The sequence below is a fragment of the Dryobates pubescens genome, chromosome 2, assembly GCF_014839835.1.
Source record: "Dryobates pubescens isolate bDryPub1 chromosome 2, bDryPub1.pri, whole genome shotgun sequence".
In the NCBI taxonomy this organism is placed as follows: domain Eukaryota; kingdom Metazoa; phylum Chordata; class Aves; order Piciformes; family Picidae; genus Dryobates; species Dryobates pubescens.
The window spans coordinates 22,404,371-22,533,838 of NC_071613.1; the positions used below are offsets into that span (position 1 = coordinate 22,404,371).

Sequence of the window (129,468 nt, forward strand, 5' to 3'; positions counted from 1 at the left end):
GATAAGCTAGTGTCAGAGGTGAAACCAGCAGCCCAGCTGCAGTGCATGTACACTAACGCACGAAGCATGGGTAACAAACAAGAGGAGCTGGAAGCCTTGTTGCAGCAGGAAAGTTATGATGTAGTTGCCATCACAGAGACATGGTGGGATGACTCGCATGACTGGAGCACTGCAATTGATGGCTACAGGCTCTTCGGGAGAGACAGGCAAGGATAAAGGGGTGGAGGGGTGGCCCTGTACATCAGGGAGGCACTAGATGCCATTGAGACGGAGATTAGGGACGATCAGGTTGAGTGCTTGTGGGTAAGAATTAGAAGGAAGACTGGCAGGGCAGACATCCTGGTTGGAGTCTGTTATAGACGAGTCCAGAGAAAGGCAACAAAGTTGGTGAGGGGTTTGGAACACAAGCCCTATGAGGAAAGACTGAGGGAGCTGGGGTTGCTTAGCCCGGAGAGAAGGAGACTCAGGGGTGACCTTATTACTGTCTACAACTACCTGAAGGGAGGTTGTAGACAGATGGATGATGGTCTCTTCTCCCAGGCAGCCAGTACCAGAACAAGAGGACACAGTCTCAGGCTGCACCAGGGGAGGTTTAGGTTGGATGTGAGGAAGAAGTTCTATACAGAGAGAGTGATTGCCCATTGGAATGGGCTGCCTGGGGAGGTGGTGGAATCGCCGTCATTGGTGGTTTTCAGGAAGAGACTTGATGGGGTGCTTGGTGCCATGGGTTAGTTGTTTAGGTGATGGTGGATTGGTTGAGGGATTGGATGCGATGATCTTGAAGGTCTCTTCCAACCTGGTCTATTCTATTCTATTCTATTCTATTCTATTCTATTCTATTCTAATTACATGCATTGCCTTAAAGAGTTGAACCTGGGTCCTCAGGTGGTGTAAATCACCATAGCAACATTGAATTTAGTGAATCTCACTTTGCACAAATGAGAGATCTATTCTTCATTTTTTTCTTTCATTCCTCAAAGATTTTAAGAGTTGCTCACAGCTTCCCTGTCTTTTAACTCCTCCCTTAACATTTTTGCACTCTTTATTATTTCCTTGATTATTTTCCTAGCAAACCCTTTCTCCCAGGGCACTCCTGTCATTACAGAGCATCTTGCAGCTCCAGGTAACATGCTTCCCTTTCAAAACCAGCTGCCTCTTCTGACACGTGACTCCAGACCCCTTCCGGAAACATCACCACCTTCTGTTGCTCATTCCCTTCCCTTTCAACTCCCTTACAGCATTCGCTTTTGTCCTGCATTCCCTTGTTCCCACAGTCCTTCAGCCACCTACCCACACACTTTCTCTTTACTCTCAGCACGATTTGTGTTCCTCATGGCTTGTCCTCTTTTCAGCCTGGATGCCTAAGGAAATAAGGCTTATGTAATTGGTCCATCTGTCAGGCCCTCTGTGTTTGTCAGTCCTCTTTTAATAACCTGGAATCTGCTTGCTAATTGCACCTTAATCAGAAGGAGGAGCAGCGTGGTACGAGATGGCAAACTCCTTAAGATTTCATGAAAATGTGTGACTGGGGGAGAGGACAGAGAGTGTGAGTGGTAGATAGAGGATGAATGTGAAAATTCAGCCCTTATACATTCTATCTGGCAGAAAATAGCTGTCTAGTAATATCCTCTATGTAGCTAGGTGCTATTTCTTGTCTGCACTGACCAAATGGAATAGGTATGGTTAATTGGGCAGTTGTGTCAACAAGGGTAGGAGCAAGGCAACAGATGATGCAAATCTACCCAAAATTTAAAAACAAAACAAACCAAAACCACATTAATAACATGGAACACAGAGTAATATTTTTCCTCCTTTCCTTCTTCCTTGCTTTCCTCCAGATTCTGCCCCCTCCCCCCTTCTCCCCCTTCATCCATTCCTCTCTCTGAGGTTTTACTGTTTCCCTTTTCCATCTTCCAACTCCATGTCCTCTTCCTCTCTTTGTAAATTCCTTTACTTCTAAGGAGTGCCTCAATAGTAAATTCAGTCTTGCCTTTCATCCTGCACTCCCCCACATACTCTCTTGTTACTGCTAATTGTGCTTTTTTCCTGGTCTGACACTGCTCCCCAAGAGGAAGGAGAACTGCCTTAATGATTGGTGGCAGCAATGTCTTAACCATCTTCTTAGAGCACAAACACTGTCACAGTGTTTGAAAACCTACATTAATTGAACATAGATTTGTTCAAGCTGCACACTGAATGGATTTCCCTCGTGCCTCACTTGTGTTACAGCTTATTTTAGCTGTAGACTGAATCCGAAGAATAGTTAGCATTCCTGGCAATGGCTTCCTCCACTGGATGCCATACCCCACTTGATCTGAGGGCAGAGGACCTGGCATCCACCAGCACAGAGATTCAAGCAATCGTGAGCACCAACAATGGGATGCTAACTGCAATCCTGGGTTATCAAACCATGTACATGGAAGAGAAAGAATAAAGATTGTCACAGTATAGAGTTTACTTATCAGCTTTTGCAAGGAATTTCATCTGCTGACTGCATAGCAGTTTGGGGATTTGAGTTATGCCTATCCTGGGGCCAGGACTGCTAAAGGGTTGGCAGGGAAAGCATGGGGGAATTCCTAACTGCCAAGGCTCTGTGACAGCTATATTGGTCAGTTCCATGTGTGTGTTGAGATTTGTTGATCCTGGGCATGATTGCTGCATCCTGTGCTTTATAGAGGTTCAAGTATGCTCCTTCCCACCTCTATTTCCTTTGGCTTGTTAAGACACCACCCTTATGTTTCAGCCTGCTGTCAGGGCCCATGTAGAAGTGGTATTGCCATGCTGAGCCTTTCCAGGGGAGGTATCTCACCTAACCCCTGATTCCTTTTTCACAGCCTGGACTACTCCACCATAATTTGTTTCAAGGTGAATACTTTGGTAGAGAAGTTATTGAGTAACATGGAGGCTTGCTAACCCATAGGCAGTGGGGACATTTTGATCCATGCCCATTCACAAGTGACCCCACTCAGGTGTGTAATCTCCAGGAACTGAAAAAACGTTTATAATGATAACTCAGCTATAGACAGGCACTTCTTACAGTGGTAGTGATTTCTTACAGTAACAACCATCACCCTTCAATGTGACAGAGAAGCAGGACATGGACATGTGAAGGCAGGGAGACATTCCCTGAGAGAAGGGCTTCAGCATCTTTTTGCCATTACGAGTTTCAAAATGTCTCAAATCTGCAACTGGAAGCAGTGTTGGTGGCAATCAGTGCTTGCCTGCATGTTTTTGTTCTATGAACACAGGGCGCTGCTGAGCTGTTGTCTTCAGAGATGCCAAATGCAGAGAGTTATGCCTAACATCAGTGGACACATCGTATCTCTAGGATTTCACTGCTGCACTGTGATCTGCATCCTTGGGGCCTACGTGCTCAACTGGGCTTGCTGATTTAGTGCCTTAGCTAGGGCACAGGTGCAGCAGCCCTGTACATGTAAGCACGATGTATTTGCATTTCATCTCTCTGAATCAGCGCAATTCCCCTAACTACCCTCTTCAGTAAATTCCTAATTGCCAGCAATTTATGTCTTTACCTATTTATTGCGGCTTGCAAAGTTTGCAGTAAATCTGGCTTGTGATTTTGTGTCTGGGCATGTGTGTAGCAGTTAAATCATTTATGTTCTAAGAACTTTAAAGAAACATATGCCTTAAAATCAACAAAGCATTTACTACTTTTGCATACATGGTGAAGCCTATTTTATTTTATTGCATTACACTACAGAATAACCTTGGTTGTTATTCTTCAAGGTCTCAGTGTGTTGAGTCATTAACAACTATGGAATGTATCTAAGCTACGTTATAGCTGCATAATTACAAGCTAAGGGGTAATCGAAGATCTCTCAGGCTTAACATAAGCATATGGACAACTCTCTCCACTACTAATACAGGAGGAAAAAAAAAAAAGAGTGGGGGAAAAAAATAAGAAGCCACAAAGCCACACTTAATTTGGAATTTTTAAGCAGAAGTCCCTAAGGATGCCTTTACCTAAGTGATCTTCAACTTGCACAATGCAGCTGGAAACACCAGTGTACAAGAATAAGCAACTAGGATTTACTATAATCTGAAAGGGAGCAGGAACACATGAATGTTTAATATATATATATATATATGTGAAATTAGTACAGAGATAAACAATTTGATGAGTAATGAAGTGTATATTTAATTCATAGTTTAATGCATTTTTAAAGAAAGTGTCAGTAGGTGGAAGCTTGAACTTAATTCAAATAGCAAATGAAGGATTCAGGGTAGTTTATTCTCTGCCAGCCGTTGAAACATATTTGACAACTTCTGAGAAATGCAGTTTCTGAAAGGGAGGAACCAGAAGAATGTGTGAGATTTAACAGGAGTTCTGGTTACACTGTGAACAGTGGGCTTTTAATCTAGAATCTGTAGAAATACAATATATTGAACCTCTCGGGTATTGCCACCAGGCATGCCTTTCATCATCTGAGCAGCATCAGAGCAGAAGTAGTCAGATGTTCTGACACCACACTACTATGCTTTATCGTTTTGTGTGAATGTTCTAACATTTATATTATTAAGACGAAGAAGTGATTAGTATAGAGAGAAATGTGACACTACATGGTGAAAGATGTGTTTTTCTTCTTAGGCTCACTGTTAAGCAATTTCCCTGGAAGAATGACGTAGTTTAAGAATTCCAAATCTTGAATTCATTGACTTAGAGAGGATCTGACATGAGAGAGCTGAAGGTCTAATTTTCTAGTTGTTTACTAATTCAGATCCAGCAGATATTGGGGCAGAACAGCAGACAAAATGCCATCTAAGACCTGAAAACCTCTTCCAAGGAGCAGCAAAGCATCTGTGAATTGCTATGTCCCTCCTCCAGGTACATGCATATGGCTGGTCAATTGGTGTTCATGTCATACAGCAATGCCTCCAGGCTGTAATCAGAATTGGCGTGGCTTTGTGCTTATCTTCAGACATGTAGTAATCACATATAGATGTTATGTGGTTTTTTTTCTCCCAAGAACTTAACAATAAGCCCCAGGTTTTTATATAAGCATATACAGGGGACATATGAAGTATGGGAATGAAAGAAGTACAATCTAATATATACTACTGGAATATAGGATAGTAAGAAATAATGTATACATACCCATAAGGGAGAGGTTCAGTGCAAGAATTACTAAAATTTATTATTTTGCTGGAATCAATATAGATCTTTGCCATAATGTGTTTACCAGAGACTTCTGTATTGTGATTTATTGAGAACCTCTGTTATTGCTTTTAATTTTGAAGTGCCATCTATAACCTGTTCAAAGGAATGAAACTCAAGAAAGCCATATGCTCAGGATATTGTTGTTAGTGTGTTATGTTTTATGCTTCCTTGAGATACCCTAAATGTTTTGTCTGTTAGTAGGTCTTTATTTCATGGGTATTGCAGGTAGCTTTGGACTCTGAGTAAATCAAATGCTGTTGTGTTGCTGCTGCTGCTTCTGAAAAGCAGCTTTTAATGTCTGTCTGCACAGGAGAAAAAACAAGAAGGAAAAAAAAAACCCAAACAAACAAAACAACAACAAAAAAACCCCAACGTTCATGCAAATCTATTCAGTTTTCATCCTGATATTGTAAATGCTGTTTCTTACAGTAATTTTGAAATAGGTAAATCTAAAAGAAGTATGGAAAAGGCAGTGTGGTGGTTAACAAAGTAACTGAGGAAGTCTGTGCTGTGTATACTGCAAGGAAGGAGAAACAAAGATGTTTGTGTGAGAAGCTGATAAGGTCCTGTGTTGTTACAGAGGACACATGCAAAATCAGGGTGGTTAAGCCAGCCCTCTTTCTGCTCTGTCACAGCTAAATCATAGCACAGTACAAGCTGTCAGCAATGTAAAAACCTCCTCAGAAGTGTCGTGTTTCTTGTCATCTCACTGATGTGCATTGAATGGGTGAGTCAAGTTTTACTTTTTTGCTGTGTGTAGTTGGACAGTGGCCTCAAAACTGAACAGAGTGGTTACTGGATCATACATTACTTACTGCAGTAGCATTGTAAAGTCCTTCATAAGATTATTATTACAAAGGCTGTGTCCACAAAACAAATAAAAAGACCCCCAAACTTACTTTAAAGGTGATGCTTACAGCATTGTGACTCTGAACGCCATTGCCGTGTAGCAGCCTTGCCAGGTACATATGTGCCTCCCAATACATCTGGAAATATGAGTTTGTTGTGATATTGCTCTACCAGCACTAACAACCTATGCTTTGGGCAAATGCTGTAGAAGGAAGATTGATGCTGTGTGCAGATTTGGAGCTAGTGGGAGAAGATACTGGTATTGAGCATTCCCAGATAACTACAGGCATGACTTTGGTTAGCTTGATAGTGCACCAGTACATTCTTTCCTAGAGGTGTTAGAGGTATAGCTGTTGTTTGACTGTCAACCAGTTGCAGATCTGGGGAGTCCTTCCAGAATCAGATACACAATGACTGTATTTTGTTGTGGTAAAAATAAAGGAATATGTTTACTCAGGCATACTTGCTGCCTAAGAGATTTTTAGGTAGACAGCTAGTAAAAGTGGCATGTGAATGTGAATTCTCCCAGATGGCTTCCTGGTATACTTCAGGAAGATCTTCTGAACGTGAAGTTAAATTCACAGAATCATATAATTATTCTGATTGAAAAAAAGACCACTAAGATCTATTGATCTAATGCCACCATGGCCATTAAAGCATGTCCCAAATTCTCTGTGGAAAGGGACAAAATGTCTTGTTTACAGCTACAAGCAATTCTTGTTAAAATTGAGGAACCATTCTCTATTCCGAGCTATGATATGGCTTCTGAAGTGTAACAGGAAATTATTGTGTATCTCTGCTTCTGTGTGGAGAAATATGGATAAGAAAAGATGAGATATGTCTTAGAACCAGATCTAAGTCAGTAGGCTGTGTCCATCTCTACTAGATGTGTGTATGCAAATGAAGGAGACAAACATCTTGCTGTGCCTGCAGATAAATGTGCATTACAAAAGTTTTAATATTTTTGTGCCTGAACTTCTTGGGTTCAAATTTTAGAAATCATTGTGCTCACAGGTTTATCTTTTTTCCTTTCCTAAATTAGCATATCTCAGGTTGTTAAGGAAATGCATGCAGTACTTTATTGGCTGAAGCATTAATTGCCTTAGGCCTTCACGGTGTAACAACCAGAATTATTCTTTCATAGTCCCCTTCAGTTCTCTAGTTTGGCTGTCTTAGAAATTGTGAAAGCTGGACTCTGTCAATGTGCAAGAGAGTAAGGAGAGTTTCTAAGCCCTGGGTTTCAGTCCATGAATTAACATGGCTACTGGGATAAGGGGACTATATCTTTCCACTTTTCTGAAGTGCTTAGCTCACTATTTGTGTGCCATAAAATAAGCAGCAATAACAATAATCCATGTCTGACCATTCAGAGGAATGAATCCACCGTGCCTTCAAGCAGTACATAGTCAGTAAATCGGATCATATAATGCATACCATCTGTGTTTAGTGTGACTGCCTGGTGCACAGAATATTGATTATTTTCCCATACTATCTTTCTGAGTTTTTATCTTCATTTCTTCTCTATCAGAGAATCACTCTTACAAGCCCAATCTGTTTCTTAGTAAAGAGAAACCTGTGAAAGTTGCAGGTTTGAACTGAGCGTGACTGTTCACACAGCCTGGGGCTCAGGGATATCCAGGCTTGTGTATCTGATGGATCAACACAAGCAGTTATTCCTGGCAAGGAATATTACTGAACTTACAGTTTACATGAAATTTGCATTGCTTTTCATATATGCTGACCATCAGAATTCAAATAATGTGGCCATTCCTAAAATGAATTCTGAAAAGCTCTTCAGCTATTCTGAAAAGCTCACATTAAGAGGCTCAGGTTATTTGTTCCACCTCTGGATTTCTGGATATTGTTCATGTGGCACAAGAACTTAAGAATTTTGTCCTTGTTACAAAGGAGCTGCTACTTAGCTGTTTTAAGAACTTAAACTGAGTTTCAGAGAAAGGTAGAGTGGACATACCAGCTTTGAGAGAGAGATGAAGGCCCAAGCCTGGTTTTCTGTCTCTCATCTTAATGTATTGTGTGGCACCAGTGGGACAGAGAAACACCTTTCTAAGGGGGAGAGCAAGCTTTACTCCAGGCTGATGGGCAGAATGGATGACAATTCATAAAGGTGATGAGGTGAGCCTGCAGCAGCTGTGTAAAGATGACAGTTAATGCCACTACCTGTTCATAGGTCGAGACGGGAACTATCCCCAAAAGGATGACATGATTTGATGTTGTGAACTAGTTACTGCCTTGAGTTTGGATGTTGGTGTTTCTCTTTGCCCTTTGCCTACTAAATTGCAGGATTTTTTCCCCCCCAGCAAACATAAATAAATTTAGTTTGTTGGTACATTTTAATTATTCACATTCAACCCAGCCACTTGAGCACAAATGGAATAAAAAGTTTTATTCCAAACCACTAGAAGAATGTTGACAGCATTTTGTATTGCACCAACACTTTGTGTTTAACGAAGAAAATGCTTTAAGTGCACCGATACCATTGTGGCACAGAGGATGTAGACATCTGAGCAGACTGTTCACATTTGTCATTGTACCAATCCTGTCCTTTTTGTTTAAGTAGAATTTTAAATTAACATGGAAAAGAAATTGTAATATCTAGGGCTTTTAGTGAAGTAGTCACACACACAAGTTTTCAGAGGGAAGAAAAGAAATTCAGTAAAATAAAACTAATATTAAGATTAGCTGGAGTTTGTAAAGATGCATTCCTTAAAACCAATTGTTATTACAAACATTTCCTCTTGATTTAGGAGCTCTAGAGTTCACCAGTTCACTGGGGAGCTCATCTAACATCTAAAAACAAGTGGTGAACATGCTGTCACCTCTGCTTTGCAGGATTAAAGGCATGTAACTCCAGGGATGCTGTAGCTGATACTGAAGAAATCAGGCACATGCAGACTTGATCTTTCAAGGTGAAAAAGACATTTATACCAATAAACCAGAACCTGAGCTGAGGATGCTTGACTTTGAGAAGTTAATTTTCATTTTTTTTCACATTGAAAAATTGGGTCCTGTTTTTCTGTACAGTTTTCTTTGCTGGAGAGTTGCCATTTGTGTAACTCTCAAGTGTGTATACTGTTGTATAATGGTTGAAAATCCAGTTCATGATTTTTTTGAGGATCCCAAAAAACTAACTTCATTCAAAATACAGATACTGCTCTGTGCAGACACAGGACATGACCTGCACCTGCTGTAAGTCATATTAATTCCTGTGCTGAGAAAGGAGTTATGTGCCAGTTGCAGTTCCAGCATGAACTCTTAACAACCATTTTATGTGTGGAAAGGTGGCAGTTTTACTACCAGGGTAGCATCTGTGGAAAAAAACAAATCCAAAGTCCAGTCGTGTTAACTTTGTGGATGATGAGAAGGGAACAGTGGGAAAACCCGATAAGGACAAGTATCTTCTATTCCCTTTCTTTTCTGATCATTTTTGTAGTGGAATGAAACAAGGTTTGAGGGAAAGGGTAGAAATAATGATTTGGGGGGGGAGGGGAAAGGGGCAGCTGCTTCAAACAAGCAGGTAATCAATGGAAGACAAATTATTCCTGCCAGTTTATACCAGCTGTGAAACTGACTTCTGTTTGTTATTTTCATACATGTTTTTTAATCTTTGATTAAAGCTTTTTTGTTGTTGTTTTCTTTTATTTACCAGGAGAAACACCTGCCAAGAGCATAGTTTTAATAAGGCCTCTGTAATTTCATACCAGAGCAATATTATCAATGATAAATACCTATGATTTAGTCTCTTTATAAAAGCAGTTCTGGCCAGATTCACAACATATTGACTCAAAAAATTATTTTAAAGACATGCCTGTTGTTCATCCAGAGGGATTTCTTTTGTGGAGGAAAAAAATCCTTTTTGCAGGCAGCCCTACACTGACATATTTTCATAGAATGATGGAATGGCTTGAGTTAGACAGGATCTTAAAGATCATCCAGTGCCAACACCCCTGCCACGGACTGGGACACCTCCCACCAAACCAGATTGCGCAAAGCCTCATCCAGCTTAGTCTTAAACAGTTCTAGGGATGTATGCAACATCTCCAGACAACCCATCCCAGCTTCTCACCATCCTCATTGCAAAGAACTTCTTCCTAATGTTTAGTCTAAATCCTTCCTGCTCTAGTTTAAAAACACTGCTGCTTGTCTATCACCACATGGCCTTATTAATAGTCCCTCTCTAGCTTTCCTGTGGGCCCCCTTCAGGTGCTGGAAGGTAGCAATAAGGTCTTCCTAGAGCCTTCTCCAGGCTGAACAGACCCAACGCCCTCAGCCTGTCCTTGTAGGAGAGGTACTCCAAACCTCTGATCATTTTTGTGGCCCTCCTTTGGATTCTATCTATCAAATCCATGTCCTTCTTGTGTTGGGGACTCTGAAGCTGGAGGCAGTACTTCTGGTGGGATCTCACAAGGACAGACTAGAGGGGCAGAATCACCTCTCTTCACCTGCTGGCCACACATCTTTTGATGCAGTTGAGAATATGGCTTTTGGGGCTACCAGAACACTTTGACAGGTCATGTCAAGCACCTCATTGACCAACAACCCCAAGTCCTTCTCTGCAGGGCTGCTTTAATTTCATTCATCACCTAGCCTGTATTTACACTTGGCTTTGCACTGACCCAAGTGTAGAATCTTGTTCTTAGGCTTGCTGGAGTTCATGAGGTGGGCACAGGCACAGGTCTCCAGCCTGCCACCATTCCTCTGGATGGCATCTCTTCCTCTAGTGTGTTGACTGCGTATTTTGTCTTTTAAAATTTTTCCCTTCTTCTCTTGATTGTTATTCAGTGTGATCTTATTTGCCTTTTCTCCTTGGTGTCACAGAATCACAGAACATTAGGCTTTTGCACAAAGGCAAATTCTGCCCATAAATTCAGGAGAAGCTTTGTTGATATTAAATTAATGTAATGTAATGTAATGTATCTTAGCTGGGGAGCATTTAAACCATGGTATTGCTGAACTTTTCCTTTCTGAGTTTCTTTGTTAGAATAACCTGTCATTCCTTTCTTTCCAAAATTCAGTAATTTCCCTTAATATTTGGCTCCATTCAGGTTCTTCAGAATGTTTTCTTTTAAGTCTTTATTAATCCCTCCATTAATATGTGTTGGAGTATCACATAACTCCAAAATCATACCTGTGTATCTACCTATGTCTTGGGGGTTTGTCTCTTTTTCTCCTTTTAATTCCTGCTGCACCTGGTTTTGTTCTCTCTGAGTCCAAAAATCTAGAATCAGGTATTTTACTCCTGGTAACCTGTTTAGAAATAAATCACTAATCTCTATTTCCTGAGTCAAGAAAAGGAATTTGGAATTGGAACTTGAGGTAGGCAAAAGTTGCTGCTGGCTATTGCAGCCTGTATATTCAGATACAAAGCATTTAAACACTTAGGGGTGGAAATGTTTTTCACAGTAATCAGGCTGAACACTCAAATGAAAGAAAATAAGAGTTCAACCTTTTTATATCGGTCCTGTGAAATAAGTTGTGAGCATATCCATACCTCTGGAAGGGAAATGAGTGTGATTAATGAAGCAAATCATACATTTTAATGTGTATGATAAAACAGTTCCTCCAAAGAGGAAACAATATCTTTAGCAATTCAAAATATTGTTATTTGCACTTTTTTTTTTTTTTTTAATCTGCTTTTTGTTTTCATTGCCTTCAAATTCAGGTAGCCTGGCATTTATTGCCAAGACATTACTATTTCTAGTCTTTCCCTTCTTATTTGCCTTTCCATCTTCTGTGAATATAATGTCCGTGTCCATTTTCTCTCAAGCTAAAATACAATGCTTTTTGTATTGCATGTTTTTCTAAGTCTTTCTACAGGTAAATTAACCACGAGAGAACTTTGCAGCAATCTTCCCTGTTGCTGCTTTGTGGAAGTTAATAGGAATGCACAAAGGGTAAAATGTGTCTCTAAATGTTACAGTCATTAACTTACTGACCTTTTAAAAACGCTGGGTGACAAAAGAATCTTGGTTTGCCCAGTAATTTGCAGTCATTGCAAACTAACTAAGCATACATGTAAGTGAAAAACTTCCCAGAATATTGAGGATGCATGGATGTGATATGTTCCATATTCCACTGAAAGTACTGGAAAACTTCTTCTTTCATCTAGCTTGCAAAAGAGACTAGTACACTCCTTACTTTATTGAAACAGACTGTTCCTCTCATCCACTATTGCATGCTTTGAAGAGTTATGTAGGGTATGATGGTTTCACCTCAGCTCCCGCTGAAGGCCGACTTACATTCTAAAACACACATGTTGCGGTGTCATTCTTGGTAGTGTAATTACAGATGTTTGAAAACTTCACATTTCTAATGGTTTTCATTTCTAGGTTACATAGATTCATAGGTAATCAACTTATACTGAATTATCTCCTATATATTTTTCATTCACTTAATGTCGTGCTTGCTCTAGTAGCTTACATTATCATCTCAGATAGCCTCACTCAGACATGATTTTTGATCTGCTACATTACATCTTTCAGGTTCCTTGTTTCAGTTATCTTCTCCTTGGGCTTGCCATCTGTTCCACTTTAGACTATGCTGTTTAAACTAGTTTTCTGGTGAATATGCATGAGGAACTTTGAGAAGGGCATTAGTACTCCTTCACTTGTGCTGTATATCCCCATTTATCTTATGATCAAATGCACTCTTCTCAGGACTAGCATGATGGAAGCAGGAGAGGTATTGGGTATGATCAGTGAACTCTCCCTTTGATGACTGGGTTGCTGTAAAACAATTGATGAGCCATTAGCCAGTCTGTAGTCCTCCCCCAGCTTCTACAGAGAATTTCCTTTGTGTTTGAGGTTATTCGTATCCCCAGAAATGAGGAGAATAGTGGTTATTTTCAAACATATCCTTTAGGGAATCGTAATGGTCAGTGTAAAATGAATGAGTTCAGAGTCTTGGGGAATACTCTGAAGTTGATATATAAGGTTCTGATACCCAGAAAGGTGAGGTGTCATTGGACACTGCAAGATAAATGCACTGTTTTGCCAAAGTCTTATTTTTTAGCAAGCTAAATATTGGTAGGGAAACCTTTTACCCCATGATATTTTTTTCTACACTTTGCTCTTCTCCATGCCAAGCTGCATTCAGTTTCCCTATGGACACCCATGCTCCTTGGCTTAGGCTCTTAGCATTGGCCAGACTTTCAAAGGTGTTTTGCCTCTCATTTATTTTCCCCAACATCCATGACAAGTTAAAATGCCACTGCATTGTGCTGCTTGCCAATTTGTCTCCCATGGACAACGTAAGATAAGCTTTTGGACTCTGTGTCCATGTAAATGTATATTGCATATGCTGCCAGAGGAGTGGCAGCTTCTGTCAAAAAGGCAATCTGGGTGGCATGGAGCAGTTGTTTCTTATGCTGACATGGTTGTCCATAATAGTCTGACTGCCTGTGCCTCTGCCAGCATGCCTGGGGACTGAATGTACTTCTGGTGAAACAGGACCACACTGCAGTCCTTCACCTGGGAGTGCTGCTGAGTGTGACACACTATGTTCACCTCATCCAAATGCAATTTTTCCTTGAGAACATCCTCTCTCATATCTGTGCCTGTCACTTTGCCTTTTCTTGAAGCATCTTTGCTTCTAGTATGACCTTTTCAAAGCAAAAATGACCACATCTCAAGGTGTCTTTTAAATGCCAATTTTTAATACATATTTCATATAGGGACTCTTGTATCATGGAGCATGCAGTCCTAGGTTTGATGGTATGACTGTTGCTTTGTGAGTTACTGAGTTGTTTGCAACAGCTCCTAGATCTTTTCTAAAGAAATTGAAACTCATTTAGAGTTCATCTTTCTATTAGGTGCTTGATTGAAATAAACATGCAGTAAATCTTTGTGATGAAAACCATCAAGGTATCTTCATGTTTAATTCTTGTTAAAAAATACTGTTTGATTGTTTTTTAAATTATTATCCTTTCAACAGAAAACTAATTCCACTTTGACATGTTGTGGGACTCTCACATACACATGCATTTATACTCTACATCTGTGATCTAACCAATAATCAATACTGGGATGACAACTACTCAATAGTCTGCAGCTGCATATAGTAGGAACTATCTTTAGCAAACATCCATGATGTGTTTATATCAACTCATATGGAACACTGATATGATGTTATTACTTCAAGAGTAGACTCATTGATTTAAGCAGGGTTTTTTGTAAAGGAAGACTGTTAATTCTATATAAGTAACTGCAATCCAACCCTTACAAATTCAATGTATTCCTGTTGAGTAGCTGTGACTAGAGTTTCTTTGAATCTTAAGGTTACATCTTTTCAGACCCAGACTATGCAACATGAATTCAAATTTTCACAATCCCTGTATCTATTTGGATTTGATTTTGAACCAGGACTTTCTAATTCTTTTTCTATACTTTATAAATGAAAAGCCTTTTATATCCTGGATTTTGTTTTCTTTTTTTTTTTCTGGAGACAGATCAAAACCTGTGCAGTTTATCCAAATTCAGGATGCCTGACTTCTACAGGCCTGTCTGATGAATGACTGGTTCTGAATTGTGTTCACCATACTCTTTTACCAGAGCTCTATTTCTTATTTTATATTGTTGGATCTCTTCTATACTTTTTAATGTCAGCTGTAACCATATTTCCTCATATTTTTTGTCTGCCAGATTTGAATGTAAACAGATTATTTTGTGGTATGAGGAAAATCAGTCATTTAACACTGAACCAATTACTGATTATAAAAGAAATTTCTCCTGAGAATGGTGCATCTCATGAGAAAGAAGAGTATTAAAGGTGTCTCTTTATCTTTAGAGACAGTTTCAACCAATTTAAGATTGGTGCTTCAATGTAACAATAGAAGTTGCTTCTTTAACTGCATTTTGTTATCTAAATATGTTTAAACAAAATCAATAGTTTTCAAATAATAGCAAATTAACAGGTTTCAGTTGAGAATCAGGCAAAATATTCCAATGCATCTTCCTAATTTGTAGAGTTTGTGCAGCTTGTTCATCTATCTGTGAAAGACTCCATCTCAACTGACACTAATCATTTAGAAGTTGCTCCCTCTGTGGCCTCTGGAGAGATAAAGAGCTATTTTCTAAATTATGATTCATCTCATCCAAAAATAAGTAAAACAAACACAAGTATAATCTAGACATACAATCTGCAAATAGTCCAAGTGAAAGAAGGTGTATTTCACCTTTGATATGCAATACTCTAATTTTCATATGTGATTATGAAGATTAAGGATTTGTTTAAAATGACACATAATAAAGCTCAAGACCACATTCAATTTCTTGCATGTTCTGAAGTGATACATGTGCATCTTTCAGCACATTCATGTTAAAACAGATTATTCCTGAACTTTTAGCTTTCATGGCTAATTAGTATGATGGCAAGAGACTGGAAGGAAAAGGCAGGGCTTCTGGTTACTTTTCACAGCACCTTTCCACCTTCTTCTGGTCCAATTTGGTCTTGCTGCTTCCCTGGGCATTGCATTGTGTGCCTTGTGAAATGTGCATCAATGAAACTCTTTATCTTAACATAGTACTTGTACTTGCAAGGTTCCCACCGCAAGGATGACAAAGGCTGGAGGTCATGTTTGAAGATGATGTTAGCTATTGAGAAGGAGGCAAATAAAGTTTAATTCGCTGTTAAGGGAATGAAGAGGAGCTGAAGCAGGTAAATTATGAGCACGAGGGAAATGAGACAGCAACTACTTAACAGAAAGGAGTGATTGAGAGCTCTTAAGAGTGCCAAGGTGCTGGGAGAAAGAGAAGTTTGAAGAGTGGGGTTCAGAGAACAAGTTCTTATCTCATTGTCATCTCAGGAGTACTTTTCAGTACTTTTCATTTGAATGTGTCTTCTGTGACCCACTTCAGCCTGTGTCAGGTAAGCAAGCTTGTTTTACTCTTCTCACTGGGACTGGTGCAATATCCCATTCTGTATCTTGAATTAGCCAGTCTACCTTGATGGATAAAGCTTCAGCTTTTTCTGTTATAGCAATATTATTCTTGAGCTGATTCAGATTCATATCTAGATAGTTTATTTTGGGGTCCCAAGATTGCTTTCAAATGTATCTTAATACACACTTCTGTTGGTGGTTAACTGAGCGAATCCGGTTTTGATTCAGTATTCCCAGGATATCAATACCAATAGCTCTACTCCTTTTTTTTTTTCTTTTCTTTTTTTAAGAAGAAGTGCAGATTCTATAATAAATACACAGTCAAAAGAAAATGTTTTAATGCTCTCAACAAAGCAAGCTTTGATTTCATGGTTTAGCAAATCAGTCAGATTTTATTGTTGTTGCTAGTTGGTGTTTCCACAGACACGACCTGTAGTAGCATTTTTCTGCCTGTGGAAAGCTTAACTCCCTCACAAACTACCAAATTCCCATTGATGAAAGCAAGAAAGAGGCAAATACATTTATATCAATGACAAATAGGTTTAAGACACTATATCCAGGTCCTTTTAAAGTAAATAATCTCTATAAAAGATCTGTCTGACTTTGGTTTTAACGGGATTTCCAATACGATTTTCCTCTGTGTCATAGAAATCTCAAAATCAAGCAAGAGTCAAAATATGGTATGTAAATGCATATCCCCCAAAACTCAGTGTCTTTGCTGAATATCTGTGACCTGCAGTGAAAACAAAAAAACCCACCCACAAGTCAATGCCAGGTATCATCTGACTTGACAGCGGAATAGGTGAAAGCCTGACTAGTCACAGTCTAGTCATGAGGTCTGTGGTGACAGGTTGGACTCGATGATCTTTGAGGTCTCTTCCAACCTTGGTGATACCGTGATACTGTAATAGTTGGCATTAAGACAGAGGGCTGCAGTCTACTCATAATGTCACATTACTTCAGAATTAGACATAGCAATGAGGACCTTGCAAAATTGGCTCTCCCCATCTTTACTCTTTCTGTGTCGCTAGGAGATATGTAATGGGGGACGGTGGGCACAAGTGGCACCTAATGTGTGGCATGTGTACTCACCACGACCATGGTAGCACAGTATCTTTGAAATTACTTACTAAATTGTCTTAGCTAAAAGAGTAAGGCAATAACTTAGAATCGTAGAATCAACAAGGTTGGAAAAGACCTCAAAAATCATCAAGTCCAACCTGACACCCAAGCCTTCACGACTACAAAATGTTAATAATTCCCCCCTCTTTAATAGCCAGAAGAATATAATAAATAAATAAATGTGGACCTAGCAATAAAAGATGTTGTCCACAGCCAGCTGGAGTCAATTGAAAGATACTTATGAGCATCAGTGGAATTTGGACTTAAAAGATCTGAGAAAGGCAGAATGGTCAAAATTAGAACTTCAAAACCCAAATTATTTCTCTCAGATTCTGTTCCATCCCCTTTCAAGTGCAGACATTTTCCCAAAAGTACATTTAAAGAATGTGGAGGGCCAGGCAAGGAAGAGAACGAGCTCACAACAGAAAGCTTTCTCATAAATGCAGTCTGTACCCAGAGGATATTAAAAGACTTTTGAGTAAACTGTTTGATTGTATCCTAGCTGAAAAACACAAGAGTCTGCAATTATGCTGTGTTGTATATATTCATTAGTAAATTCTTTTAGCTATTCCTCCCTGCCTTCCTCCCCGCCCCCAGGATATTCTTTCTTTACAGGTCGTGTGTTTTGGGTGTACTTCATTTTTAATACCATTCATAATTTTGTTTTGGAACCATGATATTTATTAGAACAGTATAGCATATAAAAGCCACCTTTTTTGCATTTGTGCAGCTAAAATAAATAACATATATAACACATATCCATCTGAGTGCTGAATATGTTAAAGCACATTCACAATACTGTACTTTACAACATCCAGCTCTATGATTTAACTCTGCTGTGTGCAATTTTTTTATTAACTCAGACAGCTTGGTGATCTATTTTGCAGTGCATGGAATGTAAGCGGTCCCTGGTACTCTTCATTCTCAGCACACCCTCTGTTCCTTAAGATATTTATTGAAATGGTTGGTGAGGTGCAACAAGCCAGACATAATATTCCCCTTGCTTTTTGTGCGACTACACTGTAATGAAGAATTAATAACAGATTCCTGAAGAATATTAATCATACTTTCACAAGCCAATAGGGAACCATTTAGGTGCAGGAAAATTAATGTAGCAGTCCAACTCATAGGCCCATGCAGAAAGTCAGAAAAAATGGGACCTGCCAAAGGGCTTTCCCTCATCTCTGATGCGGTGAAGCATTAGTGCAACTTGTTGCACAGACCACTGAGCTGTCTCCATTCTCAGCAGACCCTGGCCTTCCAAAATGTGTGGCCATGTTGTCAGCACTCTTCCAGTGTATTGTGCATAGGTACTCACTGAAAAACCCGCTCTTCACTGGATGACCTAAAATGGGAACCATTCATCCTTTTCTCTAAGAATATTCCCCTTTGAGATGAAAAGTGGACTGGCAATCTTCACACATACATCAGCATATGGGGGGGAAATAATCATATGGCCAGTAAAATATTTACTTTGGATACTTGCAAAATATTTATTTTTGGTATCTTCAAAATACTACATTAAGAGCTTCATTCTTTTTCGTTGCATATTGCATCCCAGTGAGGCTTCATCTTGAATATAGCATTTGGTTCTGAGCTCCCCAGTTTAAGAAGAACAAGGAAATACTGAAAAGAGACAGTGCAGAGCCAGATTGTGGAACTGGAACATCTGCCTTGCAAGGAAAGGCTGAGAGAGCCAGGTCTGTTTAGCTTGGAGAAAAGGATACCAATGGGGAACTCCTTAATGCTTTTCAATACCTAAAGGATGAGTGTCAGGAGAATGGAGCCAGACTCTTCTCGGTGTCCAGTGACGGGACAAGGGGCAATGGACACAGACTGGAATACAAGAGGTTTCACATAAATATAAAGAAAAACAACTTCCCATCGAGGGTGGCAGAGCACTGGAACAGGCTGCCCAGAAAGGTTGTAGAGTCTGAATCTCTGGGGGCACTGAAAACCCTCCTGGATGTGTTTCTGTGTGATTTAGTCTGCTCTAGCAGGGTGCTTGGACTAGGTGATCATCAGAAGTCCTTTCCAACCCCTATCTTTCTGTGACTCTGTGATCTTAGAAATGGTCATGAAATTAAATTTGAAAATTAAAAGCAGTTTTAAGCAAACTTCACTTTGAGATTTGTCACCAAAAGATATCACAATGAGCATTCTGGCCATTCCTAATTTATTTCTGTCCTTGTTATAGGTCCAGAGAATCACCTGAAATCTCTTCATTCAGAGAGGCAGTTACAATTTTGACAAATGGGTGTTTCTAGAGGAAAAAAATAATTCTGTCAGAGATGGTCTGACTAGCCAGAGGGCAAGGTTCCCAATGAGGCTTTACGATACCGTGTTTTCCTGGGATGATAAATCTGCGACAACTCTGCAGTAGTTAGTGCCTTCCATTTTCACAAAATGCAGGGTCAGAAGTTGACCTTGCAAAACATCTTTAATGAAAAATTATAATGGTCTGAGTATAACCTGTAAAGAACTAATTTTTCAGAATCTCTTAAGATATTATGCAGAGGGTAATCATGTTACAAAATGCTATTAATTAGACACTATACTAAAATTTAAAAAAGCTTTATGAAGGTGCCCGCAGTGTTTCATTGTCGTCTTGGGGTTTACTCATGCTAAACATATTGCATCAGAAGAGCAATATATTTTAGTAAGCTCATTGTGGAGGAGCTTTACTAAATCAAGGCTAAATCTTGGCCCTGCAGTTCAGCACAATGATAACTGACCAATGGAAAAAAAAAGGAGCAGGGGCTACTTGTGAATGTGAGGATTACTTTGGGGAAAAGTCTCCCGGTCCTAGCCCAGTTAAGAGGTTGTTGCTGTTTTCACAGGTATGTTGAACAGAAGAGACTCCTGTGAAGTAGCCATGAAAACTCATCAGAGATATCCAAATCAATCTTTTGTTATTCCCAGTGACTTTTTAATTCCTCTCTAATGTAAAGTGTGTAACTCACTGTGTGTAACTTTACACAACCAGCTGCTCACCTGAGTAACTGGGTGCTGCTGTGGTGTGGCAGGGTGCTTTGCCTCATGCTGGGAAGCTGTGCTGGTGACTCCTAATTCTTCAGGGAGATGGGATGCTCATTGCAGCAGGTCACAGTGAAAGCTGCTCATGGAACATTCAAAGTCACTGGAGCTCAGCCTTTCTCTTCTTACAGCTCATTCTTCATGCTTCTGCCATTCTGTTGTATTAAATGCTAAGGGTAACAGTCCTGACTTTGCACTTAGTCATGGGCCACCATGTGATGTTGTGGGAAATTTAGCCTTTCTGACAAACTGTTAAGTGCATATAACTCTGATCTGAGCCATGAGAGTGTGCTGTGGCTCTGAGGAGCGATGTGTGAAGACCTGCTTTAAGCCAGCTGAACCTTTCCCACCTCATCTTTTGGCAGGAGGAGCCTCTCTCTTGACTTCTGTGACAGTTTTATCACAAAACATTGACTCAGGTCATTCTTCATCCCTAGTCAGCTTAGTAATAAAGGTGGCAGGAGTGGTTTATCTCCTTGGAAAAAGCCCACAATAATACAGTTTCCAGAGACTCCAAGATCTTTAGGATTGCTCTGACTCTTGCTTAAGAGGGATGAAGATATGAGGGTATTACATTCTGTTGTCTCCTACCTTGATTCATTTCTCTAAGCACACACAATACTGCACCCCAGGTTAACTCTACAGAGATCACACAGGAGAAATGGAAAAGGCTCATATCGGTCTTTTTACCCTTGCTTTAGGGCAGGAGCATCAATGGTCCAGTGTGTTCAAATATTTCTTCTGAATCTGTATGCTGGATATAGATTTTAGGTCTTTCAGGCAAAGGAAGAATGACTTTGCATGTTGCAAGGAGTAATCAAAATGCACAGTGACTAAATTTAACCTCTGATGTAAGCGCCACACAAAATACCAATCCGCTCCTAGCAGAATTTCCTGAGTACACAAGGAATACCTTGATCAAAACAGTGGTCTGCTGAGTCTACTTTCTAGTGGTTCTTATTGTATTAATTCAAAGTTTTCCTCTTATTGGAAAATTAAGTATCAGGTGTAGTTTAAGCGAACTGTAGCAGACTGGGTTTAGTGGTGTGGTAAATAGATTGCGATATTCATTTCCAATTAAAGTTCTTTTGCAAAGATCAATGAAGCACATTGTCATAAATTGAATCACAGTAAACTAATAAACAAATTTCTTTCAGCTTGCTGATGGCAAATTCTTACATCCTTACCATGTTGGATCACATCACGGTATTAATTACATGATGCATGAGCAACAAAGAAGCAATCATTTATTTAGCAATAATTCTATTTCTACCTTGGAATTAGCTTTACAGATTATTCCACACCTACAGCAAGGAATAGTAAGCATTAGGAAAAGGAAATTTCAAGTGGACATTTTTAATACCTGACTTCTGTCTGTCATTCAAAGTGTTTGAAGATCTCGCTAATGAATGTGCTGCGTTATTTGTTTTGCTGATTAAAAGGGCCACTACATCGGGAAGGGCACACTGTGACCTTTGACCTCAATTAGTATAGGAGACATTCACATCAGTAGCAACAGCGTTCATGAATAATAGAGCAAAAGCTTAATTCGGCATCTGTAAACACACTGCTATAGTAATCTAAAAATATTAAGATGTTAATTTACCAATCTTAAATGTCAGCAGTACGTTCTTTGCATACAGTAATGGTGTGACAGTCTTTTGAGATCCTATTCTCATTATACAAGAATACATTTTGGTGCTGAATAGAGCCCTGATCATTGATTGAGGTCCCTGGGGAGATACAAGCACATAGACTAGGCTAATAAAAATGATAAAATAAGGCTCTCACTGTATAGTAATGTCATTTCTTGAGATCCTGTCATTATTGTAGGCATGTGAGACACCTATCAGACTGGATTAAACGTCCCCAGAAGCAGCTTTTTTAGGCTTCCACTACATGAGGTTACATAAGCTAAGCTCAGGTTTGGAAGGCCAAGGTGTCTTTGATCTCTTTTTAGGCTGGTGGAGAGAGATTGGGTTTGCTGCAAGCTGCCTCAAGGTTTAGACTTTTCTAGTGTATTCTCTGGAGAGGCCCATCTCTCACCTTCAGCGATAGAGAAGAGTGAGAGAGAAGACTTGAACTCATTTTGTGAATATCTTCTATGTAAGTAATAGTAATTTTGAAATCTTCTTCTGAACAGATAGTTTTAAGTCCAGATATACTTACCTTCTGCAGGCTTCTTCATGGCTCTAGTGCCATTCTTTCCCTTGCACTTAACAGAGGCTGCTGCTTTATTACATTTGGAGATCTTTATTCTATTATCTCAGGTGTGATTTATTGCTAATGACAGAATCCTCTGAGTTAATAGTATTGAAATTCATCCTGTAAGGAGTCCTGAAGTTCTGCAAAGCTACCTAGGTAGGAGTTTGCAAGTGGAAAGCTCTTATTTCTTGTCTTGGATGGACACTGACTGTAGAGAATTCCAGTTCTGAAGAGGCAAGAACCTTGTGGCTGCCTTTGTCTTATTTTTAATGCAAAACATGTCTTGAAATTTTTCAGTCAGCCAAAAATCTTTTATAGGCTTAAATATAGTTATTGTGCAAGTACAGGCTACCCAGAAATCCAGCATTTATTTTCCTTAGGAGACCAGAGCAAGAGATAAAAGGGAAAGATTTAGGTCATGTAAAAAAAAAAAATAATAAAAAATGAAGTAGTTGGTGACTTTGTGTAGCTCATTCATGTGTCTCCTTTTCAGTGCTGCCCTTGTCCTTGAGTTCCTTGTGTTCCTTGTGTTTGTCTAAGAGGTGAACTGTAAAGTGCAATCACAGTCATTTTCTTGTTCCTCAGCCCTCTGGCAGATAGCTGCAATTCTCTGGTGATAACATATTTTCTGTTCTTCTTAGTGATCTCTTTACAAAAGTCTCCATAAAAGTGATTATTGTGTTTCAGTCATAGTGTTAGGTTTCTTCTGGGGGGAAGGGGAAGTAAATTACAGAAATCTGACTTTAAATAAATCATGAGGCTTGAAATACGTGACAGTTCCCAGGGTGGAGGTAGAGTTTTTATACTGATGTACCAGAGTCCTACTGGTGATGTCAGTGGCCTTGGTCACTTGAAACCCATAGTGCCAGATAGTCCTTGCAAGAGGTAAACCAGTTTCTCACTTCACACTGAGCAGTCTGCCTTAGCTCCTAGAGCTACCTTAGACTTTTAACATTTTGGGTTTTTTTTTCTGGAATACTTGAAGTTGTAATTCTTCCAAGCAAGAAAACCCCCCATGTTATCTTCAGTCTTTGCTCACCATGATAATGCCTGGTCCTTTTGGTTCACTGCTCAGCATTGGAGATAGCTCCAGGCAGTGCATCCACACACACCTGCAAGCCCCTTGTAGCCACACATTCCAACTCAGTATTGCTCAGTAAGTTGTATGAATGAGTATGAACTAATTGTGATCAGGAGTGCTAGTGTTGATCAAATATTAGCCAAAGATACTGTAGCCAATGAGAAGCACCTTTCCCTCTTGTTCATTCAATTTGAGTTATTTTATTAAACTAATGTTTGGAAACAAAAGGAAAATAGCTATTCCAATACTGTAAATAACTTGTGATGGGGGGAAAATCAATATGCAGCTTAACAGACTGAGAAGTATTTATTGTAGAGCAAAATAAGGTTTGCAATATGATGAATTACTTGTGTTGTGCAGAGCAGGACATGAGAGGAGAGAAAGCGACTTGTGTTTATTTGATATGGTCATCCGGCATCCCCCCTTGGCAGAGAACATCACTGGACCCAGCATTTGTGTTAACTGTTACTTTTTAATTGGGGCAAATTGGAAGACATATAGATGGATGGATTGTGTGTTTTCTCACATAAAAGTTTATGGAAAGTCCATGTATTCATAAAGCTAAAGAGTTATGGGATTTCCTTAATGTGTACACTTGTTTGTGTGCATAGTTACCTCAGATTTGTACACCAGGAGGAATTTGCTGGTTTTATTCAGGGACTTGGGAGGTCCCAGTTGACTGGAGGCTAGCAAATGTGATGCCCATCTGCAAGAAGGGCCAAAAGGATGACCCAGGGAACTACAGGCTGGTCAGTCTGACCTTGATGACAGGGAATGTTATGGAGCAGGTCATTCTGAGTGTGATCATGCAGCACATATGAGACAACCAAACGATCACGCCCGGTCAGCATGGGTTTATGAAAGGCAGGTCCTGTCTGACTAATCTGATCTCCTTCTACAATAAGGTGACCTGCGTAGTGGATGAGGCCATTGTCTACCTTAACTTTTTAGAGCCTTTGGCATTGTCTCCCACAGCACTCTGCTTCAGAAACTCATGGCATGAGGCTTGAATAAGTGCACTCAGCATTGGAGAAAAATCTTGCTGGATGGCCTGGCCCAAAGAGTGGGAGTGAATGGAATTAAATCTGTCCCATGTGGTTCAGTACTGGGGCCTGTCCTCTTTAATATCTTTATCAATGATCTGGATGAGGAGATGGAGTGCACCCTCAGAAAACTGGCAGAGGACACCAAACTGAGTGGCTGTGTCAATCTGATAGAGGGTAGGGAAGCTTTACAGAGGATCTAGATAGGTTAGACTGATAGACCAAGGTTAATTGTGTGAAGTCTCACAAGGCCACGTGACATGGGTCACAACAACCCCATGGTAAGCTACAGACTTGGGGATGTATGGTTGGAAAGTTCTGGCTTGGAGAGAAACCTGGGGCTGTTTGCTCATGGTCAAGTGAACATGAGTCAGCAGTGTGCCTAGGTGGCCAAGAAAGCCAGGCATCCTGGCTTGGATTAGAAACACTGTGGCCAGCAGGACCAGGGAGGTGATCATTCCCCTGTACTCAGCAATGATGAGGCCATGCCGTGAGTGTTGTGTTCAGTTCTGAGCTCCTCACTATAGGAAGGACATTGAGTTGCTGGAATGTTCATAGAGAAGGACAACAAGGCTCATGAAGGGTCTGGAGCACACTGCCTACAAGCAGCATTTGAGGTAGCTGGGGTTGTTCAGTCTAGAGAAGAGGAGGCTGAGGAGAGATGTCACTGCCCTCTAATAACTACTTGAAGGGAGGTTAGAGCAGGGAAGTGTCAGCCTCCTCTCCTTGATGACAAGCAACAGAACTAGAGGAAATGGATACAAACTGCACCAGGGGAGGTTGAGGCTGGGTATTAGGAAATATTTTTTGACTAAAATGGTTCTCAAATATTGGAATGGTCTGCCCAGGGAAGTGGTGGAGTCATTGTCCCTGGTGTGTTCAAATAGCATGTGGACCTGGTGCTTAGGGACATGTTAAATGTTGACCCTTCAGTTCTGGGTTGAAAGTTGGACTGGATGATCTTCAAGGTCTCTTCCAACCAAATATATTCTGCGATTTCCACCAGCTGCCCTACTACACACCAATAACAAAAATCTTGGTTGTACTGAAGTCAGTGATGACATTCCCATCAACTTAACAGGATAAGGACTTCTGCCTAAATCCTTAGAAGAGAGAATAAAACAGATTATTGATAAAAGAGGGATATTGATATATTTTCTTCTCAATGTTGAAAATAAAGATCAGAGCCATATGTTGATAAAATTACTAATTGATAATGGAAATACCAATTTATTTTTGCATGTGAAATATATTTTTTTTTTTCATAGAATCACAGAATTATGATTCTGTGGGGGTTGTAAGGGACCTTCAGAGATCATTGAGTCCAACCCCCACACACCAAAGCAGGATCATCTAAGGCAGGTCACAGAGTAATGTGTCCAAGTAGGTCTTGAAAGTCTCTAGAGAGAGAGTGACATCACAACCTCTCTGGGCAGCCTGCTCCAGTGCTCCATCACCCTTACAATAAAGAATTTTTTCCTCATGTTGAAGTCAGACTTTCTGTGTTCCAGTTTGTGTTCATTGCCCCTCATCCTATCAGAGTGCACCAGTGAAAACAGATTGGCCCCTTACTCTTGACATCGACCCTTCAGATATTTGTAAACATTAATAAGATCCCCTCTTTTGATTCATACAAGCTCAGAATTATTAGAATACAACACCAATATTCACAGCAAGAGAGCTTAGTAGAAGAACACATGTAGTCTGTCTGAAAGTAGGGCACCTCTTGGTAAATCTTTGTGTCCTGCATCAACAAAACAGCAAGTTCCTTGCTTCCTCCCAGCCCTCCCCAAACCTCTTCACAATCATCTTAATTACATTCCTGTATTTCAAAGTTAAGCATTTTATCTCTGGCCTGAATTAGCATGGCAGCCAAGCCACTCATGGGTAAAATGGAGATGGAGACAGAGCATGTGCTAAAAGCTTGTGTAGGTTCAAATCAGCTAGACAGAATCACAGAAGTGTGGGCTGTTAAATATAGCCAGACTGGCCCGGCTCAGGAAAGCTGCAGGTTACTGACGGTCACAAAACTACTCTGAGGAGGCATCACTACCCTTCCCAGGTAGGGAGGATTTAAATCAAACAGACCTTTTGCCCCATCTGTACAGATTTTCTTCTATTTTTAGGGTTTCATCGACTTTTTTATTCAGATCTCTGGTTAAAATCCACCTCTTCCTGAGACTTTTTTCTTCCTTCTTTTCATGTTCTTCTCATCTTACATGGCCTTTGCAAGGATAGTGTCATCTTTTATGACTCTAAAGCCTGATGTAAAAGTGTTTCTGATTATTAAAAATAGCCCAAGGTTTCTGACAAACTGGGGAGTAGCTGCTGAAATGAAAATGATCTGTGGAGATTTGTTTAAAAATTTAGGCTTCTCTATTTTCTTGGGTGATTTCAGTGATTCCAGCTTACACAGTTTGAGAAGTTTGATCACCAAGTAACGATGTGGTTAACAGAAGGTTGGATTTCCTGCAAGAAGCCATTACCTAGATTGATAAGAAAATTTGAGAAAATTCATTCAAGACTTAATGAGAATGACAACATCATGGTTGAGCCAGGCATCCACCATGAACAGATAAGGTTATGTGTTTAGAAGAAGTAATCCAAAGACAATATGCCTCTCCCAAAAAAAAAAAAAAAAGGATCATTTTTATCTGTGCTGAGATGATGAATGAAAACATTAGACTTGTGCCTGTGACAGAGAGTCTGGGGTGTGAAGATCAGGAGAGATTCTTCACAAAGTCATTTATAGCACAGGTATTGCTGCTGTCTCCTTTTTATACCATTAAAAAGAATATAAAAATGACTTTCAGAATCTTTGTGGCCTCAAAAATCATCCCAGACCTTTATCTAACAACTCTGTAAGGTGTTTTGTCTGTCAAGAAAACTGGAGGTCATAAGAGAAGCCATATCACTCCTGATGGCATGCTCATCTCCTGCTATCTGCAGTGGGGTCCCTTAGGGCTGTCAGTGAAGCCAAAAATGCTTTTTAAATTCATGAATCCTGGGCCCTTTCTCAGAATGGGCTTAAAAAAAAAAATAAATTGTGGATAAGATAGCTAAATAAGACATTAAAAGGAGATAGAAATAGATGAAAAGAGGAGATGATTTATGGCTTCAAACATGCTAGGAGTCATTTATGGAAAAATACATTTACATGTATATAATTTCTGTCCTGAGGTGGTGCAATAGATTTGGTTATTTTGTTTTCTGTTACAAGTGATAAGAAATGGACGTGGCCACTAGGAATGGTAACTAATACTTTTCAGAGTACTTTAAATTATGAGTGTTCAACAGCACATGAAAAGCCAAGCCTGTGCCTTAGTCCTTATCCCAACTCTATGGTGCTCTACATGGTGCTCTTCTGCCTATTTTTGCTTGATGTGTCATAACTATTGGAACCAACTAGTGAAATTCTATCTGTATCTCATCCTAACTCCTGACTTACTTTCAGTATGGAGCATATCCAGAGAAGGCCAACAAAGCTGATGCAGGATCTAGAGAACAAGTCTTATGAGGAACAGCTGAGGGAACTGGGATTGTTTACTCTAGAGAGAAGGGGCCTGAGGGGAGACTTCATTGCTCTCTACAGCTCCTTGAAAGGAGGTTGTAGGGAGATGGGAGTCACTCTTTTCTCCCTAGTGACAGAATGAGAGCAAACAGCCTGAAATTGAATCGTGGGATGTTTGGATTGGTTATTAGGAAAAACATTTTAACTGAAAGAGTGGTCAGGCATTGGAATAGGTTGCCCAGAGAGGTGATGGAATCTCCATTCCTGGAGGTGTTCAAGAAATGTGTAGATATGGTGGCACTTCGGGACATGATTTAGCAGCCATGGTGAGTATAAGTCAATGGTTGGACTTGATGATCTTAGAGGTATTTTCCAATTGAAACAATTCTTTGATCCTGTATTTGCTTATACTGTATTTTTAAAGAATTTTCTTGCAGTGGGGGTAAATACGTGAAGGGGAAAGTACTTGAAACTAGAGTATGAGACAGTTGGATGTTTTCAATGTGCACTCTTTGGACTGTAAGTACTTCTCTCTATACTTCAGTTTTTCATTTAATAGATCACCCCAAAATGAATGAAAGGAAGGTAAACATGCATTCATTTTTCTGTGGAGTTTGTAAAAGCATTCACAGAAACCTGCAGCTCCTGATCCACAGCAGGTAGACTAATCCTGCTTTCACTGAGCTAGTGCCAAGTATCTGCCCCTTAATTTTCTGTTCATTTCCCTGTTTTTGCAATTATATGAAGTAAAAAAGTTCTCTGCTCACCACAGCAGGATTTCTACAGAACATTATGCTTTTACTGAACACTTTTAATTTAATTTGTGATAAATTCTGCAGAAGTCTCCTAAAATGCCTAGACTGTACCTTTGATGAGGCAGTGGTTCTATTTTCAGGTTTCAGTAAATAACATAGTGAAACCACTCATACTTTATAGGGTTTGTTTATATTGTTATCAGTAACCCTGCATGAAAACACATTTGAAATGCTAATAGATCATCCTACACACAGTCTGGAAGGATCCTACGGCACTCTTAATGTTATTAGGAAGATTAAATGATGAGTAGTTCTATGGTCAATGGACAGAATTCTAACCTAATTTAATGGCTTTAGTACCAGGGCACAAGAAATAATGCAGACAGAAAATTTAAAATTATGTGGAATTGCTTCTTCTGATGTAAATAACCCTTTTAAAACATCTGACTCTTGGGTTTGCATTCTAATGCAAGCAGTTTTTCAGCAATAAGAGTGAAGGGCTGTCCTCGGTGACAGGTAAGTTACTTCAGTAGGGCAGTTTTGAAAGGAGACTCACATGAGAGCAGTGTGTTGGATAGATGCAAAAGCACCGTGCAGGGCAGTTGGCCAGGCTTCTTGATGCATGCTTAAACTTCTTGCCTCAACATCTATATGATTTCTCCTTTTGTTCTGGTTATGACCATTGGCATTGTTTTACTTCTTGGTCAGTTTGTGGAAATTGTACTCCCTTTTCTTACACACACTGCTCTTCTAGTCAGCTTGGTTACACAATCCAGCAAACCTCTATTTCTTTTCTATGAAGACTCCCTAACTAGAAGTTGTTACAGACACAGAAGCCTTTAGTGCCGTCACTGTGTTTCCCTAATGACAAGCATGGAACTGAATTATGGATGTATTACAGGATCTTAAAGACTTGATGTGGTGAGATTTCCAACATCTTCTCAGTGGAGCTTTAAAAAGTGATTATTAAGGTGCTGTTAGTAATTATGTCTTTTTCCTCTTGCTGGATGGATGACTGCAACAGGAGTGGAATACTTAACTACCCCATATATAATGATGTTTCCCACCCCTATGCAAATCTACTCAGAAGTTTACTTCTGAACCAGAAACCTTACTGAGACATCATGTATTGACACTTCCATCCAGTAAGATTTCATTTTCCAATGTTAGCCAACTTTAAACAAATTATTTCTCACAGTTCTCAGCTGGACTAGATGTCATTGAGGTCTTCCAATGAGCATTCCTATGCTGTTGGCTCTTCCATTGTATCTGTGGTTTCTGGTTATTTTTTTCTGTTAGACTTCGATGCTGAAGGTGCCTAGAGACTAGATAAGCAGCTTCATCCAACTGGGTCATGCATAACAACCCAGCACTTTCTTGCTCAAATTTAGAGGCACATTGCAGAGGTCATTCATTTTTATGCAGTAAGCAGTTGTGATTCCTGATGCATTCCTTAGGAAAAGCAACTGGGGTAAAAGATTTCAGACAAGAGCAGGTCAATTTGTCTTCCTTTATTGATGACAAAACCATGAATCTCCTTGAGCTGAAGAACTGCCTTGGATTGATGCCATGTTAAACCTAAGATCTCTGAGCAAAGCTTCATTTCTTCTTGGGGTTGAAAGACAGTAATTTTGTGTCATTTCTCTTATTGTGTGGCCTTTTCTCTGCAGAAGAGGAAAGCAGGTTGAGTTGATGATAGATGTGAAGTCCAGATCTCCAGAACATTGACACCTAGTCATTCAGCTTCATGTGATGCAAATTTAGAGAAGACATAAATCAAGTGTTGGGTTGCATACCAGTGAGTGGCCACATTGATAAAAGAGAAGGAGAGTGGCAGGCTGTCAGGGAAGCAATTAATGACAGAGCCAGTGCAATAATAATAAGTAATCTGTCCTCCTGATCTATCTCAGTACTGTGAGGAACCTGCTTAAATTTTCACATATGGATTGCTTCTTGGAAGCCATTCCTTCACTGAAAGCTGATGAAAATATTATTATACCAAAAATTTATGTACCTGTAACTATGTTATAATGAAATATTTCCCTCTATACGCATCTGGTCTGTCTTTCTGAAACTGTGGCTCCTTATACCTGCTGTCTAGCAATTCACACATGGATAAAAGCATAGAATGGTTTGGGTTGGAAGGGACCTTAAAGATTGGGAATTGTTTGTTCTGACAGACTGGACTGGCAAAGGGAAACAAAACATTTTCCTCAGGTGTTCATGCATATAAAGGGTTCTTCAATGAGAACAATACCTTCTCTCTCTCCCTCTGTCTCACTCTTTTATCAAGTGGCTGACATTTAAGATGAGCAAAATCTTCCAAGATGTAACATTTAAGTTTGGTAAAGCTTCTGTTTTCTTGATCTTCCTCCTCCTCCATCAGTGTTTCCACCAGCTATCAGCTACCACATTAAATTTGGCCTCCAACTAGTTTAGCTAGTTTGGTTTTAATTGGTTTGGGGTTTGGGAAGACAGAGGTTAATCAAATTGTGTTTCTACTGCTTGTTTAACCTTTAAAACCAGAACATGATAGGCTGTGAGGGATTTGAAGTGAAAGTTCCATTCAGATTACAGTGGCAGCTTCAACTGGACTTTGCTTTACAAGGATTTAAAATCAAGAGAGTTTTCCCTTTTTCAGAACTCATACAATGCCTCTCTTTTGCCTTGCCCTTGCCCTTGCCCTTGCCCTTCCCCTTCCCCTTCCCCTTCCCCAACCCCAGGGCTAATTTTTTCATATTCTTGGTAGGAACTGTTTTGGTGCTGTCAGCCTCACCAAATTAGCATTCATCCAGGGTTTCCAGTTCATGTTTTCTTTACTACCAAGAGCTGTTGCAGTTCACATTAACCTTTTAGAGGGTCTGGCATAGTGCACCATCACAACAACTAAAAAGGCATCAAACTCATCTCCTCAGTCTGGTGTGATGGGTTGTCAATTGACTGGGAACACCTATTGTTACCTGACATTACACTGTATGTTTGTGCTGGTAAGGTTCTTACTCATACAATTCGTATTAAAACCATTTCTAGGCAAAGCCCTTGATGTTATATTTTAGTTATCATAGTCACAAAATATTCTAGGCATGTTACTGTCCTCCCTTTTTTCCTACTGAGTATTTCTATGAGCTATTTTTGTAAAGTGAACCATTTAGCTGAAATCAAAATTGAGCTTAATCTGGGCATTTGTAGGAACGCAGAAACTGTCACAGCACATCAGAGCAACGGTTCATCTGGAGTTGCTAAGGTGTCTTGCCTTTGACAGCAGCCAAGACCACATGCTACAGAAAATGGCTTAAAAACCGTATAACGGATAGTTGAGCAATAACATGGTGGGGAGGGGTGTGTGGTTCTGGCCAACCTCAAGCAGGTAGCAACTGCCTTACATCCCGAAGTATGAGGGCTGAAATCCCTTAAACACCATAACAACACATTTGCCACCCTCATAGAAACTTACTGGGTCATTTAAATGTCAATTTTCTCATTTCAATGAGCACACAAATTTCTGTTGCTTTCTTCAAAGCTTCATTTTCCCCGGCATTGTACTCTCTTAATTATTTACCCTGTACACCTCTTCCCAGCCCATGTTTTTCTCTCTGTCTCCACGTGGGGAGTTTATGCCCATTTGAATAAGAAATAGTCTTCTGTCTTGCAGCTTTTGAGTCTCTCTGGTGATACAACAGAAAGGCAGTCTGATCCATCCCCAGTGCTGTAGATCCTGTCAGCAACAGCAGTGTCTGCTGCCAGGATACTACAGAACATAAATCTGTTTGTAAAGACAGCTCTTCCACAGCCTCTCCAGTCTTCAGCTATCATAAACCCAGCTTTGGACAGCAGCCATTCTTTCATTTAATATTTGGATGGGTTGATTTCTATCTACCCAGAGTAATAGTAGTTCTAAATTGCCTGGAAAACCTCCCTCTCTCCCAGTGTAGACATGACATTGCAAATACCATCTTGAAAAGAGAATTTGGATTGTATTTTTGAAGTGTCCTTACAGAGGAGTGTGGGGCACCCAACTGGGTTTTATTCTGGTATCTAAAAGAATACACACTGAGGATGCCTGGGCAAAATTGTCTAGAAACTTGTCTGTGTTTCAAATGCACAACTTAATAGGAATTTTGCATGCAAAATGAGATGAGAACTGTGAATAAATCTGCCTTCCAGTGATTTTTCCCCAACTGTTCTGCAGCTGACTTTATACTCTGATACAAAGTTACTTAACGTAGATGAATGAGAATATGCACTAGTTTGATCTCTTCTTATCTCCTCCTTGACTTCTGGTTCTTGTAAGGAGTATCTAATGGCAAAGCACTAACATGAAGCAATAGTTCACCTTTTTTACCTCTCAGGAGGAAACCCTTTCTGTTTCATGTCTGGGAGGTTCCAGATGACAGCTGAGATGTGTACAAGAGTGAGAGATCAGGTCTCTATTCTCCCCCCTTGTTACAGTGGTACTACACTGATTTGACACTGCTGCCAATCAGCACAAATGCACTGATAGAACTGAGCATATCTGTATGTAGATATAACATGGCATGACATCTTTTCATTACTGAAACCCTGAGATGAGGTTCTAGGCTCAGGGATCCATCTGATACAGTACAAGACATCTTGTCCTACTGCCGTGGACCAGATTCTGAAGCCAAAGATCCACCCCAGCTGGGATGGACTCAGCATAAGCACTGTTAAATAAATTTGGCAGCAGAATAAATTAAATACAAATATTGACCATTTAAAAAATGTTTTCATTTATTTTCTGCCTGCCTAAATAAAAGCTGAGTAAATTATATTTTATGCTGGCAATATTAAAAAGAATGACCCTCTTAAATCTGGTCTTAATAGAAACCTCCTGGTGCTATTAATGATTTCTTTATTCTAATTCTTATCTTGCCCTGAGTTGCTTTTGTTTCTCAGTAATTACTCATGATTAAAATAACGTGATATTCAGAAGCTGTAGTAGAGCCATAGATTGAGCTTTGAGCTTGTCTAAAGCACCATTTATAGCTGTGCTGCCTTTCCTACAGTACAGAAATTGCTCAGAGCTTAGAGGGAGTTTTCTCATAGTGGTTTTTTGGGGGGGTTGTTTGTGGTTTTTTGTTTCCTTTGGAAATTAGTAGCATAGTGTAATTCAAGAAAATATCCATCTTTTGAGTGCCATCTGCTGCAAGTCATGGCAGGATCTCATGCAATGTCAATAGCTCACTTTTGTGTACTTTACTTGACCCTACAGTGATTCTTTGTATCCTTTCATTATAAACAAACACTGGAAACTATTTTTATTTGCATTCTTTACATGAGAAAGGAAAAAAGATTGGCCAACTTTCTGCATCATCACTTTCAAAGACTTTCTTTTACTCAATAAAAGTTTGGCATTCATCTATTGCTGTTCTAAAGTAATTTTCTTTCAGGCTAGTTCTGAGAAGAGCCAAAGCAGATGCAAATCCAGTTGTCAGCTTGCAATGCTGTGCCTGAAGATTCCTATAAAGGCACAATTTTTAGTGTGATTAGAACCTCATTACAAACATTATAAAGTGCATAAATTTTGTGTATTGAGCAGATTGTGAATTAGAGAATTGAGATTTTTTTTCCTATTCAGAGATAGATTATAATTTCCATTTAGAATGGAAAAAGAGTGTGTCCATTATGTTGGATAAATTGGAGATCTAATTAGCCTGCCTGCAAAGGCACCTTTGGTGGCACTTGACCTGCCAGTGAAATTCAGCCACATACATGCTTTTCTCCCACACTGTGCTTGCAGTAATGCCCAGGGCAATCATCACGCACCAAGTCAGCTGGGTTCTGCTGATTGAAAAAGCAAGCCATTTTGCAGCTTGCTCTGGTTGGGTTTTGATCATTTTTTTTCCTAGTTGTTTCTTTAAAATATTTGAACAGCTGAAGCAAGAAATCTGTGGTTGCCATCTTAGCCCCACCTTGGCTGACTAAAATATCTCTCTAGAAGGAAGAAAGGGGGAAAACAAAACAAAACAAAAAAGAGGCAGGCTGAAATTGCAAAATAAAAGTAAATTAATGAAAATTTTAACCCCAGCACTGCAGTTATGTTAAAGGTTGGGGGAGAGAGCAGCGCTGGTATCTCCTGGCACAACAGTTTGGGGCTATGCAGATGCCTGGTATCCTGGAGAAACACTTAACAGAAATTAACACAGACTGTAGCCTGTTGCAAACAGAGAAAATACCTCAAAGCTGGTGCACTTCTCTGAATGGTGCTAAACCTCCTAGTTGTGTTTTGCTGTCCCAATATAATAGGCAACTCCCACCAAACTTGCTTGTAATGAAAATACATTCATAAAGACAAACTGCGTACTTACTCCTGATAATAATGGCTCTTCCTTGTGGAATTAGCATATTTTACAAAGCAGATGACTCTATCAAGAGCATTCTTAAAGGCCAGTAAGAAACTGATCTGTTCTTGGGGAAATTCTGCCTTTTCATTAAGTACTAGTCAGGAAAGCCAACTTCAGCGCCGATCATTGCCTGCTACTATCTTTCGCCCATCGCAGTTGGCAGGAGGCACATTTGGGACCATTAATAACAGAAGCTGTCAGCAATTCCTGTAATGATATAACCACACTGCCTCCTCTAAACAGAAAATAGTATGATTTGTGTAGCAAAAACTAATGCTCAGTGATAGGGACATCATCATCTGTCATCTCTGTTTGTTTTATTTCTAAGGGAGCTAATGAAGAAACTGACAGCACTTTAAGCTACTACCAACTACCAGTTGCCTCCTCAACCAAACACCACACAAAAGCAGCATTTGTTTTTTCATTCACCAACCAGTTCTGAAATACATACAAGCTACATCTCTGCATTCAGCCAGCAGGATCCACCATTCAATACTTTTTTTTTTTTTTTTTTTTTTAAAAAAGAGGCTTCTAGATGTACTTGGCCTAATTCAACTGTGCTCTGAGAGACTTTAAACTCCTTAGTTGAGGATGAAATTGTCCTGTTCTGCTGCATTGGCTTAGGGACATTGGAAACTCAGATTTGAGCTATTTGCTTTAACATCACTTTAGATATTCCCATTTCACTTGCAATTGGCAAGTCTCCCTTTTAGTTCTGGACTCTTGGATTGCTCATGGATTTCTTAACTAGTTTCTGATTCTTCATCACATTAGCATCATCAGAACTGATTTTCTCTGTACAGTCTTTATTATTTCCCTGGACACAGGCAGGTCAGTGGCACAAACATCCAAGTACTTTGAATACTTTTCTTTTTGAAGACATGAATCATTGGCAAGAAATCTACTTTCAGCTTGCTCTGTACTTTGAACTTCTGCTGAGGTCCTTAAAAGTACCAGAAAGTGAAGCTTCTCCTCTTCAGCAAGTCAGAAAATAGCACACTTTTCTTCTTCAACTGGTGTTTGCCTTTTGGTTTCTACTGATGGGCAATTATGTACATATAGCTCTGCACATAACTCAGAAACAGTATAGAAGTCTCTGGCAGGGAGGAGAACATCAATAATGACATCTTGCTTCTTATTTTAAAGTTGAAACTCCTGATTTTTTTTTCATTTTGTTTCCTTTCATTTCAATTTATTTTTTCTAGCATGTTTACTTTTCCTATTGACATAGTATTTTCTTGATTCACATTCCTTAATCCTTTATCATTTGCCGGTTAGCTACACTCATTTCCTTTTTCTCTTTATTTGTTCTCTTTTCTTTCCTCCTCTTATTATTTTGCCTTAGTTTAATTCCCTAACTTCTTCTCTGTTTTCCACCCTTTGTAAGATACCAGCCACTCTTTTCCCTGTGATCAAATAACATAATTGCACTTCCTCTGACACTAAGGAGATAATTCCTTTGTGTGCCTCCTTTTCTTGCTAAGTGATACAGACAACTCTCAAGTGATGACAAAAGCCAGCTAAGCGGTGATGAAATATAAACATTTTCTGGCATGCTGCTGAAAGGCTGCATTAAAGAGAGATGGTGCCATTTTGATTGATTTGCTGGTGGGATCCAAGGGGAGGGATGGAGCTGTCCAAGTGTTAAGAGTCTTTACTAGCAGTACAGATGACAGACTTAAGACAAGCCCTAAGGAGTATGTCTTTGAAATTTAATAACATAAGAAGAAAAATATTCCACACTGCACTATCAAATCTAATGCTACATAGTAAAAGCATTATGAAATGCCTTTTTTTTTTTTTCTTTTTTTTTTTCTTCCAGAAGAAGGAAGAGAGCTAGTTTAGGAAACTTGATTAAGGATGTGCTTTCCACACTGCCTCATTTTAGAAATGGGTGATGTATGTTTTCCAGCACATTATAACTTTTGAAGTGTATTAATTTCCCCTGCTGGGGAAAATGTTGTTTAAAAAGATTTGGGGAGGAGGGAGGGGGCCTGACATCCTTATTATGCTGTCACATAAAGACTACTTCTTCAGACTCTTCAAGGTCTGTGTCTCTGGAAGAGTGACAGAATAATAGATTCTATTCTTAAATTCTAAGTATCCTTGCTGGTATACTGAGCAATTTATCTTTAAAATAAAAAGTGAAAAAAAAGTTCTGCTGATACATAGTTTCAGAAAGTCACTGAGAGATAGCTGAATAAAATTGAAATTCTCCTATCTTCCAAAAAAATATAAACACAGAATATTGATACTCCTGCCTCTGAATGCCTGTATCTCCACAGTATAGGGCCCAATGTAACTACCAACTTACTGTGAATTTCATTCCCATCACAGGATCTTGAGTCGGAAGTATCACAGGCTCCCAAGCCTGCAAGCAACTGCAAAATTTCCAGTGGGAATAATGACTTTGGATTATATGATCCATTGTGGCGTGAAATAAGTTCACAATTTTACATGTACCTGGGTGAAGCACAAACAAGATTTAATAATATAGAAATAAATCAAATATGAAATGTATTTATTCTCTGTCAGGTCCCTATGATCAGGAATATGGAGCTTAACAGTAGTGGGAACAGAGAGAGATGTCAGGACTAGATGATGCTGATACTTTTGCCTCTGATGTCATAATTTTTAAATCAAGCTGTAGGTTTCTAGCTGTGAGAATGCAGTAAAAGATTCTAGGTGTGCATTTCAAAGAGTAATAGATAAGCTCTATAAGTATATAAGAAGCAGAAGTGTTGCTAGTACAGGGAATTTGTCTAAAAAATTCAAGTAGTCAGTAAATTACCTGTTCCTGATAAAGGAATAACTCTTACTTACAAACATCCAGGTTGGCTCCAGACTGTGCAAACTAGGCAATATAAACACAGCTCATAAAGTTCAGCCATGTACAAGCAGGATGAGAAAATCTTCGTGCTTTAAGAAAATCAGATGTATTCACAACGTTGTCTATGTTTTGTTTTGTCTTGAAATCACAGAATAGATGGGAGGGAAATGGGAACGCTGAATAGTGAAGCGATATCAAGGACATACGAGTAAGATGATTCATGGGTCACCTTAGGATATTACAGAATCACAGAATGGTGGGGTTGGAAAGGACCTCTGATGATCTTGTAGTCTAACCCCCCTGCTAGAGCATGATCACCTAGAGTAAACCACACAGGAACACATTCAGGAAGTTTTGGAATGCCTCCAGAGATAGAGACTCCACAACCTCTCCGGGCAGCCTGTTCTGGTGCTCTGCCACCCTGAAAGTGAATGTGGAACCTCCTGTGTTCTAGTCTGTGTCCATTGTCCCTTGTCACCACAGAGAACAGTCTCACCCTTACTTGGGAAATAATTTTCCCTAACTCTTTCCTGATACTACTTAGCTACTTTTTATAATGACTAGTATCAGTCAGCAAAAATGCAGTTTCTCATTCCACTCTAGAGATCTAATGCAGTGGCAATGATCCCTCATCTCTGGGAGATGCCCAGCCCAGCCCACCCCACTGTCCCCCATGGATGATCTGGAGTCACTGCCATTTTGTATCTTTTCCACAAAGTGTCTATACTTGTCTTCACACATACACACACACACAAATAAAAAAAATCACAGTGAGCTGAAATTTTAGAAGCAATCATTACTATACATCAACCAATCTACTCAGACTTGATTTCTTTTAATTATTGCCATACATCAAACTTAGGCCAAGCTTTTATACATTAAAAAGTCAGCTCTCCACATAAATCTGACTTAGAAACAAGGAAACATCTCTTTTTTCCATAGAGCAGATTAGTGACACACAGCTAATATCAATAAATAATATAAAGCTTCTGGGGCCACATTCCGTTTTCAGACCACTTAAATCTTGCAGCCTGAAGATACCAAAAAGGCAACACTGTTTTACCTAACTGAGATACAGGTGAAGAATTTCAATGCTTGAGCATGTCTGGATTTATAATACACTCTGAGAGGCAGTGAGTATAATGTCCTCGGTGAGGGAATTATACTTCTCCATTTGCAAGCTTTTCATCTTTGCCATATATAATGATACTCTTTTTCATTGAATAATTAATCCAAGCACAGTACAAGTTACTAATGAAAATAAGATGGAAATATAGTTGTGCAGAAGACAAATAGGTATACAAATTGCACATACAGACAGTGGAGGTTGCTAACCATTTGTAATATGCCCAAGCCATTGAGAGGAATTAAGGGCTTACTCTGCATCCTATTGAGGCAGCCAGTGTGATGAGAACTGATCCATGTAGCACTAAGAGAATTCCAAAAGGCAGTTTCCTGGCATGAGTTAATATTATAAGAAACAGATTCAGATCCTTCTTTGGTTCATTCAGATCCAATACTGAACAGTTTTCACTAATTTAAGTATTTGAATTATGGATATTCAGGTACTAAGGAAAAATGTGACTTTAACTTTTAAGCAGAATCTCTCTTTAGCATCCAAAATGATGGAATTTGGTCTGAGTGGGCTTCTTTTCTTTTCCCCTGATTTCTTTAATTTAGAGGGGATTCTACAATTTTGTCTAAAACTTCAGACTTACTGATTCTGAATTTCCTGAAAAGTGTCAGTGTATATCACATAGGCCAGGAGACACCTACAGAAGCTTTGTTGGTATTGTGCAGAGGATGACTTGATTGCTGTTTATTCTCCCAACATCTCAATTTATAAATTCCACTAAAAGGCCATCTGAACAGCCTTTCTCAAGATTGCTGCTGCACACGACCATTTCACCACCACCAGACCATTTTTGCAAATGAAGGGGACATTGAGACACTTGAACGTGTCCAGAGAAAGGCAACGAGGCTGGTGAGAGGCCTTGAGCACAAGCCCTACGAGGAGAGGCTGAGGGAACTGGGATTGTTTAGCCTGGAGAAGATGAGGCTCAGGGGAGACCTTATTGCTCTCTACAACTACCTGAAGGGTGGTTGTAGCCAGGTGGAGGTTGGTCTCTTCTCCCAGGCAACCAGCACCAGAACAAGGGGACACAGTCTCAAGCTGTGCCAGGGGAAGTTTAGGCTTGAGGTGAGGAGAAAGTTCTTCACTGAGAGAGTTGTTAGCCATTGGAATGTGCTGCCCAGGGAGGTGGTGGAGTCACCATCATTGGAGGTGTTCAAGAGGGGATTGGACGTGATGCTTGGAGCCATGGTTTAGTCATGAGGTCTGTGGTGACAGGTTGGACTTGATGATCTTTGAGGTCTCTTCCAACCTTGGTGATTCTGTGATTCTGTATCTGCATGACTGCAAGCACTGTGGTGGGTGTCCACAAGCCAGCATGTTTTCAGTATCCAACAACTTTGTGAATTTCATTAGCAAATTAAATCTCATTGCTTTAAATAATTAAGTGGATTAACTGGTGCCCTCCCAGTTGTTCAGTCACACCCACATGAACGTGTTCTAATAAAATCCTGGATGTGTTTTGTCTCTGGGATGTGCAAGTGGTTCCTAGTTAATACACTCTTGCCATAATTGCTTTTTAATACAGTGGATTAGAAGATTATCTTTAAATTAAACTGTATTTATAACAACAAAAGTAATCACACAAATTATATGTTAATCAGTAGATTCAAAGAGTTAAATGATTTTCTAATATGAGTTATTACAATTACTTGATGTCTTTAGAACCTCAGATTTAATCAGCAAATTACCCATGATTTATTGTGGTGCAAAACCAAAATTGTAAGGAACAAAATATTCCACTGTTAGGGATAAAGAAATAGATAATATCAAATTAGTTATAGCAATTAGCATCTGTCCACTGGAATTCTCATTCTTGTTATCCCAGACACATTAGCTCAGGAACAGATGCAGCAAATGCTGGAACTAGATTTTTCCTTACTCTGGATCCCTTCAGAAACTCCTATTTCTTTGCTAAATGATTGCTACCCAAATCCTTATTTTGCTTGATGTCTGTGGCCAGGCCAGTGGTACATCTTTTGGAGACAGCATCACTTGTGCTGGAATTGAGGAAGTTCATTCTTACTGCACCAGGTATAGTAACCAGAAATATAATTGAGAGCTGGATGCCAAATCAAAATAACTTCCAGCAGAAACTGAGGCTTTGGTGCTGTGAGTGATTCTGAAAACCAAGGTTATACCCTGATAATTAGAACGGACTAAAGGTAAAAGAGCTGGCACGGTTGCTGTCTAGAGACATGCGATTTTGATGTTGGAGTAAAACAAGAATAAACAGGTGGATACAATATAGGAATCAATTTTATCCTCTCTCCTGCATTCTTGATTTATTGCTGACACATTTCTACCTCTTAAGTCATCCTCAGTGTCTGCCCCTGTTCAGACTTCAGAATTTTCAGCAAGGCTTGTGGAAGGCTGTTCCCTCAACAGCCATACCAAAAGCACAAAGAATGTTAAAGAACAGGTGCCTTTGCTGAAGCAGAAGGAACTCTGCTGAACAGCTTTCAGATTGAGGTAATTTGACATCAATGGGTTCAATTGATCTTATTCAAGACCTCAGTGTTTTTGAAGAAACTGTCAATAAGTTATTTGAATTGTGGAACTTCTTAGCATAAAGACTGCTGGGTGAATCAGGCAAATGAGATATTGAAAGCTCAACAGGTGGAACAGAGAGAATTGAGAAAAACCTAAATGAATGAGGAGAAAAGCCCGAACTGGTGTAGTTGAGGAATGGAGGCCACTGACAAAAGTTAACAATGATGATCTCAGAAGCAGTATTTTGCTGTGGGGAAGGCAGTATGACAGTGGTAGGTATTAGGGATGACATTGTGAGGAGTTAAAGGAGATTCAATGGAGCTGTCAGGGAAGAAGTGGTGAAATTGTACGCAGCTGGGATGTTTTGATGGAAGGAACTGAAGTTATTGCTGAAGCTCTTGACCTATTTGTTGCTCATAAAGAGTAAGGGAGTCCAGACAAGCCTCCATTAGAAGCTCTTTCGGTTGTGGCAAGATTAAGGCAGACCAGAATCCTGGCTTGGATAGGGTTTTTGTGATGAGTTTTCCCAAAGAATATTTCATCTGAGCTCTGCTTTAATCACACTCCTTGGTTTCACAAGCAAAAATGTGAACAAAGAAACAAATGCTTTAAAATCAAGTTTATCAGGCCAGAATCCAGTGCAGTATTGGCATCTGCTACTGTGTTTCTATCTGAAGCTAAAATCTTGGCCCTTAGCCTGTGAGCAGCAGTTTATGACCACTCTGCATATAGTTCAGAGCTATGCTAAGTGGTTCCATTTGAAAGACATTTTTCAATTACAGAAAAACAATTTTGGGAAGAGGTTCTCTTCAAAAGTACTTGTTGAAATTCCATTTATGCAGCCTGGCGTGGTTGCTTTAGTTATGTTGCTAAAGGTCCTGTGAAACCAAACTAACTTCCAGGCAATTCCATAAGGAAAACAGAAGCTGAATCTGGATCAAACCATCAGAGGCATGTATAAAGGACTTGTTTGAATATGAAAGTGGAGCCTTGTTTTTCCCTTCAATATTTGCTGTGATCAAAACCTCAATCCTGAACATCTCAAGCTTTTGAGAAAATCTAGAACCATGTGTGAACTGTTTTAAAACAAACAGAATTTAATGAAGCCACATAAATTTGCAGCTTTAACTCAAAGGCAGCTGATCTGAAGACTCAATTACATTGGGAAGAAAGAATAAACACAATAAAGCATTGTCTCACGGAAATGCCAGATTAATTTCATTAGAGGTTATTAACATTCAATAACAAATGTGATAAAAGAGAACTTCATCCCTGGGAATGGAATCTTGGAAATACAGTGGAGTATTTGCAATAAAAGCTCTTCCAATGGAGGAACTCAACCTAACCCTCAGATTTCATGTACAGAAAATAAGTTCCTGTGAATCTGCCCTAAGCTCATTCTTTATTGTTTACCATAGAAGAATGTTTAGAGACTCTGTGTGTGTATAAATTAATTAAAAAGACAAAGGCTGGTGGCTTCTTTGGCTGGACATGGCAGATTCACTCTCTCCCACCATATAGCCTAAACTTTTCTTGTACTGGTACCCAGGTCTGCATTCCATCCCAAAACACATGGCATTGCAAGATTAAGATTTGTGCTTTGACAATGAATACTGGGCATTGTAATAGCTCTGCTTCCACAAAGAACTCTGTCAGTATGATATTAATAAACAGCATCCCAATTAAGAATAATATAGAGGCATTTAAAGCATCATTTGCATGGATCAGCAGCTGAATTTATAAGTGATTTTCTGTAGGTCATTTTTTGTCCTATCAGAATAGTCATTTAGGTGATTTAGTAGTCCATGAGGTTACAGAAGCTTAGCTAGTTGGCAAGCTAAATGAACAAATAACAAGAAACCAATGGTTCAAGTGGGAAGTATGTCAGAAAAAGAGCAGGTTTTGTAGAGGGGCTGAAAGAGTGAAAAGGATGTGTTTTAGTCTGATGAATGGAATGATGGGTGGGTAACTGGAAACCATGAATTACAATGGGACAAGTTTAGGCTTAGGTGAGAAGATGAAAAATAAGGAGTATGGAGCAAAGAAGTCGACTCATGTGGAAGATGATGTGGACACAGAATAATCAAGATACACTGAGGACAACACCATCTGTAGAGCTTTAGCACAAGAAGAAGGAAAGTTATTGCTGGAGAAGGAGAAGAGCTATTAGAGTACAGCATATATTTTCAAGGAAAGGGAATCTTTTTTGGGTAAACTGGAAGGATAGAAAGATTGCAGAAAATTGCATATTTACATAAGAAAGATATAGACTGGGACCTGCATTCAGTTCTTCAAAGATCTTGCAGGTTAGAATTACCTCCCATCACTGCAGGTTTGCCAGACTATAAAACTAGAAAAAGCAGTGAGAAAAGACAATACAATAGTGGATCTTCCCTCTTTTGAAGACCATGACAGCCTAAATATTAGCTGAAGCCATCCAGTAAATGAAAGGTGGATGTATCTATTTGACAGGTTTGCTTAGGAAACCTGGATTTAATGAAATAATTTTAACTACCCATGCTTGTTCAGCTGCAGGAAAGGGACAGATTGGATTTACAAAGCCCTGCCTCTGTAATTTTAGTGTGTAACTGGCTCTGCAAGTAATTAACATATCTAAGCAATCAGTAATATTGAAAGTTCAAGAAATAGGAACATAGTTTAAGGCACATCTTGTATCTTAACCTGATATATGAGAGATTACTTGGGTCTAGTAGGACATTTTCATTTCCAAAACTATTACACATCAGGTTCTTAGACTGGAAAGAGAAGTTTGCAGGGTCTGAGACAAATTCAACTTCACCTATGCTGGTTTCTCAGGCAAAGGATGAATAATCCATTAATAAATTAAATATTTTTTTGAGGCTGTGAAAAAAAAGCAGCAATGAACCAGTGAGTTCAGGACAAGTGAAAAACAATTCATATCTTTCATACACTTAAAGCATAGGCGATACCCCAAAACAGTCAAAAGTGTTAACCCCATTTAAACTCCTGGCAGGGAGCATTGCAAGGAGCTGCATCAAAAGTACCATAAATCTGCAAAACATCTAATGTATCCTGCAGTGAGCTTGTCTATTTTTTAACTATCACTTAGCTGTATTTAGCTTGTATTACAAGATATTCTGTGTGTACCCAAAGCTGTAAGAACTACATTAACTCAGGGTTCTTCTTCCATACTCTCCAGCTACATCCCATTACTTCACAAGAGATTTTTATTGGATACTATCCAGTGGTTCAGTACGGGTGTCATAAATGCAGTTATGACATAAAACATTTGTTATACTTGACAGCAGCATTCATATTGTGAGCAACAGCAGCCAGACTGCATTTGCTTACAGTATTTAGCCATTACTTGACGAGAGGTAAGAGTAATCTGGCAGCTGATAGGAGCAGAGCAGCCCAAGGTAGTGACACTGAGTTGTATCGCCCATGGTTCAATGATGCTTTGTGTGCACATGTTGCCAGGAGACCTGCTGTTGAGCAGTAAACATTTTTGTTATTAATTATCTTTTTTTGTTTGTTTGGTTTTTTAAATAATGCCTGCAGGCTCCACTGGATTGAGCTGTAAGAGCTCCTGCCCCAGCTGATCTAAGGAGATAAGCAGAACAAACTAGTGTTACCGCTTCCTATTGTGGATGGGGGAAGTAAATGACACGTACTCAGGCAGCAACACAGTTACTGGAACTGATCTCCAAACGTGTCCTCTCTCTGCCTCAGCCACAAGTCTGTTGATCCTCCACTAATGCTCTTGTAGTGTGTTCATGGATCTGTACATAGAAAAGTTATTAGGTTCCTGCAGCAAATGTTCTTTGGCAATTAAAGTACTAAAGACCTAAATTTTTGTTCCTTCTCTCTAAATAGAAACTCTGGGAGCATCAATAGAGACATTTAATGCTGCATAGAAGTCCACATATGGTTTTTGGCAGCTTACCTGACTCATACCACCTGGATGCATGTGCTTTGCCTATCCACACTTAGTTCTTAAATCCTGGTTTCCATGGAGCCATGCCACACTGTGTAATTAATTTGATTGTTAGCAATAGAAGAGCCTGTTCTGTCTCAGGGCAGCACCTTGATCTCAGGGCTATAAAATCTTTGTTACAAGCTTTTAAATAATTTTTTTATATATATATGCAGTGGGATGATAAAACAAGAGAGATTCAAAAACCCATGCTAGGATAATTATTAGCTCAGGAATTAGTTTGTTCAGTGTCACTAGGGGACAACAGCAGAACAGGAGCAGGAGTACAGATACTCTCTTCCTCGGTACGTGGGTGACATAAACACCTAAAGGACATTGACTCTTCTGATTTGATTTGCTCCCATTCTTCCTCTCTTGTTTTGCGTTATGGAAAACTTACTGCCTACCATGCTCATTTGCTTTAGTAGTAAACCTAAAAACAAAATTGTCCTGGCACACAGAGATCTATTTTAAATAGCTGAGTTTCACCTACTCCTGTCACTGAATAATTGTTACACCTACTACAGACCTTTCCTAAAAAACACCAACCAACCAACCAAACAAACAAACAAAAGAGTTTAAGAAAAAACTATATAAGCTTTGTACAATGTAGAGGCTTCATTTCATGTGTAGAAGTCCATGGGTAAGCAAGCCAGCTAAGCCCTATGATAGATTTATGCCAGCAGCATTTTCTAGCATGGGACTCCAAGGGCATAAAAGTCAGGATTTCACAGTACTATAAGGCTAATGATTAAAGTATGTGTGATGGTAGACACAGCAACAGCACTGAACAGGGAAGCACCCGCCTTTCTCTTAGGTGTTCTGACAGCCTGATATTAAAGACCTGCAAGAATCAGAAGATGTAGGAAATCAGCTAGCCCTTTTGACAGATTTTACAGCACAGTGTTTGTGCTGTCAAGGCAGTGAATGTGACAACCCTGAGAAATGACAGTAATAGGAATGTTTAGGTATGGGAACAAGCCCAATAGAGACGCTGTTGTTGACAATAACATGCTTACGTTAAAAGCAGAGTCTTTGTTTGAGGTTTAACTTGGAGATGATTTTATTAAGCTCCTTCATACACTTCTGGGTTTTTTGGTTGGTTGTTTTTTAATTTTTGCTTTGATTTGGTTTTAGAGTCTTCCTGTGTGTCTGTCTGGTTTTACCAACATGGTAAAATACTAGTGTAATATGGAAGAAAGATAAAAATCATTCTGTAATGCAGTTTCACCGTGATAGTGTAGGTAACATCTGAAGGCTGCAATGAGCAGGATTAAAACCTACATTATTTTTTTTCTTCTGAAAAGTTTATGAACAGACAAAAGAAACAAAACAGACAAAAGAAATCAACTTAAGAGTTGAGAGAGATGAAGTTTGAGAAGATTAAAGACTGAGCCCATCTATTTGGCTACCTAAAATTGAGGTAGTTTGTTCAAGTTAGTCAGGGGGCTACCTCTGGACTGAAGGGAGAGTGGGGACCTGCAGACTACATTTTATTCTGCTCATCTCTTTACAATCACTGTTGAAAATGCCCAGACAACTACAACAGACTGGCCATGGAAAAGTCAGGAGGGTAACCTCAGGCTAAGCTGGAGGCACACGCAGCACGAACAAGGCTCAGCTTTCCCAGCTCTTTCAGCAGTGTTTCAACCAGTTCTGTATCAACCTTCCTCTCCAGGGAGCATATACTAGATCATCCTCTAAGCTTGAAATAATAATGATAACAACAAACTAGCTTTAAGGACAAAACAGAAGGGTTTCCTGATCTTATTTACTAGAAAAGACTGATGAATGCAAGAAGCACTAGGAATCAACATTGTTTACCCAGAGCTTCTGTTCTGATCAGGGCTCATAAGGACACTGAACTTCTCTTTAATGAGCATGTTCAGACATAAAGCATTTAGGCAGAACATTGTGAGGTAAAGCAAGATAAATAATACTTTTCCTGAAAAGTACTTTGTTTTCTCTGAGGTAATACTTTTCATGACTCCTGCTTGAACTCCAGAAATAAACTGAAGTTTGGCTTCCAGGTCTACATGGGCAAACCCTTTTGTCTGAGTCCATCTTCATCTGAGGCTTTGATCACCTGCAGTGGTTATTAGCTGTGGTGTAAGAGCTGGCTCTTGGGGTCAAGAGACTTGTATAAAAAAGGAAGTGCTAATTACAGTCCATTTCAATAAGCTTAGAAATATGGCAGAGATAAGTCCATTATATCAGAGTTAATAAGGTAACAAGACGTTGTTGATGCAGATGATCTACTTTGCTACCAAATGCTGCTTAAAGGATGAATTGTTGCCGTAGCATGAGAGATGCACTGAATGATTAAGATGTTGGTTTAATAGAGGTCATTGCCTATGTAGGTCTGATTTCAGTGCTGTGTAAATGCCTGAAGATGTATTCAGGTGCCTACTTACATTTTCAGAAGCTCTGATACACCAGAATCTGCCAGCAGCACAAATTAGGGAATCTCTTTTGAAAATTTCTTTGAGGTGCCTGTTTGGAAGTTTTGAGTGGGATTTAATCTCAACCTGCTGCAGCTGTCTGAAAATGAGCTATGTAGAGTCACTCTGTAGTCAGTGCACAGAGACAATCACCTGCAGTAGCTGTCTAAAAGAGGCAGGGTGAGTGCCTTTTGAAAAGGAAGCTGCAGAGGAAGCCCAGATGAACTAACTACTGGTCTCAGGACAGCAAGGTTAGATGAGATGAATCCCAGTCTGTATAAAAAAACAATTGCACATCTGGTCATTTCTTTAGAGTTAATGGAAAGGATGATGCATATGTCGTCCAAGGGAAAAATAAATCATCGTTCACATCCTGGTCTCATCTTCTGTAACACAAGCATATCCATCTTGCCACTTGAGAATGGAAGGAATTATCAAAGAGGCTTTACCTGAATGACTGCAGGCACCTGAAAATAGGGAGTGCGGAAAAGAGAAAGACTGGAATACTAATAAAAAGGTTATCTTCTATTCTCTGAATGCTTTTAAAGTGGTGTTTCCATTAGTCAGAGCTATGTTCCTGCATACCTGGAATTTTTCATGACTTTCTGCATTGCTCAACTTCAGCGAATTCTCTAAAATGAGACATACTGATGACTAAAACACATACAGCTTCTGTAAAGTAGGAGCTGCAGAGGCATGTTTTTGCACCTTAATCTATATTCAGAGACCTCCTTTGTAGCAGAAACAAGGAGAAATTGCAATTTGTGGTGACAGCAGGTTTGCTGTGACTTAATTTTTCTAAGTTAACACATCAGTAGGTTTTATTTTTCTTAATGAAATTTGTTATTTAACATAAGTGCATTTTTCCCCCTCTCAGACTCTTAAAACATGACAAAACCAGATAATGTGTTATGGAGCTAATATTACACACAGTACAGTAGTTGACATGCCTCTTCCAATATATAAGTTCAGCAAAAAGCTTGTTCTTCAGAACAAGATTTTAGAGTGAACCTTAGCCATACTCTGGAACATTTGCCATCACATAGAAAGTCCCTCAGAAAGTTTCTCTGCATGCAGAGCTTCAGCATGGCAACTTCTGCAGGTAATCTTATGGTGATTTATTCCTTTTTCAAGATCATCAGATGATATTGATCTTTACTCTTTTCCTCCATTGCTTTCTTCTCGTGCTGCATTTTAAAATTTGACACTTTTGTCATGTTGTTGCCCTGGGCAGCACAAGCACAACTACGGCAACAACATTACTGATGTCACCTTCTCTGAAGTTTCTCAGCCAACAAGCATTGAGAAGGTTATTGCTCTGCCAAGGCTCCAGGCAGCTCCCTGTTGGTGCAGTGTCACTGAACACATTCCCCTTTAATGGCAATATAAAAAAACCAACAGAATGCTGCCTTTTGGGATGTTTCTTTTCAGAAGAGTTCGGTGGGACTGAGCTCCCACATTGGAAACCAGTGCAAAGATTTTTGCCAGAATACCATCTGCCTTATTCCTCATCTGTCTTTTTCTCAAGGTAGATTCATTTGGAAACATAGACTTACATGTGCACCCACATGTAGATATTCTAGATAACACTCACAACTAGACAAATGTGTTGCTACTATATGCACAAAAATATTTCTTTTGGGTAGAAATTTTCATGGAAAACAAGCAAACAAACAAACCAACCAACCCACAAAAAAACCCAACAAAACCCCACAACCAAAAATTCCCCAGTCCTGGATGGAAGATGGGGATTGTTGTCCTTCTGTTCTGAATATATTAATTTTTAATATGTTCTGTATATATCAAAGCATGCCTCATTAGTACATCCAGAAAGGTTTTGACATCCTGAAGACTCTGCCCCAAAAGTTTCTGCTGTAATACTTGCTGGTTCCTTTGAAACTATTCTGAAAATCCCACCTGCTACTAAAAGGCCAACTAAAATCTGCTATAAACAAGCTCAAGTCCAGTTGAAACGTAGCTTTACGCTAATGGTCTGAGTCTAGAAATCCTTATAAAAAAGGCTTTAAGTTCTTTTATATAAAGGATTTTCTTCTGTCAGATAAATGCTTTCTTTGCTCTAACTTTCTGTTGAATTTTCTGATTGCAAAAGGATTTTTTGAGTTCTGAGATCTGTTTAAGCTCTGGAAATAATGGCCCTTCATCTAGGTCACATTTTCTACCCTGTAAGAAGTTAAGAGAAGTCCTCTTTTTCCACTGGCCAACCACTACCCCACATCCTTACTCTTCTGAGGGAAATGCATGGAAGCCATATCCTGCCACACATGTACTTCTCATCCAGGACAAGCCTCTATGTATAGATTTTTAAAGATAATAACTCAGTTTCTATTAAGACATAGAAATTAGATGATTAGAGTTTTTCTGTGTTCCTGGGGAATCACTTTCCACCTTTGTAAATGTCTATGGAATAATTTGTCTAAGAAACTTCTCTGCAGCTACTTTTCCATTACTATCTTTAATATTTGGGTCTAGGAACCTGCATTATGATGTCCCTACTCAGTCTAGGAAACTGCCTTCCTCTTTAAATGATCTGTTAGTGTACTGCTAAAAGCAAATACAGGTGAATTTGTTCATTATGAGACCTTGTGCTGTAACTCATTATTGCAGTAATGAATCTGTTTGTGATGCCCTGATCCTGCCATCTTTTAAGCACATGATTACACTAAATTGAATGACTTCACATGTATTAAGGTGAGTCACGAGTTTAAGTGCATACTGAGATGAGCTAATTTTCCCTAATATTCTTTGCCAAATCTTTGTCTATTTAAATACTTCTCAGGGTGGAGGGGGAAGTCATTACATTAGATAGTGACAAAAGATTTTATTTTGGTACCAAGGTATTAAAAACCTGTATCAGCAGACTGTTGAACCTCTTCTTTCTTTTCCATCTTTCATTTTGGTCTCCATTACTGAGAATACGTAGGTAATTGCTGCAAGTGAGTTACAACCTGCTCAAAATTATTCTTCTACGACCTCTCCTAATGAAGGATCTAAATAAATGCAATGAGAAAACAAAGGGGAGGAAGGGATTGCCATAATTTCCAAGAGAATAATATTTAGGAGGTTTTATTTACATTGATAATTCTACATTCACATTTTGACTTAGAACAATGTCAGAAAAAGGCATTTTTAAGCAAATGGTAGTGTGCTTGTGGAAGATGAGAAATAATTGCTGTGGGTTTTGAAATCTGTTTATAGAACAACAACAAGACAATCATGTGGTGAAATCAGTTGCCTGGTAAATAACGTGCTGGTTGGTGTGACAGTAATTAGGAATTTTATCTAGAGCTATTGCAGCCATAGTTGCATCATCTCTAAGTATTTTATTTAGTCTTATAATTGATTTAATTATTATTTTTATTCTTTATTATTATTTATTCTTACTTACACAAGCATGCTAACATTCACAGGAAGAGTCTTTGAGGTGTTTGACAACCTTCCCATCTTCCCCCACCTCAGAAAAGTTCCTCATAAGTTTTATCTGATTTCATACTAAGTAAAAATTCATGATCCAGAGTTGTCATAAAGCACCTCAGCGCTTTCTTCCCATTTCCCAGGTTAGGATTCTAACCCACCCAGTTCATCTTTCTTTTCAGCACAAGTGATGCCACCTCAGAAGCTGGAGGTCACACAATCACTGTCATGCCATGCTCATGGGGTGAATTCCAGCCAGATATGGTGCCTCTCATGTGGCTGTTTCTCTGAACTAGCTTTGTATAGAGGGTGGCACCTGCAGTGCATGCACAAGGCTTCAGAACCAAGTCCTTTGCTGTGAGGATGCCCAGATAACATTTAATTATGGAAAGCCAATGTGATCATGGCTAATTAAGTTTATTTCACCTAGCCTTAGAGGCACCCTCTTCCTAGGACACTCCTTGGGCTGAATGATCATCATCATGATGCAAATAGTTGCAACTCCAGTAATGACAAAAATCTTAATTCAGAGGGAATGTAACTCATTAGGCCGGTGTGATTTATAATATCATGACAAGAGATTCCTTTTAAAAAGAAAATATGTTTGATACAATGTGTCATGCAAGGAATTAGTACCCTTTGGTAAGCTTTCAAAAAAGAAAAAACAATCCCAAACAAAACCACCCTTCTCTTAATATATTCTATTGACTAACAATCATGTACCAAAATTAAGGTAAATTCCATTTTGCCGGCTCTTGAGTCCTGAGTAATGACATTGGTTGAGTCATTAGTGTAAGTCCTTAAAATATAAGTAGTTTCTTGATACTTTCCACTTTGGGGCATCTTTCTTTTAAAAAAATGGTGCAACAAAACCAGATGCTGCTCTGTGTGCATAGGAGAAATCAATGGATGGGATCAATATTCCCTCCATAGGTAATAAATGCTGAGGAGCATTTATGTCTATCTAAATTGATCCTAGAGAATTCTTTAAATTGGTTCTGATGTGTACAAAAATCATTATCCTATTGATCAAAGCTTTTCTTTCTTTCTCTCTTTCTTTCTTTCTTTGATATGTTATTTCATCTCTGCCATGGTTAATGGTCTCAGGCTTCTCTTTGCAGATATGATAAAGAGAATTTCTTAAAGCCACAGAAGATTGTAATTTTAATGAAACAAGAAATAACTGAGTTTGTGTCTTTCAAGATGAATGCTTTGCTTACAGTTGGTGCAAGTATTTTTAAACTGGGAAATTGCTACCTCTGAATTATTTACAATAACTGCCATAATTTTATTTGAAGCAATTGTCCAAATCCAGGACCTCAACTAGTCCGTTTGCTCTGGGACTAAGAGGAGAGTTTCAGTCTTTGCCTGTTCTTGTTCTGCTCTGTAGCTGAGTGAAGGAGTTAATGTTAGCTGCTGAACTTATGGAAAAAACTTATTGTGAGACAGTGAACAGTGCTAGTTATCAGTATGAATGTTTCAGCAGAACATGCTGCAGTAACTTCGGACTCTGTGAGTTCTGTTACATTGCTGGTTTATTAACATTTAAACTGCTAGACTACTCTAGAAACGGCATTTGTCACACTATTCAATAATCAAATGTTACATAATTTGTAAATGAATTTGCCTGAAGAAAAGTTTAATGTTTCAGCCTTGGTGGTGTGGTTTGCTCAGACACAGCAGAGTGTGTTTGTAGCAGTCTGGAATGTGAGAGGAGTGTGCGCGACAAAGTGCTCTGAAGGAGGGCTCTGTTCCTGACTGTTTGAGGCATCAGCTGCCTGACAGACTTTACAGCTGTGACTTGTTTTAGGGTGAAATCTTAGGGCTTTAGCTAACATCATTTCTTGAGCACTGGAGCCTGATATCAGTAAAATGGCCTGCTTTTTTTAGGCTTTTCCAGTACAAAGATGTGTCTGGCTATTCAAACACACAACCCAGGAAAGTAGTGCTTAATGTGGGTTTGGAAACATTTTGTTCAAAATTCATTTTACAAAGAAGACAGTAGTCATGGCTCTGATTTCTGTTAGGCTTTTATGGAATATAAATTGCCAGTCTTTTGACAAGTACAGGTTCTGTTTCCTCTACCCCAAGTGATTTGGTTCCATCAAACCAGCAAATTATTCTTGTCCAGTTTTGTCTTCTGAAGAAATGTGGTAACAAATTAGATTGCTTCAATATACCAGCACTGTTTTAAATTTAACTCCCAGTTCAAATTAGGAGATGGATTTCATATTGCATTCACATGAGTGGCTTTGGGTTTGTTAACATTTACATAGCAATATAGGCATGCAAAGTTGCTTGGAGGTGAGGAAAGGCATGTTGCTTACTTACAGTATCACAGTATCACTAAGGTTGAAAGAGACCTCAAAGATCATCGAGTCCAACTGTGGTGGTTTGGCTCTGGCCTGGAGGCCAGATGCCCACCAAGCCGCTCTATCACTCCCCCTCTTAAGTGAACAGGGGAAGAGAGGAAAGAAAATATAACAGAAGCCGTGGATAAGATAGGAGCAATTTAATAACACCAATAAGAAAACAGCAATAGACCATGCGGAAGCAAAAGAAAGCAGAGAGAGAGATGTTAGTCTCTACTTCCCATCAGCAGGACGGTGGTCGGTCTCGGGAAGCAGGGCTCTCTAAGCTTAGTGGTTCCTTGGGAGGATAAACGCCATGGATGAATCCCCACACTTCCTTTATGTACATCTGGAAAATAGGCAGGGCCAGATTTCTATACAAGATAATTAATTTTAATTACCCCATTCTCCAAAGTGGGGTACATGCTTTAAAATACTTGAGTTTCTTGAGGTACTAATTGATTGTAGGGTTCAGTTCTGGTCTCAAAACAGTGTAGGGATATGGGTTTAGTATCAATAATAGTATTTCCAGAAGGACGTGAGTGATTTTTATTGTTTTGTTAAGTACAAATGTATTTCCAGACCAAACAACAGTACTGCATTTGTAATTAATCAAGGGCTAAGGCTAAGAGTATTGCCAGTCTGGAAATGGCAGCCTGGCAAGGTAGACTACACGAGATTAGGAACAGAGTTCTTTCTCTGTAGGACACCAGGACTGTAAACCTACAGTGGTAGCTTACTTAGATGCTGGGGTGTAGTGGTGTGATGATTTAGCCTACATGCACCAACAAAAAGTACAGCTGAACTCAGTCAGAGAAGCAAGCAATAATGAAATGCAATGAGTATTTACAAATTATACAGTATTTACAATATTATACAAGAATTTACAGGAAAGAACACAACACAGAAATCCTCCCGAGGAAGATTTCACCTCGGGTTCCCCCCAGCCTCTCTCCCCTTCCTCTCCCTCTAGTTAATTTAGAAGAGAAGAGTAGAAAAAGAATGTTAGGAGAATTCCACTTAAGCTTAAAGCAGTTGTTAAGAACGTTATCTGTTTAACTTATCAGTTTCAGTCCAGGGTCAGCATGCATGCAGTCTGGCCAAGAAACAGAAGAAAGAAGAGACTGACTAGAGAATGTAAAATCGCAAAACTACATCCCACTCATCTACCAATGAAATTAGTTTAGAATTATCTTCCTTTTGTTTTCCTTTTTACACCTAAACATTCAGCTAGAAAATTCTGCATCTATCCTTTCTTAAAGGCACAGCCTAACCTGTCACATCAGGAAACAAGAGAGCAGAAATGCACTGATCTCTCAGGGGAAATCCCATTTAATCCAAAAAGAAAGGTGATTGTTCAGAAATACCACGCAGAATGCACTGCTTGTGACAGCTTCTCTAGATGCCTTGCAGCTCCCAGGTTAGCTGTGATTTGGACTAGCATTTGGTGGAAACTCTGTGTTTCACCCACACTCTCTGGGTGCTAGTTTGGAGTCTGGCTCTGCTCTGGATTTCTTTGTGGGGCTCTAAGTAAGGAAACACCTGTGGGCTGACTGAAGCTTGAGGTATGCATATGGCCAAAACATGATCAGCCAAGTATATTTTAGTGTGCTAATAGTTTTTCCTTGGGTAAGTTGTCATCCCTCTAATGATTCCTTGAACAGAAGTTGTTTATACCTTTCATTGCCTTTGCTGCCTTTCTCTCACTCCCTTTTCTAACTCACTGCATCCTTTCTGAAGCAAGAGACCAGATGGTCAGAGCTTATGTTATTCTAAGGACATAATAGGGGTACATCAGATAAATTAGTATCTATGCTCTAGCAATGGACAACAGCAAATCAGCTGTAATTAGTACAAAGGCTGCAACTGTAGGGTCTCTTTGTCGTGGCAATGTGCTTAGTTGTCACTCCAGTCTGACAGTTTGAGGAAGAAGGATGAGATCAGGACTGGCCTGGAGCAAGCAAGAACAAAGTTTCATTTTAGCTCCCCATGTTGCCCATTCAGGTGGTGCACTAGCAGGTACAGAGCAGGTCCTTTGGAAGCCTCATGAGCTGGAGATCTTGAGGCTGTTAGATCCAGAGGTCACAGTCTCCAAGGCATTGCATCTTCTAAGCAGAAACTGTTCATTTCAATGCAAATCATCATAACTGCTGAGTTCAGTGAATTTATACAGACCAGCCCCACTTGACAGTTTGGTCAAAGGTATGAAGAGTGTTGCATCAAAGTGCCTTTGTCTGTGTACAAGTATCCTTCATAAAAACAGAGCTTTTCATGACAATTATGTAATAGTTTTTGTTTGCTTTCTTAATTGGAGAACATTTTGAAAGAGCAATAAAACAATTTGTTCCCCCTTCCCAAAAGGAAGGACAGGGGGAGTAAATTTACGATATAATGAGCAAATCATTTTGAGTAGTAGACATAAAGGGTGCCAGAAAGATCTTCTCATTTTGTGCGTTCCCCTGCCATACTTGTACTCATAGCGGCTTTAACACATCATAACTCAGCTAACAACAAGTTGTATGAAATTAACTCTTCTTCACCAGGCCTGCCTCATACACCTAAAGCCTTTCACCAGCCAGTACTAGCAATGAAGGGACATGTAGTTTACTACCGCACCACCTAGCTAGTCATTTCTTATTGTCCCTCTCTATATTCCTATTGGTTTTGTCATTTCCCAGTACTGCTGGAATATTGGCATGGACTGCAGGGCTGAAAGCGATGTTGTTCTCCTTCAGGCATATGACTTACCTAGCAAAAGGTTTGGAGAAACACAGCATCTGGGGTCTGCTCCTGTCCTGCTGCCAAGCCAGGAGGGCATATTATACATTAAAGCTGTTGTCTCAGTTGTTGGTCTGTCCTGCCCTTACTTTCTGAAGTGAACTGCAGTTGTCCAAATCTTTTCTCCTTTCTGTTCATCTCTTTGTAATGAGTGGGTTTGTTACTGGTTCTGAGAGGCTGAAAGTGACATTAACCCCCTGCCCAGCTGTTGCAATGTCAGGGCTGCAGGCAAAATGGCATTTGTTTGGCTCCTAGAGAAGTCAGCCCAGCGACTGCCTGGAGTGTCTGGCTGCAAGAGAAATCCATATGCAATGCTTCTGTCAGCAACGACTTGCTGGAAGGGAGTTTATAATAAATATTCACATCTGCTCCTTTGGACACTCTAATCCATCCTACAGATCTTTGCTGTGTCAGGCTTTGTTCTAGATGAAGGAGCTGGGTAGTTATAAAGGTTTGCAAATAGGACATATTTATCATGGTTAGCTCTATTTTCTAGTTCCCTTTCTTGTACAAATATCCATGACCATGCTAAGCATAACTTGTGGTTAAATATACTCAGTGCCTTTGTAAACTGGTGTAGATTTTGTGTTTCCTTCGACAAACCATGAAAATGGCAGATCCTGGGCTGTCAAATGAAGCTATTGGATGCCAATGAGCAAAGCAGAGAACATCATTGTTAGCAATGTTCAGTCCAATCTGACCTTGTTTCCAGGGATGAGGCATCTACCACCTCTGGGCAATCTGTGCCAGCATTTTACCATCCTCATTGTAAAGAAAGGTATTCCCTATATCTAGCCTAAATCTCCTCTCTTTTAGTTTAAAACCATCACCCCTTGTTGCAACAGGCCCTGCTAAAAAGATTGTCCTTATCTTTCTTGTAGCCCCCCCCTTTAAGTACTGAAAGGCTGCAATAATGTCTCCTGGAACCTTCTCCAGGTTGAACAACCTCAACTCTCTCAACCTTTCTTCATAGGAGAGGTGTTCCAGCCCTCTGATCATTTTTGTGGCCTCCTCTGGACCCACTTCAGAAAGTTCATGTCTTTCTTGTGCTGAGTAGCTCATTGGCTACTTAGTGAATAATCTGAATGACTAAAAATAGTGAAGTATACCCTGATTTTCATAATCTTCCCCAAAATGATGACCTTGGGGCCAGATTGACTTTGTCAGTGTCAATATTAATTATTCCTCTGCTGCTGACATTTTTGCTTTCAGAGAGAAAATTGTGGTACATAGAGCTGTAATCATTGGAGGGTATATTGAACTTTCTCCTAATAGAAAAAGGTGTTTGACCAAGATTATGACTGGCAGTGCAATGATCATGTTGTTGGGAGGACCACATCAGCTTTTAAATAAATGCATTGATCCTCTTTTTTGTGTGTCTGTGTGAAACTCATTATTATAGTTAATTTCTGAAAAGACAGAGTCTTTATCTACTGGCTGGATAAGCACAAGGTGCTTCAAACATGTCACTTACCAGCTGTTACCTCTGGTTTTAGTGAAGCAGGAATAAACTTATAAACTCATTCTGCCTCCTTGAAAGTGACGAAAATTGAGTCCACTTGGTTTGTAAATAAACACATGGAAACTGGGCACTCTTAGAACAGGATAGAATAGAATAGAATAGAATAGAATAGAATAGAATAGAATAGAATAGAATAGAATAGAATAGAATAGAATTAACCAGGTTGGAAGATACCTTTGAAATCATCGAGTCCAACCTATCATCCAACACCATCTAATCAACTAAACCATGGCACCAAGCACCCCATCCAGTCTCTTCCTAAACACCTCCAGGGATGGTGACTCCACCACCTCCCTGGGACCTTCTTGAAGTTTTCTTTCTCTTTTTCTATGGTTAGACTCAATTTTATACCTATGATTATTGTTGTATTATCCATAAGGATATAAGGGAGCAAGGCACTTAGTTCAGTTAGATGTATGATCTCAATCAAATTCAGTTGAACACCATCATTTTCACCTCTTATAAAGCTGTAAAAGAAAAGCAGTGTTAAGAGCGCATATTGATGCTGATACCTCTAGATATCAGAAGGGCTTCTACTTCTCCAGTGCTTTGTCTGGGTGTCAGGATATGCCTCTGAATAATAAAACAGCTGTGCTCTTAATAAGTAACATGGCAGGACCTCCAGATTCTCTTTAATCGCTTCAAAATCCAATTTCATTATTATTGATCTGTCCAACTTCCTGATAATTTACCTCAGAAAGCATGACTATGCATGTTTAAACATTCATCTTTACAACAGCAATCTCAAAACTCCTGGCGCCGCTCTCTTTGCCTCTGCAAACCTCAGTAACTTTCCTCTGAATTCCAGGTTGTATGGTGGCTCTGGCGAACAGCGATGGATCCCTTCAGGTTCTGCCACTGGAGCGCGGGCAGCTCTCCAGACTGCGTGGCCACAGCGGCCAAGTGCACAGCCTTCTCTTCCATCACTAGGCTGCTCTCCAGAGGTGCTGAGGGTACCATTCGTCTCCGGACCGGAGGAGTAATCTTAATCTCAAGGTGTTAAGGGAAAAGCCGTATCTTGACAGCACAGCAGTGAGGGCTTAGTGTTTTCATAGTTAATGTCTGCAGTGGGAATGATCACCCCAAAGGAGTGTTGTTCTGCATTTATCCAAACAGCATCCCCAATTTCTCCCTCTTTCTCTTACCATCGTGTTTTTCCGAACATCCAGAACCTTTTTGTGGGTTTCTGGAGAAATAGCTTTACAATGACGCCTAATGACAGAGAAGCCGAATTGCAAGGAGATTGGTATTTAATATAGCACAACAGGAGGCACGGGAACAGGGCAGCCCCCTCCCCAGTGCCAGCCTGTGGCAAGATGTGAAGTTTTCACAATGCAGCGGTGGGGGACGTCTCCCTGCAGCAAAGGCTCCGGACGGCGCCCGGGCAGCGGCGAGAATGAGCAGCGAGAGTTGGGCACCGCGGCGCTGAGGGAAGGGAGGGGGGCGGCCGGCGGCGGGGCCCGGCGGCCTGCGGTGGGGGAGCCCAAACCCTTCGGAACGCCGGCTTCGCGGCCACGGCCCGCCCGCGCTGAGAGCCGCCGCCGCCCCGCCTCCGCGCTCCGCCGCTGGGGCTGGGGTGGGGTTTTTTAATTCTCCTCTTTTTATTTTCCTTTTTTCCCCCCTTCCCCATCTTTTCTTTTCCTTTTTTTTTTTTTCCTTCTCCCTCACAAACATTAATTCTAATAATAAGAGGCGGGGAGCGCGGAGCTGCGCGGGCATGCCCGGCCCGGGGAGTCCCGCCGCGGGGGCTGCCCGCTCGCCCGGCCGCGGGGCTCCTCCGCCCTCCCTCTCCCTCCTGCTTGCAGCCTAACCAGCCCCCTTTCCCCCCTCCTTCCCCGGCTTGACTCGCAAGAGATCCACTGGGCATAGGGAAGGGATATAGATGCTTTTTCTTCCCCTCTCCCCCCCTCTTCCCGTCTGAAGACCTGAGGAAATCCAGACCAAGTTCGGCGTGATGACTTTGCTGCTGGCATCGGGGCTTCTCCGCGGCATCCCTGCCTCCGGACCGCCTCGCTGCTGCTTGCTTTGAATCCTCAGCGCCGGGCTAAAGCTTAATTCTCATGTGGTCGCACGGCTGCTGCTTTCCCCTGTTTTGCGGTGGGAGGTGGAGGAAAAGGGATAATTGTCCGTGAGTCAACACTGAAAATGTGATTAGGAGGAACTGCTTTCACTAATCTGTTTCTAACCTTTTAGTCCATGTTGGCCTGTGACCCCTTTCAGCTTTCCGATCGAGCCTGATTAGGTAAGTGTGAATTATGCACTCGGGGTGAGGGAAGGTGGATGGAAAGGTTTTACCTGGAGACTTACCTACGGTCCTGGCCTCTCTGGTGATGAGAAATGATAGGAAAGTTCATCTGTAAACTAATTCTGAGCTGAGCAGCGTTTGTTTACTTGTTGAAATCTGCCCGTGCAAGACGTCCGCAGTCTGTCTGGTTTCCAGCTGAGCTGAGCGCTTCTGAGTTGCTGTGGGACAGCTCAGATACCGGAGCAAAATATAGTGGTCTTTATTTCTCATCTTTGGAGAACTTTTTAATGTTATAATTTGGAGAGCTTTCTCATCAGACTTCATCAAATCCCCTATATTGTCTCATATTTGCTCAGACGTGAATTACTTAATTTGTTTCTGCTTTGTTTTCCTCCCCTCTTAATGCTCACCAATCTGCAATGTTGCAACCTACCTGTAGCGTTTAGGTGGGTGAGATGCTCTGCTCTGTAGATGCATAAAGCAGCCGGAGCTGTGTGAATCACTTGCTTTCCAAACAACACGTTACAAGAGATACTGCTGATAGTAGTAGCAGGGTGTATAGTCCTTGTGATAGAAACGTAGCTAGTACTTCAATTAAGAAGATATCTTTCTGAATTTGATAAAGCTTGTGTAATATCCGGTGTCTCCCTCTATTGTGGCTTTAGAAAAACTGCTTTGTCAACAGGATCTCTTAGCTGTTTCTCTGGGATTAAAGCTTGTCCTGCTGCTGGGTGGTGGGGTGGGGTTTTTTGGCGTTTTGTGTGTTCGTTTTTTCAATTAAGGAAGATTTAATTGCTGAACATCTGCAGTCCACCAAAAATCCTAATATATAGAAAATTGCTCCCAGAGAGAGGGAGGGGGAGTATATGTTTGCCTCTGTGTGTAGGTTAATGCATGTTTGTATACGCTCAGAGTATGTGTGTGTGCACACTGTGGAAACGGAAGAAGAGAAGGAACGCATACAGATCCCAACCAGTCCATCTTTGGATGGTGCTAGCAACCACCTCCCTCGTTTCTCAATCCCTAAATGCAAATATTTCATCTCATTTAAAAGTTCCCTGTCATGCTTTGCCTCGGTTCCCTTAAGAGAGGTCAGAAACCATCTTAGTGCTGGGGTGTCACTGGCTGTTGGCGGGTGTGCAGGCAGGACGATGTGTTGGTGGCAGTGATGTGGCACAGCAGGCAGCCAATAGCACACCCACAGCACACGCACAGAGCCTTTGCCGGGAGCTGCCTCTCCCTGAGGGCACTGCAAAGCTCCTGTTCCTCTCTGGGTCAGTCCTCACCTCGACCACTTCAGCAGAGCTCTCCAAAGGTCGGGCCGTGCTGCATAGCTCCTAAAGTTTTAGAAAGACTCCAGCTTAATGAGCCAGACACACTTCAGCAGCTCCATGCATTACACAGGCAGTTAACATCCTGCTCTCTGTGTTTCACTCTGGGAATTTCTGAAACGCTGAATAATGGAGAAGGTGAATTACATCTCTGTTGCTGTTGGGATTTTATGCACCTGCTGATGGCTGGCCTAGTTTGGTAGCCCAAGTAGTCCCTCTTTCTCTTCATGTATGCTGTACATAACATTCTGTACTATTCCACCTCCGGCAGACCAAGTATAACCTGGTACCACCTTTCATACTGGATGCTGATCTATCTACAAATTATGTTCGTCTCATTTTTCAACTCAGGTTTTCCATCTCGGTTTAGCGAAGTGCACTGTGCAGCAGATGTAGCACAGAGGGACAGTGGCAGGAGGTTAAGACTGGATTTAAAGACTGGGCTTAAACTTGGGTTCAAATCCCTTCTGAGCTGCCTATCACCATGTGATTTCAGGCACCTACTTTAATTTCTGGTGCATCAGAAAACTCAACTTCACAAATGAGGGAAGTGAAAATGAAATGATTCTGTGAACCAGCATTTCTGTAGAGATATTTTGTGGGTGTATGCTTAGAGGCGTGTTGTGTCTAAGTTATTTATTTCTCATGCTTTATTCTCTTTAACTGAGAAGAGACTTAGTTTGAATGAAACTGTGATAGAGCAGTTTGAAAGCACTGGTTTATTCTTGAATGCTGGTTGAAATTATGACCTTTGTAAGTCAGTATTCCTTACAATTTTGAGTTTGTTCTCACTTAAAAATATTTGTTTTCAGACCACAACACTGGTCTCCCTATGGAAGCAGCTGTTTCAATCTGCTATTGAGATCTCATGGAGAACCTGAGGAGGGGGATGGCTCTTCATATCCATGAAGCCTGGATACTTCTGTTTGTAATCCCTGCTTTGGTCACTCCAGCTGCCATCAGTCATGAAGACTACCCTGCCGATGAAGGGGACCAAACCTCCAGTAATGACAATCTGATCTTTGATGACTACCGAGGGAAGGGCTGTGTGGATGACAGTGGCTTTGTGTACAAACTAGGAGAACGATTTTTTCCGGGACATTCCAACTGTCCTTGTGTCTGTACCGAGGATGGACCTGTTTGCGATCAACCAGAATGCCCTAAAATCCACCCAAAGTGCACAAAAGTGGAACACAATGGATGCTGTCCAGAATGCAAAGAAGTGAAAAACTTTTGTGAATATCATGGGAAAAATTACAAAATATTGGAGGAATTTAAGGTATGAAACCCTTTCTTCAGTATTTAGTACTGGTATGGTATAGGAGTTTCATTTCTGTTGGGGATTCTCAAAAGCACTCAGTGTTTGCTTACTGCTGTTAATCAATGCTGAGCTGAAGTCCTTTATAGCTGTGATGCAGGTCTGACAAATATAAGAGCTGACACCTCCTCCCTTGTGTGTACGCACTGAGGGCAGGTGGCCAGTCCAAAGTCCCCATGCGAAATGGCAGTCCTCAGAATCTGTTGCTCTGGACAACCTCCTCCTTTGCTTGTAGCATGAATCAAGCTGGACTACCAATGTGTCTTTGAAAATGGTGGCAAACCAGTACCGAGTGCTCTTTAAGAACCCCTTTTCCAATTTGGGTAGCAAAAATGGATGGCATGGTACTGAAAGTTGTTACTTATACCTGCATGAGAATGCAAATAAGGAGATTGCAAGTGATATTTAATAGTTTAATTTCAGCTGTGATAAGGCTGTCTAGCATGGCAGAAGGCAAATTCTTAGGCAGAGGACCATCTGAAGGAATGAGAAGTGTGGGGTTTAATTGTCATGGTTGAGTTCCTATTAGGAATATCATAAAGAAAACCTTCTGGAATATATCTTAAAAATATGACTGGATTTTCAAAACCCATTACCCTTTACACGACCTGCATCTCTCATTCTAATGAGTTTCATTGCATGTTTTCAATTCTGCTAAGGAAAATAGCATTTCACAATGAAGAACAGCGTCTGTAAAGGCAGGAGGTATACACAGGCTTGTTCTCTCAGGTCACGTGGCTTTAAAATTCATACCTCCATGATTAACCAAAGCCTATGTAACTCTTCATGGCTGTGTGCCAAATCTCATTATACACTTTGCCAATTGATTTTCTTTTTTGACAATGAAAATACTTCCATATAGGGTCTGTGTACTTCACAAGTTCTCAGTGATGTAGATCACAGATACTCTCATTTTCAGTGAAGCTAGTATTTAGTTCCTTTCTTCTGTCCTGTATGGTTTATGTTCATCTTTTTCTGTCCATCTGTAACTGCAGTCACTCAGTATGGGCTTACAGTTTAATGTCAGAGACTCAAGGCAAAACAAGTGTACGAGGAACATCTTGAGCCCATCCTGATCAACTTTGTCTCTATTTTACTTTCCTGTGCAATGTGAAGGCTCTACTCTTATGAACCACTTAAACAGAGCTATCATCTTGCCTTGGTAAGGTTTAGCCCATCTTCATTCCACCATCATGCTTCAGTGGTCTCATTTTAACTGCTGTGCTGTCAGGTGGTGAAATATCCCACTTAGGTGTAATTTTGACACATGGTCAGGTTCCTATGTGAGAGTTACAAGGGCTCTTCTTGGAAAGATTCTAAGACCATTAGTAAGGACTCTTTTTGGAGATATTTTAGTGGAAAAATAATGAGATTGATGTAACCTCTACTGTATCTTTTCTATGTGAATGAAGTACAGATGTACTAATCACCTTTCCTAAAAGAAATAATTGTACCCTGTTAATAAAGGGTAGAGAAACAGAATTTAAGGAGCAAAGGCTATTAGAGAGAGTTGGAACAGTCTGGTTCCTTGTGTGCTCTGTTCAAAAACTGTGGGGTGTTGTGAGGCAAGTGAAGTTCCAGTATCCTCTGAGAAAAACAAAGCAGAATGTGGCACACCACTCTCACAGATGGTAACCTTCAGTCCAACACTAATGTGAGATTCTTCAAACTTAATTTAGTTGTCAGTTGAGCTTTTGACCTGTACCTGTGTTTTGCTGAGAGCTCAATAGCTTGTGGAGTAGGGTGGAAACTGACTTTTTGGAAATATGTGTGTTCACTTAGAAAAAAATGTGAATCAGGGAATGGAAGATTAGTGTGCACTTTCTGGGTGTTTTAGAGGAAAAAAAAAGGAGCACCTGTGAACTGTGACTTCTAAATGCTATAGGGAAGACAGAACTTAAGATTCAGGAAACTGCTGCTATAAAGTGAAATCGTGACTTCACTGAGGCATCCAAGCATTTTGCTCTTCACTTCAACAGAACAAAGACTTGACCTGCTATCTCCACAAATGAAATTCTGAGCAGTTCATAGGCTCTGAGCAGTTTACAAGCTCTGAGCTCCACTCTTCCTTTGTCCTGTTGAATTTATGAGGTCTGCAAACTTCTCAAGACCATTCCACACACTCTGAAGTTAAAGAAGAAAGTCTTTCTCCAGTCATTCTGGCTCAAAACCAGATTACTTTTGGTGGAACATGTTCTATGTGAACTTGTAACCCTTTTACTCCCTTGACTTACTTTTGATAATATGAAGGTTCCAAATCATCATCCATAGACACATTTGTCATTGCTTAGTTACTGCTGAAATTAGCCTCCATTTAAAAACCTTTTGCAAGTATGTGTCTCTGTGTGTGTGTGTGTGCCAGGACTGATTCATATTGCAGAAATCAGCTACCTGATCTTTCATGAATTACGGTTGGTTTTGTTTTGTTTTTCTAGGTGATTTTTTTTTCTCTAGGATGTCACTATCTGTGGGAGGTTTCCATTTGGGAGCATTTTCATGTCTTGTCTCTATATTTCTGTTTAAGGTTGGGGTGAGAAAACTAGACCTAACTTAATCTCTTTTTTTTTCTCCTTACCACTGACAGTGACTGTCTCAGGGTAAAGGAGTAGTTACAAAGAGCCATTTCTTGAATATTCACCTTTCTTCTAGTGGACTAATCTTGTGCCCCTGGTTTTCCTGACTCATAGCAATCATAAGCACAAAATATAAACATGACAACAAGCCATCTAGCTTAGACAGCTGTCCAAATATTTATGCTTGTGCCCCTAAATTGTTAACATGTGCAAATGAAATGCTGAGCTGAACTTCAGCTGTAAACCTAAACCCATTAGCAGTTTTTATTGTATTCTTTTGTGAAAGCTTGTGGCCCTGACAGATGGTTTAGTAACCCCCATGTAGCATCTTCATAACTCTGCTACAGATCCTGGAGATCTTTGTGGATTTTGTGTCTAAGCTGCCCATAGAGAGCCTGTCTCATCCCCGTGGTTTGACTGGGTCTTACCCCGCTTTTTGCTGAGGCTAAGGTTCCAGAAAAGGTCAGCATGGTACCCTCTGATGTGAATCAAGATCTGACTCAGACATCTTTAATATGTAAATTGCTGTCTGGTGTTCAGGATTTTGAGTCCTGTGGAGCAATCCGCAGGAGAGCAGGGGACTCTCATGCTTTTTACTGGGATCCATCTATCTCCCATCTCATTTTCTATTTCTCTCCTTCTTGGCCTCAAATCTGGTTTCCTGATTCTCCTCTCACCCTTCTCAGAGGCAAACGTGGGGTGATGGGCAGCTGCAGTGTCTGCAGGGAAGGTGTGGAGGATGCTGCAAGTCTCAGGCAGTCTGTTTTCTCCAGAGAGATCCTACAGGGACTCTTGGGGTCACTTAGCAGCTTGTTTTTTCTCCCACACATCAGCCATGTTTTGATTTCAGTCCTGGAGGTTAAGGTCTAAGTCCTAAGTGCTTCATGCTTGGCTGAATGTAGCAGAGATGTTTCAGGGAGGTTGTTAACCCTCCCCCCTTTTTTTTTTCCCAGTGAGAGAAAACAAGCAAATAACAACCCAGAGAGAGCTGTCTCCCTTATTCTGAGTACACATGGTTGTGTTTTAAATGAATGTTCCCAGACAGCAGCTTATGTAAGCTTAAGGAGACAGTGTACTGCCAGCGTGATGGATGTTCATTGGCAGCTTATGGAGAAATTGTGCAAATGTCAGTGAGACAACTTCTTCTAAGTGCTGATTAGTTTTTACTCTCCTGCATAACTTGCTGACAGAAAAGCACACGCCTACCCTTATTTGAGAAATGCACTTTACAGTGCCAGTAAGGTCTGTTTGCAGCCATTGTTAAGAGCTGGAGAGGATTAGCTTGTCAGGTTGAAAAGTCCTTAAGCACTTCTGAACTTCCTAGTCTCTCACCACCCCATACAGCCATATTGAGACTAAGCTTCTATGGACCTGTATGAATATGTAGCAAAATACCCTGGCTAGGAAATGAATGGTCAGTTCACAAGAAATTGTCAGGCCAACATCTTGAAACATTCTCTTCATTTTAGACCATACATGCAGGAGGTGTTCTCTGCCCCTGAAAGAGAGTGCGTCCCAGTAGTGTGGATTTTTGTCTGGTGGTGCCATCCTTCTCAAAGTGAGTGGGAGAAATTCTCTGGCCACATATGCTAAAATATCTCCATTTGCCTGGCAGAAGATTGGGTGAGTTATCCTTTGAGGTAGGAACATGAAAGATTTTGGAATCACAGCTTTAGCCTTCCTGGTAACATTCATGTCAGAAGAGCAGCTTCTACCTGCTATTGTGCACTTGAGCTTGGAAACAGCTCTGAGTACCATGGACATGTTTTGGGGCCTCTTCATTGGCTGCCCTTTCTGCCAAGCACAGAACTGCAATTTCTTCTAGCCATTGGCTCTCCTAATGCTTAACCTCTGCCTGCCCTTCTCAGTGTCTTCACCTCCTTGTTCTTTCCCCTTCCATCTTCATTGCTCTCAAACCCATTCTTGCTCAAAAAGTCCCTTGATGATGTCCAAATGTTTGCCTCTTGCATCAAGCACAAGTGTGGAGGGATGGGAGAACACCCCTTGCCCTTGGGCAGGCCTCCACACTGAAAAACAAGGGAAAAAGGACATTTTTGCTTCATTCTAGGGTAAACTCAAAAAGAGCCAGGTTTCACTGCTGGAGCTCTACTTTATTTTTCTTTCCCATGCTTCCTGCCACTCTAAGTTCATTGTTTTGTTTGTCCACAAATCATTTGTAATCCTTCAGCTAAGGTTTCTGTATCTTGCTGACTTTGTGTCTTCTTGAGCAGCACTTTGCACAGCAGGCATCACAGATCAAACAGGGATCTTCAGGTTATAATCAGAATCCAAAATAAATGAGGGACCATATAAGCATAACATTATCATACACTAACTCTCAGATCATTATGGAAAACTTTTCTTCTGAATAGTGGCACCTCCTTCTCCTTTGTTAATGCTCTTTAAAAATGTTTTATTAATGCAATTATCTCAATATAACTTAACAAAATAAGACTTCTCATCAAAAGGCATTAGCACATGCAAGAGTGTCTTCACTGCGATCCCAGCATCTCTCACTCCCTGACATGCAGCGTGTCCATTCTGCTGCTGGAGAAAAGGAGGCAATGAAACTGAAAAGTGATTCCCCAGCCCCAGAACCATGCCAGAAATAGAAACTAAGTGGTGCAAACTACAGCCTTGCTCTGATCACAGTTATCCAGTCTGAGAGTGCAACCTTGTCAAATATGAATGAACCACTTGGGACATTCCCAGAGCATTACTGTGGGGATGATGCTGTTAGGTGAAAAGCAAGGACTTATTGCAGTTCTGTGTTGAAAGGGAAGATGAGGGGAAGCATGCAACCATCCAGTGTATGGAGTGGCACAGAGGTCTACTCTCAGGTTCCTTCAGTCCTGCTTGGGGCATTTACTGTCTAGTGTGGTGATTAGGTCCTGGCCTGGAGGCCAGATGCCCACCAAAGCCGCTCTATCACTCCCCCTCTTAAGTGAACAGGGGAAGAAGGGAAAAAAATATAACAGAAGGATAGGAGCAATTTAATAACACTAATAAGCAAACAGCAATAGACTGTGTGGAAGCAAAAAAAGCAGAGAGATGTTAGTCTCTACTTCCCATCAGCAGGACGATGGTCAGTCTCAGGAAGCAGGGCTCTCTAAACTTGGTGGTTACTTGGGAGGTTAGACACCATGGACAAATCCCCACACTTCCATCTTTCACTTCATTCTTATGCTTGAGCTGATGTCATATGGTTGGTCTTTGGTTGGTCTGAGTCAGCTGGCTCAGCCATGTCCCCTCCCAAGATCTTGCCCACCCCTCAGTGTACTCTTGGGGCAGGGAAATGTTGAGAGGACACAGCCTGGATACTTATTCAACAGTAGCCAAAACACTGCGATGCTACCAACTAGTGCTGCAAAAACACGGCACGAGAAAGATGCTGTGAAGATAATTAACTCCAGCTCAGTCCAACCTAATACATCCAGCTGCAGGTTTGGACTGGGGATGCTGTTTATGTCAACATAAGAACAGAGATATGACACCTTAAATCCAAAGGCCGTGAGAAAAACAAAGCATGGAGAAAAGCAAGGTTCTTTCCTGAGTTTTCTCCTCTATTATGTCACAGTTCACTTTCCTGGTGAATCTTGGAAGCACTCAAATCATAGCAAGCTAATCATTCCAAGAACAAAGCCATATAAAAAACTTTTGGTAGTGCACTGGTCTGACATCCAAATCACAAGCAGTTTTTAGATCTTCACTCACTGATTCCAAGAAACTGATTACTAACCCAAGCCATCCCAGTATGGGCCCCTGATTTTAACACTGGCATTTTTCTGTCCAAGATGCATGCAGCAGGTTGTTTTTTTCTACTGTGACTCAAACAAATTAGGCTTTTGGGTGTTTTTTTTTCTTTAATGTGTGTGTTCTGCAATTTCACGTACGGATAGAAAATCATAATACAAAAGGCATTTCAATAACGTGCCTGTGCTTTAATAAAAAGGAGCCATGAACGATGCCAGCTCTGAAGACAGCATATAGTCATTGAAATCAGACAGGAGAAACAGAACATCAGTCAGATGGAAAAGTATGATTTATTGTCTCCCTCCTGGCAAAATTACAGTGACAATGTCTATGCAAAGGAATCTGAAATTACTGACTTACTGTATTTCTGTCATAATTTTTACCAGGAAAACAGACTGAAGTAGACAAGCATGTCACATATTGATCTATAGTGATACCTACTTTAAAATGATGTTATGTACATAGCCACTGATTCTGTAACATATATATTACATTATGCACAAGTATATTATTACAGCAGGAGAAAGAAGAATTTGGCTACAAAAAGTCCACGCTGTTGTTTCCCCAAGATTGCAGTAATACCTAGAGGTCTCAAAAGCTCAAAGCTCAATGATGCTGCCTGCACTGCACACTCTCTCAGAACTCCCCACTGAAATAGATGAGGCCCAAAACTTGAGGCATCATCACGATTCAAAATCACCCATGTGTTAATCACAGTGCATGGGTGTGGGAGCACACTGCTCAATTTGGACTTCATGTGTCAGCCCAAGGGATTGGGGTTTTTCCAGTAAATATGACACAGGAATTAATGTGCCAAGCATTTGTAGCACCAGAGCCATGGCTGGGCTTTCAGTCATTTGATCCAGAAAATAGCCCATTGGCTCCGCTTGCTTCCAGAATTGAAGGCCGTCCAGAGTGCTACTGAAAGAGAGGAGATAGCTCTGTACAGAGAAGAGACACTGGCACTTTCCCTCCCTTCTGCTGCTGCTGGAGTCATGCTGTTAAGAGAATGTGATGTGTAGTACATACAACTGTTACCAGCTCCTTCCAGGAGTGGTAAAATCAAGTCTGAGGCTTTGTTATCCTGCCAGCATTCAGAGAAGCACTCACTCCTTGGCTCTCCCAAGCCACGTCTGTCTCTGTCACCCACAATGTTTCTCTAGAGCCGGTGACTGTGAGGTCCTCAGGTCATCAGTTTGTGAAGGATGTCATCTGTACAAATGTTGACAGATCATTGGTGAGAAGTTTCTTGGGCAACCATTTCTTACCAGAGTGAGGGGAAGCACAGGTGTGTGTTTGTTGCTGCTGGAATGTGCTTTGTGCAGATTTGTGCTCATTAAAAATAATGCTCAATTAGATAATTACCCTAGTTATTGTTTTTAAGACTATAATTAGGTAAGTCATGTAGTGACAAGGCTTAGTCTAGTTGCAAAACAAAAATACATGTTGCATGAGGCTTCTTTACTCTTTGTTCTGTGGTACAATTCAGAGGTAATTCTTTGGGAATTACAATGAAATTTGTGTGCTTGGAGTGTGTTAGGGTTTGGAACAGCTTCTCAAAGCAGGAAATCTCTGTCTGTTAACCATGACCATCCCAGGTAGGACATTCTTTCTGAGCCCAGCATATTCTCTCATCACAGATAACTTATTCACACCTGTTTTAATTTCACATCCTTCCCAGCGTGTGCTTGTACCCAAATGTGATAATAGCCTCTGAGGGTCAGGAACTTTCTGCATTCTGCTGGCATTTCTCCTGAGGGTTTAAGTGATAGCAGCTGAATATAAGGGGCAGATGGGAGAATTTGGAAAACACCTTCTCCATAGTGCCAGCTACTGAAGAGCTGCTTTGTTCTGTGGGGCAGGTTCTCCACTGCTATGAACTGCTGCAGATCCATGGATCACAAGTGACCCGCAGGGATGTTATACTGGTATAAAGTACAGTACCAGTTGGGTGTTTCTCTGTGGAGTTTGCCTGAGTCTGACTTGAGATAGGATTCGCCCAAGGGAGTTCCCGTGAAGCCTAATCTACCTAGTCAGCTGACAGAAAGTCAAAAGTTAGGCTAGGCTATCAGAAAGGTACAGCTAATGTAGAGAGAAAGCAACCAGGAGCAAATCAGTATTTGATATGATGTGTTTGTCCCTTTCCCACCTCTCAACATGCAATGAAAACTGGTCTCATAGCCCAGGAGCAAAGGAAACCAAAACCACAGCAAACCCTGACAGACACATGATGTTAACCCGCTGGTACAAGCACAGCTTACTGCTTGTCAGGGCAAGGCTTTGAAGCAGGGCTTGGAGACAGCAAAGGAGAAGGGCATGTGTGTGTAAGTGCAATCATGGATGCTCAGTGTCCTTGTGCTCCTGTACCCTCAGCAATGTGAAGGAAAAAGCAAGTCAGCTCCTAATCACTCCTTGAACATAGACTTGGGTTCAGACAGCATGTCTTTCCTTGGGAGGAGGAAAAGGTGATAGAGCAAGAGAGCAGGTCAATGGAGATCAGTAATGGGCGCTTATCTCCAACTCCAGTGATGGAAGGGAAGGAATCCTGAACTTGACAGAAGTGAGCAAGAAAAAAGCTTTCTGGAAGGAGATTCTCCTTCAGGAGGAAGAAGAGGGCATAGTGGTGTGCTACTGGGATACAGAAGCTCCCACTGCAGTTCCAGGGTGTAGAACCACCTTCCCTTAGGGCACAAGAGGTGCAAAGCTGTGGGAAGCATTGAGGCTGAGAGTGTTGCAGTGTGAAGATTTGCAGTGTGGGTCTTAGAGCAAGAGGAGCTTTCACCTTCCTTTGCCTGCTGCGACTCAGCCAGGAGTCACTTGCCAGGGTGATTATTTCCAACTACTTGAGCACATGGAGCTTGTCTTCAGACATGGCAGATGGACTTTAAAGATTGTGTTCAGCTCAGCCAAACAGTCATCATCTGGTTACCTTGTGAGTAGAAATGCCACAGGCAAAATCTATCACTGGTGTAAATCTGCTTGGTGTGTACTGTGGCTGTGGAAAGCGCATCTCATGATCCAGACTGAAAACTGCAGGAGAAGGACTGAGACCAATATCCAAATCTCTTTTCCCAGTGATGGCTGGTTGTGTTATGCCTACCACCTAAATACAAATTCAATGTTTTATCTGTACATAGAGTTGATCTTGTGACCTTCACCCATCTTTTTGATGTGAGTGATGAAGGCAGCAGATTCAGGTATAGGGAATGTAAATACAAAGGGATCACCTTTCTGACCAGGTCCTTGTTCCTTTCTCTCTGCCCCTGGAGGCTTTCTCCTAGATGAGGGTCCTTCATTGCAAGAGCCAAGAGGGAGAGAATAGAGAGCAGGAATCTGCCAGCTGGGCTCATTTCTTTTTTGATATTAAAAGGAGCTTAACAAATGGAAAGCACAAACAAGCATTTTATCTCTGTCCGAGCAGGGCTGTGCATCACATGTGGGAGCCACAGTCCCATCTGTCATATCTGTAACCTTTCAGAAGGAATCCTGTTCCCTGTGCATTGGGTGTGTCTGAACTAAAAACCCGATTAAAACACAGTAATAAAAATTATCACCAAAGTAATAGGAACCACAGTCCTCTCAGCCCCAGGTTAGGTGAGGGACAACTATTGCAAGGAACAAAATGAGACATATATCAAACCAAGAAAGCGTCCTCAGGAAAAAAAATGCGAAGTGAGGTTGTTATGGAAAGCTCTCTGGAGAGAAGAGCAACCATGAGACTGCAGATCTGCATCTCCTGTGGAAAAAGGATGAGGGCTCAGCTCAAGGTTGTCTCTCTTTCATCAGCTAACGGAGGAGTCACTCTCCAGATTCAGACATAGTTCCAGGAGCCTTTTAAACCCATCAAGGTGTGTGGCACTTAGCGATACTTGACCTCTAAATACCACCACAATCCTAAATCACCAAAGGAAGGCCCAGGAGGATATCCACAGTAAAGTCCATCTTTTGAGCTCTGCTCCTTCATCTGACTTGCTGATCTCTAGGAGCTTCCTAGGAATTTTTACAAAGGATGCCAAGGATAATGTTTTCAGGTATGGACAAACATGGTCTGGGGCTGAGGAGAGGTATATATTACCTTGGGGGATTACAGTGTCTTCATGCCTTTCCTTCTCCTGAATCCATTTCTTATCACCAGTCTGCTGCAAAGGCTTTTGTAGCTCTGAACAGACAAGACGTTGCCGAGAGGGCTGGAGCATCTCTCCTGTGAAGGCAGGCTGAAAGAACTGGGGCTGTTCAGCCTAGAGAAGAGAAGGCACCTTACAAGAGAAAGCACCTTAGAGCTACATTTTAATATCTGAAGGGGACCTACAGCAAGGCTGGGGAAAGACTGCTTAGAAGGGCTTGTAGTGGTAGGACAAAGGGTGATGTTTTGAAACTGGAACATGGTAGATTTAGGTCGGACATTAGGAGGAAGTTCTTTACAATGAGAGTAGTGAAATACTGAAACATGGATGTGGCTGAGGCCCTGTGCCTGTAGATATTCAAGATGAAACTTGATGTGGCCCTGGGTAGCCTCATCTAGTTGGAGATGCCCCTGCTGATGACTGTAGGGGTCTTGGACGAGATGACCTTTGGGGGTTCCTTCCAACTGAATGCAATCTGTGAATCTGTAAAGTGAAGGGTAACTGAAGTTGAGTTTTGGTTGAAGAGCTAAGAAAATAGTCATCTTCAGCCTTCTTGTGATGGGGCTGCTTTGTGCACAGGATGGAGACCCCATTTATAGAAAATGTTTTCAGTAATGTATTTGTGTCTCTCTTGTATTTTAGACCGAGTCAGAAATTTGTCATTCATTTTAGCCTCGTGTTAGTAATGCATCCGAGGGACTCCCTGACAAACACAGCATCTCAGCATTCACTTCTGCTGCTTTGTGGAAGGCAGCTCCTTGTCTTAGCTGATGCAGTATGGTGTAAACATTTTTCAGTTTTTGGATGGCACAGTTCCTTTGTATCGCTTGTCCTCCATAGAAGTAGGATATAGCTCCAGTTTTTCACTGCAAATAAATTATCTAATGACCTAGTAGTTTTTTCCTGTTGCAAAATCATTTGCAACCTGATGGCATTTTCAGTGCTTGTACTCATCTATAATCACTCACCAGATTGTTTATTTGAGCAACTTTCCACCTATGGAAAATCCAAGTCATTACCATTTCTGTAGCAGTCGATACTGTGTATCCCCTAACTGGATGGATGGGGTTTATATTTTTAAATAAGTGATCCAAATGAATGATTTTTTTTTCTCCCTGTGAGAGTTCTTGTATTGGTGCACATGCACACACACACACACAAAGAGCCATTTACCAAACTTCTAACACAATTTACATGGTTATTTATGTGCTGCTGGCTGAATAGAAAAGGCAAAGTGAGCAGCCCAGAAGAGAAATGGGCTGATTTCAGTCTCACCTTCAGGTGGGACACTCTGGCTAACCCATTCTCCACAGTTTGGCACTTGCAAAATTACTCGGTTGAAAGCTTTCTCTGAACTTCCCTGCAATCTCCTGCTAATCTGCCTGAGATCACAGGCAATTTCAATAACAATGAAAATGATTCTAATTTCGACTCCAGGAGTATCTTTGATGAATGCTATCCCAGTTTCTTTTTTATTCATCTCTCCTGGTTTATGAATTCCCACCTCTGCCATAATGTGGAGGCTGGTTTTGCCCCTGATTTTATTCATCAGGTCCTTTTAAACTTTTGTCTGTCTCTTGCTCCCTGCCAATAAATCCACCACCCAAAACTGTAGTTACAAAAATCCTTTCCATCAGAATTGCCATTGTGCTTAGCATTATTAAAAGATACAGCTACTCTTAAGATATAAGTGCTCACTTTGACAGACTTCACATTGCTCTGCTTTTCCTCCTGTTTTATATGCATAGAGCGATGTCTAAGTTAAACTTGGAGTGGACAGAAGAATTGTGTTTTACCCCTCCCAAAAAGGAGTAAAATAAAAACACTCCACACCAGAATTGGTATATACAAATGGCTATAATATTTACAACCATTTACACTAGTTACAAATGTGCAAGACTCCCAGGTTCACATTACAGTTCATGACCCATCCAACAATGCAGACTTCCACGCCCTCCCAGACCTCCCACTCTTCCTTCCTACCCTCCCAAGCTCTCCCAAACGGCTCCGCTACCAGGCCAGTTTTATTGCAACTGAACCAGGCAGCAGGCCTCCCCCACATTGCAAGAGATACCATGCTAAGAGGGGAGAGAGAAAGGCAGAAGGAAGGCCAGGAAAAAAGGGCTGAATAATCTCTGCACTCCACTTATACAGTAGATACAGGGCTTATGGGATAAAATAACATAGCTTATGGTTTCTGATAGCTATCTAGTCCCTTGGAGGACTGTCATCTCTGATTCTTAGAGGCATCTAGCCTTAACTCACAACAAGCAGGATGGTATCAGTCAATCCTGTCTGAGGGAGAAGGCTACATCTGATTATCCATAAGAACATTGACACACAATTTCCTTAAAAGATGGAGAGATTTGCAACAGGAAGGTTTTCAGCCTTCCTTTTCTTGGACTTCTAGCACTCACAGGGCTGGGACACATCCAGTCCTCCCTGGGGACCTGCAGGCTGGAGTGACATGTGGATACAGATAGTGGATATGAATCTAAGGCAAGGTACTGATCAAAGTTTGAAGAAGTACCAGGTTAGATCCATTGCTTTGAAAACTGCCTTGACATTAGTAGAAATGGAGATTCTGGCATCTCTTTTTCAGGGGGTTTGCACTTCTTTTTCTAGCATGTTTTCAAAGAGGGAGGAAGCATTGCAACTCCATGCTCAGGAAGACTACCATGAAAAGCATTTGTTCCCTTTGCAACATAATCTAGAAAGGTATATACATATGCATCATTTCCTCTCTGGTATTTAAGGGAGGTATGAGCTAACATGACTAAGGTCTGCAGTGACATCAAGAGTCCTGGCATCTGCTCTGCATTTGCTCTGATGTGATGGATCCTTGAGTTTCCATGGCGCTCAGAGAGTAAGCCCACTGGTGTAAATCTTGGTTGCACAGCACTTCAGATTCCAGTCAACCAAGCAGATGTCTCCAGCCATTCTGCCCATTTTGTAAATAGGCATACTTGACTGTGAAAAGGACCACAGGCCCTCAAGCAGGTCTGTTAAATCCCGAGAAAATGCTTAGTCGTCTGCTAACTGCAACAGCCCCTGCATGATCAGTGTGTGTCTATTGCAACACGATCAGGTGGTTGTACGTGACAAGACGTGTCAAGTATCTGTGACAGGACAGATGCAAAGTTTGTTTTGCTCTGCAGTTGTTTGCAAGTGGCAGTGTACAAATAAAGGGCCGTTGTGCAGTACAGCGTGAGGACATGGCCCTTATGCGAGAACTTCATGGGACCTTGTCAATGAGATGGAGTCTTCAGTCATGGGGTTATTGGCCATTCTTGTACAAACACCCTTTTCAGCCTTGGCTGGACAGTATAGGAAGGAAAGGGAAGAGAGGACCCGGATAAATCCTGATAAATGGGTCTCAGAACAGATGGCTAGAGGCCAATGACAAGAAATTGAGACAGCTTTGAGCAGCCTGTATGCTAGCTCCAGCAAAGATGTAAACCTTACTCCATGAGACTCAAAACTCAGGTAAGAAGAAAGTACCATGCATTTCAGAGTCTTTTCTTAAAAAGGTGGGAAGTCCAAAGTCTCAGGAAGTGACTGTGCTCAACATGCCTGGAAGAAACCAGGAGCTGGCATCTACATTTATAGAGTTGGAAGGCTCAAGGAGTAACAGGTCTGGTGTATAATCTGTTTTAATGATGTAAGTCCACTGGCTCTTGAAATACTGATGTGCCAAATAAGACTTCATTCTCAGAAGGCTGCTTGGGAAATGGACACCATTTTCCCAGCACCTGGAGGGGTATGACTAAGTGAAGTCAGCTGGATTAATCACAGCTGATCACAGGAGACTTCAGCCTTAAAACTTGGTCTGAGATCTCTTCTGAGCTAGGTGAAAACTCACATATAGGAGTGGGCTCAAAACCCACCGTTAGCCTGGAGGATATGACAGCAGAGCAAAAAGGGAGGAAATTTGTTCCTGATTGGCAGAACAAAAAGGTAAAGAAAAAGTTTCAGATGCCATCTTCAGAGTTTTTGGTGTGGGTTTTTTAGGTTTGGTTTTGTTGTAGGTTTTTTGTGGGCTTTGGTTTTTTTTTGTCTTAGATAAATTACTCCCTTTCCACCTCTAGAAATGTTTATGTGAAAGCAATTAGGGGTGATTGACAAGCAGATGTGTAGACAGAAAAATCCTTATTAGAAACAAGGAAAAGGAGGACTGCATCATAAGGTTTTATATATATGCATATGCTTCCTCCATTCACTCAAGGAGATTACTTACTACTCAGTATTAAGCTTTTGCAGGTCAACCTACATGTTACAGAAAAGTCTTTCACATGTTTGGGGCAGTAGAGAGTTGGCTTAGGGTGCTGTTGTGGACAAGGCATGAGCTAAGGGTTAAATACATGTGAGGTTCAGTAAGCATTCAAGAGAATTTCTGTGACAGGTGAGGTAGCTCAGATGCAGTAAAGCTTAGACTGCAGAAGCTTCTTGGAAGATCTTGCCTAAAAATCTTGGAAGTTTTATGTATCAAATGTCTGATTGTACCAGCTGCCTTGGTCTAAAAATGTGCTTGATTCTGATCTCTTCAACTGTAAAAAGCTATAATGGTCACTGATGCTGGAATTCCATTTTCTTTCCCCCACCGCTCCTGTAAGTTTGGGAACAATTACTATTTTAGGTTCTTTTGCTGAAGAACTGTTTGATCATGCCATCTCTCTGTCTGTTCCCATTAGTCCTTTTGCATGCCTGTAGGGCCTTCTGGAGCCCTCAAGTGTAGCCCTCTCAGAGGTGTGAAGATTCTGTGGTTGTATGAAATCTGGTAGCTGGCCAAAGAAGGACCTACATGGTGCCCAAACCTTTAAGGGAGTGAGCGCCTTATCACTGCGAGAAGTAGCTGGGTGATGCTAGCAATCACAACATCTACATAGCTGGTGTTTGCTTCCTAAAAGAGGATGAAATTAGAGGGGAGGTGGTGTTCATGGGGGCCAGAGTGAAGATGAAGAGACAGAGTATCTTGTTTGCCTTTCTGATTTCCCCTGCTCAGGGTGTATCTTCATTTTCATTCTGTTTCCTTTGCTGCCTTTTTCATTTGTTTGTTTATATCATCTATCATCTATCAAGTTTATGTGCTCATGCACATAAAATCTTTATTAGCCATGTGTACTTTCTATTCTCTGTTTTAATTTTCCTTCTTTCTTTGTTAACAAACTCTGCTGATTGCAGATGTTTCTCATTTGACAGCACCTGAGACTAAGGTTTTCCATCCACGTGACTGTATGAGTGCTGTCTGCCTCCTCTGGCTGCTTTGCTGTGCAGGATGGGGCTGTCCCCTTGTAGAAGCAGGGAATGAACCTGCTCTCCTAGCCAAACCCAAGGTCACAGTCCTCATTGATCCATAGTCCAGAAGAGAAGTAGGAGTTGGGACATGATCTTAGGTGTGGTTATAAATAGGGCTCTTTAGGATACACATCCTTGTGCTTCCGTGGTGTCTCTACTTCTCTCACATTTGTGAAGAATATTACTAGAGACTGTCCAAAGAAGTAAGTCAGGGTAAGTGCTAAGACTGAGGTCTTCTGTGCTCTGTGCCCCATTTCATCTGTTCTCAAAATCCCTCAACTGCACTGCCCCATAATATCAAAGACCATCATTCCACAGAGTTCTAAGGGTTAGTGCTCTCACCTCTGTTGTAAGTGAAAACCGGATAAAAAGTTCCCAAGTCAAAATGCTGTACTGACACCTTCAACAAAAAGACCCAGTTTGCTCTTCTGGTTTGAGTGATCGGTCCATTGCTTAAAGCATGCCTTGAACAGTAGGGACTATGCAAGTGTGTGGAATTGTACCCATGTTATGGCTGGGCACCACAAACATCCTTTTATTTTTGGACAATGGTGGGAAGAATGTTTCTGTATGAACATGTCAAAATCCTTCCTAACAAATCCTTCCCTAGAGAGTCTTCTTAGGTCATGCTGCCTTGGACAGGTGGAGTGAATAAATCATCTTCTGGCCCAAGCCTTTTATGATCCTTTAATCTTAACAATTTTTCTAGAGTATCAGTTTAAGGGACATCAATAAAGCGTTTACATTGTCCACATGGGAACGGCGTAGCCTCTGATTTGTATCCTCTCTCCTTCATAAGACAGAAACCCTCTGTGTTTTTCAACCTTGCTTTTTGTAGGAATGAGAGTTTCTTTTCAGGCACAGATGTTAGCTGGTGTTTGAACTCCAGTGGCTGTGAAAGTGTAGACCATCCCTCTTCCATGTGGGCTCAATCTTCAAGTCCAGATTCTGGGACTTGCAAAGCCTGACAGAGCTGCCTGATGGATCCTGTGGAACACTCCTCATCACGAGCAGTGCTTGTACTGGGACAGAGAGCCTGCAAAGAAGCAGCATGTGGGTGAGAACACCACTGATCACAAAAGTAACTGCTGTGACCTGGAGAAAAATAAGAACAAATGAGGTACATGAGAGCAGCCTTGCAGAGAAGGACTGGGGGATATTGGTGGATGAAAAATGAATATGAGCCAGCAATGTGCGCTTGCAACCCAGAAGGCGACTGCATCCTGGACTGCATCAAAAGCAGCGTAGCCAGCAGGTTCAGGAAGGGAATTCTGCTTCTTGAAGAAGTCTCTGATGAGACTTTATAACTGCCTTCCAATACTTAAAGGGAGGCCTACAGGATATATGGGGAGGGACTCTTTATCAAGGAGTGTAGGAGCAGAATGAGGAATGGAATGAGAGTGGATTTAGATTAGATATAAAGAAGAAATTCTTTACTGTGAGAATGGCGAGACACTGAAATGGGTTGCTGAGATAAACTGTGGGTGCCCCATTCCTGGAAATGTTCAGGGCCAGGCTGGACGGGGCTTTGAACAACCTAGTCTAGTGGAAGTTGCCCCTGCCCATGTCAGGGCGCTGGAACTAAGTGATCTTCCAGATCCATTCCAACCTAAACCATTCTGTGATTCTATACTTCTGTGATGAAAGAATCGGGAAACAAAACTTTGGGAGATCTTTCACTAGTACCCTGTTCTTCACTCTTTCCCAGTTTGTCATTTTGCTTCTTGGTCTACATAATGCCGTGTGAATAAATAAGAGGAGTTTTTAGGACAGTGTCCCATAGATACCTCACAAAAAGAGTGGCTCCAGAGAAGTGAGTAACAGGGATGCCACACCAGTAAAAAGTTACTAAATTGGTGTGGTTGGGGTGTGTGGGGGGGTTGCAAATCAGAAGCTGGAGTGCCTAGGACTTCTCCTAGACATTCATAAGAGGACAGGAAGGCTGGAGTCACCCACAAAGGTGAACATCTAGTTAAGACCATTAAGGGGCACTAATAACTGAATAGAATAGCAAGATAGAGGAAGATCCTAGAGGGAAGAACAAGTACCTTGAACTTGATAAGATGGGGAAGAGGATGTGGCTGAGAAAACTGTTACTGTTCATACCAAAGCAGCCTTTTCACTCTGGCTGCTTGTAGCACCAAGGTCTGCTTTCCTTCTTTAAGTGTGTGCAGTTCCTCCCTCCTGAAAAGCTTCTTTCAGTGTCAGGCAACATCACATTTTATTACAGTGTCATTTTCAAGTCACACAAACAATGCAAAAGGAAAAGATCTATATGTCATGACTCATCTACTCAGTTGCAGAGTCGTTCAGGGGCATCTTCTACTTGTGCTGATCATCTTCAAGCCATGAATTTGGCCACAGTCCTGGAAATGGGTCACACATTTCTTAGCGTTACTGCCACTGTAAGTAGTGAAGATGAAGATAAGTCTTGAAGGAGATGTCGGTGAAAGTCTCCACAAATCACAAGATTTAGTTCTCCTGCTCCATATAATTAGTGATTAAAATAAGTAAAAACAAAGCAGCAATTTTCTTATTGATCCCTCAGCAAATAGTTCTGTCTATTTTCTTCTGTATTGTTTCTTCTTATTAAATAGGCTTGAATAAGAAATGTCAGTCAAACGAATTTAGATTTCTGGTGCTTCAGACAGAAATCAAAGCAGAGCTGAATGAGGAAAGATAATTAGAGAGAGGAATTCCACCTCCACAGACTTCTTCCTTTGCTCAAGGAGTGCTGATTTTATCTAAATTGCCAATGCCATGAGCAAATGAGAGGTGATGGGAATTACAGACTACAGATGCTCAGACAAAGCAAGGGAAGGTTTAATTAGTGCATTTTAAGGTAGAAATGAATTTCCTGGGAATAAATTATTTGACTCAAGATGTATGGAGCTTCATAGAGGTGAACTGAGAAGCTTTTTACCTGCCAGAACCAGTGCTCACAGGTTGTATCTGTCTTGTAGAAATGGGTGCGGCATCACTGGGGTCTGAAACACATGGGGATGAGTCCTGCTTTCCTTTGCATCTCATTTTTTGTTCTAATATAGAGGAATTACCATTGCTGCAGATTCCCACCAATGAAACAGAAAGCAGAATTGTTTTCCAGTGTGTACATTTACTCATTCAAGTGTTTCTGAAGGACCTACCATTGCTGGGGTGTTGAGCCTACAGGTACTGAAAGGAGGTTATTTTCTTTTCAAATTATCCTTTTATTCTTTTCAACTCTGTTGCATATTTCATCATAACTTGCACACATAAGAACTCTGGGAGCCTTAAAAATAAAATGACCTTTCTATTTTTCTCAGCTTTTCAAAGGCTGAGTGGCAACTCTCTACTTTTTTTTTACTTTTTTTTTCTTTCTTTCTGAGGTAGATAGATGTTCCTGTTTTAATTGTTGGAAGTGAAACAAAACCGCTTAGCTGGGTGCTTTAATCCAGAATACCCTGACTTCAGCAGAGTTATTCAAGCTCTTAATTATTTACATATTCTGTGTGAGGGAAGTGCTCACAGACCTTGTTGAAACAGGCAGGAGTGGGGCCAGGAGCAGAACTAATGGTTATAGAATCACAGAATAGTTTTGGTTGGAAAAGACCGCTAAGATCATCAAGTCCAATTGACATGTGGTGGAAGTGCTTCTACACCCCTGATGCAGATGCTTCACAGACACACAATAAAGTGTTTTTACCCCTGAAAGAACAGCACTATTATCCTCTGCTCTGAAAAGCAGGAATGAAAGCATACTGAGAGCTTGGTGGATGGACAGGCTACCCCAGCAGCACCTTTCCGACAGCTTGGGGTTTGCTGGCAGTCCTACTGTACTTGAGATATGAATATGACCTGAAGAATCGCCCTGTCCTCCCTTCCTTACATGAACCACCACTTGTGATCTTCAAAATATCCTGCTCTGCTTCTGGCCAGTTGTGTAAGATAGCAACAGATCAGTTTGGCCTTTTTGAATGAGGGACATAAAGTCTCATGGATGCTAAAAAGCTCCACCCCCTCTCTGGGAAAACAAGTATCATACTCAATGGTTTTTGTAATGTTGTGGTCGTCTATTTCGGATGGTGCTCTTTTGTCCTATAGGTTAATTTGTATTACCCATGATGAATGAATGCAGTCAAGAGGTACTGAATGCTGATGTGTTTATCTTGTGGCAAGATAGAAATGTTGCAAACTTGTGAGCTACAGGAGGAAATGGGCTAATTTCAGATTTGTTCCTAGCCTTCGCCATGCGAATGGTGTCGCTGCGAGCCCAGCAATGAAGTTCACTGTGTTGTAGCAGACTGCGCAGTTCCCGAGTGTGTCAACCCGGTCTATGAACCAGAACAGTGTTGTCCGGTCTGCAAAAATGGTAAGAAAGTCCTGTATTGGCTTTAACAAAGAGATACGAAGGGAACATTTTATTAAAATGTTGTTACTTGTGCATTGCCAGGAGATACGCTCCCATCAGCACAGGCTGGCTTTGGGGCTGTTGCTTATCCTTGTGCGTGGGCTTCAGTCACAGTGTAGAAACTGAAAAATCAGGCTGCCCTTCCTGGCCTCTTTCTTCTCATTGAAGCTGATGGTATTGCTGACTGGAGCAAGGCTTTATAAGACTGAGTCCTGATATTGATGATGATTATTTCACATCTTCTTTTTTTTTCCTCATAATTAGTCTGTCATGAATGAAAGCATATATAGGAAAGTCTTAATATATAAGAAAAGAGACAGTCTCTGACCTTAAGTTAAGAAACCAATGGTTATTAATTAAGACCAGGGAAAAACCCACCATAATCAGTGGTATATCTTCTAATGAGGCCAGTAAGGCAACCGCCAAACCTGTAACGCTGTTACCTGTGTGCAGGAGCCTGTGTGTGTAGCCTTGGCCCTCGTTGTCTTGCTGGAGTTATTTCATGAGTTGAGTTCTGATTCAGTAATACTTTGAAGAAAGGTTTTGGAATGACTGAAAGTACCTCTTTGGAAAATAAATCTCTTTCCAAGAAGGACTCCTCAGTCTCATATCACATCCCACAAGCACATATGTCTCTGGAAAAGCATCTTTCTCCTAACATAGATATGAAGACAAATTAAAAGGTGAGCTAGCATCACATAAACCTCTTCATGGCTTTCTTATCATGTAAGAAATCGCTACTTAGATTCATCTTCTTGTGTTCAGAATTCACTGTCCATGTATATTTCCTCTTACATACATCACTGCTGCTGGATAAGAGCACTGGTTGCTTTTGGCTCTAAATGAAAATGTTTGCAAAGAAAGAACATTTTCAATATATTTTCTGCTCTTTAAGACAGAGAAAAGGCAAGGAGTTGAAGTGGAATTGGCAAAATTAAGACCAGTCTAGCAAATTATACTGAAAATATTATGCAGAATTCTGAGGTTTACATTAAACCATGATTTTTACTCCAAAATGTTCTGAAAAGTCTTCATTTAGAGCATTTTATGTTTCTGTTGAAATGAAAAGCAGAAAATGTCTGTAGGAAATGCCATTGTTTTGTTGTTGTTGATGAACTTCAGCAAACAGGTATGGTAACCAGCTCTAGCCGCCACCTTTGCACATGGTCCACTGCACTCAGGTGTGTGAGGTTTCCCATTGCACTCAACAAGATTGATGTCTTGCGTTGATGACTGGGCAGGGTTACACTGGCCATCGCCATAGCTGTCATGGTAGCTCAGACTCACACCAAACGAATGCTGCTCTTGTGTGTTCCCCCTTCATTATGGTGGCAGCACTTGCTGATTCCATCCCATCTGGATCATGTCACATGAATCCAAGCATCATTCAGACTTCCCAGGAGTACTGACGCAAAGGTGTCTTCATTCAGGTCCAGGAGCTGCTGGATTTCCCTACCAACCCTTCACCACCATGATCATTTCCCCTGGTAACCAGACTCTTTGGGATTGACTGCCTTCAGTGTTGTAATTCCCAGCAACCCTTGCAGAGTGGGGAGCATCTGTTTTCTTGAAACAGAGTGCCCAAATAACCAGGAGTAAAGGGAATGAAGCAGCAACTACTGATGGGAATTGAGGACAGGAGAACAGAAGGAAAATTAACCACCTACTGAAGGGGCTCCAGTGCATGGTGTAGTGATTGACTCTCTCAACTGGAAGCCAGGAGGCTTCCTCCGTGGCTCTGCCAAACTTCTCCACTGCTCTCTTCACTTATCTGTTGGAGATACATACATAAAATTCTCTGAACCCTGGTTTAGTCAGGGATATATTTCTCACCATCCTCTTAAGAGCAGCCTGCATTACTTGATAATCCTGGTCTCTTGAACCAGGGATTCCAGGGCTAGCAGTGCAGCTCTGAGCTAGCAGTGGATAAAGGAGAGAGATGGCACAGTGGCTTGACTCTTCTTTGGGACCAAGGAGCATATGTACATGGGAGATATTGTGGAGAAGAGAAGAAACCCTCCTTGCTTCCTAGCCTGGCTGTAGGGGTGAGATGTGAGACCCCAGTTCTGCTCTTCCTGTTGCAGCTGGAGCTTACTGGCTAAATGCTGGCCAATGCTAGTAGTTTTTGCTTTATTCTTCATAAATGAAATTAAATAATTCAAACACTGATAGAAATCAGCAATCACCAAAATAGTCTACATTCTCTCAGGGAATCCGAAAGGCAAATTTTGTTTGAATGTGGCTCCAAGTGTGACACATACCCTTCACCTCCCCCTTAGATTTTGGGCACTTTGTGTAAAAGAGTAACACACATTACTGTCTAAGTCCCTCTGACACATCCTAATGAATGAGGATTGCAACACTTTAAGCTGTGTGCTCATCTTGAGACCAAGATTTTACCTTTCAGCTCTTCACTGCAGCCAGTCAATTAAAGCTCAGTTTCACAAATGCATGAAGATAACACAAACTGACAGACCCACTGAAATGACTAAACTTCTTTTTTTTTTTTCCCCTTTCCTTTATTTTGTTTAATTTATTTGGTTTTTTTCCTTCCATCCAGTAGCTTTTGCATTCTGCCAAAGTGGTGAAGACAGTTACAGGGCCAGTGTGATGTGAAAAGATTATAGCTAAGTGTCTGTGGTCATCATTTTAGACTGACAAAGAGAGTATCTCAAGGGATACAGCCAGTGGGCGGAGAGAGGGGGGGTGGGGGTGGGGTGGAAATCAATCCTTAGAACACCATGTAGAGCAAATCCTCATTTCAAAAGCTACTCTTAAAAATGTTGGTAAGGAGAGATCCTTGGTTTAGGTTAAAACACAGCCCTGCATTGTTTGCTGCACTCTGTTAGCAGCCTGGCTCACCTGCTTGTTTAGCTGTTGCTGCCCTTAACAAGGGAATAATTTCCTCTCTATACATTCAGATAGATTTTTCATGCCTTTCTTAATCATGTCTTGCCAAGGGCAAAAGTGCTGTGAAGGAGTGAGGTTAATCCAAAAATCTGTTGATTCTAACATACCTGACCAAAAGATTCATAAAAAGCCAATATCAATTTCCCTTCCTCTACCATCATTTAAGAACAGTCTGAACAAGTGGCTTTAGAGATTTATTCCTTGTTGTTACAAGAATTGTTGTCTGGTGCTTTGCTAAATGCTACAGCTCATGAAAAGCTGACCCTGCTCAGCAAGAGATGCTGCCTTACATTTGGAGCAGGCAGAGTTCACTGGGAGGCTAAAATTTGGGAGGGAGGGTGAGGACGTTTTCTCCTCTATGTTCCATCATCCGGTTTGTCAGAGTGGATTGTAAGGGTGATGGCTCCAGGTGCTGCACAGCATTTCTGTCATGGAGATGAAAGGTCACTGGATTTCATGTTTCCTGGTAGTGGCAGACTGCAGAATTATGGCCCCAAGTTGTTGTTTCTAGTGACTGTGACTTCTCCAGACAAAAGTGTGTCAGCTATTGTTAGTTCTCTCCTGCATGGGATCCCAAACTTGCCCATCACTGTTAAAATCAAGCTCTTGGCCACCACCATCTGTGCTAGCCCTCCTGCCCCCAGGTTCTCCTGCAGTTCACTTATAACATCCATCCAGTCTGTTTACACCAAAGCCTTTCTAAGCAAAAAGTCCTCACTAGATCCCCATCCTCCTGTGGCCAAGGCTGTAGACTTGTGTGCTGTTATGCATGCCTCCTCTTAATCTTCTCACCTTACCCTGATCTCCTCAATTGCCAATCTCTGCTTGTCCCTCCCCATAAACCCATCTACTGCTGTGGTTTGAGCCTTGATATTGGTGGGATGTGTTTTTTAAAGCCATTCTGCTGTGAAGTTAGTCTTTATATTTCCTTCAACTCTTTGGCTGTGGTCTGGCAAGGATGCAGAGATGGGGGAGATCCCCAGTATGTCGTCACTCACATCTCTCAGTCTGGTTCAACCTGTGATCCAGGTTACATGAGTTTATTCTCTTTGCCAACTCCAAGCAACTCTCATCTACTGCTGTGCACAAAGGGAGAAATATGTTGCGTTTTGCCTTACCCACTGGTGTTTATTCAGATCCAAAACCACCCACTCTCAACATGCCCTTTCAGGGCTCCAGCAGGGAGTCTCCACATGGCCTTGGAGGTCCTTCCTCCAGTGCCATGGTGAGTTAGTGACATGCTTATCTTTGCCCAGCGCTCAAAGAGGGTTTAGCGTCACACCTCTTGTGCATCCACCCGTCTGCTGCTCCATAGAAGAAAAACCAGATGCAATTTCAAATTAGCAGCCTCACAGCTGCTCAGGGAAAGGTTGGAGATGAATGGAAACAAGAAAAGGGAAGCACAGGAGTCCTGACTACCCACGTTCCACTGATTTTATGAAGTGCTCCTCCAAAATTGTATCCAAAAATAACCTCAACATTGGCAAACATACATCATCACAGGGGATTTTATGGCACAGCTCTGTCAGGGAAATTATTTTTTGAATTCCAACAACTGCCACAATAGAATTGTTAACTTCTCTCTAAAGTGGGAAATTCTTCTCAGAGCATTTCAAAAGTGCCTTCACCCATTTGCACATACATTAATGCAATTGCTAGAATAGACTTTGCCTTGGCACTTTCATTTTCTTGAGGGATGAACAGAATAAGCATTATAAATTTCTCGTTTGGGGTCTGGTTTTGCTTTTAATTTAATTTTCTGTTGCCTCCAATCCTCAACAAAAGAATTTGTTACCCAAGGAGACAGATAAAAAACTAAGGTACCTGCAATGAAATACTTCCTGGCAAGTCTGCTTGCTCATGTTAGCAGGGGCTTCTGGAGACATTTGTGATGAAATACTGGGCAGCAGGAAGATGTTTTGTAGCTAATCTGTCACTGTGTCTTTAATTAAACTTTCAAACTATCACACTTGATACAGACTTCAGGGGAAAGAGTCTGATCCTGACCTCCACACCCAGGTAAAAGGTCCCTTTGAGCTTCAAGAGATTTTACCTTGGTAAAATCACATGTATTCGGTCAAAGCTCTTATGGGTGTTTATTGTAATGTGCTATAAATATTAATAATTCCATAAAAATGCCTTTGTCTTTGAGTCCATGAGCACAACAGTGAGTAAATAATAATTTATTTCCATGCATTTAAATCTGCACTTTTCCTAAGCTTCTCTCTTGACTTACAGAGAGTATAAACTTGCTGCTCATTATTTCACTGTTTGAGTTAATTTGCAATAAGCATTCTGCATCCCAGCCTGTTCCTTCTGTAACACAGTCTGTTTTGCCAAGAAACCCCCAAGGATTTTCCCAGCTTGTCAAAGCTGAGGGCAGCCTTTCCTTTACCAAACAAGTATGCACTACATGGCCCTAGGCGAATTTTGCATGCTGCTGTGAGGAACAACACCCAGGGCTGACCTTCAAGGCTGCCTCTTCCTAGCAAGCTGGGTGTAGATTTCCTTTTTTTCTAAGCAGGAGATTTTTGGAAGTCCCCAAGGGCCAAAAGAGTGTCCAAGCTCCAATGTTGACAACAAGGGGAAGTTGGTGCTGGGATGTGGCCAGGCAGCTCCCAGGCCAGGTTGTTCCCACATCCGGCCCAGCTGCACTCCAGGTGAAAGTTAGTTCAGGAACTTGATTTACATTCATAAATTAAACATGGTACATACTGATTACCCCTTGGGTGGGTAGACCTCCTAGGAGAATCTAGATGCCACAGAACACACCTTTATTTTGGTGCTGCAGTCAATGAACAGGGCTCTTCCTTCTGAATCAGGGTGACAACCAAATCAATGCCCAGGCATTGTCTCAGGGGGTGAATGCGACCTGTTTAGTTTGCAAAAACCCTTTGGGATTTTGGGGGACAAAAGGCTTTATATAAATGTAAATTATTTATTGTATTTCAGCTGAAGGTAATAGATTAGCAGTGCGAGTTGTTAACCAATATTGACAAAAAGAACTTTCCCACATGGTCCCTATTGTTGCAAATAATCAAATAATCCAGTGCCTGGATATTAATTTACCCATGTTATATTACATAAATATAGTTTGTTATTTATCTGCAAGATGTGGATCACTGAATCTCCAGGTCATTGTTTTGGAAAGCATCTTCTAACATGATCAGTGACAAAAAAAATCAATGAAGCATGGAAACAAAATTAAAAGTTAGAGGAAAAAAGAGAAGGTTTTTGGGGAGAGGATTTTTTTGTCTGCAATTTGATTATATGCAATGTTTCAGGATAAAGATGACACAGAAAATGTGGCAAGAGGATGAGAGAAGACTTCATGTTCATTTACTATGTGGAAAACAGTGGCTTGGAGCCGTAGGGAAATTCCTTTAGGAAAAACAACTAAATAAAATTCCTCTTCTAATTTATTTCAGGAATTCCTGAAATGGCCAGATTTTAAGATTGCAGTTAAAACTCCTTCAGTCAAAGTCTATGCAATATGCTGATTCATTGTGCAGATGCAAGTTGAGAGTGACCAGTCAGCAAGAAGATGTATCTCCCTACGCTGGACATTTCTGGACTCTACAATCCTCTTCATAGGTCACAGAGACTGAAGCCAATAGCATAGCAGTAGCTGCATCACCCTTCATTCTCAATGGATGAAGTATTCATGGCAACCAGCCAGCTTTTTGGGTACTCAGTTGATGCCATCATCACCACCCCAGTCAGATGGCAGGCTGAGGGGGTCACAGGAAGGACTTGCTTCTTGCCCAGTGCATGGGGGCTTGTGGGTGCTTCGCAGCTGACTCCTCAGTGCTGCTGAGCTAATGCAGAGATGCCATCCCAAATCAGAACTTTTCTTCCGTTTTTGGAGAACCTGTAGAAGCCACCTTAACATTGTGATGACAGACCCAATGCACCATGGCTTCATGGTCAGCTGGGAAGTCAGTGGTTTTGGCAGGCTGAATGCTAAAGAAAATCCCTGAGATTACAAAGGATGCAGGATTCTTTGTTAGCCAATGTTCACTGAGTTTACCATCAGGAATGTAAACTGTGGCACCCTATTTGCCTCATTAAAGGAGTGACTTGATTACCAAAAGAGGAAAAAAGAAGTGGTTTAAAAACTGGAGGAAGATCAGGACTGAAAACAAGACGGTGTATTTGGGACAAACAGTCACCGACTTGACAACATGCTTCAGTACTTGCCTTATTGTTCCTTGGGAAAAGAAGTGATTTCACTGAAATGATTTTCAGTGGAGCTTGTTCACCTCCATCACTTTGGGCCAAGTGGTTAAAGGCACATAGATATCAGAGTTCCTGATGAGAGTTAGGCAGGTAAGCATCTCTGAAGAGCTAACCCCTCCATTGCTTTTGGAAATCTCACACAGCGGGATTACCTAGATGCTTCAGTAGCCCACTGACTCAGGTCTGTGACCTGCTCCCTGCTGGAAAAGTCATCTAAAAATGGTGAAAAGCTTTACTGGTGCTGGATAACATCAAGGAGAACTGAGTTGAATCTGCCAGCTCCCGAAGTTTAGAAGAAGGAGAGACTGAAAGAGGCAAGGGAGAGGAAAAGCCTTTAGAGAACAAAAAAGGCATGAACTGAACAGCACTTAATGTGATTAACTCTATCACACAGCTCAGTGCTCACACAAAGTGGTAGCTGCTGTCCTGTGTAGTGCCAGAGTGATAGGGACAGTGTTGGGAAAAGCTCCATTCAAAGAGTGCTGTGGTAGAGAGCCAGCAGGACAGCAGCCCCTTTTGACCCAGCGCGTTCCTTTGCACGCTCACAGATCTGCTAATGCTTCCTGGGAATTTGTGATCGCTTCCTGTGAGTTTGTGATCTCTTCCTCTGCCCAGGAAGCAAGAAAAGGAGAATTCACACATTAAACAAGACAGGAGAAGATTCTACCAGACAGATGAAGGCCAGGCAGGAGCTTAAAACTGCTGTGCCAAATTTGTATGCCAGGTCCTAACCAAGTTTCTGTGCTTCCATCCCAGCAGAATTCAAAATGAATGTCTACAGGCACCCTAAAGAGAAAGGTTGGGCAGGATTGTAAGCAGTCATTCCACAGAACTTTGGAAGGGACCTCCAGAGATCATCGAGTCAAACCCCCCTGCTGGGACTTGCTCCAAAGCACTTCTTAAGTGGACAGAACTCACAGAGATGTGGAACAGTTACAGGATCTGCATTGCTCTTTAAACTCAGAAATACTTAGGAAGAAGCATCTGCTCACTGGTGATTTCCCCTGGGAAAATGTTGCTGAAATTTGTGTGCCCAAGCATATGGCAGTGGTTATTCAAGATCCACTATCATCATGAGAGCATAATGCAGAGGAGGGAGTGGGTTTGGGCTGTTTTGGGAGGAAAGATTCCTGGACTCAGGTTAGGAAACCAGGATCCTCTTGCAGAACGCAAGCAGCCCAGGTCATACTGAAGTTAAAGCAGGTATGATGTTGCTGTCTCCAACCTGACCAAATTGTTAGTGTAACTTAAAAGACCAAAAGTGACATTATTGCCCAATTACATTGCTGTAAACCATTTTGCTGCAAGAGAAGCCTAAAGCCAAATCCTGAGTTTGTGTCATTTGGTGTAACACTGGCAGCGTTGTTTCACTCTGATTTACTCCAGCTGAGGATCTGACCTGCAAGAGCTGATAGTCTTGTGATGACTCACAGGCAAATTGCAGTCTGGGGTGTTTTGCATGGTCAGGCTTTCTAAAAGGATTAGAGATGGGTTTGCTTTTGCTGCTCTAGAAGGTTGGGGTTATTAAGCATATCTGTATGAGAAGAGTGGCAGACACTGTCTTCATGTATTTCTAATTTAATGAATGTTTAATGCTTCTTTTATTGGAGCCTACATACATGCAGAGTAGAGGACTTAAACAAGGGGTTGACTTATGTCAAATAATTGATGTTTGAGCTGCTCCTTTTACACGAAATGCAGACTTTACAGAGCAAAGAAACTGTAATGAAAATATGAATTAAAGATTAGAGCTAAGCAAGTTTGAGAAAACTCAAAAAAAAGCACTTGGAAGTTTTCTCCTCCTGCTTCCTTTCCTTCTTTCCACATTTCTATGTCTCCATCCTCTCTGCTTCTTTGATAGGGTCCTGCATTTCAGCTGCTGCCTTATGCCTTTTCAACACCTACACACCTCTGAAGAGAAAATTAGTGCAATAATCTCATTCTGGGTATTACTGCATGCTTGCACTTCATCCTAGCGTGCTGGGCTGGAGAGACCAGAAAATATTTCTCAGGTGCATTTTTTCTTCCTCTCTGTCCCTAATTTGCTGATGGAGTGCATCTCCTGGGCAGAATGAAAATGAGTGCAAGTTTGATGGAACCATTGGCCAGAATGCCCCAGGATTGGTTACAGCATATCACAGTGTCCCAGTCTATCAGAGCTTGGAAAAGACCTCAAGAGATCATTGGGCCCAACCTCCCTGCCCAAGAAGGGTCACTTAGGGTAGTCTGCACAGGAATGCATCCAGGTGAGTTTTGAAAGTCTCCAGAGAAGGAGACTCCACAACCTCCCTGGGCAGCCTGTTCCAGCGCTCTGTCACACCCCCCCACCCCACCCCCCATAAAGAAGTTTCTCCTCATGCTGAGGTGAAATCTTCTATGTTCAAGTTTGAACCTGTTCCTTGTCTTATTACTGTGCGCCACTGAAAAGAGCTTGGCCCCATCGACTTGACACCCACCCCTCAGATATTTATACACATTGGTGGGATCACCTCAGTCTTCTCAAGACTGAATAGCCCCAGGCGTCAGTCTCTCTTCATAGGGGAGTGAGTCCCTTAATCATCCTCAGAGCTCATCACATGTGTTCTACACTATGTGAGCAATATAATATTTCTTGTGTATGGAGGTTCCCCAGGTTTATTCTTTTCAGGTGAACTCTAGGGTGTGTATGCTCTACTTGTACCTGCCTCAGAAATGGTAATTGCCACAAGGAATTAAATTAGTAGTTTTAAGGAGGAAAAAAAAAACAACAACCAAAAAAAAACTAGATATGGATCAGTCCCACAACTGATGTAAACTGGAAAAACTCATTTTACATCAGCTAAGCCACATTTTTGTCCCAGTTAAAAAGGTTTTGTGCTAGGTAGTGCTGGTAGGGAAGCTCGTCTTTTCTAGAATAAATGGAGCAGGAGCTGGTGAACCAAAAAGAAAAGTACTGATGTCTTGCAGAGGGATCTATTGACAGATATGGGTCTGTGTGAAGATGAGTACACAAAGTTCTCCCTGACCTTTCAAAGCTCAGAGTTTCTTCTCTGCAGCTGATTGAGAGTATTTGAAGGAGATGGGAATATGTTGGTCAGAAAATGCTGAGTCACTGAAACATCCCTGGGAAAAAGGCCAATTATAGCAAACTTGCTGTTTGCATGTTAAAAAACGTCAGAAAAAAACCTTGGAATGATCAGATGCCCCTTTTTAATGTCTTTGGAATGAATTAACTCAAATCTAGGAGGGTAGAAGGGGTGACATGGTTTTGAAATTAGTTCTTGTATAATTTGGAGCATTTCATATAGAGAAGGCAGAAATTAAGGGGCCTTTTGCCCGACAAATTATTTCAGGCAGCCTCTTCTGATATTTTTTAAAACCAAAAAGTGTTTGCAACTGACTTTTCCTCCCAATTCCAGTGGGGGATGGACAGTAGAAAGCTCTGACTGCAATTGGAAACATTTTGCCTGCTCGGCTCTCACCCATGCTTGGGTAAGTAGTCAGGTCCCATATGGGATTAAAATACTCCAAAGGAGTTAAATGCCTTTGGAGCCACCGCCACCCATGCCTGGCCAGAGAGGGCTACTGGTACCCACTACCTCTCTGGAAGCCTTCCACACCTTGCAGGATCAGGCCCACAGGCTTTGCTGTTGGCAAATAGCACCTTGAATTGCACTTTCTCATCCACTTGAAATGCATGGGGAAATGTCAGGAGCCCTCGTTCGATACTCCTGAGTCTCATTAGTTCAGGTCACTGCATTTGCCTGGTTTCTGGCTTGTGAACCAAAATACCAGTGTGATTTGTGTCATCCCCTCTCAGCTCTCCCCACATACAGAAAGGGCTACACAACCTGGGGAGGAAATAATGCCCCCGTCAGCTCCTCGGGCTGCATCTGAGCAGAGGCTGGGGAAGGCACTGCAGCTGTCATGTAGCTTTTCAGTGCCAAGCCAGCTCAGTTTGCCAGTCAGAGGCTTGGATGTCATGAGGGCCAAGCCAACAGTGGGTGTTCCTTCCAGAAAAGCCTCGTTCTCTGATCTCTGACTCATCACAGCCACTGCTGACGTCCAAGGGACTCCCTCTGCATGAGGATTGTTCATCTGAACTGGGTCTGCAGCAGCATCCAATGCGTCATCTCTTATCTCCCAGCAAACAGAGACCGGCAGTAGTCACACAGGAGGTGTGGGCACTGGCCCCTTCCCAATGACACGGCAGTCACAGACCTGCCCACTGGGTTATGGATTGGTGCAGTGGCTGCCAGCTATTGGTGAATGAATTTACCTTGCTTTTGCTTGACATGCCGTGGTTGATGTATGTGAGGCTCTGGTACCCTTGTCATCCTACCAGCCAAGAGAAAATTTTTTGGTAACTTCTCAAGCTGTGTCAAACAAAAAGGAAATGTATTACAGGAAATATCAAATGATAATTATTGAGGACTTGGAAAAACATGGTTAAAAATGGAAAATCATCCACAATAGTAACAATTATATGTATTTGCTGCCTTGCACAGAAACCACATTTTCTCTTGGCTACATTCATGCCCCCTAGAAAACGCAAAAGCTGTCATCCAGTTCCCAAGGCTGGTGTAAATTGGCCTGGCTTCCTTGCAGCAAGGGAAACACCCGTGCTTTTTCAGCAGCTGTGGATTTGCCCCCTTCTCTTATTTGTCTTGACAGCTTGACAATGAAGCTATTAGAAGCAAAAAAACAGACAGGGTTAGTTGTGCACCTTACAAACCAGCATTGTGCCCTCCAAATCAGGGGATGGTGCTGCCATCGTTCCTGTGAGGTGGCACTGATCCTTGGGACAAATAGAAAGCCTGAGTGGTGAAGTTAGAGTTGTTTTGTGCTTGTCTGGGCTGGGAGGGTCTGCACGCACCCTATACTGCTGCTCTGCCTCTCTGATTTGCTGCTGTCTTCTGCCAAAAAGCTCTTACCAAAATCTCAGTAACAGATTGAGAAGCACAGAGAGGCTGTGCTTGGTGCAGCTGTTCTGGTGTTTGTTGTGAAACTACCAGAGCCACTTCTTGAACTGTTTCACACATGCTTGAGGGACTTCCCTGCTGAAACGGTCACTTGGGTTTCCCAAATGAGTCAGCTCATGCAGTAAAAGTGATTTGTTTTCTTTACAGATTTAGCCTTATATCTATGGATCTAATGGCTATGGAGGAGTGGTGGTGGAAGGGAAATAGCTTCAGAGGAAAGGGATTACAAGCCCTTCAGCAGCAAACACAGAACTTTTTCTTACACCTCTGTTGTCTGCAGTAGTTTCTTGCAGTTTGCATTGCCCCATCTTTGCTGCTAGTTTCCTGTGTCTCAGGGGAGCACTGCCTGAGACCTCCCTCCTTGGCTTCATGTAATTAAGTGAGAATCTCCTCTATTAACTGCAGGTTAAACAAAGTGCTGTGGCTATCCTGTAGCCAAAGACAAGATTAGAGAAGTCTGCCAGCTAACTTGGACCAGCAGCAGTGGCTGTGCTTGGCAGGTTCATGTAGGATGCTGACAGGCACCATCAGACTGACCAGGACATCCTGTGACCAGGAAACAGACCAGGCTCACCCAACCCCATAGATGCACTGGGGTTTCAAAATGGTATGTGAGAGCTTTTCAACAGGGGTTGCTTAGTCTGGAGAAAAGAAGGCTCAAAGGAGATCTCACTTTCAACACCTACCTGAAAGGAGATAGTAGTGAGGTGGAGGTTGGTCTGTTGTCTCAAGTAAGAAGCAATAGAACAAGAGCAGATGGCTTCAAATTGCACCACAGGAGGTTTAAGTTGGATATTAGGAAAATTTTTGTCTTGGAAAGAGTTGTGAAGCCCTGGAATAGGCTGCCCAGGGAAGTGGTGGAGTCACCATCCATGGAGGTATTCAAAGGACAAATAGATTTGGTGCTGGATTAACAGTGGGACTTGATGATCTTAAAGGTCGTTTCCATCCAAAACATTTCTATGCTTTAATAAAGACAACAGGGTTTATTCACTGGGTTTGGCAATCACCTCGTGGTCTGGGAAAGAAGGATGCAAAACAAGAGTCGAGGGGGATAAATAGATGATGCTTGCTCTCAACAGCATCCACTGGAGGTTTACCCAGCCCTGGCCTCTGCTCTCTATCTGTGCTGATGACTGATTCATGATATGGTGCTTAACAGCCCCATCCTGCAGCGTATGTGCTCAGCGCATCAATAACCCTAAGCTCATTAGGGGCTTGGGTTGGGCTGACCAGTGGCAAAAGCCAGCTCCCAGACAGCCAAACAGGAGTGGTCACTAGCAACCAATAGCTCTTAGCCTTGTTTTACCACTCAGCACCATCACCAGTGGCTTTTAATTAAAGCAGAAGGCAATGACTTGCAGAGGATGCAGGGGGATCTGGAATACTGGGAGGAGCTGTCTGTTGTATACATAAGATGCTGAGAGAAGGAGGAAGGGAAGGTGTATACAGCGAGGGTTTCTGGTGTGACAGCACAGATTGGCTTTATTTAGACACTGAAGCCCCTCCTTTCCTCTTGTTTTTTTTCCAGTGAGTGAAAAAAGAGCTAAAAATAAACCTCCTTGGGCCCTACTGCAGGATCTCAGCTTCAGCAGGGAGGGCAGCTGCTTTGAAAGTGCCAGGTTGATGCTGTCTTCAAAACAAACATTTCCCTGGCTTTCTTCTGAGATTAAAACCCTTTCTGAGAGAGAGACACTGATTACTGCAGCCTTCTGTGCTTTCTCACTGTGATCACTGCAGAGGAATGAAGAGGAGAAAAGGATTGGGGGGAGGGAGGAAAAAAAAACAGGGGAAGCAATGCAAAGCCAAACTAATAGAGTAACTTCTGGCATTGGCAAGTGTTCATCTTCCAAGGTCAGCCTTCATTTCATTTGGAGAGCGCTTTGCTCTTTTTAGCAGTTTTGGCTCTTGCAGCCATATGTACAAAGGACCATCTGGAAATCAGTCCCCAACTTTAGCAGGAGTTAACATCAAGTTGCCCTGAGCCTGTGTTTGCTCACTGATTGCAGCAGCTCCATGTTCAGCTTGCTTGGACTTCCTCTCATATTCATAGAATCACAGAACCAGAGAATGGTTTGGGTTGGAAGGGATTTTAAAGATCATCTAGTTCCAACCTCCCTGCCATGGGCAGGGACACCTTCTGCTAGACCAGATTGTTCAAGACCCTGTCCAGCCTGGCCCAGAACACTTCCAGGGAGAGGGCATCCACAGTTTTTCTGAGCAACACATTCCAGTGTCTCACCACCCTCACTGTAAATGATTTCCTCTTAATGTCCAGTCTAAATCTACCCTCTTCTTGACCAGGCAGGGCCTGGCTACAACATTGGGTCAAGAAGTCAGTTAGGCACAGTGTGCACAACACCCTCAAGATTTCCCAGGAATTTCCACCCTCCTTCAGCTGTGGGGTTTTGGGCTGGGCTGGATTTTGGGGTGATTTAATTTTGCTTTTGTTTTTTAATTACATGTAGTTGTTGAGCTCAGCTTTTGTTGTATGCAGTCAAGAGTACAGGAGTGTGTTTCATTTTCCAGATTAGAAAATGCTCAGAGGTATAATCAGGTCCTTCCACACTACTTAATTATCCATAATTAAAGGCATCAACACAAAGTAGCAGATTTTCAAAAGACTATTTTTGTGTTACAGTGCTAATGAATTAAGTAATTAATTGGCATTGAACAAAATACAATAGGAAACATTAATCTTTTAAAGTGAAGCATTTTTAAGGCATTTTATAAAATCATTACCTTTTATCAGGTCACTAGCTGTTCTAATGTATAAATCTCCCTTCTGGCTTTAAGAAAAAATAACATTTCTAAAGGACAAAATGAACACAGGAAAACCAAGGCAGGGAATATTTCCTCAAGAGTGTGAAAACACTCAGGATTAGGGAATTGTATTTGAAAGTTGTTGCATTTTACTGCTTTGTCCTACAGTTCCTTCCTCTGCCAGTAAGGTCTGAACCAATATCCATCACTTTTGGGAATACAGTTTGCAGCCTCAATCCTGTCATGTTCCTACAAGATTTGTTAAAAATAGTTGGCTGCTGGATTTAGTTTTAATAACCCTTCAAGTAGGGCACTGCCTCTGTGCCTCAGTTTCCCCCATGGCCATTCCTACCCCACAGGGTTGCAGTGATGAGGGCAGGCTCTTGTTTGCAATCCATTCAGTGGCGCCACCAAGACCAGAGTAATAGTTTTATCTTGTAATTAAGTAATAAAAACAGACTGGCAGAATGAAGGGTAATGAAGCATTCTGAAAATCTGGGGGGAAAAGTGCAGAACCACATAGATTCACCATAAATTTTCCCCAGCCTTTCATCGCTGCTAGCTGCTACCTTACAGTGCAGAATAACCATTCTGTCCTGGCCCATCAGCATAATATCACTTGGCATCTGCTGGAGTGTAAAAGCCCATATAGACTATGGTAATGCATTGTGTAGTGGAACCTAGAATTATCAGCAAAGGAAAGGACAATACTTTCCCATTTGATGGTTTCATTAAATGCAACTATTCACATGCAAAACTAGCACCACTCATTTCATTTTTATTAGCAGCCTGACTCTTTGCATGGCACCATCAGAAAGCATTGTGGAAATGCCATGGATGCCATTAAATTCAGGTAGCATAATGGGCCCCCAAAAGAGCAAAATCTGGGGACAAAACACAGATTAAAGCTACATCTGCAGCTGCTGGAGGAATCAGGGCAGGTCCCAGCTGAAGACTATAGGACCCTATTTATTCCAGAATCACCAACTTCTGGATGTCTCATCTGTCAATCAGACCAAGGTGTGCCTGTCCTTGCAGTGGTTTGCTCTCCTCATGTGTGCCCTCAAAGTCCATCCATCTTGCTCTGCCCCATATTCTTCCCCCTTCTTCTCCTGCTGTTTCCTCAAGAGCTGCAGATTTCAGCACCACAATTTCTCAGCTTTCTAACAAAGGTTATCAGTTCTTTGTGGAGTGGCCAGAGGAGAGATATTTTCTCACATGCCTGTTTCTGTGGTTTAGGCAGGTAATTAAATTCCCCAAACAAATGAGGAAATCATTATTCCAATGTTGTGGTTATTCCCTTTTCCAGGAATTTGTACAGCAGTGCAAGCTCTGACACTGCAGCCCAACCTGAATTCATAGGGATGAAAAAAAGTCCAGTGCCTCTCAGCTCTGTTAAATGCCCTCCAGAAGAGTCCATCCTTTGACTGGAAGAGGAGTCTTTGGTTACTGACAGACTTTTAGCTTTTATACATGTACATGTTCTTTAAATTCACCTTTCTTGCCTGCCTGTGGACAGTCATTTCTGTGTCTGTCATTGTATCACAGTATCACAGTATAACTAAGGTTGGAAGAGACCCCAAGGATCATCAAGTTCAACCTGTCCCAACAGACCTCACGACTAGACCATGGCACCAAGTGCCACGTCCAATCTCCCCTTGAACACCTCCAGGAACGGTGACTCCACCACCTCCCTGGGCAGCCCATTCCAATGACGAATGACTCGCTCAGTGAAGAACTTTCTCCTCACTTCGAGTCTAAACCTCCCCTGGCACAGCTTGAGACTGTGTCCCGTTGTTCTGGTGCTGGTTGCCTGGGAGAAGAGACCAACCCCTTCCTGGCTACAATCACCTTTCAGGTAGTTGTAGAGGGCAATGAGGTCACCCCTGATCCTTCTCTTCTCCAGGCTAAACAATCCCAGCTCCCTCAGCCTCTCCTCATAGGGCTTGTGCTCAAGGCCTCTCACCAGCCTTGTTGCCCTTCTCTGGACACGTTCAAGTGTCTCGATTGTGGAGGCCAGGAGAATGGTGGGGAATGGTGGTGAAGACTGCAGAGGCCAGGAGGATGGGAATAGTGGTGAAGATGGCAGGAGATGGGCTTGCTGTGACACACAAAGTATGAAAATGGGGTTCTGCTCCAAATCAGCAGCAGAAAACCCAAGAACTCAAATATTAACTGAGAGCAGAAAGAAATGGATTTGGCAGCACCTGTCTTTTTATGTGAAAAGTTTTTTTCTTTGCTTTGAAATTCCATTTCTACCATGAGCCCAGGTTCAAAACCTTCATCAGAAAAATAAATTGCAGGTGGGAAAAAAAGAAAACAAACCACACTCAGGGACCATGATGATGCTCTCAAAGCATCAGATTTCATCTCATGATGGTGGAAAGGCATAAAAGCATTTTCCTACCGATTGACATGTTCCCACGGGCATCTGTATTGTGATGAAGCTCTGAGTTTTAGACAGGAGCTGAAGGTTTGTCCTGAGTGTGTGGTTGTGTGGTTTCCTGCAGCTAAACAAAGCCTTCATCCCCTTGGCAGGCAGTTTGCACAGAGGTTTCCTCACTCCATGACTGATGTGCATGGTGGTGTGACTGTCATCCTGAGGTAACTGCTGCAGTTTCATTGTCCAGTGGTAGGTTGGGTTTTCAGGGGCCTGCACATCTAAATGCACAACTCAGATAAATGTCTACTGAGTGATCTTTGAGATCTCTTCCAACCTTGGTGACTCTGTGATTCTGTGTAAACCCTTATTCTTCCCCCTGCACCAGCCTCCCCTGTTTTGTATCTTTTTTAACTTCTGTTTTCAACAAAATTAGCACTGTCACAGTTTCCAATTCATTGATGAATGCTAGAAAAAACCAAACCAAACCAAAACCCCCACACTCCATAAAACATCATGCACAGCTGTAGTGACCAAGTTTATTTCAATTCTGCTTTTATATTGAGTTGACGTGCAGCCAGCTCTCTTCCATACATCATCTGTGATCGCAGTTAAGAATGAAATACTGTTTTAATTCTTACACCAAATGTGGGGCTTTTTTTTTTCCAAAGAAAAAAGACATAAAAATGCTTAAATGAGCCATAAAAATCATTAGATTTTCACACCCAGCACAACCAAGAGGTGAATAAGTTGGCTAAAATCTCAACAGACCCAGAGAAAAAGTCTCAGTTGTTATTCTTTTGTTGTTAACCTTCCCCTTTGAATGGACATACACAGGCAGAGAGGAAAGACCAGGTACCTTGGCAATCAAGGGCTATTTTGCCACTTGCTTCCCTAGGTAAGGTTTTCTCCTCACATCTGCATGGACGACGAGCTGCTGCTCCCTGCTGAGGTCTGAGGATGGTGCCTTGGAAGGTCCCCCAGTACTGTAGCAATGCAGTAGGGTGAACACCCAGCCAAGTCCCTGGGTGAGTTTGCCACTCTGCATTCTAATTCCTCTCTTGAGTGTCCTGGGAAATCTCTATAAGGACACAACCACCTGGACTGAGCTTGTCCTATGGTATGGGCTGTTCCACAGCCACTCTTGGGACCTAAGCTGTCAATGCAAAGGTAGCATAAATATATCTCTCTATATATGCACTCTCTGGGTATGCATTTCTTCACTTAAAGTCTCTGGGAGGTCCAACTTTTCCACCCTTTGGCTGTTGGGGTTTTTCCAGTCACGTTGTTAACTGATACAGTATTCTAATGGCATGCTATTGTTTTCTTTTAAAATTAAACTACTTGATACCAGCTCCAAATTAGCTGTTTAGACCATTTTTTAAAAAGCTTGAAATGCTGTAATGACCCAGGAGTAGCTTTTGTTGCCTGCAAGTAAAATTTAAAGAATCTGTGGGATTCTCTCAAAGCTTTGCGTTGTCTGCAAAGAGATTTTTTTTTTTGAGAGCTAATCCTTTCCATTTGGTCAGGTAAGTGATGAAACATGCATTTCTCACTTAATAGATGGTGATTGCTGTCTTTGAGGGGTGACTGTTCTCCTTCTTCAACACTGAATGTAAAAATCTGATTTGAAAAAAGCTGGTTTCTATGCACACTATCTGCCTGTGCAGTGCTGAGCACCTTGCCTCTGTGTTTTGGGGTTTTTTTTTACAACAAGCTAAACTTTTCCATGCTGATTAAGGTATTTGCACACACAGATCCTCTTCAAATGAAGAGGAATTTTGTGGCAAATGCTATCAGTGACTTTGAAAATGAAAACCTGCATTTTATATTAAAAGAGAGGAGGAAATCTTATAGTAAGCTGAACTCTCTAGCCCTGCAGTTTGCTCTTCTGTCTGAGAGTGTATCTTACAGAATAGAATAGAATAGAATAGAATAGAATAGAATAGAATAGAATAGAATAGAATAGAATAGAATTAACCAGGTTGGAAGTGACTGCCTGGGGAGGTGGTAGAGTCACCATCACTGGAGGTGTTTAGGAGGAGACTTGATGGAGTCCTTGGTGCCATGGTTTATTTGATTAGATAGTGTTGGATGATAGGTTGGATGTGATGATCTCGAAGGTCTCTTCCAACCTGGTTTATTCTAATTCTAATTCTGATTCTAATTCTAATAACCTACCACTGGAATAGAAACCCACCCAGTAAAAATGGGTGAAAAATACACCCAGTAAAATAAGGAAAGTTGGGGTGGACGTATTGTAGGGAGAGCAGAGTGCACTCAGAAGTGCTCCCAGCTTTGATTTTGATGCACTCGGGATCAGAAGCAGAGAGGCTGAATGGACAGGCATAAGGGAAATGCCCATGCAGTGAAGCCAATACCTTTCTGAAGCAGCAGGAAACACATCACTCACTCTAGAGCCTTTCCTATGCCCAGATCAGTTTCATTAGATTATCTGCACTGGTCTTGGATTGATTAAACTGTTTTTAAAAGATTCATTCTCAGGGTTAAGAGTCCTCATGGTTTATTATTGCATCTCAACCCACAATATTTCTACTGCAGGAAAAGTTCTGCTCCTTCTGGGCTGTAACCCTGGGAACTGACCAGTTTGGCATCCCCTTGTACCTGCCATCAGCAGTGTTGTCTGACAGTCATTGGCACCACTCATGGCTGATTTGCTTTCTGCCTGTAATGAACATGGCTTTGTCTCCATCATCCCCATCAACTGCTTTCTCTGCAGCAAGCCTTGCTGAATGCCTCATCTAGAGCTTTGTGACTACACTGGTGCAGGCAGTGCTGTGTGTCAGAAAGCAAATAATGGCATCACCCTGGGGATGGGGACATTAGGGAGGTGACCATCATTCCTGGGCTTGGTCCTCCATCATCGTGTTTATCCCACAAGCACAGCACGTGAAGAGAGAAGTAGGGCCTGCAATTTTTGGCTGGTGCTTTTTAACTGTCAGGGGGGCTGCTGTCTTTATTTAAATTGCTGAATGATAATCTCAAGTCTGTCCACACAGCCCAGATCTGTATCAGTGCGGGCAGACGTCACCGCTCCTAAACAGACTGCTTTTAAATTGCACCCATAGATCTTCCTTGCACCAAAATGTTCTTGCTTCAGTATTTAGTGATGCCTGAAGTTATGTCTCCACATCAAATTAAGTAACCGTGCTATCAATAAGGAGGAGTAATGTGGTGCATTCCCTTCTGGATGTCTCCTTGTCCCTCATTTGTTTGCTGCTCCTGATTAAGACAGATAATGAGCAATCAGTAATTTTCTAACCGCAGTGCAAAGTTGTGAGGATTAAATCTGTCTGTATCATTGGGTTATAATTTAGGGAACTCGATTGGGTCCCCTGCATTAATTAAACATCAAGGCAACAGATACTTGGGGTTGTCTGAGAAAAGCCTGGATGATGTGGACATCTCCTCATGGGGAGAGCCAGAAGGTGATGTGGGGCCACCAGGAGATCCCTGTCCCAATGGGATGGATGAGAGGAGCTGTGCTTTATGCCCCTGTACTCAGCACTGGTGAGGCCACGCCTCTAACACTACGTTCAGGTTTGGGCCCCTCAGTGCGGGAAAGGTATTGATGTACTGGAGCGTGTCCAGAGGAGGGCAGCAAAGCTGATGAAGGGTCTAGAGCACAAGTGTTATAAGGAATGGCTAATTGAACTGGGGATTTAGTCTGGAGAAAAGAGTGCTAAGGGGAGACCTTTTTGCTCTCTACAACTACTTGAAAGGAGTTTGGAGCCTGATGGAGGTCGGGCTCTTCTCCCAAGTACAAGCAATAGGACAAGAAACTGGGTCAGGTTGCAGCAGGGGAAGTTTAGATTGGATATTAGGAAAAATTTCTTCCTGAAAAGGGTTGTCAAGCCCTGGAACAGGCTGCCTAGAGAAGTGGTGGTGTCATCGTCCCTGGAGGGATTGAAAAGTACCTGTAGATGTGATGCTGAGGAGACAGGGTTTAGTGGTGACTTGGCAGTACTGGCTTAACAATTAAAGTTGAAGATCTTAAAGGTCTTTTCTAACCAAAATGATTCAGTGGTCCTATGATTTATTCTGTTGGCTTCATCAGTGGTAGAAGTCAGTGGAAAGGTCCCTGTGGCCTTGAGTTTAGCTTTTCAGCTTGGTCTCATGTTTTTAATGCTCTCCTTTTAATGATATAAGGCTTGCTTGGGTTTAGGTTGGAGAAGGATACTACAGATACATATATAGATATATATCTATGGATATAGATATAGATTTTTTTTTTCATGCAGAGATTAAATAAGTTTCAGGCATCTTCAGGCACCCAGCAATGTGAATTATAGCTGGAAATATCTCTAGAAGTGCTTGAGAGGCTGTTAGCATCATCTTGTGAGGAGCAAAATACGATGGAAAAGAATGATGGAAAAGAGTTGCAGAACAGCATTGGAGGAAATTAATTCTTAGGGGCAATGGTGTGCAAGGTTGAAAGTTCATAGTTGGCTAGGAGATACAACCAATTGACTACAGGGAACTTTTAGCCAGAGCCAGTAGGGTTTGTCTATAAATGGGAAGGGTGTGGGGAACCCAACCGAAAAAAACCCAACCAACAACAGAAGACTCTTATTTTGCAACATTTTAGACAACAGAGTGAAACTAGGGGCATGGGAGGTGCCTTCTCTCCATGGGTGACTGGACAAGGTGGCAAAAGAAAAGTGAACCTTCCACCTTGGGGTCACCTCAAAGAGGTGACACTTGTTACCACAGCTAAGAGCCATCACCATGTGATGCTCTGCCTAAAAGTGGAAACATCCCAGACAGGAGGTGACATCTCTTGGTCCATCATTGGGTGTATGCCTGGTTTGGCTCCTTGCAGCAGAGGGGACAGGCATGACGTACCCACCTTGCTGGGAGCTCTTTCCACTGTCAGCACTGGGGATGGAAGGCAGGAGCAGGCTGAGCACAAATCTCCTGTCCTTCCATGGAAACACTGGCTCAAAGCAAATGAAGAGCAATGGAAAAAAAGTCTGTGGGAATTGTGTCTTTCAAACTTCCTTGGCTTTGCTAACATCTAGCATAGGTTGATAGACCCATAGAATTGTTTTGGCTGGAAAAGGTCTTCAAGAACACTGAGTCCAGCCACCAGCCCAACACCACAATGACCACTGAATCATGTTCCAAAGTGCTATGCTTACATGTTTTTTGAATACCTCCAAAGATGGTGACACAGCCTTATGAGGGGAGGCTGAGGGAGCTGGGGTTGCTTAGCCTGGAGAAGAGGAGGCTCAGTGCAGACCTTATTGCTGTCTACAACTATCTGAAGGGAGGTTGTAGCCAGGTGGGGGTTGGTCTCTTCTCCCAGGCAACCAGCACCAGAACAAGAGGACACAGTCTCAAGCTGCACCAGGGGAGGTTTAGGCTGGATGTTAGGAAGAAGTTCTTCATAGAAAGAGTGATTGGCCATTGGCATGGGCTACCCAGGGAGGTGGTGGAGTCACCATCACTGGAGGTGTTTAGGAAGAGACTGGATGGGCCACTTTGTGCCAGATTAGATAGTGTTGGATGATAGGTTGGACTCAATGATCTCAAAGGTCTTGTCCAACCTGGTCTGGTCTGGTCTGGTCTGGTCTGGTCTCTTCTCTTCTCTTCTCTTCTCTTCTCTTCTCTTCTCTTCTCTTCTCTTCTCTTCTCTTCTCTTCTCTTCTCTTCTCTTCTCTTCTCTTCTCTTCTCTTCTCTTCCATTCCATTCCATTCCATTCCATTCCATTCCATTCCATTCCATTCCATTCACGTATACACACACACACACACGGTACAGGTCCATGCAAGGGTTTTCTTTGAGGATTTTAAAATACCAATAGGAAAGAAAAGGAGGGGGAAAGGAAGTACAGGGCAATTCCTGAGCTTTTGAATGGCAGAAGGGGGGCTGCTGGGGCCACTGCTATCCCTGTGATTGCTCATATATTGTCAGCAAAGCTTCCCATGTCTGTCTTGGTTTTCATTCCTCAGCTCATGGGGGAGGATGGGACAAATCCAACAGTGATTTCATTTTAGCATCCACTGACTTGTGAGCCTGTCACCAAAAAAACAGCACTGCTTTTGCCTTCCTGAATTTGCCACCTGCCCCACCATGAGACAGAGCCCCCTCGTCCTGCCAGATGGGCATGCCACGTTCTTGGCAGCTGCTGTGCTGGGTAGGGCTTTCTCCTCCCTGCAGGATGTGATTGCCATCCAACAGGCCTGTGGTGATGCCGGGGGCGGCTGTTAGCAGACGATGGCTTCCTTGTGCCGGTGACCAACTTTCACCTGCTCGTGCTGAAAACATTGCTGTGCTCCAGTGTGCAGCACTTCCAAGCTGAGTTGTGCAGTCAATCAGCATTTGGGGTGGCAGATGGCTCTGCAAAGTGTTTTGCTTACAGCGGTGAGGACTGCCACCTCCAGCAGCCCCTGCCTGCCCGGTGCGGGGAATTTTACTTTACAGTGCCAAGGCTGGCCCCGTTTGGTAGACTCCATGCCTAGTCCCTCCAGAGACAGAGAAGCATCCAAATTTTATTCTGCCCACAGTGGGTGTTGGCTGTGGTGTTGATGCAGCCTCCATATTTGATGCAGACAGCTTGGGAGAGCTTGTCTGCTGTTAGAGAGCATAAGGGCTGGAAGGGGGCTTTTGAAGTCTCGCTGGTGATCTGGTGGGGGCACTGACCTGAAACCATTCCATTTCCAGCACTTAAGAAGCCTTTGTGAGGGTTGGGTGGGCAGGTACTGTATGGGAGTCCTGGGTGGATATTTTCACCTGGTGCATGTATTGGGAACATGTGGAATTATGATTAGATGTCCTCTAATCTGCAAAGACCTGTGTCCTCCATAGCTTGAGGGATATGGACATCACCTCCAGGAGCAGTGAGGAGGCAGAGGTGCAAGTGTAGTCCCCACACCCCTGAGTCAAGTGGTAACTAGTGATGACCTGGGATCAGACCTGGGCATTATCAAGGCATGAACTCACCATAGGCCATGGTCACATCACCCCTGCTTCTGATGCATACTTAGGCTTCAACAATTCTTTGAGCTGAGACCTTCACCTTTCAGCCTCTTTCTGGCACAAAAGTGCTCCAGGGTTGTAATATTCTGGTGGGGCTTTCAGCCTCCCTTGCAGAGCATCACCAAATCTAATATTCAGTAAGGCAAAGCTCAGCATTGACAGCTGACTGCTTTGTCTCACCTCTGGGTTCACCTGCTGCCTTCTCCTCCCTCTGGGGAGAAGGGGGGCAGGCAGACTCAATACCAGGCAGTGAAAACAAGACTTCATTCCTCCCTGACTCCTTAATTAAAGCCACAAATTGAGCTCTTTTCTTGCAATCTGAAGTGATCACATAAATAGTGTTGACAGAGCTAAATGAGCATTTGAAAAGATCCTGCAGGATCAGCAGAGAGGAGCTGCGTTCACCTCCAGAAATGGGGGCTGTCATTAAAAAGAAGATGAATTTTTCTTCCCCAATGAGCACAGAGCTCAGCCTAGATGTAGAAAAAGTCCCAAGGTGTGCTCAGCTGGTGATTTCTTCCCTCTGCACCAGACCCTGAGGATCACGTATTTCTGCTGTGGTTTTTCTCACTCTTTGCTGGGGAGCTGTCCATGAGCATCCTTGTGCAGGTTTTGGGGTGCAGTCCTCACCTGGGCATCGCTTTGTGAGGGGCTGGGTGCTTAGGGTTGCTGGACACCGGCACTGGAGACCACATGGCTTATGGCATGGGCTGGTCATGGTGAATAGTATGATATGCATATTTTGTGGATATATGCAAGGAAAACTCTGCCTTTCCACTGAGAAGACACTTGGCCATGTTCACTAGAAATGGCTTCCCCAGTTCAATGCAGATCGGCAGCAGTAAACTCCCACCCTCTATTGCGTTTGTGGTCAAGCTCTGAAAGCCAAGTCGTGAGGACTCATTCAGCTGAATGAATTGTCCATGGGGATGTTTCCAGGCTGTATCCATTCCTAAATCCTGTTGGAAAACACCACCAATTTCTTCTTATCCCTTGCAACTTTAATTGTGGGGCACATCACACAGGACCCTGAGGGATGACTGGCTAAATTGAGTTGCTGTTTAGTGGCTATCTAAACTACTGGTGCGAGGTAGATAAGCATAGCCATGAACACCTCTCTCCCTGATGTTATCCATTGATTGAATTAGCTAAATTCTCTTGGAGTCAGCCTTAGTGTTTCCTAAAGGGATGGAGAGGCTCTTAAAGGAGTAACAGGAGACACAGAGTTATTGTTAGAAGATATTTAACCAAGAGGAAAATACTGTTCCTTGCTGAATCTGATGTTGTACCATGAGAAGTTCCAGTGAAGGCAGTGAGCTTCATCTGGTGCAAGACGCCATTCAGGGCAAATCTGAATATCACAGTTGGCCTGAAGTGATTTTTGCTTGCTGCGGTGCTTAACATTTGATTTCCTTTTATTGCTTCTTTGCACACTTGAAGCTAAATTGAGAGCTGCTGTAAGCCACAGGCAAAGCCACTGAGTTCAGTAAAAGTCACCCAGGAAGCAACTAGGGGCAGCCTGCAGCCCACAAGCCCAAGGAGCTGGGCCGGTGTTTGGCACTGAGCAACTACAAAGCATCAGCCTGACTGTGTGCTCATGGTGTTAGAGGGTATGAGACAACGCATTCCTGTTGTTTCCAGCTGTAACTTGGCATCTGTGTGGGGTGCTCTTGAATTAGTGCTTTCCTTCCCATCTCCATAGAGATGTGGTGGGGACCACGCAGAAGATGTGGCTTGCTCTTGAACTGGAATGGTTGCTCCTCTTGTGCTTGGGCTGTGAGTTTTTCCACTGTGACGGGGAGAATCAGACTGGAGGGCTTTCAAGTTTCTTTAAAGCACTTCCATGCCACTAAATTCCAAGAGGATGGAACCTCACACCCCTGGGTAGCATTGCGTGGTGTAGAAGGCATGCGCCGAATGCCCGTGCATGGGATTAGATGCATTGCCTCCATAGCAAGCCTGCAGTTCCTCTGTGCAGACCAGGTATCTGGTCTTGAGCATACAGTTGCAAAATTTGCTGTCACTCTTTCCAGACAACAGCCATGTATGATTTTTCTAAAACTCTCCCATCAAAACAGCATCTGAATTTCCCTCATGTATCTCCATAAAAATCTGCACAGTTGTTCTACCAAACAGCCTGGAGTGCTGTAGTCTTTTATGAGTATTAACTATGTTAAACAAAGCAAATCTCACCATTATATTGTCTGTGGGAGTAGCAGACTTCTCCCATCAGTCTTCCTGAGCAGGAAATGAGGATGGCTGCTGTCCTGTTTTCATCATAGTTGTGGTTTAAGATGCTTTTGCAAAGAGCAGGACAGCAACCCTTGCCCAAAGAAGCTTCTTGTTCATACTCCAATTATCGTAGGTAACTTTCTTGGTGTGCTTGACAGGTCTTCAAATGTTTCTGGCCAGCATCTTCCTCTGAACAATGATTTTAAAACCCTGTGTTGTTCTGTCTCATTCTTCACAATTTCTTTCACGAGTTTGGCAGACCCTGGTCTCGAACTGCTCCTGCCGTAGCCACAGTGGGAAAAAGCTTGAGACAGTCTCCAGCAGCATGGGGTTGAGGCACTCAGCTTTTGAAATGCTGGGATGCTGATCTAAGGGAGGGGAAAAAAAATAGAGAACTCGAAAGAGTCTGATTAGCTCTGCTGAAAAAAAAAGACTTTGTTTCTTGCTGTGTGACCTGGCTGTAGCCTCCTGGGCTGCAGCTCCTCCACATCACAGCACAAAGTCACGTAGCTTCCTCAGGTGCTGGATGTTGTCTCCAGCGATGCACTAGCTGTCAGCTCTGTAGAAACCTGAGGTTGCTGGAACACTCCCTGGTGACTTGTGCCATTCCAGAGAAAATGCCACTTGTCTGGGGCCTATTTTCAGCATCACAGTGCCCATCTCCGAGTGCATCTTTCTCCTGGTTAAGCCACAGGTGCAGTGCTCACTGCCTCCCATTTGGGACAACCAGGACACACTTTTCCAATATGAAGAAGTATACATGGGGAGGGGGGGGGGGGGGGGGGGGGGGGGGAACGGAGCTGACTGGAAGCAATTGGGATTAAAAAAAAAAAAGTGGATTTCAGAGAATGGGAATTTAAGTTGAATTATCATAAATGAAGTATGGAAATTTTGCCATCCATTAGAATCCATGTTTTTAAGGGGTGAGGATAGCAGGCAGGGAGAGAGGCTGCAGAAATGCTCCATCCAGCTTGCTGCAGTTTGCAAACAAAGCCCTGTTCCTGTGGCAGTGCAGAGGTGGCTGTTTCGAGAGAGTGCTGGGGGAACAAAAGTTCCAGAGCTGGGGTAGTGTTGGCCTCATGAAAAGTACTAAGGTCTGAAGAATGTCCCAAAATGGCAGCAAAACATCTCATAGGAGGGCAGGTGTCAGCAGTGCCCAGTGTGAGGTTTTCATCCATTTTGCTAACAGCCAAGAAAAAGGGAAACAAAGTTACGTCCTGTAATGTTCCCCTCAGTTCAGTCTCTGGATACAGCGCCTTCTGTGGGTGTGCTCAGGTGATGTTTAGCTGGCCAGCTCAGGAACACAATGCTGCTTCACTGAGGGCTTTTTTGGCCACCCCCTAATGTTCTTCTTAGCCTTTGGACCCTACAATTTATGCAAAATAATCTTAGTTTTGTCTCTTCCCTTCACCTTCTTTGTGGGGGGATGGCAGCATCCCAAGGATTTTCCGTTAGTCACAGAGGCACTTGCCAGGTCCTTCCTGGCTCAATAGATGCCAGACAGCAGAGGGGCAGAGTATTTGTCTTTAATTGCTGTTATGCAAGGTGCCCTGTTCTTGGCTGGGCCAGGGACATTGCTGCTGTGGTGTTGTACCCAAAATGAGTGATCCCCTCTCTGCTGGGGATCTCAAACACTTGAGTGATGCTTTTGGTACATCTCTTTGTCATGGTGTCTGCTTTCTGCCTTTCAACTCTCAGAGCAGGACATTAATGGGAGCTGTTTAATGATTATTTTTTATTTAATTTTTTTTTTGCAAATGAGGAAGCTTAAGAGGGAGAAGGGACCTGGGGCTGCTGGGAGGAGGAGGGAAGGCAGCTGTGTTTGTGATGCAGCAGCCATGGGATGGACAGGTAAGCTGGATGCAAATGAAAATGATCTTTTCCCTAGTTCGCAATACCCCATCAGCCAGTTCCTACTTGTTTGTCCTTGGCTGACAATGGCCCATGTCATGCTCTGTCCCTGCAGCCAAACCCTATGAAGGGGGCCTAAACTTTCCCACCTGTAAATGAGAAAACATGCCAGCTCCCATGGCCACCAGCCTCCCATGTGTTTTTAGCCACACTGAATGGGCCAGCAGTGCTCTACATCTGCCATCATCCAGCATCCAGAGAAGACTGCGTCCTGAGAGGTGTGTGGATGTCCGGGCAGTAATGACTGCCCAAAGGAGATGATTAACAGGCAGCCACAGGGCAACAAGAAAGGAAACAATCTTCCCCTTTCCTTACCACCCTGATTTCCAGAGAAGGCTTACATTTTAATAAAAAGGGGGGGTTTGCACTAGGAGCATGGAGCAGGCTGTTGTGGGGAAGCTTCCCATGCTGGGCATCCCCAGCATCAGCAGGTAATCTTCTGATTGCATCCTATTGAAGGATAGGCACTTACTTCATTTTCATTTGCAGCTAGATACAATTATTGGCATTTTCATTGCATTTGAACCCTGGGCATTTAACAGCAGCAAATGAGCCAACCTGATGGTGAAGCCCTTGCTGGGTGTTGTGTTCACAACTTGATGAAGCAGAGAGCTAAAATCTGTGGTGGATATCACAGGCAGTGGCACAGCCAACACAGAGATCCAAAAGCCCTGAGAAGTGACAACTCCAGAGGCTTGCCATGGGAATCCTGCAGTTGGGATCACAGCCTTTCCAATCAGGATTGTGCCTTCTGGAGAGACACTAACGTCAGAAATCTTCAGCTCGTGACCTGAATGGATCATGACTTTTTCAACCATGTAAATGTGAAAAAACCAAAACAGGTACATGTGCATACAGAGAGTTTGGCTTTTCTGTATTGCTGCATGTCTTGGCTGGTAACTTCAGCTTTGAAGTGCTTTGCGCTACATAATGATGAAGGTTAGGGGTTTGTCCAGCCCAAAACTCACCTCAAATCAGGCTTAAAACATCCCCATGCCCAGTGCACTGCCAGCAGACCAGTGTAGCCTGAACTCTAGCTCAACAAGTGGTGTTGAATTTCTTCGTATGGAACAAAAGCCATCTTCTTTTGGCATCCTGGTGGATTCATGTGCTGGCCATGTCTTTCATGGAGACACTCAGACCTCCTCAGTGATGCAGCAAACCTTCCCAGCTCCCACCTGTGGGTACTCCCAGTCTACCCAAAGTCTGATAGAGCAGCCATCAGAGACATGTCTTGGCCCCTTCTGTTATGACCTAAGATGGATGTGAAAAGTTGCTGTACAGATAACCTGCATTTCAAGAGGCCTTTAATAAAGGTGGAAGGTCACGTAAACACAAACAACATTAAGGCACCAGTTTGGCTCAGCAGGATCCTGCCTGCATCTGTTTAAGCCCAGCCCTGTCAAACTTGTCACCTTTTGAGCTTGAAGATAGGATCATGAGGAGCATCTTAATAAAGTCAAAGAACTAATAAATCAGTGAGATGAAATTAATAGTTCTCTGAGACTATAAAACATGAGCCCCAACACTGGTCATGCTACAGCTCACCCTGTTTCCAGCCATGCAAGGACCCTATTTTCCCTCCCAGACAGTCTTCAGCCTTATTTTAATCACTAACAACATGCCTGTAATTTTGTGTCTGTATACACTCATCTTTCAAATGCACCTCATGCTCTAGAGGCATGGATTAAAACCAGTGGCCAGCCAAGGGGTAGCATTTTGGAGCAGCACTCAAACCACAGGACACTTTCAAATGTCTTCGTGCTTCCCTGATGCCACAAATACAACTGCCTTGATTTTTTTTTTTTCCCATGTGTTGCTGGCTCTGTCATTAATTCCTGATGCTAACTGAAGCAAGAACAAGAAAGGAGGAGAGTTTGCAGAGGGACAGCTGGGCAATAGGTTTTTGTGGGGCTTGTGTGAGAAGATAAGATTCTTGCTGTCTTGCTGTTCACTTTGATATTGTGTAATAAAGAAGCCCAAACCAGTACCAATAATGAGCAGATTAAAGGAATTCAACCCAAGCCATTCTCTGATTCTATGAATGGCCCTTGAGATAATAAAATAAAAGAAAAAAACCTACCAACATATTTTATCAGAAATCTTGAGAGGTAAATTATTTTTTGTTAAATTGATGTTATAAATGATTTGTGATTAATAGCCCCCAGCTGTGGTGAGGGGTCCTTGGGGTTACGGGGCTTTCTGGCACCCAGGGGTGGGTGAATCAGCTCTGGTCCCTGCAACTCAGTGCAGGCTCATTGGGCTAGAGAAATGAAGGCTGGTCTCTGTCCTGATGTTTGGCTTCATGGTCTTGTCCATCTCACAGCCAAATTTTAGGAGCAAAAGCTGCTAAACTGGTGGGCAACTGAATGGAAAAAGACAGGTTCATTGATGGGGCATTGGATGCCATTTGTATCAGGGGCTGGGAACAGAAACAGGATAAGGAAAGTTTAAGGCTGCCTTTTTTCTTTTCTTTACTTTTCCTTTTTTTTCCCCTTTAGTATTTGAGGGAAGCCAAAAAAAAAATGAGAGAAGTGTTTGGCGTGGGACAAAGGCTTGGCAGAGAGCAGGCTGGGAGCATTGCTGCTGATTTTGGCAGCAGCGACGTTCTGGCCAGAGCTCAGCAAGGGGCTGGGACTGAGGCTGAGCACTCTGCCTGCTCTCAGGTGCTCACAGCAGAGCTGCTGCACCCCCCATTTGAAAACAAAGCAGCGCTGATTTCTGTTCCTTCCCTGTGTTTCTTCAGGTCCAAACTGCTTTGCAGGCACCACGATCATTCCCGCCGGCATCGAAGTGAAGGTGGACGACTGCAACATCTGCCACTGCCACAACGGGGACTGGTGGAAGCCAGCGCAGTGCTCCAAGCGCGAGTGCCAGGGCAAGCAGGCTCTGTAGCGGCAAGGCCCCATGCCAGCGGCACCCCCAGCCAAGCAGCCAGCTGCTGCTGCTGCCGACAATGACAAAGGAATGGCTTCCATGCTGCACACCTGTCCGACCTCCCGACAGCTGCAACAGGGTCACCAGCAAAACCTGCGAGAGTTTCACACAAGCAGAGGTTTTTACTCACGGGGAAGAGCCTCCCTCTCCCCCCTCTCCTGCTCTCCTCTCACTTCACACACTACATATCCAGTATCTAAGTATCTACTCTGCTTTCGTAATTATCAGTGCTTGGTAGGGATGCAGTGGTCAGGTTTGGGGAGGAAAAGAGAAAAACAACCCACGCAAGTTCTTGGACTGGTGATGCCTCCAAGACACCGACTGGTTCACCACTCTCACTTTCTACAATGTGGACTGTGGGGTTTTTCACTTTTATTTATTTAAGGGTTTTTTGCTACTGTGATTTTTTTTTTTTTTTAAGCCTCTTACTAAGCTGGGGTCATTGAGGCAACACAGCTGTGAATGAAGTGATGAATCATTTTCATCATGTCTATCAAGAAGAGGCTGGTAAGGATGGGATGGAGGAAGAAATCAGAAGGAGAGGAAGGGGTTGAAAAATAAAAACCCAAGTGGAATGTAACCTGTGGAAGGACCAAGGTAGATGCACAGGTATATGACTAGACAGCCAAGACACAAGCTGTATCTGTGTTATGCTTTCTCCACTGAGTGGGGACAATAAAATTGAAGACACCTACACAGTCACCGTGACCTTGATCAGAGCATGAGCCAACATCATCTGCATGGGCAGGCAAGGCTTGCAAGTTAGCATTGGAAAGGCACCAAGAAAGCAGCATCTTCCCTGGGTTGTGTCTGTGTGATGCCTGGCTGGGCCATGGGTAGTGGAGCAGAGGGAGGAGTGTCTCTCCTGTGCCCAGCTTCAGTGGATCTTGGGCTGAGCAGGTGCTGATGCCTTGCCCCAGCCCTGCATTGCCAGTACTGAGGCTGCTCTTGCTGGGGCCATGGGCATTGCTTCATTGACTCCAGCAACAACACAACTCAGCTGCCGTGAGTCAAAATATCCAGTCCTCTTGCTTTGCCCATTGGCCTTAGGGAGGTTTCCAGACTTGTCCCATCACTGTGCCAGCACTAAACTGGTTCAGCTGGCGGGTAAGGCCCTTTGCTGCAGCGTGAAGGAGCTACCCTGGCTCTCTCCCATTCCAGGAAGCATCCAGACTGCTGGGGATAAAGCAAGCCGGGGTGCACAGGGGCACTAAAGATGGACTGTTCATGTCCACAGGAATCAGCTCTTGGTGAAACATCTCTCTAGAAAATGGTTACATGCCTATTCACTGGGAGAAGTCCCTGTGGTCCCCACCAGCAGCTGAGGGTCTTCTTGGGCTTTCTGGCATCTCTTGCTTTCTCAGGCTGCAGCTTCCAAGCGATACTGTGAGAGAAAAAACACCTATGTACTTTCCCTGCTCTGCCCTGCCCAGGTGAGCACAGGAAACTTGCCCATCACCACCCACACTTGGTTTGCTGCTGTTTGGTCATGGCCATGAGGGTGATGATGCTCATTTTGTTCAGGCTTCAGTCCAGTGGCTGCTCTCAGCAGTGGCAGCAAATCCTCCTTACAGCATCCTCCACTGACCGACCGGCGTGGTTGGTGTCGGTATATGCACACAGTTACCTTTACATTTTTATTTGTTCCCTGTTTTTGTGTTTAGGGGAGGGCAGGGGGCTCAGTGCAGTGATTGCTGTACTTTGGCTGGCATTGCCTTCCTGCAGGTTGAACTGGTGCCATTACAGAAGTCATCGCCACATTTCTTTGTAAGCTGTTGCCTGTCGATGCCTATCCAGTTTCAAACTCTTCAAACAATAGTGTGCCTGAAACTAGTGAGAAAAAAACAAATCTGTAAAAAAATGGGGAGGGGGTCTAGAAACAATATTTGATGTGTAAAAGACTATATTATTAAAAAATTATTTTGTTAAATATAAAGTGTGTGAACCAGGAAAACCCACCAAAATTACATAATTGTGGTGTATTTTACTCTACTGATTGTCATCCCCTCAAGCTCCCAGTTCCTCATCCCTTGCTCCAGCCCCCACCTCTGTGCAGTGTTGTTGAGTGCAGCTGGGGTGGGAAGAGCAGCCTTGGAACATGTAGATAGCCCTGAGGGCCCTATGGATGGGGTGGGTTGGGGAGGGAAATCCTCAGCAGTACATCAGCTTTGCTTGGTCAGAAGATACCGAACTAGGATTCCCTTCTGCGGAGCTATTGTGGACTGACACAGCTCCCAGGCTCTTGCTTTATCCTCCATCTGGTTTTAGCTTTTAGTGGTGCCATTTTATATTTGATGCCATTTCCTGAACACAAAAATTTGCTTTCAGTTCACAAACTCCATTTGGTACCTCCAGATGCATCATTATTTACACTGATTAGTAGTTACTCTAATTAATTACAGCTTAATTACTGTAGTTAATGTTTGTACAGTGCTTGGAACAAGTAGAGCACTATACGTGCCACATATTATTATTTTCTTCATTATTAATTAAGCACCATCTCCATCCCATGCTGTGCTACTTCACTATTTCCCAAGGAGTCACAGTAGTGCCCTTATTCCCACCCAGGAGTAATTTACTCCCGGTTCTCACAGGAAGAAGAGTGGGATAAACAGTCTCTGTGCTAAGCAGGATTGCTAAGCAACATGAGGATGCTCAGGGTTTTTTCCCTTCACCCTTTCAGGGCATTGAGTCTGAAAAACCAATGGAAAAAAAAAATAAAGCTGATGGCAGGGGGATGCCTGCAGGATCATGAATGGTGAGCTGGAGCATGTGTTTGGGTGAAAGGAGGGGGAAGCCTTCCAGAGTCCATCACAGAGTCATACAATAGTTTGGGTTGGAAGGGACCTTAAAAGATCATCTAGTTCCAACCACCCTGCCATGGCCAAGGACACCTTCCAGCAAACCAGGATGCTCAAGGACCTGTTCAACCTGGCCTTGAACAGTTACAGGAAGGGGGCATCCATGACTTCCCTGGGCAAACCTGTTGCATTCTCACTACCCTCACTGTAAAGAAATTCTTTCTAATATCCAGTTGAAATCTCCCCTCTTCCAGCTTAAAGCCATTCTCCCATGTCCTGTCACTACAAGTACTTGTAACAAGTCCCGCCCCAGCTTTTTTGTAAGTCCCCTTCAAGTACTGGCCCTCTTCTCTCCTATTCTCCTAGAGGGAAAAATACAATTAAGGTTTCCAGGAAGGAGCTGAAATTGAGTCTCTTGTTTAGCCTGGGGGGAGTGAAAACACACATGCCACCAGGTTTGGCTGCAGCAGAAGAGGGGCATTTGTCAGCGCTAGACTAGATGGTCTCCAGAGGTCCCTTCCAATCCCTATCATTCTGTGATTCTGTGAACTGAACTCGAAATGTCAAAGGAGACAAATTAAATGGTGCTCTGTGAAGTGCTGGCTCAGACTGCAGATGGAATCTGATTCGCCCAAATCCAGTGGCATTAGGTACATGGTCCCCCTGAGGGACCCCAGAGCTCTCCCTGACCACCAAGGCAGCAGCAGGGCAAGGTCTGGGATGGCAGATAGGAGGGATGGGCAATTTCTGTGGGAGAGACAGTGGTTATGGGTGGGGAATGTTTCCACAGCACCTGGGGTACCTGGAGCAATAGCCCCCAAAAGCATTGCCACAAGCTCTGCTTTGTAGCAGCCATCTCAGGCCAGACAGGGTGAAACCAGATTTGAAATCCCATTGAGCACCCTCTGCCTATGCTCTTTCTTTTTTTACCCAGAGTTTCAGGCTCATCTCAATCCCTTTCCCTTCTGCTTTATTTTTTTTTAATGTTTTAGTTCATTTCTCCCTTTAATTAATCACAGCTCTGGGCCAGCCAGACCCATTAAGTACTCTTCTCATTTAGACCTTTCAGAGATGCAGTTGCAGATGCAATTTAATTTGTTGACCCATGATCGATAGCAATTAATACCATCTCTTTAATCTTGTTGAAAGGTTTGTCTTGGGCTTCCAGAGGCTGCCACCTAAAGGGAAAGGTGTCTGATACATATGTTATTTGAGGGGGGGAGCACAACCTCCTCCACAGCTGCTGTCCTTTCCTTCCCCCTGCACAAACCCTTGAAAACACAAGAGGTATTTGTGGGAGATGGAGAAGAGAAGGTGGACAAAGGTGAGAAAAGATGCTGAGGGCTGGAGAGATGAGCAGGGGGCTTGGGAGGGCAGAAAGTAGGGGAAAGGGGAGATGATGGATTGGAAAGATGGAAGATAAAAGTAGTAATGTGAGGGGAGATAGGAATGATACAGCCTGGGAGACCTGGATAGAAAAAGGAGACAAAGAGATCTCAAACTGGAGCAAAAGAGTGGGTCAGAGAGTGGATAACCTAAAGGAAAAGCCTTTGTCACGAGCAACAGTGAATTTTGCAGAAACACACCCAGAGCCAGAAAGCAAATCCTTCCTACTGAGGTGCTTTACATCCAAGTCTCACTGTTACGTGATGCCATTTTTTAAACCCTTCCAGTGTAGCAGCAGTGGGAAAACCCACCCTGAGAGCATCACCTTTTCTCTAGCCTCATTACTATGCTATTTACCCAAGAGTATTTTATGACTGTGGGGTTATTTCCTGCACACCCTGGGGGAGAGCTCTCTCAGCTCCAGAGCAGCTGCAAAGCATCAGCAGGCCAATGTAATTCACCCCCAGGACCCTGCCAGGCACAGTCAAAATCTGTCTAAGACTGGGAAAAATCTGGACTTTTGGGACTCTCCATCCTACATTCCCACTCAGATGGCTCTACAAAGTGTCAGGATGCTAACTATGCACCAACATTCATGAGTCAGCAGCACAGAATGGCTTCAGTGGCACCTAATGAGTCCCAGCTGATGTGACCTTCCCCTGGCTCAGCTCTCCCAGCCAACAGGGATGCTGGATCTGCTGCTGCATGCCCAGTTTGGCCACAGCTCTACTAAATATAACAGCAAAGAGCAAATCCTCAACTTCCAGCTGAGCAGTAACGTGTTTCATTTTGGCGGCTAAAGGAAAAGAGGGCACATGAGCGTGCAGCAAATGAATGCCTTCTAGACAGCAAAACCACATGCAATGGCAAGTCAATGCAGCCAATTAAAAATTTATCAAAACCCCACCTTCCCTTTGCAGTGTGGAAGCCATAGATTTTAAAACACATGGAATAGAGCACACAGAAAGGAGGCAAGCTCCTGTATTTATATATTTAATATGCCATGTTTGTTTATTTGTATTTGCAGATATACTGTATTTTTAAGGGAAACTGTCTTTTTACCATGATTAACTTTAGTATCTAGAAGAGCTCTGTGCTCAGAAGGTGCCAGGTCATGCCCCCACTCATCCACACTCTTCCTGCATGCTCCCAGGAGAGCCAGCAACACACTAGTGCAACAGGGCTGCACTGGGAAGTTTGCATCCAAACACACCCAACATGGGACAATGTCCAACATGATGTGGTGACATGTACATCCCTGTTAGCATGGGAGGTCTGGGAACATGACTGTTTTGGCTTACATGCTAAGGTGATGAAGATCCTCCACAGTCTCTTTAAGGAGCTCCTCAGTGCACAGGATGTTGTAGGATGACCATAAACTTGGTCATCCGTAGCTCAGAGCTATGTCCTCCATGCAATGCAGATTCATTTCAGCTCACCTTGCCAGCTCAGCAGAATTCTGTGGCCTCTCCACTTTGGTGGCCCAGCTAGTCAGCCAAAAAGACCCTTTGCTGTCTGACTTCTGATGTTTGCATCAGATAGAGGTGATGGAAATCTGGGGAAAGGAAGGAGAGAAAGAGCTTTTAGACTTGTTACAGTGAGAGCAGGATGTCAATAATAATTAATGCCACTATTAAAGATGCTCATTTAGAGTGTAAGACATCTGGCACTGGGAAGGACACAGTCAAGGTGAAATGGCCATTACAACACATGCACACAGAATGTTTCACGCTGTTGTTCTCTTTATAGTGATAACCCATAATAGCTTGAAGAGAAACTGCTGTGCCACCCTCACACCTGGTTACCCATAGGGGTTGTCCTGTTACCTGCACAGGATTAGTCCTTCAGTATTTCACTGATGGCTTGGCTTGGTGTTTGGAGAGACAGTCACATCCCAGCCTAGGGAGTCATGGAAAACTCATGAATCTGGAAGGCAAAGTTCTAGGAAAGCAGGTAAAAAAAGGGTTTGCAGGCTTTACCTTGTCCCTTTAAATGATGCATGATGAAGAGAGCAGAGGCCATGTCTCAGAGCTGGCTACAAAGCCAAGAGTCTCCTACCACCAACCTTGCAGCCAGTGTGCAAGGTGCTGGGGTGGCTGGGGCGAGCATGTTCTGGCTTTAGGTGCCTTGGGTCCTCCCTTGAGGAGAGGCTACAATAGAGCCAGAGTGAGGCATTCAGCTGGCCTGCTGAAAAGAGTTGCCTTTAGTGTCTATATCATCTTCATCACTGCCATCAAGTATTTGGTTAATAGAAACCATTCCAGTGTAATAGATAGAGGCTGGTGGCCTTTGCTCTTTTCATTAGTCAGCTGTCTTGATGGATGCAGCCTCTGCCTCCTTGCTCCAGCACTTTCCTGGCTTCTTAGGGCCCAGATGTATCCCTTTAATTTAGCAATATTTGCCATTTTTCTTTTTTTTTTCTTTCTTTTCTCTTTCTCCTTTTTTTTCAACCTTTTTTTTTTTTTTTTTTAAGGACAATAGCTTTGGTGAAGGGAAGAGATAAATACGTGAAGAACTTCTCTTCCACAAATAATCCACTCCCATACGTGCTGAAATGCTCGTTTTGCAGTCCATTAAGCTCAAGTTAATGCAGGTAGAGCATGTCTGGCACCGAGAGGATGGTAAAGGTTTCGAGTTTTAATTTTACTCAGATGAAAAATCCTACACGTTCCTGGCTGGTGTCAGTACTTCTGCAGCAAATACAAGAGGCCCCGCAGGAAGCATGAGGCCAAGGTTAAAGCACTTCTAAGTCAAGATGCTACAATACCCAAAGAAGCAATTTCCCATTGTATTGCATATCTTCTGGCACTTTATCGGCATGAATAGAAACTGCGAGCTGAAGGGGTGCATGGGGACCCATTGGAGCTGCAGATGGCTTTAAATTCCCCCTAACTTTCTCTGGATTCAAGGTTATCCTCTTGGCTTGCTGCAGGCCTGCACACTTGGGCTAATTGCATTCCTAAACATGGTGTTGCCCCTCCTCACCCTGCCAGCGTGAAAAGAAAGCAAATGCAGATGTGCCTGGGAAATGAAGTGTGTTTGTTAGCAGGCTGTGAAGCCCCACAGGATATTGGAGCCCTCATGGTTTTACTTAAAGCATCCGAAGTCCTACTGGTTTTGTCAGCAGGGTGAAAAACAACAAACAGAAAGAGGTGCAGGTGCCTCATGAAAAGGAGCAAAAGGCATGCAGGGAAAGATAGCCCTAAGAATTTCCCCAGTGGTGAAAAAGTCTCCCCCGGGGTAGTGGAGAGTGTGGGAAAATTAGAGATACTATAAAACACATGAGGATGGAGATGATGGGGTTTCCCTGCCTGCTTCTCTTGAGTGCTTCTGAGAAGATACAGGACTTGTCTCCATCCAGCTGGAGCCTGGGTACTGATGTATCATTTGCAAACACAACTCTCATCCAAACTTAGTGGCAAACTGGGCTCCATCCTTCTGGATCTGAGAAAGAAGATGGCAGCCCAAACCCATCCTTTCCTAGGCCAAATTTCCCCAGTGTTTGTATGCTACCAGTGACTGGGATGCCCTGTAGAAGAAATACAGGAATTTTCTTCTTTGAAACTATGTTAAAAGCAGAAATAAGAAGTTGCTGAATGTGAGACAAGAACCTGAGGAGTAAGTCAGCATAGAAATAGAAATTCAGGAGGATACATGTCTGAATTTTTGACTAGTGAAGCAGACACACATCCTTTGAAGGATGGAACGTTTCCCTGGCCAGGTCTGGCACATTGTGTCTCCAACCTTGAGCAGGGTGGAGAGGAGAATTAGAGACACCTACAGCACCATAGACTTGCTCTGTCTGTCAGATACACTTTTCCACTGGTATTAGCCGACAAGGGGTATTTGGCCTTAGTTTCCAAGACAGAATGAGAACACCTGTAAGAACTTAACACATAGCAAAGATTTTGCTACCTCCATGTGCAGAGGCAACCAGTGGGCAACAGTGCTGGAGCCTTGTCCCACAGAAACCTTGAGGTGTCACAGCCTTTCTGCTACCAGTAAAGAAAGAGAAACTGAGCAGGTTAGAAAACATGAAACAATTATGAAAATGGCTGAGCCACATTACCTTCAAACTTTTATGAATTTGGACCAGAACCTGCTCCTGGAGAAGGTGCAGAAGAAAAACTTGGCCTCATGCAAAGGTGCTACATCCATCGTCACCAGGAGTCTCTTGCCATTCCCCAGCCCCATAGCTCCATTCATCATGGGAAATATTCCCATGGGTGTGGGCAACAGCTGCCTCAATCCAATTTTCTCATACAGGTGAGCATCAGCCTGTTCTCCCAAATAACAAGTGGCAGGACAAGAGAAAACGGGGTCAGGTGGCACCAGAGGAGGTTTAGGTTGGACGTTAGAAAAAGTGTCTTCACCAAAAGGATTGTCAAGCCCTGGAACAGGCTGCCCAGGGAAGCAGTGTAGTCTCCATCCCTGGAGGTATTTAAAGGAAATGTAGATGTGGTGCTGAGAGACATGGTTTAGTGATGGCTTGGCGCTGCTGGCTGTTGGCCTTGATGATCTTAAAGGTCTCATCACAACCAAAACAATTCTATGATTCTAGATCTACTTGGTGATAAACGCCTGTTAATCTAGTGCCAGCTAACCTGTGCCACCTCTCTGGCCCTGGAAATTTGTGCCTTTTGCAGATAAAACTGAACCTGCTGCTTTTCCAGATGCTGTTATCCAGCTGCACTCTGCAATACAGAAGTGGCACGGGCTGGAAATGCAGTATCAGTAGAGCACATCAAAACCCAGGCCAATTTAGTGATATTAAATTAGTGCACGGGCTGGAATTCCTAAAGAGAAGCGGGCTGGTATGAAAGTGATATAACTATCGATGCGATGGATTATGAGTGTTATTCTTCTGATTTTTTTATTAAGGAATTTTTCATTCTTCCTCTGCTGTGGAAATGCCACACGATAAAGGGCGAGGGCTTGCTTGCCTGCCTGCAAAACAAGAGCTTTATTACTTGTTCTGAAATAGATCATTTACAACAACAACAACAAGTGGTATTAATAAAGTTCAGGGATAGCCAATTGCAGGGAGCTGTGTTTCATATCGCTGTGAGTGAGAGCAAACTTTGGGAAGGAAAATGAAATGCTAACCAAAAAGCCATTTCCAAGAGGAATAGTCCCACTGAACATCATCAAACTAATAAAAACATGCAGTCATGTAACACAAGGAAATTCCTCCTTCTCCTGGTCACAAATCATGTCACTGTGTTCTCGGTTTCAGAACACAACTGCAGGCTTCCATCAGTTTTGTTGGCAAATTTAGACAGCTTTTTATTGCTCACTTGCTCGTTCTCATCGTGATCCTTTTCATCAATGGTTCACAGAAGCATTAATTAACATTTAAGAGGCAGAGAGCAGAGGGGGTTTTTCCTTCTGTGTATCCCTTAATCAAAGGTGGGCCTGTGTTGTTCAGCTGTAAATGGAAATCCAGAAATGGAGAACAGCTTTGCATTACCCAGCAGCAAATGTTTTAATATGAAACTTTAAATGAAGAGAAGCATCAGCTTACATCATCAGTTTACAGAAGAGGCCCAGCCTTCACTGACTCCTTGAATCATTTTGGTTGGAAAAGACCTTTAAGATCATCAAGTCCAACCACTATTTAACTATACCAAGTCTGGTGCTTTACTAGTTACTGGGTTTTGTGGAAAAATAAAGCCTGTTCAGTGACCAAAGAGGAACAGAGATCTTCTGAAGACTTGACACAATACAACAGCTCACTAGCAGTTGTGGTAGCAAATGGAAAGCAAAATCTGGAGATAAGGGCTGCCCTGTGGTCTCAGTAGTTGGGGAGTGGAAGAGCTCTGAGGTGGACTCCTGCACATCTTTAAGCTGTGAGAAATGGCACTAAGATCTCAAAAAGGTGGGACACAACATCCCTCAGCCATTGGTATGTCCACAGGCTCTTTTCTGTTGACTTGTGGAGAAATAGGTTGAATGTTCAGGGTAAACAGCTGTATTTTATGGGTTCATTTACAAACCTCATCATTGAAACAACAAAGACTGAGGGCTTAGCACTTTTGAACAAAAGTCAAGTTTGTAGTGTTTTCAAGACTGTCTTGAAGTGAGACAGAAAACAAACAAAACAAAACAAAAAACCCACACACACACAAAAAAATCCAAACCCAAGCCAAAGTAGTTTCATGTGATTTAGTCAATGGCTCCAGCACAGGTAATGCTGTACTCTGCTTGTCTCAGGATCCTGTCCTCAACACCAGCCACCAGGATGTGTGACCAGGATGAGAGAAGATGCATAATGATAACTGCTAAGACAAAAACCTACAAAGGAGAGCTGATTCTAGGCAGAACAGGCTACTGTCTTCTCATCAGACAAACCCTTCGACAGACCCTCCCAAGGCACAAATCACTGCATGTGCCACCTTTCTAAATGAAATGTTGCTACAATAACAGATCTCAAGTGTCCCCTGAAGGCATGCTGTTCGATATTTATAATCACTTCATAAACACATGAGAAATGGCAGAGTACAGCCCTACATAATCTATGTGCAATGATCCTTGGTGACAAAGTGTAAGTGACCAAATCCCTTTCCAGGTCTAATGATACTCTGCTCTAGTAAGCCAGTGATATATCTCATATGGCAAAAAATAAAGCACTCATGCATAAAATTAATACAGTAAGCTCTGAAGACATAAAGCTTTCAGTCTGTGATATATTAGCTGAGAAAATGACTAACCTGTAATTCAAGTTCTCCCAGTGCCTTGTTCCTGATAGGCTGTAGGGTCACCTAGATGTTGGGTGGTCAAACCAGGCCATTTCTGAAGTGTGTGAAGTATTAGCCAACCAGTTAGGAAGCCCATCAGGGTCACCTGCATAGAAAACCCCTAGAGGACACAGGCAGTAGCTTCTCCTCATAGAGGTCAGTTGTTTATATTGTTTCCAAACTTGCATAAGACAATTCCAGTAAGTCACTTCCATCCATTTTGCTCCCCTTAATTTTTCTGGAATGGCTCATGATGCAACCAAAGGCGTCTTGTGTTTGCTTACTGAATTAGCTGGGGCCTCTTTCCAGGCAAGTTTCTCTGCTATTCAGCCACAGATGTGCAATTCCCATGTAGGCCTCCAACATAATAAGGAGTAATTTGCTAGAAATCTCCAAAAGGCATGACATCAATGTGCACAAGCAGTCTGTGCCACACTGCTTCCAGAAACACTGCCTTGGCTTTCCCTCCTGTGACTCTCTGACACACCTTACACACACCACACACCCCAGTGCAGTGACAGACTGGCTGCTGGTTAGCTCTGAGTGGTTGGACCATGCGTGGGCTTGTGGTCCTTTGGAGATCGACTCATTGCCCATTGAGCAGCCCTCCAGGAGCTCTTGTTATGCCCTGATCTTCTGTGCCAGCATAAACTGGTGTCAGGGAAAATTTCCCCAGCCATCTTGAAAAAGTGAGGCACCATCCAGCAAGTGAAAGCAGGGGCAGTGAAGCAACCAACAGCATCAAGTGAGGGCTATGAACATGCACTGCTATTGCAAAGCCTGTTCCATGCAGCATCTTGCTGGGGCCCAGTGGAAAGAAGGGCACAGAGTTCCAAACACAAAACCCCTTCATAAAGAGATCAGAGAATCAGAAAACTGTTTTGGTTGGAAAAGACCTCCAAGATCATAGAGTCCAGCCATTAACCTGGCATCACCATGGCCATTAAACCATGTCCTGAAGTGCCATGTACACATGTTTCTTGAACACTTTCAGGGACAGTGACTCCACCACCTCCCCAGGCAGGCATCCTGTTTCAATGCCTTACAACCCTTTCAGTATTCCCCCCCCATATCCAATCTAAACCTCCCTAGGGTCTGTTTCAGGCCATTTCCTCTCATTCTATTACTTGATACTAGGCAGAAGAGACCAAGCTCCATATTGCTACAAACTCCTTCAGATAGCTTTGAGAGCAATAAGGTCTCTGCTCAGCCTCCTTTTCTCCAGGCTAAACAACCCCGGTTCCCTCAGCCGCTCCTCACAAGACTTGCTCTCCAAAACCCCCAGGGCTCTTTCCTTCCCTCTCCGAGACTTGGTAACTGGGGGAGAGAACTCCCAGCCATGGGCCTGATTGGGCCCGAGGCCACTGGGGGATGGGCAGTCTCAGATCTGGCCAGCTGAGACCAGCCTAATAGTAGGGGGGGAAGGAGAAGCCCTGGGGGTTTTGGATGCACCCTCAGGTGGGGTTTGGGGTCTTTCTGGGTTTACTTTGGTTTCTTCCTTGTCACCATGTTTCCTTTTGTGCACACTCACTGTTCTCTATTTAAACTCTCCACTACTTTTGCAATCAGTTTGTCTGAGTCGTTATTTCTGCATGTGGTGGGGAGGAGGTTTGCCCTAACCCATTACAAGACCCTTCACCAGCTTCATTCTCTGGACACACTCCAGCAAGTCAGTGTCCTGAGTAGATGCTCTATGCACACATGCCGCATACCTTTTCTTTACAAACTCTAGTAACTCAGGGATCAGAAATCCAACCCAAAGAAAACTTTCCAAAGTCCTTCCATAAGCAGATGCAGATTTTGCTTCCTTGGCTGTGGCTGAGTCAGGGGTCACACACAAGAACGTACTGTAGGCTCCATCGACCAGCAATCCATCCCTTGTTTCAACCAGAAAAATAATTACCTATTGCATGTGAAATGATCACAGTGCTTAAAAAAAAAAAAAAAAAAAAAAGGCTCAAAGCCCAGCTCCTCAATCAGGAATGCTGCCAAGCTATCGAATCAATAGGTTGTTAGATACTTGAAGTATGCGAATATGTGAAAGCTATCAAATGATTTCTTTGTTAATAAACTGCTCCAGTAATTACCATTAGAATAGAAATGGAAAGATACAGATCAGAAATGGAAAGCTGTGAAAGGTTTCTCATTAAGTGAAATTAAAGCACATGGGATTTATTTTTTTTCCTTCTGGCCTTGGTTCTGCAACTCTTTGAATTCTCATACCCAGAGCTGCTCATGCACCCAACTTTGTGTACCCCTGTTTCACCTAAATACCTTCACATCGGAGAGCCTCCCGTAGAGGAGAGCTTACCTGGGTAACAAAGTCAGAAGTATAGGGATGTTGCACCTTGCAGAACTGAGCTCCAGACACAGTGGAAGAGCATCCTGCAGCAGTCTGGCCTGCAATGGTCATCACAGAGGTGTCCACACTGAGGTGCAGATAAGACCAATGCAGATGTTCTCCATGACACTCAGATTTTATTGCCAGACACGAGCCCTCCATCTGAACAACAATGTGGTACTGGGAAATAACAGCATGGGGTGGGTTGAGAGAATTTGAGATAATTACCCCCCCCAAAATAAAATTGCCAGACTAGTTCAGTTTGGGATAGAAGCAAATGAAGCTATATTTACAGGCAAACTAAAAATCTGGAAATATGACATGCAATGAATATGTACAAAATACACAATATTTACAAACAAAACACGAGCCCCCCACACCTCAGACAAAACCAGGGTCTACCCTGGTCATTATTTTTCTTTTGCATCCAATGGTAACTTGTGGAAAATTTCCTAGGCATCAGCCTAAAACTGCCACACAGTGACAAGATTCAAAATCAGCAGCTGCTGGTTCACAGGGCAATGTTGGCATTCCTCAGCTCGCACATACCTTGATGCTGCCCAGCCCCTCACCTCTGCCAGAAGTGGTAAGTGGGATACAAGGAACCAGAGAACTGGGTTGTTATATTCAAGAACCTTGGGGAAACCAGAGACCTGAAGGCTATATCCTGGTTTGGGGTGGACAAGAGTGCATGAGAAGGCACAGGAAGGATGATGGTGTGGCTCTCCAGCAGGGCCTTGGTTGTTGGCTTCAAGGGTGAGGAGGTTCAGCCCATACTGACTATGTGCTAAACACAAAGACATCCAGCCAAAGTACCATGATCCAAAGTCTTAACTTTCAAAGGCTTGCAGTGCTAAAAAAAAAAAAATGTTTCAGTTAAAGAACATGGTAAGTTCTGAAAATCATACTTTATCAGGAGGCAAAACAAATAGCCAGCCCTCCCCACCCTCCTGCATGCCACTTGTGGTCATTAGAGTAACAGATTTTTTTTCAGTGAGAAAATTTGACCTTGTCTGAAGTGTAGGTCAGAGAATGCAATGTGATAACACTTAAGAGTTCAGCTTCACTCCAATTAGCAGGAACAGAAATTGTCATGCTGGCTTTGGGGAGAGGAAGGAGAAAACAGTTTGCTGCAGGTTGAGGAATTGTTCAGGCTAGATCAGCTGCCACACAACAGCCTGAGCTGCCCCAGCATCATTCCTCCTTAGCTTGCCTATAGCTGAGAGAGCACATGTGTGAATTGTTAGGGTTGGAAAGGACCCCAAGGATCATCTAGTTCCAAACCCCTGCTCAGAGCCACATCCAGCCTGGCCTTAAAAGCCCTCCAGGGATGGGGCATATACCACATCCCTGGGCAACCTGTTCTAGCGTCTCACCACCTTCATGGTGAAAAACTTCCTAACATCCAATCTGAATCTACCCATTTCTATCTTTTTTCCATTCCTCCTAGTCCTATCATTACCTGACACCCTAAAAAGTCCCTCCCCAGCTTTCTTGTAGGCCCCCTTCCTGCTGTAGGAGATGCAGAGCAATCCACTTGATGAAAAGATCAGATCTCAAAAAACCACAACGGAAAAGAAATGTTGGAAAATCCCTGAAAGGTGTCCAACATCTGCAAATCCCACGTTACCCACAGTGCTTCAACAGAACATTATCAATAGCCCCACAGCTTTGCATGTACAGAATTTCAAGTGCTTACAGACCCTTGCCAGACCTAATGTAGTTACTGAAATTGGTTGTCTTCTACTAGCACATAAAGAAAGGGGAGAAGGACTAATGGAGGTACATTAACCTTTTGATACTAGATTTCCCGATACTAGCTACTAATGCAGAATCCATTAAAAGGAAATGTCTGGGACCCAT

General features: G+C 42.3%; 1 protein-coding gene across 3 annotated transcripts; it reads left to right on the forward strand.

The window, feature by feature from the left end:
- The first annotated feature begins 59,893 nt into the window (after positions 1-59,893).
- Positions 59,894-115,287, forward strand: VWC2L (von Willebrand factor C domain containing 2 like). 3 transcript variants are annotated; one of them, XM_009900837.2, is made up of 4 exons: positions 59,894-60,217; positions 62,364-62,830; positions 82,836-82,965; positions 114,150-115,287. In XM_009900837.2, the coding sequence occupies exons 2-4, from the start codon at positions 62,420-62,422 to the stop codon at positions 114,296-114,298; spliced, it is 690 nt and encodes a 229-aa protein (XP_009899139.1). In that variant the 5' UTR covers positions 59,894-60,217; positions 62,364-62,419; the 3' UTR covers positions 114,299-115,287. The 3 variants fall into 3 exon arrangements, with proteins under 3 accessions (XP_009899139.1, XP_054024203.1, XP_054024195.1); XM_054168228.1 differs by lacking the exon at positions 114,150-115,287 and adding an exon at positions 89,343-89,456; XM_054168220.1 differs by lacking the exon at positions 59,894-60,217 and adding an exon at positions 61,604-61,689.
- Positions 115,288-129,468: the final 14,181 nt, after the last annotated feature.

What these genes read in the sequence shown, in the direction of transcription:
- VWC2L (XM_009900837.2), top strand. Translation starts at nt 62,420, where the DNA reads ATGGAGAACCTGAGGAGGGGGATGGCTCTTCATATCCATGAAGCCTGG. An exon ending in AAATATTGGAGGAATTTAAG is followed by an intron (nt 62,831 to 82,835) that starts GTATGAAACCCT and finishes ATTTGTTCCTAG; the next exon opens with CCTTCGCCATGCGAATGGTG. An exon ending in TTGTCCGGTCTGCAAAAATG is followed by an intron (nt 82,966 to 114,149) that starts GTAAGAAAGTCC and finishes GTGTTTCTTCAG; the next exon opens with GTCCAAACTGCTTTGCAGGC.